We start from the raw sequence: 141,744 nt of genomic DNA on the forward strand, positions 1-141,744 counted from the left end.
GATTTTTCCTATGAGAAGCTTGTATATTTGCAAGACAAACAAGCAAACAAACATAAGGAAGAAACTAGAGAAATAAACTTCCAAAACCCCAAGAAAGTTCCAAAATAAAAGCCCAAGTGCCAGAGATACAGATCTTAATGTCTTCCCAGAGCTACTGATGAGGCATTTCAATCTTGTCTCAGATATCATGTTTATTGAACGTCTGTCTCAGCGTCCCAGGTTTCTAAACATATTTCAGGACAGTAACATGACAGAAGGATGAGGTGGAAATTCTGGTTTAAGCTGGACATGCCCAGGGCTTCCCGTTCCCAAACTGCAAAATATTTGTTTGCCTTCCCCTATCAGCACCTCAGGCTAAATGTGTCCTAAACTGAACTCTCTCTCCTCCTCCTTCTGCTTTATCTCCTCACTGCCTTTCAGGCCTCACTGGGCTTTCAGCCTGGCTGGTAACCTCAGATTCCTGTGGATTCCACCTCCAAATCTCCCCGGCCCCCCATCACCACTCCCAGTCCATCAGTCTCAGCTCTCACCTGGCCTGTGACAGCCCCTCCTGCAGGCCTCCCCGACTCCCCTCTAGATCCTCCTACATATCCCACCTACTGTTGCCCTTTGGTTGCAGCCTTAACATTGTCCTTGACCTAAACGACTGTATACAAAATAGATAAGCAACAAGGACCTACTAAATAGCACAGGGAACTAAACGTTGTAATCACCTATTATGGAAAAGAATCTGAAAAAGTATATACATATAAAACTGAAGCACTTTGTTGTCCACCAGAAACTAATACAACATTATAAACCAACTCTTGTTAAAAACTTGGCCCCCAGTGGAATGGTTTCTATACACTAGCCTGGCATCTAATTAGGAACTTCCCTTTTCTATAAAAATGCAGTTATATGAAGTAGACTAGTTCAAACTGCTGGCAGCTGCCTGCTCTGTTGTCATGATAAAGAAAAATAGAAGTCTATACTGAGACATTACACACCATAATATGTTGCCCACACATGCAATTTTGTGAGAAATCTGGGCAGGAATATTTTTTACATCCCTCCCTTGCTTAAACTATCATCAAACCCAGAGTTTCCCCCACTGCCAGCCTACGTCTTCTATCACCATAGTACCAGCTTGTCCCAAACTCTTCCAGGGTCCAGCTCAGACCTACATCCAGTCTTGGGTCCTTCTTTCAATTCTCAAAGGACCATCATCAGGTATTGCCTTTTAAGAATCACTTGGTTCATGTCTTGACATCCCAGGAAGTTTGAAGGCATCCAGGTGGGGCTCAGGCCAGACACTTTTCTGCTCCCACTCACCATGAAAGTAAATTTTTTTCCGCATGGAGAAAAATCTGTTTAACACTGATTCAAATTTTCACTGTATTTTCCCCAGCTTCATCAAGATATAATTGACAAAACTGTAAGATAAAGTGTGCACAGTGAAGACCTGATATAAGTATACACTGTAAAAAGATTTCTCCCATCCTTTTAATTCATACATTTATCACCAATACTGATTTTTAAAAATAAATTTATTTTGTATTGGGGCATAGTCAATGAACAATGTGATAGTTTCCAGTGAACAGCGAAGGGACTCAGCCACACATATACATATATCCATTCTCCCCCTAGCACCCCCTCCCATCCAGGCTGCCACATGACATTGAGCAGAGTTCCATGTGCTGTTATACAGTTGGTTCTTGGTGACCAGCATTGATTCTTAAAGACTGTGTAAATTCATATTTTCTGGTGTGATGAAGAAGAGTTACAAGTTTGACCAGAGTGACCAGAATTAGACTTTATGAAACTGAACTCTGCAACAATTAGATGTAAATAGAGAAGGGACTTTCTCAGCTCCTCTTCCAGTTGCCTTGAGGTTGTGTCAGCTTTTGTGTTTCCTGGGGCAGTTTCATTTCACTGAAAATTTGACACGTGTGTAGTAATTGTACTGCAAGGAAAAACTGCAATTGAAAAGAATGTTTACTACAAACTATAGTATTAGGAGATTTCTGACAGCTTTAGTTTCCATTAAAGGATTTTTTTTTTTTAAGCCAATGAAAGTGCTTTCCAATGAAAGCACTGTGGTCATTCTGGATTGCACAGGTGACAATTATTACTATAAAATCAAAAGACATCATCTGAGGCCAAGAAGTCCTCAGAGATAATAATGAATGCATGTAGGATGGCTGGATGGAATCCAAGAAGAGTTGCTGTATCTTCGATTTCATTTAATTTTAGAAGAGCACAGAGGGAGTTCTACCAAGGGCCTTCAAGTGGGGTGAATGTGGGTTTCAGTTTGAGGTTCTGCTACAAACAGTGGGACCTAAGGTAGGTGACTCCCCTTCTCTGTGCTTTAAAGTCTAGGGTCTGATCTTCATTCCGCCACTGACCAGCTGTATATACTCTTGGACAATTTATTTCATTTCCCTGTGATTGTTTCCTCAGCTTAAAAATGGATTATTCTAATATCCACTTCATAATCTTGTTTTTACTAATGAGATCATAGTTGGAAAGCACTTAGAACAGCTCTTGAGAGAACAAATGTAAATGTTTTATAACTAGAAGCTGCGGCTGTTACCAACACTAGTCTTACTATTATATATATTTCCCTGCAGGGTTGTTGAGAAGGTTAAACGAAAGAACTGCTCACCAGGACAGACTACATGATTTGCAGGTCCCAGTACAAAACGCAAATGTAGGGCCCTCTGTTCAAAAATCACTAAGAATTTCAAGAGTGGAGTTAAAACAAGCGTCGGGCCCTTCTGAGCGCAGGGCCTGTGCAACTGCACGGGTTGCACACCCAGCCGGCGGCGGCCGGGGCGCTGGAAGAAGCAGAAGCGGGGGCACACAGTGGCGCTAAATAAATGCTCATGCACCTTCATGACATTGCACGCCGTCAGCACGGTTACCACTGACCCCCCTCGCTGTCACTTGTCCCCGACCCGAGGACAAGACCCGGAACTGCGCCAGCGGTGGAGCCGGGCAGTGAGGACCGACCTCCGGACCCGCCGTCCCCAGTCGCTCTGGCCGGGCCAAGCCTCCGCCTGGACGGATGGGGCCGCTCGGCCGCCTCGCCGCACCGCCCCCCCGGGACAGCTTCAGGAGGATCAGGGTCTGTCCGGCGCCCCCCGGACGCGTCTCGGGGGCCCGGACGCCTCGCAGCCCGGCCCAGGTCTCCGGGTCCCGCGGGCGCCGCCAGCGTCCGGGGCCCCGCCGGCCCGCCGCAGTGTTTACCGGTTGCCCGAGGAGACGAGCCCGCGCGCACCGCCGGCTCCCGCGCCCGCCGGTCCGAGCGCGCCGCGGGACCCCGGCCGCCATGAGCTCCTCCGGCCCGCGGCGCCCGCCGCCCACTGGCCCCGCCGCCTTCGGCGCCTCGTCGCCCGCGCCCGAGGTACCATCGCAGCCCGCGGGCGCGCGCCGGGGCGGCGCCGGCGATCGGTCTCCTCCCGGGAGAGCGCGGGGGAGGCTCGGCCCGGGCTGCGCGCGGCGCTCCTCGCCGGCGAACTCTCCTTTCGGTAGCCCGGGTGGATCGTGGTGGGAACGTCCCCGCGTCGGAGAGGGGCTTGGTATTGCCAGCGGCCGGCGAATTTGAGGAAGTGAGGGGGCAGGTCGTGAGTGTGTGAAATGCGGCTGAACTTGGGGTTGTACCAGTTCGCGTCTCTTGGTCATCGACACGGGTGACATTCTCAAAACGGTGTGTCTAGCTCCTGTAGACCCTTCCCGAACCCCCGCCCCTGGCGCCAAGAATTCTTGCTTTTATCTTAAACTTCTTAGCTACAGAGAGACGTGTTTCAGAGCAGTTTCTTCAAAAACCTGAGGTGGTAAGGTTAATAATAATACATACAGTCTGAGGGAAGTCGCTGCTCTTTTCGTTGCTAATCATTTCAGAAACGGTCATTCCGTTGTCGGATCCATTTATTCGTCTACTCCCAGGTGGTACTTGGGCATCGCGGACTTGCAGGCTCAGCCTGGGTTAAGTGTCCCCTTCTAGACCCCGCACAGGGGCCCACCAGGCAGAGCGTTTGTCAGAGGTTCCCCACGAGGGGGGAACTCTGTTCAGTCGAACTGCTTGCTGACCCCAGAGGTGTACTCAGCTTAGCTGACCACAGAAATCCCTGGGGCACGCTCTTAATTCAAAACTTGGGTTGGATTCTCCAACAAGCAGTAGGGAATTCTAACATTCAGCAGCTTTGATGGCTGCCTTTACATCTCACCGGATAGTGCCTTCCTTCTATTTAGATTTTTTGATTCTTGACGTATTTGTGGAAAACTAGTGCCATCTTGTACGAATAAAATTAGTTTTTCTTCCTCTAGAAAATTTGCATATTTTGTCCCTATCTTGTATCCTTTGTGCATTAAGAATATTAGCCCATGCATAAGTATGTAGAGTTTTTGTACTGCTTATATTTGTTTGAGGGAACAAATTGAAAGTAAATTACCGACCTCATGGCCCTTCATCCCTAAAAAAATACTCTGGTGTGTGTCTCCTAAGAACAAGGGAATTTTCTAACCAAAACACAATGATCAAATTCAGTGTGTTTAACATCCTTATAATAATATTATCTAATGTCCACTATCTGCTATTTTGCCAGTTGTCCCAATAATGCCATTTACTGCAATTTTTTTTTTTTTTCATTTCAGGATCACACATTGAATTTAGCTGTGTGTCTTTAGTCTCTGTAAACCTGGAACAGTTCCTCCGTCTTTGTCTTCGGTGATATTTTTGCAGAATCTAGGTCACTTGTTCTGTAAAACAGGTTTATCAGATTGTTCTTCATGATGAGATTTTTGGTAGGAATACTATCTAAGTGATGTGACTCAGTTCATCAGAGTAGGAGGTACACGATGTCAGTTTGTCCCACTATTGGTGATGTTCCTAATTGGTCATATCTGCCCATTTTCTACTGTAAAGGTGGAAAAATAGTTACTTTCTAGTAATAAATGATCATATTGAATAATCCTACTGATTAAGACTGAGATTTTTAGGGTAACTTTTACCACCTACATAAAGGAAAATATCCACCAAGACCAAGACTTTTTAAAAAATTGTTTTTGGCTTCTCTGGGGCTTCAGTGTTGCTCTCAGGCTTTCTGTAGTTTGGGGAGCCAGACTACTTTCAAGTCTTGGTGCATGGGCTTCTCATCGCAGTGACTTCTCTTGTTGTGGTTCCTGGGCTCCAGGAGAGCAAGCTCAGCGGTTGTGACTCGCAGGTTACCTGTGGCATGTGGAATCTTCCGGAACTAGGGATCGAACTAGTGTCCCCTGAATTGCAAGGCAGATTCTTAACCACAGGACCACTGGGGAAGCCCCCAAGCCCAAGACTTTAATTGACCTGGAAGACCTAGATTTTATTGAGAAGCAAAATGCCAGCATTTTCTGTAATTACTTTTTCAGTTTCCAAAATACTTATCTGAGACAATCTTATAACTCAGATAGGCAGGGCAGGAATTTCCCATTATACACAAGATATAGCTTGTTCAGTTAGCTAATAATGGAACAGGAATTTAAATATCTTTCTTTTGAAAGTTTAGTGCTTTCCCTGCCATACCATTATGCACTGAAAAATAGATTAAAATACTAAGCAGGGATACTAACCAAGTGTATGAGGAAGTAGAATACTGCAGGGACTGGAAGTATTAGCTATGAGTTCAGGCAGTCTTGATTATACCACTTAACTGTGACGCTTTGAGCAAAAATATGACAGTGTCTCAGAACTTAGTTTCTTCATCTGTAACATGGGATCATAAAGCTTATGACATAGCATGGTTTGGAGATTCACTGTCAATATATGGAATGCTGCCAACGGAGTGACTGAATACATCACGGTTGGGAATTTGAGCAAGTTTCTTTCCTCTTGGTGAAACAAGAGTTAGTTAGAGTAGCTGCCCGATGGAGTTGTTATGAGAAGCAAAGGTAAATAGCAACACGGCCTATCAGCAGCTATAGTTCTTCAAAGGAAAGAGGACTTAAACTGGTCATGTATAATTATGAAAGAAGTAAAGTCAGTTTTTCTTGATTTCCCCACCATTTCAAACATTTAAAAAATTATGGTAAAATACACATAACATAAAATTTACTGTCTTAGCAAAATTTAAGTGTACAGTTCAGTGGCCCTAAGTTGCTTTATTGTACAACTATCATCACCGTCTATCTCTGAAACTTTTCATCTTTCGAACTGAAATTCTGTGCACACTCAGCAGTAACTCCCCATGCCCTCCTTTCCCCAGCTCCTGGTAACCACCATTCTTTTTCTGTTTCTGAGTTTGACTGCTCTGGGCACCTTGTGTAAATGGAATCATACTGTTTTCATCCTTTTGTGACTGATATGTTTTACTTAGTATAATACCCTTGACATTATCTAATGTCCTCTCCCCAGCTCCTGGTAACCACCATTCTTTTACTGTTTCTGAGTCTGACTGCTCTGGGCACCTTGTGTAAGTGGAATCATACCGTTTTCATCTTTTTGTGACTGGTATGTTTCACTTAGCATAATACCCTTGACGTTCATCCATTCATCCGTGTTGTATTAATTATAATACGTGCATTAGAACTGCTTCCCTTTTGAAGGCAGAATGATATTCCATTGCATGTATATGTCATGTTCTGCTTATCCATTCATCTGTACAAGAGACACTTGGACTATTTTATTGTGAATAATGCTACTATTTTATTGTGAATAATGCTCTGGGTATACAACAGATCTTCAAGATCTTGCTTTCAGTTATTTTGGGTATAAGAATTGTAATTGCTGGATTATGTAGCATTTCAATTTTCAATTTTTTATAACTTTTTTCTTTTTAATATTTATTTATTTGGCTGCACTGGGTCTCAGTTGTAGGTTTCAGGATCTTTAGTTGTGGTATGCAAACTCTTAGTTGTGGTCTGTGAATCTAGCTCCCTGACCAGGGATCAAACCTGGGCCCTCTGCATTGGGCGTGTGAGTCTTAGCCACTAGACCACCAGCAAAGTCCCCAATTTTCAGTTTTTTTGAGGAACTGCCTTACTGTTTTCCATAGTAACTGCACCATTTTACATTCTTATCAGCAATGCACAGATGTTCCATCTCTCCACATCTTTGTCCATACTTGTATTTTCCCTTCCTTCCTCTTTCACTTTCTCACTCTCTCCTTCCTTCTCTCCCATCCTCCTTCCTTCCTTCCTTTCTTTCTCCCACTCTTTTTCTTTTTTTTTTCATATAGTCAGCCTGATGGGTGTGAAGTAGTAACCATTTCCACTTGATTCCATTTCCTTTCTCTTTGATTTGTTCTGTTCTTTTTTATTTTCTCTTCCTTTTAATCAAACTCAAGTTAAGAAAAGATCTGACTTTAATCATATGTCTTCATGTGAATTTAAGTCAGAAACCTTGGTATTCTAGGTATAAAGGAAAATAACCTGAAGCCTCCCACAAAGGTAAGAAGTGAGAGAGAAAGAAACAGAAAAAGCAAAGTAAAAGAAAAAAGGATGATGAAAAGCAATATGAATATATCAGTAATTACAATAACTATAAATGGATTAAATGCTCAGTTAACCAATAAAATTGTCAGATTGAATTTAAAAAAAAATTCAGGTATATGCTATTTATGAAAGACATATTCAAACAAAAGTATATGGAAAGATTGAAAGCAGCATGTTTGAAAAGATTTATCAGACACATAATAAGCACAGGAAACCTTATTGGATATGATAATATTATACAATATTTTTAAAGCAAAAAAGCATTACTAGAGGTAAAGAAAGTCACAATGATGATACAAATTATATCACTGCCACATAATAATAAAAATTCTTACTTATCAGAAAAAGCTGCAACAATTCTAAATGTATATGCGTCTAATAAAATGGCCTCAAAATATATAAATCCAAAATAGACAGAAGCAAAAACCTCTGAGGAGTTATAGGCAAATCTTCACCTACAGTAAAACAGTTTTAATATACCTCTGTGTGTGTCTGAGAGACCCACCAGACAAAAATTTGGTAAGGGAACTATTAAAAAGCTAAAAATACAAAAGTGGTTAAGTCATTATGAAGAAGAATAAAAGGATATTAAATATTTGGGTTACATATGGCTGTAGAAGTTAACTGGATGACTTTTTTTCTTTGCCCAAGGGAATAAATACCTTTGGACTATGAAACAATTGGACAAAAAGTCCTAGAAACTGTATTGGTAGAGATTAAACTAGATAAGTAATTAAATATTTTTCCTTGTTTTAAATAAAAAAGGCTTTATACAATTAAAAATTATTGATGACAATCTGATCATGAGTTCAGTTCAGTTCAGTTGCTCAGTTGTGTCTGACTCTTTTCAGCCCCATGGACTTGTAGCACACCAGGCTTCCCTGTCCATCACCAACTTCCGGAGCTTGCTCAAACTCATGTCCATCAAGTCAGTGATGCCATCCAGCCATCTCATCCTCTGTCATCCCCTTCTTCTCATGTCTTCAATCTTTCCCAGTATCAGGGTCTTTTCCACTGAGTCAGCTCTTCACATCAGGTGGCCAAAGTCTTGGAGTTTCAGCTTCAGCATTAGTTCTTCCAATGAATATTCAGGACTGATTTCCTTTGGGATTGACTGGTTGGATCTCCTTGGAGTCCAAGGGACTCTCAAGAGTCTTCTCCAACACCACAGTTCAAAAGCATCAATTCTTTGGTGCTCGGCTTTCTTTATAGTCCAACTCTCACATCCATACATGACTACTGGAAAAACCATAGCTTTGACTAGCCTGATCTTTGTCAGCAAAGAAATGTCTCTGCTTTTTAATATGCTGTGTAGGTTGGTCATAACTTTTCTTCCAAGGAGGAAGTGTCTTTTAATTTCATGGCTGCAGTCAACATCTGCAGTGATTCTGAAGCCCCCCCAAAATAAAGTCTGTCACTGTTTCCACTGTTTCCCCATCTATTTGCCATGAAGTAATGGGACCAGATGCCATGATCTTCGTTTTTTGAATGTTGAGTTTTAAGCCAGCTTTTTCACGTTAGACAAACCCACCTTGAAGGATTTTCTGTTAAATGGCCAGTACTCTTCAAAAGTGTCAAGGTCATGATTGGCAGAAAATAAGGAGACAAGACAACTAGAAGCAATGTGAGAACCTGGATTGATCCCTGGACCAGAAAAAGGACATTATTAGAAAACTCGTGAAATTTGAATAAGATCTGATGTTTAGTTAAGAGTATTATAGCAATGTTAATTTCCTGGTTTTAACATGCCTTGGATATGTAAGTAGTTAACATTAGGGGAAGCTGGGTAAAGCTACACAGAATCTTTCTGTTCTAATCTTGCAACCTTTTTCTGGGTCTAAAATAAGTTCAGAATAAAAAGTTTAAAAAATGAATGACAAGCAGTTAATTCTTCGTATATCCAACTTTAAACTGCAAGACTTATTTTCTCTTGGTATCTAATTATTCTTGGACCACCTGGCCGAGGGGAAATGTTCAAATAACAGGTGGATAAAAGAACTTTTTGAACACCAAGCAGAGAGCACGATTGATTTTCCCTTCGTATTTCAAAAAGGTGGTGTGAATCTTTACTTAAAATTGCCAAATGTAGTGTACAGGATATTGGAAACAATAGTGAGTGCTTCTTGGTTTGTACTTGAATTAAGTTGACTAATTATAAAGACTTACTTTTTCTGTGTTCAAGGACAATTTAAAAATTTAATTGAGAAAGGGAGTAACATTTGCTCTACTTAGAATTATTTATGCTAGGTTCTTTTCCCAAGATTTCTTTTTTCTTTGTTTCGCTTCCAATTTTTTCCTTTGAAATTGGTGCTTTGGTGGCTTTGATCTAAGGCAGAGAAGTTCAAAGGCTTTGTCGAGGTGGACCAGCAGCCCTATACTCTTTCTCTTATTGATACCAGCACTGCTATTGATTGTGGCTTCTATTTCTACATGTTAGATAGTGCATGAATAAAATATTTTAAATATTGCTAGTAAAAGGAAATATATGAATTCTATTTCTGAGTAACTGAAATAACTTCCTTTTTGTTGACTAAATTTACTCTTATGCTGTCCCTCCTGACTCTTCTGCATTAGCTTTGTACACAAATGTATTTTTCAGCATTTCTAGGTCATCATCATCTAATCTCACTGTCAGTGCAAAGGGGAACAATGTCAACACCTGACTATAGTTGTCACATTTCCTATAAGTCTTTTATACTTCAGGGTAAATGAAATGGGTAGAGTGGAGAAGCAAAAAGGAAGTCTTACTGTTGAAAATTTGTAATTATTTGGAGTAAGCAAAAATGAAAATGTGGGAGGAAGCCTGAACCAGAAAAACTCTGCTTGGTGAATCGTACATTGATTGAGTCACCCGTGTGGTGAACGGTTTTTTGAGTTTCAGGGCACCAAAGTTAGGGAAATTCTTCGCTTCAGCAGTTAAAAAGTGAGGGTCAGTTCTAAAACAGATGATGTTTTAGATAAGGTTCCACTCTCATAAAAGTTACATTTTAGTGGGGGAGATAGATAACAAAAGTAAACAAATGGATAAACAAGGTAATTTCAAAGTGCGGTTAACACTCAAGTGGGATAAGTGGGATAACAGGATCAAGACTGACTGGTGTAGAGGGTTTGCTTTGGATAGGGTGGGCCCAGATGACTCCCCAAGGAGATGACATGTATGCTGAGTTGTCGGTGATGCTGGGAGGGAGTATTTTTAGAAATAGCTTCCCTAGGGGAAGTGTGTTTAGAAAGAGTATACTACCATGTATAAAATAGATAGCTAGTGGGAACCTGCTGTATGCACAGGAAGCTCAGCTCAGTTCTCTGTGTGAACTGAAAGGGAGGGAGGTCCAAGGTTTGGGGGGATATGTGTACACGTATGGCTGATTCACTTTGTCGTACATGGAAACTAACACAATATTGTAAAGCAATTATACCCCAATTAAAAAAAGAATACAGTTGGTAGCGCATCCCTCAGTTTGGGTATGTCTCATGATTCCTTAGCCTTAGATTCAAGTTAATCACTTTTGGCATTTATCGGTGATCCTATATGAGAGATGGTGTGTTCTCAGTGCATCATGTCAGGAGCCATATGTCAGTTTATCTCATTGTTGATGTTAGAAAAGAAAAAGAAAGGCTGAGAACTAGATTCAACAGACTAATGATACCTGATAATACATGTGATGTATTTTTAATTGCTCTAAGGAATGTTATTGAGATAATTGGTGAATACTATGGTGTCATTATTAAATTTCTTGAATTTCACAGCTGTATGCAAAGGAATGTCCTTGTCCTTAGAAATAAACGCTGAAGTGTTTAGGGGTTGAAAGCTGTGATGTCCGCAAATTACTCACAAATGACTCAGCTGTCATGATTGTAATGGATAGAGAGAAAAGGCTAGATCAAATGTGATGAAATGTTCTCACAGTTGGTGAATCTAAGTGTGGCATATACTTGATTATTCTTGCAACTTTTCTGTAAGATTGAAATAAAGCTTTAAAGAAATTATGTACCTGTAACAAATCGGGATATTGAGTAGAAGATGCTCTTTCTAACTATCAAGCTCACAGTATAGTTAAGTGAATAATAAATGGGGTAATAAATAAAGGTTTGGAAAAGGGAGAAGGCAGGCATGGCTGGAGTAAAGATACGGTGTCAGGTGAGGGTCTAGAAGGAAAGGCAAACAAGCAGTTATGGGAGGTGCTCTACTAGATGGGGGAGGGGAAGAGCTGGGGAGGGGACGCTTTGCTGAAGTTACTGGGGCCAATGATGGTGGCAGGGAGATGACGTTGTCTTTGGAGTACCAACAGGACCTGTAGGTGATGTTCAGTAGCAGTTGGAAGCATGAATCTCTAGCTAGAGATGCAGATTGGGGAGCCATCAATTATTGCAGATGGTTGAAATCTCACGAGAGCATGAAGTAGACCAGTAAAGGTGTCTTATGTGGTGAAGAAGGATTGACGATGAAGTCCAGAGAGTCGCAGGTTAACGAGTGGGTCAAGGAGGATGAGCTGCAGGAGGGACTGAGAGAGGAGGGCCAGATGAGCAGAGAAAGGAAAGCTGCTTAGCAGAGTGGTGGTCATGGCTCCCTCCAGTTCTTTTTCCATATATTGAAGCACCCTTCCCCTGGGTTTATTTAGAATTGACAGAATTTGGGGAATAGCTGCCCAAAACAATGATTATGGTTTTGTCCATATTGATTATTAAATGTTTCTTTCTGATAGTAATTAGCTAAGTATTTTAAGGCCGTTTCTGGTCCATGGCTTAAAAACCATGCCATTTGGGCCGAGTATGTGTATATATATTTATATATGGCTTCCCTGCTAACTCAGTGGTAAAGAGTCCACCTGTCCATGCAGGAGGTTCAATCCTTGGGTCAGGAAGATCCCCTGGAGAAGGAAATGGCAACCCACGCCAGTATCCTTGCCTGGGAAATGCCACGGACAGAGGAACCTGGTGGGCTACAGTCCATGGGGTCCCAAAGAGTCAGACACAACTTAGGGACTTAACAACAACTGTATATATATATATATACTTTACTAGTGCTGTTTCTCTGGAGGACCCTAATACACAGGATAACTTCACTGAGTCCTTCCATGCTTGAGGAGGTTGTTGGAACCAGTGGGTTTGTAGTCCATCAGAAAGGACAGTGCAGCAGGGCCACAGGTGCTCAACACAGACACAGAGGCTGGTGACCAACAGCAGGAAAGTGGGGAGAGTTTGTCATACCTCCTGCCTGATTTTCCTAGAAGGACAGGACCAATCTATCCATCAGTGCCCCTAGGACCACCATACTTTACGGGACCCATGAGAATGTTTTAAATTCTTTTAAAATCAGGAGAGGGAGAAAAAAATAACTTTGAAGTTGAGAAAATATTTTAATGTGTAATATTTTGTTATGTTCCTCTTCATGCCAATAGGGTGTAGAATACAGTTTTAATATCTGTATGGAGGAAAGAGGCTGTGAAGGTATTAATAAAAGTACACTGATGGGGTTTAGTCGCTAAGTTGTGTCCTACTCTGCGACCCCATGGGCTGTAGTCCTCCAGGCTCCTCTGTCTGTGGGCTTTCCCAGGCAAGAATACTAGAATGAGTTGTTATTTCTTCCTCCAGGGATCTTCTCGACCCAAGTATCAAACCCATGTTTCCTGCATGTCCTGCTTTGGCAGGCAGTTTCTTTACCATTGGGCCACCTGGGAAACCCGTAGGACCCACAAAAGCTAATGGGGTCCTGTGGGGAGATGAAACTGTGCAGAAGCATTGTATAGAGAGCATTGTTAAGCAACAGAAAAGGTGATGGTAAGACAGATAATAGAACACATTTTTCCCAATTTTACTGATACGATAGACATACAGCACAGTGTAAGTTTAAGGCATACAGCATAATGCCTTAAATATATTGTGAAGTAATTACCACAATAAATTTAGTTAAATTAACATCCATCATCTTATATAGATACAAAAGGAAAAAAAAGAGAATGTTTCTTTCCTTGTGATGAGAACTTTTAGCACTTTTCAATGTAGCACATGATAGTGTTAACTATAGTCACTATGTTGTATATTATAGCCCCAGTATTTATTTATCTTATAACTGGAAGTTTGTACTTTTTGACTGTCTTCATCCAGTTCCTGCACCCCACACAACCCCCACCCCCTGCCTCTGGTAACTGTAAATCTGATCTCTCTCTTTTTAATGAGATTTTTGCTTATTTTAGATTCCACATATGAGGTCATACAATGCTTGTCTTTCTCTGACTTATTTCACTTAGCATAATGCCCTCAAGGTCCATTTATGTTGTTGCAAATTTTCTTCTTTTCTGTGGTTGGGTAGTGTTCCATTTTAAGATATAGATATATTTAGATATAAAAAGTTTGTTTGGTTTTCTGTACTAGCTAAGGAAAAGCCTGAATGAACTTTTTGGCCAACCCAGTGTAGTGAAAGTTGCTCAGTCGAGTCGACTCTTTGTGACCGCATGGATTGTAGCCTGCCAGGTTCCTTTGTTAATGGAATTCTCCAAGCGAGAGTATTGGAGTGAGTAGCTGTTCCCTTCTCCAAGGGATCTTCCCAACCCAGGGATCAAACTCAGGTGTCCCACATTGCAAGAGGATTCTTTACCATCTGAGCCACCAGGGAAGCCCCAAAATATTGGAGTAGGTAACCTACCCCTTCTCCAGAGGACCTTCCTGACCCAGGAGTCAAACTGGGGTCTCCTGCATTGCAGGCGGATTCTTTACCAGCTGAGCTTCCAGGGAAGCCCCCTAGTTATAACTATATCTAGATATAGAGATGGGTACAAATATGTCACATTTTCTTCCTTATCCATTCATCCATTGATGGATACTTAGGTATTTCCATGACTTGGGAATTGTAAATCATGCTTAGAAAATTTTATCTTAAAATTACTTGCTCCTTCTCTTAAAGGTTGACGTAAAATGATGAATATTGAACTGAAGTCCAGCAAAGTTTAAATCTCCCTATGACAGTTTTATTGCACTAGAGAATTGCTCTTTTGAAAAATAGGTTTAACTGTATTTCACATTCCTTCTAAGGGAAATATTCCTGAGGAGCCAATTTGAATAGACAACTTGTTAAGAGTTTTAAGCATACCACTCAGCATAGGAACTGAAATATTACATCTTGGAAAAATTTTCACTTTAAGATAATTTATCAACTGCTTGATAATAGATGGAGTGAAAAAAAAAACCCCACTTGAAAAGAAGTCTAGAATCATTAATATGTGAAAAGACATATAGGATTCTGATGAATAAAATGTCTGATCTCTTTGTCAACAGAGGTTTTCATTTCCCCCGTTCCACTCAAAGAAGCTATTTGTGACATGTGACAATGTGACATGTGACAGTGTTCCCAAATCTGCATTCATTATGGGCCTTGAAAGCTACACCCAATACCTCCCATGGAGCTCTATCCAATACAAATGCTGAGAAATTGTTGTCACTTAAAATAGGACCTGAAATTAATTAATTTGCCTGTGGCTTACTTACCTAAGACGTTATCTTGGTAGAGTGAACAGATTAAAAAAAAATTCAAAGGACTTTCAGTTCAGTTCAGTCGCTCAGTCGTGTCCAACTCTTTGTGACCCCATGGGCTGCAGCACACCAGGCTTCCCTGTCCATCACCGACTCCCGGAGTTTACTCAAACTCATGTCCATCAAGTCAGTGATGCCATCCAGCCATCTCATCCTCTGTCGTGCCCTTCTCCTCCTGTCTTCAGTCTTTCCTAGCATCAGGGTCCTTTCCAATGAGTCAGTTCTTCGAATCAGGTGGTCAACGTATTGGAGTTTCAGCTTCAGCATCAGTCCTTCCAATGAACACCCAGGACTGATCTCCTTTAGGATGGACTGGTTGAATCTCCTTGCAGTCCAAGGGACTCTCAAGAGTCTTCTCTAGCACCACAGTTCAAAAGCATCACTTCTTTGGTGCTCAGCTTTCTTTATAGTCCAGCTCTCCCATCTATACATGACTACTGGAAAAACCATAGCTTTGACTATGTGGACCTTTGTTGGCAAAGTAATGTCTTTGCTTTTAACATGCTGTCTAGGTTGGTCATAGCTTTTCTCCCAAGAAGCAAGTGTCTTTTAATTTCATGGCTGCAGTCACCATGTGCAGTGATTTTGGAGCCCAGAAAAGTAAAGTCTGTCATGGTTTCCACTGTGTCCCCATCTATTTGCCGTGAAGTGATGGGACTGGATGCCATGATCTTCTTTTTCTGAATGTTGAGCTTTAAGCCAACTTTTTCACTCTCCTCTTTCACTTTCATCAAGAGGCTCTTTAGTTCTTCACTTTTTGCCGTAAGAAGTGGTGTCATCTGCATATCTGAGGTTATTGATATTTCTCCTGGCAATCTTGATTCCAGCTTGTGCTTCATCCAGCCCAGCATTTCGCATGGTGTGCTCTGCATAGAAGTTAATAAGCAGGGTGACAATATACAGCCTTGACATACTCCTTTCTCGATTTGGAACCAGTCTGTTGTTCCATGTCCAGTTCTAACTGTTGCCTCTTGACAGGCATACAGATTTCTCAAGAGGCAAGTCACGTGGTCTGGTATTCCCATCTCTGTAAGAATTTTCCACAGAGGACTTCATATTAAATGAAAATATAAGCTTCTAAATTGACTAGACCCAACCTGTAACAGCATATATAAACTTGTAGAAAGTAGAAGGAATCTTTTTTAAATTTATTCTTTATTGAAATATAGTTGATTGACCAGGTGTTAGTTTCAACTGTTCAGCAAAGTGAATTAATTATATACACTCTTTTTTAATACTTTTCCCATATAGATCATTACAGAGCATTGAGTAGAGTTCCCTCTCCTATACAGTAGGTCCTTATTAGTTATCTATTTTATATATCATAGTGTGTATATGTCAATCCCAATCTCCCAATTTATCCCTCCCTCCTAGGAATCTTCCAAAAAGTGGTTGGAAGGAGATTTATGAATTTATCAAAGTTAAATCTTGTGAACTTGTGATTAATTTTGGAAATGCAGCTCTTTACTACAACAACCTGACTTGCCTTGCAGAACAGCGATATTGAATGACGTTCAGAAGAGAATTCAATTCAGGGAGAAATGATTGCATATCTGTATATGACGATAACATAGTGATGAGCAGTGTGGGCTTTGGCATCAAATAGGCTTTGGTTTGAATTCTGGCTGTGCCATTTCATTCCTTCCTTCATCCATTCTGTGATGTTACTGACACCCGGTCACTGGGGACACAGTGGTGAACAAAACAGGCATTTTCCTGCCTCTGTGGACCTCATAATCCAGTGGGTTTATAGATATTAAATAAATAACCATAAAGTAAATAAATAAAATGCTAAACAAGGAAAAATCATAAAAGTAAATAAGTAAATTTGGTGATAACATGAAGGATAAGTATTGGGTAACATGAGAGTGAATAACACAGAAAACTAATTTAGATGGAGGCTCAGGGGACATTGACTTAAAGACTGAAAACAGGCTGGGTAGAGTGAGCCAGAGTAAGAGGCCAGAACCAAGGTGGGAAAGGAGTGGGGAGGAGAGGGCAGGGGAGAGAAAGGGAGGGAGAGGAGGAGAAGGAAGGGGACGGGAGGGAGGGGAAGAGGAGAGCCAGAAAACACAGCTGTGAGATTCAGATCAAATGCCTTATCTTTGAACCTAAATTCTTTTTTAGGCAATGTGGATAGTTGTAATAGCTTCACATGGTTGCACTTGGGGTTAAATGACATTGTATTTGAATCATACTTAATACAGACCTAGCGTGATTAGTGTTTTCTACGTGGTGGCTATAGATACTAATGCCCTCACGGAGTTTACATTCTGGTGAGGTGGTCATAGCCAATTCAAGAGTGGAAATAAGCAGAGAGAGGCTAATAGCTGTTTGAAGAGTTTCAGAGAAAAATTCCACATTTATGCTAATTTTGGAAATGATGTTTTAAGTTACAGTCACACCTGAAGGAAAAGGCAAGACAGAACATCTCAGTGTTTGCTGATTAACAAGCGAATGTAAGTTACATATATCAACGAGGTTACAGCCTAAAGATACTGCAGCGTGATATTATACAGTGTGAATTAATATAATTTCCCATAGTGTCCATCTAGCATGTAAATATAGCTGTTACACAGGGGGTGGCTACAAGCTTCTAAAGGCAGGATGAGTTAAATAGCAAATTTATTCACCAAGATATTTTCCTAACAAGATAGAGAAAAATTACAAATTAGATAGGAGGGGACCTTCACCCTAACAACGACTGAGAGTTATAATTTTGGTTCCTTCAAGATAAACATTTTTTTTTCAGATGTTTTAAACATTTATTCTCATCTGACAAAATGTGGATGAATAAATAATTCCTGGCTTTTCTTCCCCAGTAATATCTTGGTCAACTCTCTCCTCTCCCTCCTAGTTTTTCTGAAACTCTTATCTCTATTCTAGGTTGATCTCTTGGCACAACTAATTTTAAAAATATGAGACTTGCTGTTTTCCATTTTTACAAGAGATGAGTGAAATTCCACCTATGTTTGTTCCAACAGGACCATTGTTTAGCAATAATGAAAGTCTCTCAGTCATCTCTGACTCTGAGACCTCATGGACTATATAGTCCATGGAATTCTCCAGGCCAGAGTACTGGAGTGGGTAGCTGTTCTCTTCTCCAGGGGATCTTCCCAACCTTGGGATCAAACCCAGGTCTCCTGCATTGCAGGCTGATTCTTTACCAGCTGAGCCATCAGGGAAGCCCCTATACTCACCTAAGAGGACATACTTCCACTGGTCTCAGCTGGAGGTGGGGTCCAGATGATAAGCCTTAATACAAGAGGTCTCAGGAATGTGTTTCTGATATTAACTAAGTTGATGTTGTCAAATGGCATTCAGAGGGTTGACTGAAGAAGCAGCATTCATTCATGCTCCGCTCTACTTCACAATTATCCCTGAAAAATAAAAAATCAAGCGAGATGGCTAATTGGACTCCATTGTCTTGACCCTGCTACTGAAGTGCTTTTACTGGACAAAGGCTTGACATGATGCCGCTCAGTTGTTCCACAGGTTTGGAAATTTGTGATTTCCTGTAGTGAGCAACTTGTTTGCTTTGCCTCGTGGTCCTGGTGGATCGTGTGACTCAGGTTGATCTACTTGGAAGAGCCCAGGTAAACTGGTCCATTCCTCACGAGTGCTCGGTACCAACAGTACAGTAAGTCCCCTACCACGAACCTTTTACATTGCGAACTTTCGAAGATGTGAACACGCATTTGCGTGTCCAGTCATGTAAGTTAGTTCACTTACATACATTGTCACGTGTGTGCATCCTCTACAAGTGGTTGTGCTTTTACTGTACAGTACTGTAAAGAGCACAGTACTACAGTATCTTTGTTGCAAGCCCAGGATGTCTGAAAGCAAGCGCAAAAGCAGAAGCGATGTAATTGGTACTACTGTACTTTTCAAGGTACTGTACTATAAGATTAAAGGTGTTTTATTTTCTGTTTGTTTTTTTAATGTATTATTTGTGTGAAAATTATTGTAAACCTATTCATAGTACTATATGGCCAATTGTGTTAGGTACCTAGGCTAATTTTGTTGGATTTTTGAATAAATTGGACTCAACAAATGTGATTTCGAAATGAAACTCATTCATATGTAAAGGGTTTATTGTACGTCCAGGGTACTTGCTTCCTCTTATTTGTTCTCTCTTTTAACCTTTCTTTCCTGCCATTTTCTTTTTTTTATCTTTTTTGTTTTGTTTTGTTTTACTTTATTTTACTTTACAATACTGTATTGGTTTTGTCATACATTGACATGAATCCACCACGAATGTACATGCATTCCCAAACATGCACCCCCCTCCCACCTCCCTCCCCATAACAATTTCCTGCCATTTTCTTAATTCCTTATTTTTGTTTTTCTTGTTTTGGCACTGGTAAAAAATAAACTTGAGACGCTGGATGGAAGTTAAAGTCTTTCTCTAAGGTCTAGACGTCTGGTGAACTGTAAAGATTACAGGAAACACTAGTGGCATTGGGACTAGCCTTTAGTTTATGGTCCTGCCGTGGCTTAGGAGAAGCTCTTCAGTGATTAGCTCCCTGATTCTGGGAAAGATTGAAGGTGGGAGGAGAAAGGGACAACAGAGGACAAGATGGTTGGATGGCATCTCTGACTCAGTGGACGTGAGTTTGAGCAAACTCTGGGAGACAGTGAAGGACAGGGAAGCCTGATGTGCTGCAGTCCATGGGGTTGCAAAGAGTCGGACACGACTTAGTGACTGAACAACAGCAACAAAATTCAGTGATTGGGAAATACATTCCAGAACACCCACAGAATCAAAGGCAAGACCTTTGTCCTGTCAGGGCTCATGGTTATGTGATACATCCATGGTTTTATGGATGTCAATGCTACTATTGAGCTTCCCTGGTGGCTCAGAGGTAAAAGAATCCTCCTGCAAAGCAGGAGACGTGGGTTCAATCCTTGGGTTGGGAAGATCCCCTGAAGAAGCAAATTGCAACCCACTCCAGTATTTTTGCCTGGGAAATCCCACGGACAGAGGAGCCTGGCAGGCTATAGTCCATGGGGTCACAAAGAATCAGACACGACTTAGGGACTAAACAAAAACAACAATGCTACTATAGATGGACAGGCTCTGATATGTCATAGTGGGAGAATCTGTGTGCTTCCTAGACCAGCCCATCATCCCTGGGGCTTGGGGTGCAGTAGAAGTCAGCCAGCTCCAGAGGCTGGTGGAACTTGGCATAGCAGATGAGATTGGGGATTGAATCACATGGGAGGATGGGATATTAATAGAAAGAGCCATATACCCATCCATTCCTTTATTCTGCAAATAATTACTGAGCATTTACATTGTGAGGTTCTGGTTAGGTACTAGGTATGTCTTAGTGGATGTCAAAGACCTTAAAAATAATTTTTAAGTTTATTTTTGTTTTTGGCTGTGTTGGGTCTTTGTTGCTGCTTGAGCTTTTCTCCAGTTACTGTGAGAGGGCTTTACTCTTCTTTGCGGTATGTGGGGTTCTCACTTCGGTGACTTCTCTTGTTGTGGACATGGGCTCTAGGGAGCGTAGGCTCAGTTGCTGTGGCTCCTGGGCTCCAGAGCACAGGCTCAGTAGTTATGGGCAATGGGCTTAGTTGCTCCTTGGCATGTGGAATCTTCCTGGATCAGGAATCAAACCTGTGTTTCCTGTATCGGTAGGCAGATTCTTTACCACTGAGCCATCAGGGAAGCCCTATCACAGAGTTTTAAGGGAGAGAGACTTTACATACTTAAATTACACATATCATGTATTCCTTACCACTCTGTAAGTGATCTGAAGGAGAAGCGAAGGCTGCTATGAGAGAATCAGTTCAGTTTCAGTTCAGTTGCTCAGTCGTGTCTGACTCTTTGCGACCCCGTGCACTGCAGCACTCCAGGTTTCCCTGTTCATCACCAACTCCTGGAGTTTACTCAAACTCATGTCCATTGAGTCAGTGATGCCATCCAACCATCTCATCCTCTGTCATCCCCTTCTCCTGCCTTCAATCTTTCCCAGCATCAGGGTCTTTCTTTATATAGCTGGAAGATAGTGGTGTGGTCAGGTGGGAATTTTGACTGGTCAGGTCCTTCTGAATACTTGCTGAGGCAATTCGGACTTTGAAACAGCACCTATGAGAAGAGTGAGAAGATTGCTATGAAGGGGAATACACTGTCCATTAGTTGATTTTCTTGGTGGTCTCCACCCCTCCTTTGATCTCCCCCAACCTGCCTCCTGCAGAGCTCTTTATGGTGTGATGCAGGTCTTAGAGAGGGGAGAGGGTGAGATTAGGGGGTTCTAGCTTTAGAAAGGAAGGGCTTCCTAAACAGGGGTCTGTCCACTCTAGTAGACTGTCCTCTAGAGCGGGCTGAGGACATCCATGTCGTCTTCATGATAACTAGTGAGAGTTGCTAAGCACTACAATTTCGGATTTGGAATCTGCCTATAACCCAATTTATTCTGAACACAAAAGAGAGAAAAATTCCTTCTAAAAACTTACTGTGGATCTTGCTTTGTTCCTTTGTGAGAATTCTTTTAGGGAGGTTAAAAATTATTTGGTTTCTTTCTAACCTGAAACCTGGAGAGATTACTTGTTGCCAGCATGTCCTACTCTCTTCTCATTTTTTACAAAATTTGTCTCTTGGGAGACTTGGTCTCTTTCAGGAGTGTGTATGCTGGAAGTTGTGGCTTCCTTTTAACAGAAGAAATGCTGCTAGGGATGATGAAGTAACATCATTTTGCTAAATTTTCTCTGGGCAGAGTTAAGGGTCACCCCAGAAGAGAGAGCAGGGATGTAGTTGCAACGCACATGTTATTTAGGTTGTTTTCTCTTTCTAACTTGTCCTTTGTTAGTTGTGATCTTTTTACAGTTAATAAAAACATTAAGAATCATTGAATTCTTGTTTTAATCCTTGAAGATACTATTTTGGCTATAACATTGTATTATTCCATTCATTTTTGTGGTGAACTTCCTATCCAAGAAGTTGTCAAAACTTTCTTGTTGAATAAAAAATGCATTCCAAGCATTGCTGGAAATTCAGTAATTCTTTCTACCTCTGCTGTCTTGTGCAAGCTGAGGTTCAAGTTCAGGGTTTCCCACTGCCTCTGCAGCCGGTAAAGAATTTACATGGTATTCAGCTTCTTAAATCTAAAGATTAGGATGTTAAAATTGAGAACATACTGAATTGGACTCTTTAAACGTGCTTCCAGCTGTCTCTTAATTAAGAAATTAATTTTAATATTACAATTGCAGCCACTTTTCCTTTAAAAATGAGAACATTACTCGTGAAGCTGTAGTTTCTTTTGTCAACTACCACTAATCTTAATCCCCTTCCCCCATTCTCCAGAGGTAATTATTAAATACATTTGGTGAGTATCCACCAGATCATTTAAAAATACTTTTTGTGTTCATACTTATACCTATAGAAAACATTTTATTTTGTTTAACACTTTAAAAATTTTCCTTTTTTTGCTTTTTATTGATTTTTATTCTTTAAGCTAATTTAAAATAACATGTATTTTTGAAACATAAATGGTATCATACTATTAGTTTTGTTCTCTGATTTACTTTATTTGAAAAACAGTATGTTTTTGAGATCTATCCATGCTGCTTTAAATAGATTTAGTTCAGTTCTATTAACTGTTTTCTAGATTCCCATCTCGTTGATGTACTATTGTTGACCAATTCCTATGTTGATGGACACTGTGAACCATGAACGTTCATGTAGAATTACAAGTAACATTGTTTGTTCTGGGGTATATGCTGAAGTGCCTCCTGCAGTGTCAGAAACATTTCATACGCACATTCATTAAATGTCCTTTAAACCTAACTTTTCAATTAGATAGTACAGAAAAGCAATTACTGCTTTCAGATCTACTACCAGTTGTTTGCTGTTTGAAAAAGGAATTGCCTTTTTAGCCCTGAATTGCCTCGTTTTCAGATGAGGGTATAAGAACAGTCTCTACTCACAGGTCTGTTGTGAAGACTGAGTGCGGATAGTTCCTGGGTCAGTGAATATTAGATATGTATATGATACATATCTAGTATGTATAATTACATATTTAATATTTGTTAGATCAGGATTAGTATTTGAAGCAAGCCCTCAGAAAGTTTGGCATCTAAGTTTTTCTAACTGCAGTCCTTCCCATCCATGAAAAAATAATTCAGTTTCTTTTGGTGGAGCCGTAGTATTAAGAACATTTTGGAAGACTGTATTCTTTTCAATAAAGATGTTGAGATAGAAGGGTTTTTAAATGACACCCAAGAAAATGTGATTAGAGAACAGTGTCAAAATAATAGATCAGCTTTTTCACAAAGCTTGATTTAATGCAGAAATGTCTTCCTCCAAAATTTGCTCCACAACTGCTAAGATGATGACACACCGATTTGTTTCCTGAATTCCATACCCATCACACTGTCCCTGGCAAGCACGTAGGAAAACCCAGAAACCAAATGCAGATGTAAGAAAGAAAAGCAGGAAAGTCCTTCAAAGTCTGGAGAAGAACTGATAAGCAGTCAAAATTGGCATTGGTTGGAGAAATACAGTTTGTTGAAGTTGTATAGTCACTAAGTCGAGTCTGACTCTTGTGACCCCATGGACTGTAGACTGCCAGGCTCCTCTGCCTATGAGATTTTCCAGGCAAGAAGAGTGGGCAGTGGGTTGCCATTTTTTTCTGCAGGGGATCTTCTGGACGCAGAGATCAAACCCATGTCTCTTGCATTGGCAAAAGTATATTCTTTACTACTGAGCCACCAGGGAAGCCCATAAATACAGTTTGCAGTACTTAAGTTATGCACCGTAAATTAGGGGAAAAAACTACGTGAGGGGAAGAAGTTGGAGAGTAGGGGAGAGAGTCTTAGCGAAGATTGCTCACTGGGGCAGCCCTGGAGGCTTGAAGAGGGAAGAGGAGAGAAAGGGAAGGTGATAGGAAGAAAAAGAGAGACCAAAGGAAGCATTCCCCTGTGAAAGTGCCTCAGTGACACAGGTGTGCACTGTGGTATGGAATAATGCTGGAACAAAGAGGAGACTGGTTATGAGATGGAAAGATAGGTACTTTTTGTGTGTCAGAGGTAGGCAGCGATTTTCTTCACTCTCTCTTTTTGTTCCTGTCCATGGGAAAATAAGACAACTAAACACTATAGAAGCAAGACTGGCCCAGGGCATTGTCCTCAGGCTGGATAATTGGACACATTGTGTACCAAGTTATGAATAAGCTGATCTCTTCTTTTTGCCTTTGAGCTTTGAAACCATCCTTTATTCTGAAAAGCCTATAAGCCACCCTGCGAGGCAATTTCAATCATTATCATAATATCAGTAGCCGAATCAAATCATAGGTAGTTGGCTTTCTAAAATTAATGTGAAATTGCTTCATGGATTGGCTGGGAGACCTAATAACTTAGAGTGTCCTCATATGAGGACAAATGGATGAGTTTTAATCTTGCCACTTTGAAATTAGGGTGAAATTAGTTTTAGGGTGAAATTAGTTTTTTGTTAAAGTGAAGATTATTTAATATTTATGGGAAAATTTTCCAAAAATTTTATTAACTCTAGGGAGGCTTAATTAAAAGAGCAAAACCCTGAGACGTACATTTCAATCCCCGTGCTACTGGAGTTGTTTCTTTGCCCCTGTGTTCTCCTTAAAGACACTGCATGGCAGAATTTGTGATTTTTGTGGATTCTTGTCCTTGTTCCTTTTTTTTTTTTGCATTTAAGGGGGAAATATTTACTCTGATTATGAAATTAATGCACAGTCGCTGTAAAAGGTTTAGAAAATATAGAAACGTAATAAAGAAAAAGATAAATGTAGTTCTATAGCTAAAAGATAACCTTAGTAACATTTCTTCCCAGTAATTTTCTTTTCTTTTAATTATGTTTAATTATGTAATTACTGCATAAATATACCTTCTTGAGAAGAAACCAAAGCCATTCCCCTCCCCAGCTCCAATACTACTGTCAGCCTCAGAGATAAGGATTGTTATACAGCTGATGGGTGTTCCTTCAGACCTTTTTTTCTTCTCTAAATATATTTGCAGAAAAGACACAGTACTTTCCCTTCATGTGTGCTTATGGGAAAAAAAAGTATCAAACTATGGGTCTATACTTTCTTACTTGTGTCCAGTGGTATATCTTGGAGATATGCTTATGCCAAACATACAGGGCAGACTCCTACTGCTTATTGCCAGTCTTCATAGTACGGGAGTGCCTTTTTTAGCAATTGCCTTGTTGATGGGAATTTATATTGTTTCACCCCTTCTCTCTTTTCTGTTATTACTGATGATGGTGAAGTAGGTATCCTAAGACCTACTGTTATGCACATATATGACTGTTTTCCAAGGGGAGATAATTGAGAGGTAGAACTGCTGGGTCATAGTACTTACATTTAAATTTTAATAGAGTGTGATTGAGAAGGTATCCAGAGGGCTTAACCAGCTTTATTTACATCTAAGATGAAGTGATACAGAAAGGTTGAAAATTAAAAGCTGGAACAGAGGTATATGTAGTCAGATACAAACAAAAAGAAATTTGGGATCATGATCTCAGTATCAGAAAGGGCTGAATTATGAGCAGAAATGGTTAAGTGAGATAGATAATGGCACATTATGGTGTTATGTGGTATAATTTACAACGGCTATATGCAATTTCTGAATCTTTGCACCAAGTCAAATAGTACTAGTTTCCACTAAGCAAGAATGCAAGTGCTACAAGGTGACAGAGAATTACAGTAGCAATAAGAGGCTCTAACTGATCTTTCTCGAGCCCTGATCAAGTTAAAGGATAGAAATAGATAAGACTAGAAATGCCTAATTAAAATGATGAGCAAAGTAGAATGAATTAATCCATATTGAACTTGAAGCTCCAAAGAGCTTCTTTTCATTTTTTGTAGTACTTGAAAAAATTTTATTAGAGTGTAATTGATTTACAATGTTGTGTTAATTTCTGCTGTACAGCAAAGTGAATCAGTTATACCTATACATGTATCAACTGTTTTCAGAGTCTTTGCTCATATAGATCATTACAGAATATTGAGTAGACCTCCCTGTGTGATACAGTAGGTTGTTGTCTATTTCATATATATAATAGTATGTATATGTCCATTCCAATCTCCCAATTTATCCCCCTACACCTTACCCCCTGGTAACCATGAGTTTGTTTTCTCCATCTGTAACTATGAGAATATACCTTCTTTTTATTTTTATTTATCTATTTATTTTGGCCCTGTCCCACAACATGTGGGATCTTAGTTCCCCAATGAGAGATTGAACTCGTGCATCCTGCATTGGAAACGTGGAGTGTTAACCATTGGACCACCAGGGAAATCCTATATCTTCTTTTTAACTACCCACTGGATGTTCATAAAACTGAACATTCGCAAAAACCTTGATGAATTCCCTGAAGTAGAAATAATAGAGACCAGGAAGATGGTGAAAATGTGTAATGGCTGGTCTAATAAGGACAGCCTTCCAGTTTGAATGGACTCAGTTCTGAATGGAGACTGGTCCACTCCACTGGTTTACACCTGTGAATGTCAGCCCAGAATGAAGATGGATTGTCTGAGCACAGTGCGATAAAACAGGCATCATAACAAATTCTGAGAACAGAAAGCTACAAACACAATGAAGCCCTTAAAACAACTCAGGTCAAAGGAGAAACTCAGTGCACAGCAAAGGAAACTATAAGCAAGGTGAAAAGACAACCCTTGGAATGGGAGAAAATAATAGCAAATTAAACAACTGACAAAGGATTAATTTCCAAAATATACAAGCAGCTCATATAACTCAACACAAGGAAAACAAACAACCCAATCAAAAAATAGGAAAAAGACCTAAACAGACATTTCTCCAAAGAAGACATACAGATGGCTAACAAACACTTGTAAAGATGCCTAACATCACTCATTATTAGAGAAATGCAAATCAAAACCACAATGAAATATCACCTCACACTGGTCAGAATTGCCCTCATCAAAAAGTCTACAAACAATAAATGATGGAGAGGGTGTGGAAAAAAGGTGATCCCCTGCACTGTTGGTGGGAATATAACTTGATACAGCCACTATGGAAGATGGTATGAAAATTCCTTTAAAAACTATGAGTAAAATCACCATATGACCCAGCAATCCCACTCCTAGGCATATACCCTGAGGAAACCAGGTTTGAAAAAGACACATGTATCCCATTGTTCATTGCAGCACTATTTACAATAGCTAGAACATGGAAACAACCTAGATGCCAATCAACAGATGAATGGATAAAGAAGTTGTGGTACATATACACAATGGAATATTACTCAGCCATAAAAAAGAATGCATTTGAATCAGTTCTGATGAGGTGGATAAATCTAGAACCTATTATACAGAGTGAAGTGAGTCAGAAAGAGATAAATATCGTATTCTAATGCACATATATGGAATCTAGAAAAACGGTTCTGAAGAATTTATTTACAGGACAGTAATGAAGAAACAGACATAGAAAACAGACTTATGGTCATAGGGAGAGGGGAGGAGAGGGTGAGATGTATGGAGAGTAACATGTAAACTTACATTCAGTTCAGTTCAGTCATCCATTTGTGTCCGACTCTTCGTGACCCCATGAATTGCAGCATGCCAGGCCTCCCTGTCCATCACCAACTCCCAGAGTTTACCCAGATTCATGTCCATTGAGTCGGTGATGCCATCCAACCATCTCATCCTCTGTCATCCCCTTCTCCTCCTGCTCCCAGTCCCTCCCAGCATCAGGGTCTTTTCCAGTGAGTCAACTCTTCACATGAGGTGGCCAAAGTACTGGAGTTTCAGCTTCAGTATTGGTCCTTCCAATGCACACCCAGGACTGATCCCCTTTAGGATGGACTGGTTGGATCTCCTTGCAGTCCAAGGGACTCTCAAGAGTCTTCTCCAACACCACAGTTCAAAAGCATCAATTCTTCGGTGGTCAGCCTTCTTCACAGTCCAACTCTCACATCCATACATGACCACTGGAAAAACCATAGCCTTGACTAGACAGACCTTTGTTGGCAAAGTAATGTCTCTGCTTCTTAATATGCTGTCTAGGTTGGTCATAACTTTTCTTCCAAGGAGTAAGCGTCTTTTAATTTCATGGCTGCAGTCACCATCTGCAGTGATTTTGAAGCCCCCCAAAATAAAAGTCTGACACTGTTTCCTCATCTATTTCCCATGAAGTGATGGGACCAGATGCCATGATCTTCGTTTTCTGGATGTTGAGCTTTACGCCAACTTTTTCACTTTCCTCTTTCACTTTCATCAAGAGGCTTTTTAGTTCCTCTTCAGTTTCTGCCAGGGCTTCCCTGGTGGCTCAGATGTTAAAGCACCTGCCTGCAATGTGGGAGACCTGGGTTTGATCCTCTGGGTCACCATAAGGGTGGTGTCATTTGCATCTGAGGTTACTGATATTTCCCCTGGCAATCTTGATTCCAGCTTGTGCTTCTTCCAGCCCAGCGTTTCTCATGATGTACTCTGCATATAAGTTAAATAAGCTGGGTGACAATATACAGCCTTGACATACGCCTTTTCCTATTTGGAACCAATCTGTTGTTCCATGTCCAGTTCTAACTGTTGCTTCCTGACCTGCATATAGGTTTCTCAAGAGGCAGGTCAGGTAGTCTGGTATTCCCATCTCTTTCAGAATTTTCCAGTTTATTGTGATCTACACAGTCAAAAGCTTTGGCATAGTCAATAAAGCAGAAATAGATGTTTTTCTGGAACTATCTTGCTTTTTCGATGATCCAGCAGAAGCAGAAGATATTAAGAAGAGGTGGCAAGAATACACAGAAGAACTGTACAAAACAGATCTTCACAACCCAGATAATTACGATGGTGTGATCACTCACCTAGAGCCAGACATCCTGGAATGTGAAGTCAAGTGGGCCATAGAAAGCATCACTATGAACAAAGCTAGTGGAAGTGATGGAATTCCAGTTGAGCTGTTTCAAATCCTGAAAGATGATGCTATGAAAGTGCTGCACTCAATATGCCAGCAAATTTGGAAAACTCAGCAGTGGCCACAGGACTGGAAAAGGTCAGTTTTCATTCCAATTCCAAAGAAAGGCAATGCCAAAGAATGCTCAAACTACTGCACAATTGCACTCATCTCACATGCTAGTAAGGCAATGCTCAAAATTCTCCAAGCCAGACTTCAGCAATACGTGAACCATGATGTTCAAGCTGGTTTTAGAGAAACAGAGGAACCAGAGATCGAATTGCCAACATCCACTGGAAACTTACATTACCATATGTAAAATAGATAGCCAATGGGAATTTGCTATATGACTCAGGAAACTCAAACAGGGACTCTGTATCAGCCTAGAGGGGTGGGATGGGGAGGGAGATGGGAGGGAGGTTCAAAAAGGAGGGGACATATATATATATATATACACCTATGGCTGATTCATGTTGAGGTTTGACAGAAAACAACAAAATTCTGCAAAACAATTATCTTTCAGTAAAAAACTTTAAAAAAAAGAGGAGAAACTCAGGCTAAACACAACACTACGTAAGGGTCTATGGGACAGAGAAGGAAAGGCTAAGAGGAAATGAGTGGGCATAAATAAATTCATGTGTTCTTTCAGTTTTCATATTGTTTTTCCTTATCCTTGTAATCCTCTCATGCTTCTGTGCATTTCTTCTCATTTCAAGCTACCTCAGAGTGTCTTGAGGGAATAATTTCTGTGGTATACTCCATAGGTAAGCTCAGTGTCTGACCCAGAATCGACTTTTCATAAACATTTGCTGATAGATAGTCTCAAGTCTGCTGGACTTTGAAAGGTGATTTAGATCCTAGCAACTGTCTTCTAAGGGCTTCCCAGGTGGCTCAGTGATATAAAACCCGCCTGCCAATATAGGATCTGCAAGTTTGATCTCTGGGTTGTGAAGATCCCCAAGAGGAGGAAATAGCAACCCACTCCAGTATTCTTGTCTGAAAAATCCCATGGACAGAGGAGCTTGGCATGTTACAATCTGTGGGGTCACAAAAGAGTCAGACAACTTAGCAACTAAAGGACAACTGTCTTCTAAACTCAGTAATCAAGAGTCTTCCTCCTGTAGACCCTGTTCCAGTGTTAGAGGCAATAGTATCTTAATGTGTAGTTTCTTTTGCCCATGAGGATGGGAAGATGCTAATGCTTCTGGTGGTACTCTGTGTTTCATTGTTATCTCCTCAGATAAAGGCCCACTTCTGAACTGTCTCAGAGGCTGTTACTATTATGGTCAACGGACGCGATATTTTTCATAAGAAAGAGATATAAAATTGTAGAATGACTATGTCATGTCCTAAAAATATCATGTTAGTCAATGAAAGAAATAATCATAGTCATTGAGAAACTTATTTCCCTAGGGAATTTTAGAAAATGGTGTGCCAGGCATGCTATAGTTCAAACAGCTTGTGAGTGACCTAGGTCCTCACGTGGCCTGTTTTGGAAACATGGCTGGAGTAGTTGCCGTGGAGAAATTCCATCTGAATACTGAGTGAGGTTGACAGGATGTGGTTCTCTTCATAGATGCAGTTAAACACTTTATGCTTTCACCCCAGGAGTACATACCTACCATCTTCTTGGTTGTGTTGTGATTGGCAAACACTGCCTGTTACTAAGTGCACTGAAGGTTTTGTTTGGCATCTTGTGCATTGAAACACACTAGTCATGACAACGCTTGTTATGAAATTCAAGGCTTTAAGATGACTTTTGCGTTCATGAGTATTTCCAAACAGTAGTCTTCAGCAGTTCTGTAGCCAGGCAGAGTCATTAACAGGTTTTACTGATGTGGCCCCTGAGGACACTAGATATTCCAGGGAAACCCTCCTTTATATGACCCATTTCATATTCCTTCAAAAATGAATGGCTTTCCTGTATGTCTTTCACAAAGACCGCAAGCCCTGGAAACTTCACAGAAGTGGGTATCTGTCCAAACTTGGGAATAATTCTTGCAGGAGGCAGATGTTGTGGCACAAGCAGGACAGAAACAGAACCAGAGGTTCCAGATGCAGACCTACAGTCCAAACCCATCAAATCTCTTCTGCAGATGTGTTTATTGGGATCGTATTTTAAAAAAAGAAAAAAACATTTAAATTAGTTACCTAGTTTCAAAATCTGGGACTTTTTTTTTAATTTCAGAAAGTCTGGATAGGACTTCCCCGGTGGCTCAGTGGTAAAGAATCTGCCTGCTGATGCAGAAGACACGGGTTCGATCCCTGGTTCTGGAAGATCCCACGTGCTGCGAAGCAGCTAGGCCTGTGTGCCACCTATTGAGCCTGTGCTCTAGAGCCTGGGAACCGCAACTACGGCAGCCCCTGTGCCCTAGAACCCTTGGTCTGCAACAAGAGAAGCCCCTGCAATACGACGCCTGGGCGCTGCAACCAGAGGGTAGCCCCTGCTCACTGCAACTGGAGAACAGTGTGCAAAACAATGAAGACCCAGCACAGCCAACAATAAATAAAGACAATTTTTAAAAAGTCTGGATGTGGGACTTGTCTTGAAAAATTAGAATAATCCGGCCAGGCTGGGATCCCTATTTTTGCATTGGCAGCCATGAGTGGGGCTGGGAGCTCTTCCCTTCTGGGTGGAGAAGAACTCCAGACACCACCACTGTCTCTGGCCTCAGGCATTCGTCTGAGTCAGCTTCATGACCCCAAGACAGGCCATGAGATTGAGAGTAGATGGCATTGTGGGTGATTATGAAGGAGACAGACTTCTACTCTTCAATCACATGGTCTCTTTGATAAACACTTTATTCAACAGCCCAGAGATGAATTGATAATCTTTGTAGTCTGGAAACAGAAGAACTATGAAAACTGCCTCAGGGTTAACCTCTGGTGGTTCTTCATCAGTTCTGTTTGTTTTGGTCAGAGGTCAAATAGCACTGGAGTAGGGTGGAAGGAAAACTCTGTACAATGGCAAAGGCCAACTCTTCACACAGCTTGTGGGATCTTAGTTCCCCAACTAGGGATCGAACTTGTGTCCCCTGCAGTGAAAGCACAGAGTCTTGACTATTGGATCACCAAGGAAATCCTGGCAAAGGCCAACTCTTAAATGCCAACCCCAGCTACCATCTGGGGAGAGCTATCTTTCATTCCTGGGGGACCCTATCATTGGTTCCTGGGCTGCCTCCTCCCTCACTTAGAATTTTAAGAATGAGAATGAAATAGTCTGAACCAAACCCTTATCTGAGCAGCCTTTCCAACATATTTGGATAACAAAGAATGCTTCGGTACTAATCTTGCGTTGCACAGCTGCACAGAAAAGATTGTTTGACTCTCTTCTGTATATTTTGTCTTTTGGGGAACCCTATCAGGGAGCTTATGATCATCTCGTGGAAGTCCCGGTCACTCGGGAGCAGTTAAACCACTATCGGAATGTGGCCGAGGCTGCCCGGAGTGAACTTGCAGCAACGCTGGTCAAATTTGAATCTGCTCAGTCTGAGGTGAGAGTCTGTGTCTTCGTTACTCACAAACGGGCCTTGTTAGCTTCCCGTGGAGCAAAACAGAGTAGAGAGGTGATTAGAAACAGGACAAAGGGACACAGGTTTAAACTTCTCGGTAAATTTGATTCTCTTTTTCTCTTATTGTGCCTCACACGTCTGGTTGGCTTCCCTGCTGGCTCTGTGGTAAAGAATCCGCCTGCCAGTGCAGGAGATGTAAGAGACTCGGGTTTGATTCCAAAGTCAGGAAGAGTCCCTGGAAAAGGAAACGGCAACCTACTCCAGTATTCTTTCCTGGAGAATCCCATGGACAGAGGAGCCTGGTGGGCTACAGTCCATGGGGTCGCAAAGAGTTGGAAGCGACTGAAGCGACTACTAGTACCCTCTGGTTGGGGGGGGATTCCTGAAAGACTGTTTGCTGGGCTGGGAGGTGAGGTGACCTGGGCTGGATTCTGGCTCTCTCAGGGGAGCTGTCCTTCCTGAGAACACCAGGGGTACCTGGGGACTTGGGGGGCCACATGGGCTTTGGAGGGCTCTTAGCATCCCTGGGAGAAGCTTTCTTTAAGGTGGATTGCTTGCAATCCGCAGTTCTAGGGGTGGGAAATCTGCCTCCCTTTTTTGTGGTGGTTCTGCTTGCCTGGGGAAGATTCTAGGAAGGTGACCAAGATTCATCTACCCCTGGGGCTGGATCCAGTCTATTGTGGAGTTTCTGGGAGATTCTTGCTAGACTCACTGCGCTTATAGACTAGTGGCCCCCAGGAATCCTTGGCTTGCCTGTGAGGTAAATGACAGTCTCACTAGACTGTCAGGCTCCCGTTGAAAGATGAGTTGATAATGTGTGTGTATGTGTACGTGAATAAATGTAGGCATGCATGCTCATAGTTCCAAAAAGTATAGTAGCAGTAGTGTAGTATGGTGAGAGTCGCTCAGTCGTGTCAGACTCTGCAACTCCATGGACTGTAGTCCACCAGGCTTCTCTGTCCACGGGATTCTCCAGGCAAGGATACTGGAGTGAGTAGCTATTCCCTTCTCTGGGAGACCTTCTCAGTCCAGGGATTGAACCCAATATCCTGCATTGAAGGCACATTCTTTACCATCTGAGCCACCAGGAAAGCCCTTCAAAAAGTATATGTATTCATGAAATTTTCTAATGGGGTGGATCTGGTATCTTATAAGGCACATACTGTGTTCAGTATTTTAGTGTGAGAGAAAAGTTAATGTGTTTCCTTTGTATAAATCCTATAATGATTTTCCTTTTCCCCTATATTTTCCCCAGAAATCCAAATATTATTTTTCTTTATCCCCCACAATAAGGGTCCAAGAAGGCTGGGGAAGAAATTCTGTAATATAGTGAATAGTCTGTATTGACTTGCGAAAGGGTCGTGGCCATGAAATTACAAATAGCCTACCTGTAGCTTCCTTGTTTCAGCAGCAGCAGAAATAGCAGTAATACAGATTTAAAAAATGAGTTTCCATTGCAAAATATTTTATTCCTTTTTGCAAAATATACCACACCTGTCTCTTGAGTGAGATTCATTCATCACAGGACATTGTTCAATAGTTTTTTGACTGAAAATGGAACTGCCATAAGACCCAGCAGTCCCACTGCTGAACATACACACTGAGGAAACCAAAATTTAAAGAGACATATGTACCCCAGTGTTCACTGTGGCACTGTTTACAATGGCTAGGACATGGAAGCAACCTAGATGTTCATTGGCAGATGAATGGAAAAGGAAATTGTGGTGCATATATGCAATGGAATATTACTCAACTATAAAAAGAACACATTTGAGTCAGTTCTAATGAGGTGGATGAAACTGGAGTGTATTATACAGAGTGAAGTAAGTCAGAAAGAGAAACACCACTACAGTATATTTACACATATATATGGAGTTTAGAAAGATGGTAATGACAATCCTATGTGCAAGGCAGCATAAGAGACACAGATGTAAAGAACAGACTTTTGGACTCTGTGGGAGGAGGTGAGGGTGGGATGATTTGAGAGAATAGCGTTGAAACATGTATATTACCATATGTAAAATAGATGACCAGCGCAAGTTTGATGCATGAAGCAGGACACTCAAAGCTGGTGCTCTGGGACAACCCAGAGGGATGGTGTGTGGGGGAAGGTGAGAGCGGGGGTTCAGGATGGGGGGACACATGTGCACCGGTGGCTGATTCGTGTTGATGTATGGCAAAAACCATCACGATGCTGTAAAGTAATCATCCTCCAATTAAGAAAGAAAAAACATTGCTCAATAGTTTTTTGAAAAAGAATAAGAGGGCCCAATATTTAGGCATAATTTCCCATCTAGTAATACAGAAACAAATATGAAAAAAGAAAGTAAAGTTGGATTAAGTCACAAATAAAAAATTGAAATTTTAAATTATGGTTTGGGGTTTTTTTTCAAGGTACTTCAAATTTATATCTTTGAAATCTTTTCCCTCTTTTTACTTCTTTTCCATGTCAGCTTCGAGAACTGCGATCCAAGATGCTTTCTAAAGAAGCTTCCTGTCAAGAGTTGAAAGCTGAGATGGAGAGCTACAAAGAAAACAATGCCAGAAAATCGTCTCTCCTCATCTCTCTGAGGGACAGAGTTCAGGAGCTAGAGGAAGAGTCAGCGGCTCTCTCCACTTCTAAAATTAGAACTGAAATCACAGCTCAGTCTGCAATCAAGGAGAAACAAGAGTTAAAGAAGAAAGTGGTAGAACTGGACGAAAAATTACAGTAAGGATGTTTCAATATATTTCTCAATGGAGTTAGTGTCCTGATAGCAGGATGTGCCGGAGAAGGCTATGGCACCCCACTCCAGTACTCTTGCCTGGAAAATCCCATGGACGGAGGAGCCTGGTAGGCTGCAGTCCATGGTTGCTAAGAGTCGGACACGACTGAGCGACTTCACTTTCTCTTTTCACTTTTATGCATTAGAGAAGGAAATGGCAACCCACTCCAGTGTTCTTGCCTGGAGAATCCCAGGGACAGGGGAGCCTGGTGGGCTGCTGTCTCTGGGGTCACACAGAGTCGGACAAGACTGAAGTGACTTAGCAGCAGCAGCAGGATGTGCCTCTGAAGATACTGGCATTTTGCATTATTTGGCCCTGAAACTCAACTTGGGGAAAAAAAAATCATATATATATATATATATATATATATATATATATATATATATATAAAATCTGGAAGATTTCCTCTAAGTAAAGGTATAACTGGAGTTGTAGAATAGTACACAGAGCGAGGGGGTTATTCAGAAGCTAGTTATAAAAATACTTCAGAAGCCCAGAACGCCCCAGACCACCCTTAACACTCCTCATTAAGTTTTATTGCCGGTTTATGCAGAGAACTCAGGAAATCTAGGTTTTCTACATGTAGTTCTGCCAAAAGGTGATTATTGAGATAAAATTGGGAGCTAACTGTTCTTAAAATGTACTTTATAATTCTGTGTATAATAACTTAAATCACTTTACTAATAAAACACTTGATATTTATTTTACTTATTTCATCTTAAAAAGATTTTAAAAACAAAAACCCAGAGCTTCCAGCTCCTGTCCTCTTTCTCTCCTTCCATTTAGAGCAAAATTCCTTAAACATGTTTGTATGTACGCACTGTGCCAGTTTCTCGAAGCCACTCATTAAGGTGACCAGTGATTGCACACTGCAAATTAGATGATCAGTCTCATCTGATCTTCCAGTACGTCAGTCAACAGTTGGCTTTTCCCCCTGAACCACTTTCTTCTTTTAGCTTCCAGGGCACTGCGCACGCCTGCTTTTGATCTTGCCTTTCTGGCCGCCCCGTCCTGATCTCTTGCTTTATCCGCCTCATCTCCTTGACTTCCAAGTATTGGCAGGCCCCAGGGCTCAGTCCTTGACTCCTTGAAAGTGAAACCCGCTCAGTCGTGTCTGACTCTTTGTGACCCCGTGGACTATACAGTCCATGGACTTCTCCAGGCCAGAATACTGGAGTGGGTAGCCTATCCCTTCTCCAGGGGATCTTCCCCACCCAGGAACTGAACCAGGGTCTGCTGCCTTGCAAGGCAGATTCTTTACCAACTGAGCCATCAGGGGACTCTCTTGTTTCTGTCCAAATCCAGTCTCTTAGTGCTCTCATCCAGTCTCATGACTTGAAGTATGACCTAAATGCTCATGACTCCCACATTTCTTCATAAGACCTGCATATCTTATGACTTACTGGGCATCTTCACTTAGATGTCCAACAGGCATCTCAAATTAACATGTGCAAATTAGTATTTCCGCAAATTCATCCTGTGGTTTTCCTAATTTCATTGAATGATAATTCCATTCCTCTAGTTGATCAGGGCAAAAATCTTGGATCATCCTTGCTTTCCTTTCCTAGATGCTTCAGTAAATCTCATCATTTATCTCTACCATCAAAATAAATCTAAATTTTTACTACTGTACATTGCCACTAACCTAGTCTGTATCTCCGATTTACCCCACTCCCCCTAAATGTTTCTTACTCCCTTTTCTGATTAATCTTTTCCTTCATCTCTATAATAGACTATACATTTTTCATACATTTATTTTTTGATTATTGTCCATCTTCCCAATTAGGACATAAGTCCTATGAGGGCAAGAATGTTAATCTGTTTCATTTACTACTGTATATTTAGCACCTTTAACAAAGCCTGATGCATAGTAAGTGCACAATAAATATTTATTAATCAAATGAGTAATAAAATGATATATTCATTGTAGGAAAGTTTTTAAAGATATAGTACAGTGTCAAAAAGAAAGTTACTCAAAACCTTACGATTCCAGAAAAACTATAGTTCACAATTTGTTGAACAGATATTCAGACAGTTGTACCTAAATGGCATCATGTAGTGAAATATTTTTCCTGAATAATATGTTATAGATACTAAAAAATTCTTTCATGATAGCATTTTTTCAGTAATATTCCATTGCATGTTAATATCATAATTTACTTAACCAGTTCTTTTTGTTGTTTCCTTTAGACACTTAGGTTAGTTCCACTCAAAAAATTATTGTAAACCAAGATGCAATGGGGATCCATATGTGCTCATATTTTCACATTTATATGATTATGTCATTATGGTAGATGCCTGGAACTTTGTTAGGTCAAAGTGAAATGCAAATAGAAGTGGTAATAGTTTAGAAGTTCCTGGAATAGAGAAGTAAGACTGAAATCTTGGAGTAAATGTATCGAATCACATACATAAAGTAGTCAGAACCATGGCATTTACCGTGATTCATGAGTTAGAGAGACTGAATACATACTACCTTTCATATGTTGAAAATGAGAACTCAGAATATTGATGTTGGTCTTTTATTGTTATACATTTTTCTAAATAGAAATATGGCATGATTTTGAGTATATGCAATTACATACTTTGTTAATCTTTGAATTGTGTGAAAGAATTTGCAGTAACATTTGAGCGTTGTAAACACTTAAAATGGTAAAAAGGGAAAGCAATAATCATGTTTATTATCTAGGGTACTAAAAATGATGCCAAATTATTGAAATGATTCTAATTTGCCTTTAAAATATGTCTTTTTTTATGTTCTCTTAGTTTTTAACATTTAAAGCATTAGAAATAGACCATGCTATTTCAGCAAACCTATCTGAGATTTGAAATAAAATATTCACAGCAGGGCATAAATTGACTGATTTTCCTTGATTGGCCCATTTTAGTACTCTTTAAAAATTCTAGATGTACAAAAACTAGTTGTGATCTTTGCTGATGACTGAACACCTCTCTTCTCTAGAGGTGGGCACATCCTCTGCTTTTGATGTATTTTTTAATTATATTTAACCGACTTCCCTGGTGGCTCAGATGGTAAAGCATCTGCCTATAATGCAGGAGACCTGGGATAGATCCTTGGGTTGGGAAGATCCTTTGGAGAAGGAAATGGCAACCCACTCCAGTATTCTTGCCTGGAAAATCCCATGGACGGAGGAGTGTGGTAGGCTACAGTCCATGGGGTCAAAAAGAGTCGGACATGACTGAGCGACTTCATTTCACCCTTGGTTATGAATCAAGGAATGCTCTAAGTAACCCTTATGGATCATTGTATAGTGACTGAAGCTTGGTCTCTAAACCCGCTGTAGCATTACTTTCTTCCCCCCCATGAAGCCTCAATAGAGTCATGGATCCGTGTTTGATCTAGAGCAACAGACTCCAACCTTTTTGGCATCAGAGACCTATCTCATGGAAGATAGATTTTCCATGGATCAGGAGTGGTGGAGGTGGTTTCATGATGATTCAAGCACATTGCATTTATTGTGCACTTCATTTCTAATCTAATGCTGCCACTGATCTGACAGAAGGTACTGGTCTATGACCCAGAGGTTGGGGACCCCTGATCTAGAGGACCACCTGCCACTTCTGCTGATCCTAAAAGGTCAAGGACAGGAGGCAGATAACCTGTCTCCCTTGCTAAGATGACATGAAGATCTTCCTACATTTTTGCAAAGTATAGGTGCTCCAGAGTTGCTTCCACTTTTCTCCTTCTTTAACTAGGCTTTTAAGACAATTATGTGCTCTGTGTCTGGGAAACTATGTTGTGTTGAAAATGATGATTGGTTATTTCCCAACAGAGAGCTCAAGTGCTGAACTTTGATGAATGTTATCTTCTTTGGTGTTAAAACTTATTTCTTATTTGACCAATAGAAAATGTTTAAAGGAAAATGAGGAGAATAAGAATCAAGTCTCACAGAATTGCAGAAAACATGAGGAATTTCTGGCTCAACTTCGTGACTGCTTAGATCCAGAGAAGAATGAAGAAGCATCAGATGAAGATTTAATTCTCAAGGTGCTTGTATGAAGACTAAAATGACTATACATTGAATAGTTGTTCTGATGTGTGCCATGGAGAGGAGCTGAGGTTAAGTCTTGGGGTGCAGGAGAGCAGGACAGGAGCCCATATAGCATTAACCAACTGTGTGTTCTGGGAAAAACCATACCACCTCTCTGAGCCTCAATTCCAAGATTCTTTCTAGCATTATTTGGGATTAATTTTTCTCCAGAAGTTCTCTCTGGCTCAGATGGTAAATAATCTGCCTGCAGTGCAGGAGACCCAGGTTCAATCTCTGGTTCAATCTCTGGGTTGGGAAGATCCCCGGGAGGAGAAAATGGCAACCCACTCCAGTAGTCTTGCCTGGAGAATGCCTTGGATAGAAGAGCCTGGTGGGCCACAGTCCATGGGGTCACAAAGAGTTGAAAATGACTGAGTGACCAACACTTACTTAATCTCCAGAAGGGATTGATTTTTTTCCTTAAAATATATTTAGATTGTCAAATAAAATTAATTATTCATTTAAATGATATGTTTTAGGAAGATTTTTATTTGTTTTAGGTACAGTCAGAAATACATGCACACAACTAAAAACCAGAACCAGCTGCATGTCATTTTGGGGATACTTGTCTGTCAGGTTAAGATTAGCTCTATAGTACTTTTAAATTTTACTCTTAAGCCAAAAAATAAAACTCCTGCTGTGATGGTAGGTTGCCATGGAGATGAAAATTAATGATATCAACTGAATAATTTACTTGGCTTGCAGTGATTCATTAGGGAACCTGAAGGTATCTGAATGGACACCATATCTCTGCACCTACCCTTGCTTCTGAATGGCTTTCCATGCAGCCATTCTTTTTTAAAACAATGTTTTATTTATTTATTCTTTAAAATTGAAGTATAGTTGATTTACAATGTTGTATACATTTCAGGTGTACAGCGAAGTGATTCATATACATATAATTCAGTTACCTATACGGGTGTGTGTGTGTGTGTGTGTGTATTCTTTTTCAGATTCTTTTCCCTTATCAGTTCAGTTCAGTTCAGTCGCTCAGTCGTGTCCCACTCTGCGACCTCATGAATCGCAGCATGCCACGCCTCCCTGTCCATCACCATCTCCCGGAGTTCACTCAGACTCACATCCATTGAGTCCGTGATGCCATCCAGCCGTTTCATCCTCTGTCGTCCCCTTCTCCTCCTGCCCTCAATCCCTCCCAGCCTCAGAGTCTTTTCCAATGAGTCAACTCTTCTCATGAGATGGCCAAAGTACTGGAGTTTCAGCTTTAGCATCATTCTTTCCAAAGTAATCCCAGGGTTGATCTCCTTCAGAATGGACTGGTTGGATCTCCTTGCAGTCCAAGGGACTCTCAAGAGTCTTCTCCAACACCACAGTTCAAAAACATAAATTCTTCGGTGGTCAGCCTTCTTCACAGTCCAACTCTCACATCCATACATGACCACAGGAAAAACCATAGCCTTGACTAGATGGACCTTAGTCGGTAAAGTAATGTCTCTGCTTTTGAATATACTATCTAGGTTGATCATAACTTTTCTTCCAAGGAGTAAGCGTCTTTTAATTTCATGGCTGCAGTCACCATCTGCAGTGATTTTGGAGCCCCCCAAAATAAAGTCTGACACTGTTTCTACTGTTTCCCCATCTATTTCCCATGAAGTGATGGGACTGGATGCCATGATCTTCATTTTCTGAATGTTGAGCTTTAAGCCAATTTTTTCACTCTCCTTGTTCACTTTCATCAAGAGGCTTTTTAGCTCCTCTTCACTTTCTGCCATAAGGGTGGTGTCATCTGCATATCTGAGGTTATTGATATTTCTCCCAGCAATCTTGATTCTAGCTTGTGTTTCTTCCAGTCCAGCGTTTCTCATGATGTACTCTGCATATAAGTTAAATAAGCAGGGTGACAATATACAGGCTTGATGTACTCCTTTTCCTATTTGGAACCAGTCTGTTGTCCCATGTCCAGTTCTAACTGTTGGTTCCTGACCTGCATACAGATTTCTCAAGAGGCAGGTCAGGTGGTCTGGTATTCCCATCTCTTTCAGAATTTTCCACAGTTTCTTGTGATCCACATAGTCAAAGGCTTTGGCATAGTCAAGAAAGCAGAAATAGATGTTTTTCTGGAACTCTCTTGCTTTTTCCATAATCCAGCAGATGTTGGCAATTTGATCTCTGGTTCCTCTGCCTTTTCTAAAACCAGCTTGAACATCAGGGAGTTCACAGTTCATGTATTGCTGAAGCCTGGCTCGGAGAATTTTGAGAATTTCCCTTATAAGTTACTATAAAATATTGAGTATAATTTTCTGTGCTATACAGTAGATCCTTATTTTATATACAGTATTGTATTTATGTTAATCCCAGACTCTAGGGGTGAAAATCTCTAGGTCCATCCATGTTGCTGCAAATGGCATTATTTCATTCTTTTTTATGGCTGAATAATATTCCTTATATATAGGTACCACATCTTCTTTATCCATTCCTCTGTTGATGGACATTTAGGTTGCTTCCATGTCTGGGCTGTTGTGAATAGTGCTGCCATGAATACTGGGGATATGGCCATTCTCAAAGGCCTCTCCTCAGTGGTTTATTAGTAAACATCCCATGTGTACCCTCTGAGAACTGTGAAATGATTTCATTTTACTTCAGGAAGTTCCACCTCACTGATGAGTTTCTGTTGCTCAGGCCTAGGTCCATCTACTTCCCTCAAGGTGCTAGATGCAGCTCTTTCTCCTTCTCTCTGTTGCTAACATGTGGCCAGGAAGCCTGGCTGTAAAAGTCTACTTTGCATTGTAGTTTGGAAGCTTATCTTTAAAGCAAGTGGTGGGAAAAAGAGAAGAAAATTAAAATGCTTCTTCCTTAAGACACCCTTTCCCACCTCACAGGCGATCTCCAAGTATTAATCTGTGTTGAAACCATACTTTTCATTTTCTGTTCTTCTAATGCCTTGACATCTGGGGCCTTGCTGACTTTGGGTTCCAGGGTGAGCCAGTTCCTAGTAAATGACTCTCCTGGGTGCCCAGCTTTCCTATGCAAACCACTGAACTCAGAGAAGCCCACACCCCAACCACTTCTACCAGGTTTTTACACTCTGGGCCACTATCCAACCAATCACCCCAGAGCCAGGTGCCGGATGACTAGAGATGGCTCCCACACTCCAGAACCCACTGAAATTCTTCAAACTAGGCAACCCTAAGCCTGCCCACGCTGTCTCACCTCTTTCTTCCTGTGGAAAACATGTTTTCACCCTGGCTCCCTCTGTCTCCTGCCCAGCCCTGGTGCTCCCTGGGTGGCCCTACATGGCATGGTGTGCCCCTTCCACTCAGGAACTGTGAGCAACAAGCTCTCTTTCAGTCTCTCCTGATTTGTTGGCCTCACTGTACCTGCATGATAGTATAACCTATATTTTTAAACAGTTACTAAGACCCTTGAGCTTTAGCATCTCAATCACCTGAGCAAGTCCTCACCTTATTTATTTTGGCTGCACTGGGTCTTTGTTGCAGCACATGGCGGCTTCTCTAGTTGCGGTGTATGAGCTTGGTTGCCCTGAGGCATGGTTCCCGACAAGGGATCTAACCCCTGTCCCCTGCTTTGGAAGGCAGATTCTTAACCCCTGGATCATCAGGGGACCCCCGCTGCCCGTCTTGCATAGAAATCACTGGTCAAGAGTAAAAAGCCTGCTGTCTTCAATACTCGCTAGGTATTCCCTGAGGTTACCAAAACCTCTCCAGTTTCAAAACCATTCCCTTATTCTCTTTACCTCATAAATACACCCTCTAAGGAAACCTGCCTCTTGAGAAATCTGTATGCAGGTCAGGAAGCAACAGTTAGAACTAGACATGGAATAACAGACTGGTTCCAAATAGGAAAAAGAGTACATCAAGGCTGTATATTGTCACCCTGCTTACTTAACTTGTATGCAGAGTACATCATGAGAAATGCTGGGCTGGATGAAGCACAAGCTGGAATCAAGATTGGTGGGAGAAATATTAATAACCTCAGAAATGCAGATGACACCACCCTTATGGCAGAAAGTGAAGAAAAACTAAAGAGCCTCTTGATGAAAGTGAAAGAAGAAAGTGAAAAAGTTGCCTTAACATCAGTTCATGGTAAATAGATAGGGAAACTGTGGGAAACAGTGTCAGACTTTATTTTTTGGGGCTCCAAAATCACTTCAGATGGTGACTGCAGCCATGAAGTTAAAAGACGCTTTTGGAAGAAAAGTTATGACCAACCTAGACAGCATATTCAAAAGCAGAGACATTACTTTGCCAACAACGGTCCATCTAGTCAAGGCTATGGTTTTTCCAGTAGTCATGTATGGATGTGAGTTGGACTATAAAGAAGGCTGAGGGCCGAAGAATTGATGCTTTTGAACTGTGGTGTTGGAGAAGACTCTTGAGAGTCCTTTGGACTGAAAGGAGATCAAACCAGTCCATCCTAAAGGAAATCAGTCCTTAATATTCATTGGAAGGACTGATGTTGAAGCTGAAACTCCAGTACTTTGGCCACCTGATGCGAAGAGCTGACTCATTTGAAAAGACCCTGATGCTGGGAAAGATTGACGGCAGGAGGAGAAGGGGACGACAGAGGATGAGATGGTTGGATGGCATCATCTACTCAATGGACATGATTTGAGTAAATTCCAGGAGTTGGTGATGGACAGGGAGGCCTAGTGTGCTGCAGTCCATGGGGTCACGAAGAGTCAGACACGACTGAGTGACTGAACTGAACTGAAGGAAAGATGGTAGAAAAGAAGGGGTTTCTAAGAACTTATTTGACATCCATCCGTCCACTTCCCAAATATTGAGTGAGTGACTACTATGTGATAGACACTATTTTGGGTGTTGGGATACAGCAGTGAATGAAACAAGATGGAGTCTGTGCCCACCTAAGAGCTTCCACTGTTGTGGGTCAAGATGCAGAGGCAATAAACAAATAAGTATACAATAATACCCCACAGAGTAAAAGGTGCAGTGAAGAAGTACAATTCAGGTTTGGGGGAAAGACCATAAAGCAAGTTAGAGGCATGGAATGCTGGTTTAGGTAAACTGGCTAAGCTGTGCCCTCTGGGATGGGGACTTTTAAGGGATATTGAAACCACTGTATAGCAAAGGGAACTCTGCTCAATGTTATGTGGCAGCCCGGATGGGAGGGGAGTTTAGGGGGAGATTGGATACATGTGTATGTATGGCTGAATCCCTTTACTGTCTGGAAACTATCACAACATTGTTAATCAACTATACTCCAATATAAAATAAAATTTTTTTTTAATAAAAGGATGTTGGAAAGGAAAAGTGTTCAAGAGAGAGGGAACAGCCCTGATTCAGGAGCAAGGCACCATGTTGGCAAGTTGTTGAGGCTAAAGATGCGCCACTTCCCCAGACTGTCCTAACACACATGCTGACTGTGTCTTGTGGAGGTTCAGGTCTTCCTACAGGCATCCTTGGGCTGTCTGCATGACTGTTTCCCTGGGGCCCAGGAGCCTGGTTGGTTTTATTTTCCCTCCTTCTAAATCATACAAATCTTATTAATGTTCCTAGCTAGCTCCTCAAATGCACAACGTGAAGAGTGAAAAACCCAGCTAGTCCCAAAGATAAACATGGTTTGAGCATGTTATTCAGGATTTTTTTTCTGTGCTTACATTAATTAGAAGGACTTTCTTTTGAAATAAAGAGTCCTGCCTTCTTCTCTGTATTTCTCCTCTGTGCCAGGTAACGCCTTATAATCAGTTGGTGCCAGCGGACGTGGGCTGAATTGAACTTCCTTGCTTGCCTGCTGTAACTCTGTAGAAACATCACCATCCCTGGAGTATTTGGCAGCCAGGGGCTCGCTGATGCCTGTTCTGTCTGAAAGCTTTAGGCTGAATGCTCATCATTGTTGCCTTGTAGCTACCTTTTGATTAATTTCAATTTGCCTACCCTGTCTGCCCATAACAAGAGAGTTTAGAGGCTGCCTTGGAAAATGTTATCTTTTGAGTGGATGGAGAAACAGGGCCTTTACTGTTTTCATGTGATAATGTGATCACGGGGGTACACAGATCAGAATTGCTTAGAGAGTAGTATGAAAATTATTAATTTTTACAGGACAGCTGTAATTGCTTTCTCTTCAGCTTGGAGAGCTGTGCAAGGAAAATGCATTTGTGAAAGGACAAATTGTTGCTCTTGAAGAGACTATAAATGTCCATGAGATGGAAGCAAAAGCTAGCAGAGAAACAATCATGAGGCTGGCTTCAGAAGTAAACAGAGAGCAGAAAAAAGCTGCCTCCTACATTGAAGAGAAAGGCCAGCTGAGCCAGGTACAGTATGTGGAGCATGTGTGTCCATCTGTGATCAAGTTTATGAAGCAGAAACTGAAAATCAGGTGTGGATAAGCACACTAGTGTCACCGACCACAATTCCCAAAGGCTCCTCTCAGCAGGAGGGCTGGGGGGCACATGGGACTCTGTGACCTGATCAGGCCTCTGGATACAGTTTTTTTCTAATTAGCAAAAAAGAAATGCAAAACACTTAATAAGTAAAACATGTGTACTAATGTGTCTTATTTGGTTGAATTATAAGGAGTAAAAAATTTTTTTAAACAAAGAGGTAATGCATTCACAAGATACAAAATTCTAAGTGGACACAGGAGAATGTGGTGAGAAGTGTTCCCCAATCCCTTCCCCCCAACCACCCAGTTGCTCTCTCTAGAGGCAACCTCTGTTAATAATTTCTTGTATACCTTTCTACAAATATTCTATATATTCATATATTTATTCATAAATATATTCATACATTTATTCTTTTTATTTATTGTTTAACACAAATGGCAACAATTTTGCACACTCAATGTATCTCTGTTTATTTACTTTAAACAATTGGTAAGGTGAAGTGAAGTCACTCAGTCGTGTCCAACTCTTTGCGACCCCATAGACTGTAGTGTACCAGGCTCCTCTGTCCATGGGATTTTCCAGGCAACAGTACTGGAGTGGATTGCCATTTCCTTCTCCAGGGGATCTTCCCAACCCAGGGCTCGAACCCAGGTCTCCTGTATTGTAGATAGACGCTTTACCGCCTGAGCCACGAGGAAAAGTAAGTTACTACACAGTATTATATACAAGGCTGCTAGCAATAATCTATCATTTCTCATATGTGAGACTCTGTGAGCAAGACAAAAATCCTAAAGGCAGACTTGCTGGCTGAAAGGATATAGGGGTTTTAATTCTGAGAGATGTTGCCCAGGGGAAGTGACTCTTACCTCTAAATTTTTATTTATATAATTAGTTGCTTGATCTTTCCAAATGAGCGAGAACCTGTTTGAGCATGGGAATTAATACTGTATATTATTTTAAACACTATATAATTCTTTTTAAAATTTTCTGTCAAAGAAACTAATTATGGGATTAATGATAGGGGTTAATTTCCAAAACCAAAAGTAAGCTAGTGCCATCAGTTAGTAAAATACGTAGGAGAAAATTGAAGAGTAAAGGAGATGGAGTTTAAAATGAAAGAATGACTAATGCTGAGAAAAAGAGGCTTCCTGAGGGGTGAAGTTTCAGTGGTGTCCCACAGGCTATGAAGGGGGTTCTGGAATTGGCAGGACGCAGTGAAGGAGCTATCTTTGTGGGAAATCCTGAGGTCTTCCATGTCTATGGTGACATCACTGCCAAGGTGAGGTGAGATGGGAAGTTGGAATGTGAAAGTGATCCGGTAATGATGATAATTTCTACTTCTCTCCAATTCTGTGTATCAAAGAGCCCTTCTGACCACTAGATTCCTTCTTCTGTCTCATTAACCTTGTGAAAGGAGCAAAGGTTTTACCACCATTACCAGGTCACTCCAGTCATTTCAACACCTTGTCAGTCTGCTTCAGCTCTCATAAGAAAATGCCATACACTGGGTGGCTTAAAAAACAGACATTTATTTCTCGTATTTCCCGAGGTGGGGAAGTCCAAGATCAAGGGGGTAAGGGTTCTCTTCTTGGCTTGCAGACAGCCACTCTCTTGCCATATCTTCACATGGCAGGCTGAATTAGTGAGATCCCTGGTGTCTTTTATAAGGGCACCAATCCCAACACAAGGGCCCCACCCCCATGGCTTCATCTGAAGATAATTATCCCTCAATGGTCCCATCTCCAAGCACCATCATACTAGATGTTAGGGCTTCAACATTTGAATTTTGAGGGGATACCATTCAAATAATTATTTTTCTCCAGCTTTTTCTTAGGAAAAATTTCAAACACATATAGAAAGGGTGAAGGAATACAATGAACATCCATTTATTACACATCCAAATGTAACATTTGTTACCATTTGTCTGTATTTGCTTTATTAGCTTGTACACATGCACACACACATGCACACGTATTTGCAGAATCACTTGAAAATAGGTTTAGATGTTATATGTATTGTTTCTGATCACTGAAGCTTAAGAATAAGGACATTATCCTACATAATCATAATATCATTATCACATCTAAAAGTCAACAGTGATGCCACACTATCGATTGCTCACGGAGGTTTCCAAGCCCACAAGCTTTTTGTACTGCTTGAAAGGTGAAGTTTAATCTCCCTCCCCTTGTGGGCTGGATGAAGTGGCTCACTTCCAGTGACTGGAATATGTCAGAAGTGGTAGAATCTCACTTTGGAGATTGGGTTATGAAAACACTGTGGCTTTGGTCTTAGATACACTCTTTTGAATTCTCTTGAGTCACTGCTTTTGAGGGAAGCCAGGTGTTACATGATGGGGCACTCAGGTAGGCAGTTGCATGGCCCAGGAGCCCAGGAACTGAGGCCTATCACCTACCATATGAGTGAGACTGGAAGTGAATCCTCATTCAGCTGAGTCTTGAGATGATAGTAGCCCTGGTCAACAGTTTGATTATAGCCTTATGAGAGACCTTGAATCAGAAACATCCAACTAAGTCAGTCCCAGATTTCTGGCCCATAGAGCTATGAGATAATAGATGTTTGTTGTGTTAAGCCATTAAGTTTGGGCTAATTTTTTTACACAGCAATAGATAATAAACATCTACTATTGACTTTCAAATTTAATCATTTTCTACAAGAATGTCTTTAGCTGTTTTCTTCCCCAAATTGTAGTCCATTCTAGATTCATCCATTGCATTTTTTGGTTATTTTTAGCCTTTTATAGTTGTTTTTTTTAATAGCATTAAAAAAATGTTATTGACTTCTCATACAGAGTACAAAGCAATGGCCTGATTGTTTCTTCAAGATGTGATTTAACTTGCTTAACTATACTCTATACAGGTAAAGTTGGATTTAGAGGCAGTATTGGATTCAGGTTAAACCTTTTTGGCAGGAATATTTCAAAGATAAAGTTGTAAACTTCATATTGAATTGCATTAGAAGCAAATAGTGTTAGATTGTTCCATTGTTGCTGAAACTGTTTGATTGCCCATATCCTCAGGGAAAAGGTACATTTTATTTTCTGCAGCCAAGTAAGGTATCTGTGGGGGTGAGAATTGGCAGGTTATTTCTGTTCCCCCTTCAGTTACCTAGTGATGTTTTCATCTATTGATTCTTGCCTGGATTAATTTATATCAGGGGTGGCAAAGTGGTAATATTCAAATTTCATCATTCCTTCTACTTATTAGTCAGCATTCTTCCTAAAGAAAAGCTTTTTATTTTCTTTCTTTTTATTTTCAATTCTATGGACACATGGATTTTTATTTACTTACTATTAATAACCAATTATTCTCCTTTTGGCTTTCCAAATCCTCCATGTTTGGCCAGAAGGAGTCTCTGCAGGATTGTCTCTGTGACCTTATAACTTGACTCCTTTAGTCTTTCAATGCTTCTCTGCTTTTCAACAGAAGATGATATCTTAGGCTCACTTACAATTTTCAGACCACAGAACTAAAATCAGCCTGTTCTCTATGGAATTTTGGCTCCTTTTACTGGGGAAGAGTGCTTAGCAACCAAGATTCGGGCTCTAGGTGTGCTCATTGCTATTGGGATGTCATTGCTTTTAGTGGATAGAGCTAGAAATGCTTTTTTTAGAAATTAATTGAATGCTGGTACTTTGGGGAACTTTTTATTTGGTATTGGAGTATAGCTGATTAACAATGCTGTGACAGTTTCAGATGAACAGTGAAGGGATTCAGCCATACATATACATATATCTGTTCTCCTTCAAAGCCCCTCCCATCCAGGCTGCCACGTCACATTGAGGAAAGTGCTGTGTAATTCTGGTATTTTTAATGAAAAGTAATATTTTAGAGTTTTCTTAATATCCTTTTACTTTATATTAGTAATCTTTTGGATCCTAATAATAATATTTACTCATCTGCTTTGTCTTATAAATATATATATGTCTTATAAATAAATATAAATAAAATGATTTAAAAATTACAGTCTAAGTATTTTACCTATAAGTAAACTTTCTTAGTGAAATTTATGACTCTCAGAGTTTTTACTTTAGTACTGTCAGCAATCATGAGTATAATATTTACAATTTACCAATCACTTAGAAATTTGGCAAACTCAGCAGGGGCCATAGGACTGGAAAAGGTCAGTTTTCATTCCAATCCCAAAGAAGGGAAATGCCAAAGAATGTTCAAACTACTGCACAATTGTACTCATTTCACATGCTAGCAAAGTAATGCTCAAAATTCTCCAAGCTAGGCTTCAACAGTACATGAACTGAGAACTTCCAGATGTTCAAGCTGGATTTAGAAAAGGCAGAGGAACCAGAGATCAAATTGCCAACATCCGTTGGATCATAGAAAAAGCAAAATAATTCCAGAAAAACATCTACTTCTGCCTCATTGACTACAGTAAAACCTTTGACTGGGTAGATCACAACAAACTGTGGAAAATTCTGCAAGAGATGGGAATGCCAGACCACCTTACCTGCCTCCTGAGAAATCTGTATTCAGGTCAAGAAGCAACAGTTAGAACTGGACATGGAACAACGGGCTGGTTCTAAATCAGAAAAGGAGTCCGTCAAGGCTATATATTGTCACCCTGCTTATTTGACTTCTATGCAGAGTACATCATGAGAAACACTTGGCTGGATGAAGCACAAGCTGGAATCAAGGTTGCTGGGAGAAATATCAGTCACCTCAGATATGCAGATGATGCCACCCTTATGGCAGAAAGTGAAGAGGAACTGAAGAGCCTGTTGATGAAGGTGAAAGGAGAGTGAAAAAGCTGGCTTAAAACTCAATATTAAAAAAACTAAGATCATGGCATCCAGTCCCATCACTTCATGGCAAGTAAATGGGGAAACCATGGAAACACTGAGAGACTTTACTTTTCTGGGCTCCAAAATCACTGCAGATGGTGAAATTAAAAGACTTTTACTCCTTGGAAGAAAAACCATGGCAAATATAGACAGCATATTAAAAAGCAGAGACATTACTTTGCCGACGAATGTTCATCTAATCAGAGCTATGGTTTTTCCAGTAGTTCATGTATCGATGTGAGAGTTGAACCATAAAGAAGGCTGAGCACTGAAGAACTGATGCTCTTGAACTGTGGTGTTGGAGAAGACTCTTGAGAGTCCCTTGGACTGCAAGGAGATCCAACTAGTCTATCCTAAAGGAAATCAACCCTGAATATTCATTGGAAGGACTGATGCTGAAGTTGAAGCTCCAGTACTTTGACCACCTGATGTGAAGAGCTGACTCATTAGAAAAGACCCAGATACTGGGAACAATTGAAGACAGAAGAAGGAGATGACAGAGGACAGGATGGTTGGATGGCCTCACCAACTCAGTGAACATGATGAGTTTGAGCAAACTCTGGGAAGATGGTGTTGGACAGGGAAGCCTGGCGTGGTGCAGTCCATGGGGTCGCATAGAGTTGGACATGACTGAGTGACTGAACAACAACGCCAATCACTTGCCATTAGCATAGTCATTTTGCTAGGTGCTCAGAGAGGTTATGTACTGTGCTCAGTATGCACAGCTATTAAGTGGCAAATGATCTGAACCCTGGTCATGATGTTGTCTTGCTTTTAACAGTAATCCCCTTTATATATAGATTCACAGCTACTTTCTACATACAAGTCTGGTGCCAAAAATTATTTGTCAGGAGAATGGTAAAGAGAAGTAGCTGTGCAAATTTCCTCAGTGAATGAATGATGTTAATTTGATTATAGATAGTAGTTACTAACTTTTCAAGCCTAGAAAATTATGAAGAATTGGGTTTGTCTATAAAATGCATTTTTGGAGATGAGCAATAGGAAATGACAATATGTTGTAAGAACACATTAAGTATATAATTTATTCCTCTTCTTATGTAAGCATCTTTACCCTTGTAAATGACCGATGATGCAATGTTGTTCAGACTTGTGAAACACATTCACTTTGGGATCAAGTTCCTGCCAAGATAATAAAAGTTATAAAAAATATGGGCAATAAAAAGCTTGAGGTCTTTAATAAAGTGCTCATTCATAGGATTATGACTCCAGAGATTTACTACTGAAAAACACTGTCAAGTGGTTTTACTGACACATTAACGGTCTCAGAGAGAACCTTCATAATGCTTTCTAAAGCTCTGTTTTTGGGGTAGGAAACTTACTTTACTAGTAAAGTCCTGAATGACTGCAGAGAAAGAAGTTTCTGAAGGGCTGGGATGCTGTTTCTACTAAACTCAGCTTTTCTTATTTCCTTAATGATTTTTTGTTACTTCATGAAAATTTCCCAAGTAAAAATCCAGGTAATTTATTATACATATGGAAGATATATTATTTGAAAATCTTTAACAGTTAAAAATTGCAGTACATTTAAAAAGTATTGAAGCTTGGCACCTTTTCTTTTTGTTGTCTTGAAGTAATCTAAAACTGAGAAAAGGAGTCATTTTATCTATATTAGCCATGTACATTTGCTATAGACCAGAATTTTCGATCAATGAATCAGGAATTCAACTTACATAATGGATTCTGCTTATTTTCCTTCACACTGTTCACATTTTCTTTAACTCTAGTGGCCAGAATTGAAGCTAGGAAAGCATATTGGTTTTGGAGTCAGCAAGCTTGGTTTGGAAGGATGTTCCTTCTGCTCTCTGGGTTTGTTGTCCCGCAGCAGAGTGTTTGTAAGAAGGAAGAGGAGAAGACAGACGCACCGAGCCGAGTGGCTAAGAGGCCAGGCTCTTGGGTTTTTTTCTAGGCTCCAGAATTATTTGATTGTGTGATCTAAGACATATGACTTTACCTCTTTGAATTTCAATTTCTTTGTATGTGAAACTGGAAAATAATTTAAAGGTCTATCTCTTACAATTATTGTTAGGATTGAATGATGTAATATACATAAGGTATTCAAGACAAGCCCAGCATATAATTGATTCTCAGTGTTTTAATTTCCTTTTCCTCATTATTTACTTTTATCTAGGGACTAAAATAAACATATGGTTATTTTAAGAGTACAGACATATGGAATGGCTTCCTGGAAGTAAGAAATTATTAGACAGGTAAATTAGTAAAGAAATTACAGATCTCTTTACAGTCCTAGAATCACAGTGTTGGAAGTGACCTTAAGAGCTTTTAGAATCTAGCTCATCTAACTCTCTATGTGAAATAAGAATCATCTTTAAAGTGTCCCTCTATAGTTAGCATCCAGCCTTCTCTTGAACTCCTTAAGAGTCAGGGAACTCATTTCTATACAAGGGGGTCCACCTTCTCTGTGAAGTTCTAATTGTTTGACACTTCTTCATTGTAGCAAGTCAGGATCAGAATCCCTACAATTCATGTTGTCATCCTGGCTCTATCTTTTTTCTCTCAGTTTTATTGAGATATAATTGATATATGGCCCTGTATAAGTTTAAGATGTATAGCGTAATGGTTTGACTTGTATCATGAAACAATTATACAGTAATTTTAGTGAACATTTATCATCTTATTAAAGAAATAGAAGAATTCTATTTCTTTAATAAACTAAATAGAAAAAGGCTTTTTCCTTGTGATGAGAACTCTCAGGATTTTCTCTTCAGTTCAGTTCAGTTCAGTTCAGTCACTCAGTCGTGTCCGACTCTGCGACCCCATGAATCGCAGCACACCAGGCCTCCCTGTCCATCACCATCTCCCGGAGTTCACTCAGACTCATGTCCATCAAGTCTGTGATGCCATCCAGCCATCTCATCCTGGGTCGTCCCCTTCTCCTCCTGCCCCCAATCCCTCCCAGCATCAGAGTCTTTTCCAATGAGTCAACTCTTCACATGAGGTGGCCAAAGTACTGGAGCTTCAGCTTTAGCATCATTCCTTCCAAAGAAATCCCAGGGTTGATTTCCTTCAAAATGGACTGGTTGGATCTTAGCAACTGTTATATGTTATATACAGCAGTGTTAATTATGCTTATCATGTTGTCCATTGCATTCCTAATACTTGTTTATCTTTTAAGTGGAAGTTTGTACTTTTGACTGCCTTCCACCAATTTTCCCTTCCCCTGTGTCCCACCCCTGGTAACCACAAATCTGACCTCCTTTTCTATGACGTCGTTTGTTTGTTTTTGAGATATATTTGTCCTACAACACTATGTTAGTTCCCGTTATGCAACCTAGTGATTTGATATTTCTATACATTTCAAAATGGTCATCACGATAAGTCTAGTTACTATCACAATGGAAAGATATATTAGTTGTGTCTAGTTGCTCAGTCATGCCTGCCTCTTGCAGCCCCATAGACTGTAGCCCGCTAGGCTTCTCTGTCCATGGGACTCCCCAGGCAAGAATACTGGAGTGGGTTTCCATTTCCTTCTCTAATACATCACTTAATTATTGACCATATCCCCCACACTGTTTCGTACCTATGATTCTTTTATTTTGCAGCTGGAAGTTTCTACCTCTTAATCTCCCTTACCTACTTCTTTCCTTCCCTCACCTGCTTACCCTTGGCAACCACCTGCTTGTTCTTTGTCTCTCTGACTCTGTTTCATTGTGGTTGTCCATTTGTTCTGTTTTTCAGACTGCACATAGACGTGAAATCATAAACTATCTGTCTTTTTCTGTCTGACTTATTTTACTTAGAATAATATCCCATAGGTATTATTCTAGGTCCAACCATGTTGTTACAAATGGCAAAATTTCATTTTTTTATAGCTGAGTTGTATGTATATGCATGTATATATGTATATCTCTCTCTATATATATATCTTTTTCTTTTATCTATTTATATAGGCTCTTAGGTTGCTCCCGTATCTTGGCTATTATAAAGAATGCTGCAGTGAATATAGGGGTGCACATATCTTTTCTAATTAGTATTTTAATTTTCTTTGGATAAATATCCAGGAGTAGGATTGCTAGACCATATGGTTGTTCAATTTAAAAATTTTAAGGAATCTCTATACTGCTTTCCACAGCAGCTGCACCAGTTTACGTTCCACCAACCATGACCAAGAGTTTCCTTTTCTTCATATCCTCACCAACATTTGCTGTTTGTTGTTCATTGATAACAACTGTGCTGACAGGTGTGAGATAATATCTCTTTGTGATTTTGATTTTCATTTTTCTGATGATTAATGATGTTGAGCATATTTTCGTGTGTCTGTTGGTCATCTGTCTGTCCTCTTTGGAAAAATGTCTATTCAAGTTCTCTGCCCATTTTTCAATCTGAGTTTTCTTCCTTTTTTTTTTTCCTTGATGTTGAGTCATATCAGTTCTTTGTATATTTTGGATATTAACCTGCCATAACACTTATTGTTTGCAAATATCTTCTGTTCAGTAGGCTGCATTTTCATTTTGTTGATAGTTTGGTGTGCAACAGCTTTTTAGTTTCATGTAGTCCCATTTATTTATTTATATTAAAATTTTTTTTGCAATGTTGGTTTCTGCCAAACAACAACACAAAGCAGCCGTAGTTATATATATATATATATATATATATATATATATATATATATATATATATATATATCTCCTTTCCCTCCCTAGCCTCCCTTTCCTCCCCCAATCCCATCCCTCTAGGTCATACAGAGCGTCAGACTGGGCTCCCTGCTCTACACAGCGACTTCTCACCAGCTATCCATCTTACACTTGATAGTGTATATGTGTCCATGCTACTCTCTCCGTTCGTCCCACTCTCGCCCTCTCCCACCGTGTCCACAGGTGGATTCTCTACATCCTTGGAGCTCTGTTCCTTCCCTGTAAATGGGTTCATCAATATCATTTTTCTTAGAAGGCCTGAACAGATATTTCTCCAAAGAAGACATACAGATGGCCAACAATCGCACAAAAAGATGCTCAGCATCACTAATTATTAGAGAAATGCAAATCAAAACTACAATGAGGTATCACCTCACACCAGTTAGAATGGCTATCATAAAATTAAAAAAAAATTCTACAAATGGTAAATACTAAAGGGGATGTGGAGAAAAGGGAACCCTCCTACACTGTTGGTGGGAATGTAAACTGATACAGTCATTATGGAGAACAGTATGGCGGTTCCATTTATTTATTTTTGAGTTTGTTTCCTTTTTCTGAGGAGACAGGTTCAAAAACTATTAGTAAGACTGGTGTCAAAGAGCATACCGCCTATATTTTTTTTCTAGAAGTTTTATGGTTTCAGATCTTAACATTGAAGTCTAATCCATTTTGAATTTATTGTTGTTCAAGGTTTGAGGAAGTACTCCAGTTTGATTCTTTTGCATGTAGATGTGCAGTTTACCCAGCAACATTTATTACAAGAGGCTGTGTTTTCCCCACATTATATTCTTTCCTCCTTTGTTGTAGATTAATTGCCCATATAAATGTGAGTTTATTTCTGGGGTCTCTATTTTATTCTGTTGATCTATGTATCTGTTTTTGTGCCAGTACCATACTATTTTGATTACTGTCACTTTGCAGTAATACTTTGAAATCAGGGAGCATGATACCTCCAGCTTTGTTCTTTTTTCTCAAGATTGTTGTGACTGTCTGAGGTCTTCTGTACTCCCATATAAATTTGAGAATCATTTGTTCTAATTCTGCGAAAAATACCTTTGGTACTCTGATAGAGATTGCATTGAATTTGCAGATTGCCTTGGGTGGCATGGTTATTTTAACTATTAATTATTTCAATCCGTGAACATGGTATATTTTTCTATCTATTTCTATTATCTTTGGTTTCTTCATCAGTGTCTTATAGTCTTCTGAATACAGGTGTTTTACCTCTTTAGATTTATGTCTAGGTATTTATTCTTTCTGAGCCAATTATAAATGAGATAGTTTTCTTGATTTCTCTTCCTGATAGTTTGGTGTTAGTGTGTAGAAATGTAACAGATTTTTCATATTAATTTTATATCCTGCAACTTCCCTGAACTCATTAATGAGTCCCAGTAGTTTTTTGGTGACATCTTTAGAATTTTCTATGTATTATGTCATCTGCAAACATGATAGTTTTACCTGTTTCTTTCCAGTTTAGGTTTTTTTATATATCTTTTTCTTGTCTGACAAGATCTCCAATACTACATTGAGTAAAAGTAACTAGAGTGAGCACCTTTATCTGTTCCTAATCTTAGAAGAAATGCTTTCAGATTTTCACCATTGAGTAGGATGTTAGCTGACATATATGGCCTTCTTTACGTTGAGGTATGTTTCATCTACACCTGCTTTCTGGAGAGTTTTTATGTTAAGTGGATATTGAATTCTGTCAAAATCCTTTTTGCATCTATTGAGATAATTATATGATATTTATTTTTCAATTTATTAATGTACTGTATCACACTGAATCATTCTTACATCCATGGGATAAATCCCACCTGAACATAGTGTATGATCTTCTTAATTTATTGTTAAAATTGATTTGCTAGTATTTTGTTGAGGTTTTTTCATGTATATTTATCAGTAATATTGGCTTGTGATTTTCTTTTTAGTGATGTTTTTGTCTGGTTTTGGTATCAGGATAATGCTGGCCTTGAAAACAAGTTTGGAAGTGTTCCTTCCTTTGCAATATTTTTTTTTTTTGAAAGAATTTGAGAAGGATAGGTGTTAACTCTTCTCTAAATGTTTGGTAGAATTCATCTATGAAGCCATCTGATCCTGAATTTTTGTTTATGAGAAGTTTTAAAATTACTGATTCAATTTTATTACTGGTGTTTAGTCTGTTCATATTTTCTATTTCTTCCTTAGCCAGTCTGGGAAGATTGTGTGTTTCTAGGAATTTGAGCTGGCCAAGTGGTGCAAGGTGTCCCAGAGCTGGTGTTGGCTCTTTCATGGTGGGGGGCCAGGTCCTGATATGGCAGACTCCTGGATTGCGGTGGTCCTGGGTCTGGTGTCTGTCTGCTGGTGAGTGGGGCTGGTTCCTGCAGCAAAGTAAGGTCCCAGGGGTCCCAGGGCTAGTGAGGTGCACTGGTGGGTGGGGTGTGGTCCTGGGCACTCTGATGGGTGGGTTAGGGAATCATGGGGTCCTAAGGCAGCCAGCCTACTGGTGGTGCTGTATCCTTCCCCAGCTAGCTACTTGGCCTGAGACATCCCAGACCTGATGCCAACAGGATGGTGGATGGATCTGCAACCTGGTGCTAGTAAGCTAGAGGGAGGATTCTAAAATGGTAAGGCATTAAAATGTAAATGAACACTAAAATCATATCTGCTCATATTATAAAAAGTTTAAAATGTTCATAAGACTCCGAAGTAAAATTAAGAATCATCTCTCCTTCCACTTCTAGCCACAGTTGACACTCTCATTTTAACTTCTAATATTACCATTAAGACTTTAAAGCAATACTATACCTGACAACCTGAAATAGTACTTTTTTGGATATTCTGCTATGAAATAAAATGAATTTAATGCCTCCTACTTTTTTCTCCCCTCATTCATTTTACAGTTTTTATTATATCATTATATTTACCTTGTCAAGTTATGTAATATTTACATTCTGTTCTGTAAGTCTTCAGTGCTTTGTCTTTAGGTTCATTCAACACGTTTACAATAAATTGAAACAGAGTTAAAAATAACATGGTTATGTAAATATTTTTATTATGGATCTAATCCTAGCATGTGATGTGGAACCCAATCCATTTTGACTATGTCCCCCTTTAAATTTCAGCTGGGAACTGTCCATGGTCCTCCAGGCACAGTCTGACCAGTTCAGGGCAGAATGTTTCACAGTACCAAAGTGAAGCCTAGGAACACGCTGGCCTCGTGGACAGTTTAATTCATTGTTAACTTGAACTGAGTTTGTCAATAATGCTAATTCCAAATTTAAACTGAATTCTTGTTATTTTCCAAAGTTGATGATGCCACTGGGACAGCTAAGATTTAGGAAAGGCCTTCCTCATTTTGAAGTAAAATGTTACTCTACAGCTTCTTCTCTAATAGATCATGGAATTACAGGGCCAAAGGATATTGTGCATATTACATTTTTTAGGTATTTATGCCAAAATCATACCTGTTCACACTATCACCAGCAATGCATGAGAGGGCATGTTTGGGGGAATTTCTGAGTTTATTTGTTAGTATTAACTGCAGTAGGTAGAAATAACCAACTAATTTTTAGTTTTATGAAAATTGTCTAGGGTTGGATGAATTAAGCTCAAGCCAGAGGTTCTCTACCCTGATGATAATCAGTCATTTTAGTTCTGAGAGGCAGTTTGATCTCAACTCATAATAGGAATTAATATGTTTAATATGTTTTAAAAACACAAACCTTTGAATCATTTCATTATTTCATGCATTTAATTGGGAAGTTAAAATGAATGCCTTGATCATATGATTTACAAATGTTTTTGCTACAGGTAGTCATGAAAGGATCATTAAATATTGGTTGCATTACTAGATCTGAAGCTAAAGATTTGTTACGTATAACTAACATACGTAAAATAGATAGCCAGTGGGAATGTGCTGTATGGCTCAGGGGACTCAAACTGGGGCTCTGTGACAACCTAGAGGGCTAGGTTGGGGTAGGAGATGGGTGGGAGACTCTGAAAGGAGGGGACATATGTACACCTATGGCTGATTCATGTTGATGTATGGCAGAAACCAACACAATATTGTAAAGCAGTTATCCTTCAACCAAAAGTAAATAAATTAAGAAAAAAATTTCGTTTAAGTGATTCCCATCACTATTTCCATAGCGTCTGTCCTCATTTGCCCATGCAGTTCCCTCTTGGAAGTCTGTCCTGATTTTGCTCTGAGGGAGCTAGTTGTTTCTTGTTCTGTGTGTCAGTGTGGTCTGACAGCATTCCCGGATCCTGGCTGGTGACACCGATGTCACATTACTTCAGTGTATCCTTGAGGTAACCATGCAACCAGACTCCACTCCAGCCGCTGTCTCCTGCTCAAAGCTCCATCAGTAACTGCATTTAAGAGGACATCTGTTTCCAGCCATTCAGCCCTGTGCCCCCTGAATTCTGAAGCACTTAATCAGAGCGCTGGAGGAGGAGGTCCCTGAGGCCTGGTCGCTGGCTCCCAAGTTCCTCCCTTTCATATGAGAAACAGTATATAGTTAACTGGGCTGAAATGTGTCCAGAAAAAAAAAAAATCTGAGCCGCTGTCACGTGCCACTATATTCTATGACCATGAAGGAATTTTCTGATTTTTATTAGACATAAGCATTAGTGCTCTGGATTTGTTAAAGAGGATTGTTTTGGCCATGGTCTCTAAGGCAGTGAGACAACAGTCTCATATCAGAGTGGAAAAAATTTCTCATAGTTGAAATATTTTAATTATGTTTATTGGTCTCTCGGTGTAAGCTGCCAATTGATTAGTTTATTCCAAACTGACAGTAAGTCTATAGTACTCAATTGTCTGATATGTTTTCTGTGAATTTGTAGGAACTTTTGTAAATTCTTGGTTAAAAATATCTCGCCATTGGTCATGGAAAGGCTCATCTTTTGCGTTAGGGACTTTCTTTCAATGTAAAAGTTGATATATAATTTCCTACTGGGTTTTAGGACTCTGAGGGGATTAGGATTAACTTTCATCACTGTGTCATCAAATTTAGGACCTCAGTTTTCTTTCTTTTTTTTAAAAAAATATTTATTTGGCTGCACCAAGGCTTAGTTGCAGCATGTGGGATCTTTAGTTGTGATGTGCAGAATCTGGTTCACTGACCAGGGATTGCACCCTGGCCCCCTGCATTGGGAGTTCGGAGTCTTAGCCACTGGACCACTGAGCAAGTCCCCTGGACTCAGTTTTCTAACCACACATTAGATTGCAATTTCTAAGTTAATACATGATAACAAATTCCAATTTATTGTCACCAATGCTAATGCTAGATTAGAATGTTATTCTAGTTGAACAGATATTGTATTACTATCTGAAAATAAATCTGTAAAGTATTAAAGTATTATAAATTGTTAAAGTATTAAAGTATTGTATTTATTATGAAGTGTCCTTGACTCATCATACTATTTAATTCGCAGTAGTAATGGGGCTTCGCTGCAAAAAGAACTGGTTTGGAAAGGGAGTGGAGAAATGGAACAGTCACCAGGAGCCAGAAAAGCAAAGCATTTCATGAGCTAATTTCCATAATCTTTTTTGATGTGAATTAATTTAATTTGGAACTTGATGTCAACAAACTTTTTTTTAAATGAATTTTAAAGATATCCTTTTGATGCCTCTTTGGACCATTTTATATATAGTAAATAGAAGTAGATACACTGGTAACTTTCTTGGTGCCCTTTATTTTTACAAACCTAAGCATACGTATTCTTTAAAGTTATTCTTCTCATCATGGTTCTCTCTCTCCATTTTTAGTCCTCCCACCCCAAAATTGACTACTCCTTCCTATTTCCTTTCTTCAGGGCCTACCAATTTTAGTATTGTCTTTATCAGACAGGGAGATACACGGTCAATGAATACTGGAAGAGAGATCTTACTCTCTTTTATACAATGATGTTTTATGATAATTCTACTCTGTTATTTAGCTTCATTCAAATAATTTTTAGTGGCTAATTAGGACTCTGAGAGTTGACTGTTTCCTCAACATCAATTTTCATCTATACCAAGCTTGAAAACACATAGCCCTGTAAACCTATTCTACCTATGGATCGAATCTACTAGTATGTTAGCCAGTGATTTATTTTCATTAAATCTCTCCAGAGGTCCCTATAGAAAAGTCTTATATGTCAGTTTCCTTTTTTTTCACCCCTAGGCCTGATTTTTTTTTTCCACTTACTTTTAAAAAAATGTATTTATTGTTAATTGAAGGATAATTGCTTTACAATCTTGTGTTGGTTTCTGCCATACATCAGCATGAATCAGCCATAGGTATACATATGCCCCTTCCCTCTTGAGCCTTCCTCCCACCTTCTACCCCATCTCAGCTTCCTAGGTTGTCACAGGGCCCCGATTTGAGCTCCCTGAGTCATACAGCACATTCCCACTGGCTCTCTATTTTACAATAGTGTGTATGTTTCCATGCTACTCAATTTGTCCCACCTTTTCCTTCCTCAAACTGTCCATGGTCTGGTTCTCTAGCCCTGGTTTTATATCCCTTCTCTTTTTCAGACACTTAAATTCACCTAACATAGCTTTATAATTTAATGTCTTTATGAAGAGAGGATAGGGCACTAGAATGAAGAATGGAATGAGCGTTTAACCCTAACTCCTGGAAGTCATCAGTAAGCAAGATAAAGGAGAAGCAAACGCAGCCTCCCCTCATTGGCTACTAATGCTATGGTCTTCACTTTCCGTAATTATTTTAGGACTTGCTTGCTGCCGTGGAGGCCAAAGAAGCTCTTGAAAGGGAAGTTAAGGTCTTCCAAGAAAGGCTGCTTGCTGGTCAGCGGGTCTGGGATGCCTCAAAGCAGGAGCTGAGCGTCTTGAAGAGGAGCTCTTCAGAGCTGGAGAAGAGTTTGAAGGCCAGCCTGGAGGCAACTGCGGCCTCCCAGACCGAGCTCTCCTCATTTAGGGAGAAGATAGCAGCCCTCCTGAGGGGCAGCTGGGGCACACTGAGGCCCTCAGAGGATGCCATTCTGGAGAGGATTCAAGAAATGGGCAGCCAGGAAGAGAGCAGGAAACAGGTGAGTGGGGGTTGGGGGCTTACAAGCTTCTTAAGGACGGTCAGCTCCTTCATTTAGCATATTCGGCGCGTGAGTTGTCTGAGTTAGTCAAAGTGCTTCTTCCCCAAGCATTAGTCGCTCAGTCATGTCCGACTCTTTACAACACTGTGGACCCTACCCGCCAGGCTTCTCGGTCCGTGGAATTCTCCAGGCAAGAACACTGGAGTGGATTGCCATTCCCTTCTCCGGTGGACCTTCCTAGCCCAGGGATCAAAGCTGGGTCTCCTGCATTGCAGGCAGATTCTTTATCATCTGAGCCACCAGGGAAGCCCAAGTTAGTTAAAAGCAACATTTAAATGTGGTTGTACTACTTTCAGGGATTCCCAGGTGGCTCAGTGGTAAAGAATCCTACTTTCAATTATATATTATATTTTTGAAGTCACATCTCACTGTGAATGATGTGGGTTCTGGACGCAGAGCTACCCATGCTGAATCTTGTCTCTACTGCACGCTCACTTGCTCCACATGTGAGGTTCCTGAGAGGACAGCCTCTGAGATTCTTTTTTTCCCCTGGCCTACTGTAGAGGGACAGTCCAGGGTCCACACCCCTATCCGAAACCCCTGAGGCCTGCTGTGGGGTGTTTTCTTTTCTTCTCTTTTTTAAATTGGAGTGTAATTGCTTTACAGTGTTTTGTTCGTTTCTGCTATATAACTACGTGCATCAGCCATATGTATAGATACATCCCCTCCCTCTTGGACCTCCTTCCCACCTCGCCCCCATCCCACCCCTCTATGTCATCAGAAAATCCTGAGCTGGGCTCCCTGTACTATGCAGCAGCTTTCCGCTAGCTATCTATTTTACACATGATAGTGTGTATACTGGGAAAGATTGAGGGTAGGAGGAGAAGGGGACATCAGAGGATGAGATGGCTGGATGGCATTACCGACTCAGTGGGTATGAGTTTGAGCAAACTCCGGGAGATAGTGAAGGACAGGCGTGCTGCAGTCCATGGAGTCACAGAGTCAGACACGACTTAGCGACTGAACAACAACAAAGCGTATACATGTCAATGTACTCTCTTGGTTCATCCCCGCCTCCTCTTCTCACCCTGTGCCCATCTGTCCATTTTCTACACTTGTGTCACTATTCCTGTGCTGCAGACAGGTTCATCTGTACCATTTTCCTGCTGCGGTTTTCGAATTCAGAATTTTTCAGCATTTAGAAAGGTCATATAGTCCCCAGGAAGGTAGTGGAGAAAGGACCTTGACACGCTGCTCCTCAGTGGGTTCCGGTTAGCATTCCATAATCAACCACGTTCATCTTCTGCAGCGAAAGCTACGAACAGCTCAGCTTCATGGGATCCACCAGGACTGTGAAGAGCCGCGGTCACTTCAGATCAGGGTTTGTTGCCAGATCCTATCAGGTCAAGCTTTGCCAGCCAGTGAGTTTTGGGAAAAAAACCCGTCAGCTTTCAGATCTTTTGGGATTTTGGAATTGCAGATAAGAGTTGCTAGGCCTGCAACCAGATCTGGCTCTTAAGGTTATTGTTTGTTGTAAACCTTAAATTAAAAAAAAAAATTATTATGAAGTCTTTAACACACTGTCTGGACAATAGCAATGATAAATATTAAGTATTGCTGCCCTGGTCCCGCCTCCTCTCTCACCTCCTCTCTCCTTCTCTTCTTTTCCTAATGTACCTGAAACAGTCTTTTAGAGGACCTGTTTAACAAGTGGATTTAAAAATGGTTTACATCACACATATGACTGAAGCTTGCTTAATTTTGTTATCTTATTTCTATTATTAACAGTTCTTCTTTCCCATAAAGCTTTGCTTAGCCATGTCAAGTTCAGCCCACTCTATTTAAGTCATCACTAAATCCAGATTTTAAAGTCCTAATTAATGAGGTTTTTAACTAAATAACATCCAAATTCTATGATATTCATGAATATAATTCTTTAATTCCATTAGGAACTATTTCTTCTCTTCAGTTCATTCTTTGATCAAAAGGTGAAAATGAACTTTTTCATCTTTTAACATTCCTCAAAAACTCAGACTTTTCACATTCCTCAAAAACTCATACTGAACACTAACACACAGCTCAGGGTTACCTTTGTAAATTTCCTTTAACGCTAAGACATTTTAAATTCCCTCTGAAAACTCTGCAAAATTCACTCGTGCCCCGGCAGCAGCCCCAGTGACTCCTTCGTCCAAGTGTAGGATTCTCTTTGTGGATAGAAAATGTTCATCCCATAACATGTGTGGGGCTTCCCTGGTAACTCAGACAGTAAAGAATCCTCCTGCAATGCAGGAGACCCGGGTGCAGTCCCTGGGTCGGGAAGATCCCCTTGAGAAGAAAGTGGCAACCCACTCCCCTTGAGAAGAAAGTATTCTTGCCTGGAGAATCCCATGGACAGAGGAGCCTGGGGGGCTAGAGCCCATGGGGTCACAAAGAATCGGTCACGACTGAGCAGCTAATTCGCAGGTAACATGTGCGGGTCTCTAAGGGTCACTCAGTCTATCTTAGGGTTCAGTACACATACAGGTCCTGGGTTGGAGGAGAAAATTATTTACAGGACTGAGAAAAGCTTCATTAAGTGAGTTACCTTGAATAGTAATAGACGTACTTCAATAGCCAATGGATCTTTGCCATTACATTTTATTGCTTCCCTCTTGTATTTTTCCAAATGTTTTCCTAAAACTATTTTAATTCCAGCATGTGAAACATGGCATAAAGTTGTCAGCATGATGTATATGTTTATTTTCTAAAACAAAATGATGTAAATTGGTTAAGCTGGCTATGCCCTCCCCCTCTCCTCGTAAAAATGAGAATGAGTCAGAGCCTTTTTAGTGCCTTTGTCTGCCATTCCTAGCCTGTAATTTTTTTTTCAATAGCTGCCCTCACTCTTTAAAAGCCTGAAATCAAGCCTGTAGCTGGCATCTTGTGTGACTCATCTTCAAGTAAAATCAGGGGAAAACGGATTTCATATATTGTCTTAGAACTGTTTCTGAAGAATGGGAGCTTTACAGATTGATGAATCTGCTGCGGAGGGTGCATCCCCTGCCAGCTGTCGGGGATAAACACACAGTCCCCAGCTAAGTAACACCCATGTGCCCTGGGCCTGGCAAATCCTCCCCTTCACCGTGACTCCGACTCACTGAACATTGCTTTTCTTGTTTACCTCTTTGCTATTCATTTTCACTCTCCTGGATTTGCAATTCTGGGTAGAACTCAGGATACCACCCAAATGTTTTTCAGTAAGTGGTTTCTACTTGTTTCATGCTCTTCTGATTATAGCAAAACCTACTTTTCTTTTTAAGTACTTTACTATACTCTAGAGCAGGATTTCTCAGCTGTTGACATTTGGGGCTGGAATATCCTTTGTTGTAAAAGTGGTTCTGTGCATTGTAGGATGTTTAGCAACATCTCCAGCTTCTACTCACTAGACACACCCCAATTGGTGACAACCAGTGGTGTCTCTGTGCGTGTGTGCTGTCACTTCAGTTGTATCCAACTCTGCAATCCTATGCACTGTAGCTCACCAGGTTCCTCTGTCCATGGGATTCTCCTGATGAGAATATTGGAGTGGGTTGCCATGCCCTCCTCCAGGAGATCTTCCCAGCTCAGGGGTCAAACCCGAGTCTCTTATTATCAGGTGGCTTCCCTGGTGGCTCAGACAGTAAAGCGTCTGTCTACAATGTGGGAGACCTGGGTTCGATCCCTGGATCAGGAAGATCCGCTGGAGAAGGAAATGGCAATCCACTCCAGTACTCTTGCCTGGAAAATCCCATGGTCAGAGGAGCCTGATAGATTACAGTCCGTGGGGTTGCAAAGAGTCGGACACGACTGAACGACTTCGCTTTCACTTTCTTTACCACTGGCGCCATCTGGGAAGACCTAGTGATTTCTCTAGTGTTAGTGTCTGAATTGTGTCAGACTCTTTCCGAGCCCGTGGACTGTAGCCCACTAGGCTCCTCTGTCCCTGGGATTCTCCAGGCAAGAACACTGGAGTGGGTTGCCATTCCCTTCTCCAGGGGGTCTTCCCGACCCAGGGATCAAACCTAGATCGCCTGCTTTGTAGGCAAATTCTTTATCGTCTGAGCCACCAGGGAAGACCCATGGCGTCTCTGGATATTGCCAAATGACACTGGGAAATGAAACTGCCCCTAGTTGAAAACCTCTCTCTTAGAGGAATGTTCTAATGTGGAGTTCCCAGGAATTCTAAATGAGCGTTTCAGTTTATGTAGCCTTGAAATTTCAGCACACTTGTAACAAGTGTTTTTGAAATAATCATTTCTTGCACAATGACAGGAAACTATGATATTTTCAGATTTCAAAGTATTGAGGTGAGCATTTGTTTGTTTGTTTTGAACTTTTAGATATTTCCTAGCTGGCTAATTATCTGGCTGAGAATTGACCATGAGTGATTCCCATGTTGCCTCCTTAATTGCAAACAAATTAGTACAGACTCACAGACATTTTTCTAGTCAGCTCTTCTGTTCCACTTTAGAGCACATACAAGGCTATATCTCCTCCAGTGGAGTTTTTTCAGTCCAGCGTGAGAGCCCTGGGGACTCAGTGTGATACCATAAACAACCTGAGATATTTTTACAACTCCCCTACTCCCCCTTTCTGATCTCTTAACTCTGCTCTGTTCTTAATGCTCCAATATTCTAAACCAAACATTTACCCAGAAGCTTCAGGTACGCTTGCACTGACATTTCATCATCCAGTATTATGTTACATAGTCACTCCTGGCTCCAGGGGCATCTGGGCAAGTCCAAGGACAGAGGTCTCAGCTGTCCCAGGCTCCGAAGTGTATTAATTTCCTAGAGTGACCATGACAAAGTACCACTACCTAAGTGGCTTAGACAACAGAAATTTGTTGTCTCGCAACTCTGGAGGCTTGAAGTCCAAAGTCAAAGTGTTGGTAGGATCGGTGTCTTCTGAGTGCCTAGAGGGAAAATCTGTTTCAAACCTATCACCTAGCTTCTGATAGCCTCAGACACTCTTTGGTTTATGGATCACATTCTGTGTCTTCATATAATTTTCCCTCCACTTGTGTGTGTCTCTTTGTCCAAAATTCCCCTTTTAATAAGGATACAGGTCATATTGGATTAGGACCCACCCTCATGACCTCATTTTAACTTATCTCTGTAAAGATTCTAATAAGGTCACATTCTGAAGCACCAGGGGACTTCAACACAACTCTTTTGGGGGGACCCAATTCAAACCATTAAAGAATTTGACATACACATTGTGGTGTAGGGTCAGCCCAGTCAATAGTGTTGGCCATACTTATGACAAGAAGGAAGGATAATTTGATTGGTTCCTGGTAGCTTATTTTATATATTTCTTAAGTGAAAATCTAGCTTGAATAATCAAAGAAGAGTTGTTTCTGTCCAGAAGGCACTGGCCCTTACGTGACCCAAGTGGCTTTTTCTTCAGCTTAGAGCTCTTGTGCTTCCATTGGATTTAATCTTAGGGCAGAAGTGCCTCTCAGGTGAAATCAACAACTCCTTGTCCTTGGAAAGTAAATTAGTTCTCTTAGGGCATTATGACTTCACTTCCAAAATCCAGGCTGCTTGGTTTTGGAGTATTATAGTTTATTTCAGTGCCTTTTTTTGTTTTTAAAAATTGCGATGTTGTTGCTCAGTCGCTCAGTCGCATCCGACTCTTTGCAACCCCATGGACTGCAGCACACCAGGCTTCCTTGTCCTTCATCATCTCCCAAAGCTTGCTCAAACTCATGTCCACTGATATGTATTCTTTAGTACAAGCCACCCTCCTTCCCTACCCATTCCAGGCATCTCTAGTGGTTTGATTTTTACAGAAATAGAAATTAAGAGTTTAATCAGAACAACATCAGTAGGCAACACTTTTTAAAACATTTATATGCTGTGCTGGGTCTTAGTTGCTGCACGAGGCATCTTTAGTTGCAGCATGTGGGATCTAGTTCCCTGACCAGGGATGGAACCTGGGTCCCCTGCATTGGGAGCTCAGAGTCTTAGCTTCTGGACCACCAGGGAAGTCCCACATCTCTAGTGTTGAAATTCCTAGCACGTTTTGTGCCACAGAGTATCAGGGATATGTTAACAGATTATGCTAAGAAAAAGGAAAGGGAAAAAAAAAAGGAAAAAAGTCTTACTGATTCTTTAGATTTGTCGGTGTGAAAAGCACAACACAATTTTGCAGTTTTGATGGGAAACATTCACCTGGTCACTGGCATTTGATGTTTCCAAGAACTGAGTTATATTGGAATATTAATTTATTTGAATTAAAATATGTAAATTTAACTTTAAAAAGACCTGGTGGTGTCATATGCATGGAGATCTAGGTAAGCATACGAAGCTAAGTTCTATGGTGCGTAGAATATTGGGAAGTTCACAGCTGTTTGCTCCTCTCTGGACACCAGAATCTTGGCAGGACAGCTGGGGAGATTCTGCCCAGGTCAGCCACACTGGTGTTTGTAAAAGTCATACTCTGCTGAATCTATAATTTCCATGGATCACTGTCAGGTCCACACGGGATAAAGATGTAAGAGGGACCCTCTCACCTCTGATTCAACACATTTGTTCCTTATTTGTCTTTCCCAGAAAGATTTCTAGTTGAAAAACAGCTTCTGTGATCTGAAAACAGTTTGGGAAATATGTGTATGCGTGCTCGGTCGCTTCAGTCGTGTCTGACACTTTGCGACCCTATGGACTGTAGCCCACCAGGCTCCTCTGTGGGATTTTCCAGGCAAGAATACTGGAGTGGGTTGCCATGCTCTCCTTCAGGGAATCTTCCCAACTCAGGGATCGAACCTGCGTCTCCCGTACTGCAGGTGGATTCTTTATCCACTGAACCACCTGGGAAGCCCTGGAGAAACGTGATAGAGGACAATCCCTGAAAAACTTCTCAAACTCCGTATGACATAAGAACAGTATTGGATGAGCCCACATCCTGGAGGAGTAATGCTGATGATACAAGTGGTGCAGTGTGCTGAACTTCAACTGGGAATGAGATACTGTGCTAATCAAATGGTCATTAATTTAGCTCATTTTCTCATAAGAACAAAGTCTGAGTTTCAGTGAGGTTCATTTCTTGCTTCAGTTAACACACTGGTCGGGGGAAGGGTGAGGACTTGAAATCAGGACTGTCTGACTCCCAAGTTCCTGTCCCACAGTGTGGTCTACATCAGGTGTCTGCCTCTTCCTTCCGGGTCATTATCGCTCCCTGAGCCAGTTATTGCACTCCCTCGTTGTCTTGACTGATGTCTATGGAAGACTTGGCTCTCCTCTGGTAAGGTGTGCAGCGTGCTGAATGTGGCTAAGCGATCACACAGTTTCCCATCTTTCCAACTGAGATTTTCTGCATTTGTTTGCCCTTTGGCTTCCTTCTCTTTGCCAGGTCAACTATGGGATGGAAGTGTCAAAGAATCTTCGGGTAGAAAGACTTAACTTTCGACTTAGAGTCCAATATGAAACCACATTTTCAGTTGTACAGAAACGTGTCATCTCTTGTTCAATGTACTATCATTAGAGTTTTGGAGGTTACTTTGTATATTGTACTTGATGCATTTTTTCTGTTAAGATCAGATCTGCTATTAGTAAGTACTAAGGGCATATTCATTGGAAGGACTGATGCTGAAGTGCCAATATTTTGGCCACCTGATATGAAGAGCCAACTCATTGGAAAAGATCCTGATGCTGGGAAAGATTGAAGGCAAAAGGTGAAGTGGGCAGCAGAGAATGAGATGGTTATATGGCATCACCAACTCAATGGACATGAGTTTGCGCAAACTCTGGGAGATAGCAGAGGACAGAGGAGCCTGGTGTACTGTAGCCCATGGTGTCGCAAAGAGTCGGACATGACTTAGTGCCTGAACAACAACAACAAAGTGTAGAAAATATGAAAGGGGGGTTCTGAGAGCCTCATAGTGTATAATGAAAGTAGGAATTTCCTTCAGAAATGTAATTCTTTGGATATGGTACTAAGCAGCTTGTCGTCAAATATCTGATTTCAAGCACCTTCAGGAGTATAGCATTAATTGAATTATAGACATGGGAACTTGAAAGTCTTAGAAGCACAAAATTAGAGCTCAAGTAATTTAACCTTCCTGACTGTAGCACTTCAGTCCACCCCATAATATTCTTAACAAAGGGTTGGCCAAATCCTAGCCATCTCCAGGGACTGGTACTTCACTACCTGACATGAGAAGATGCTTAAAGTATGAGGTAAACACAAAACCTCCAAACTGCTATATGATGTCTCAACTATATTTTAGCAATACATACAAATACATTATTTTAAAAGAGTAATAGTTATTTCCTCTGGGTGGTGAGATCATAGGAATTAGGTTTTTGCTTATTTACATATTTGTTTTTGTCTGTAATGCATCTTTTACAACGAGTATGTATTACTTTGAAATTATGGTGACAGGAAAATTCTTTACATAGAAATAGAAGTCTTTGATATATACCTATTTGTCCTCAACTTGAACTCTGAAAGCAACTCAGAACAAATCCCATTGTTCTTCTGTATAATAGCCTTTTAAACTATTGAACACAATATTGTAAAGTAATTAGCCTCCAATTAAAATAAATAATTAAAAATATTTGAACACAGCGTGAATATCTTCTTATCTTTAGGTTTGATTGTTTGCAGATGGGTGGATGGGAATTTAAAAAAAAAGAAACCATCAAAACCAAATAAACTTATGATCTTAAACTAATTTTTTTAAATTGAATTCAACATTTTCTGAAAATGGGGTTTTGGTGGAATCAGTTTGAGTATTCTCTAAGTGTACCTGAGGTGTTTGGTAAATTTAAATTCTTGGTTTAAGGGAAGGTCAGGAAAAGAAGAGAAACTCCTGTTTGGAAGGAAGGAAGGAAGCATTAGGTAAGGTAGGGGTTGGGGGGAGTTTGGGGTCCTTTAATGGAGAAACAGTGACTTTATGCTCTGAAAGAGGAGGTGGTAGTTAAATCCCCCTGCTGCCTTCTGCTCTGCTGTTGACCCTATTCTGACTCGCTGTATTAAAGGAATTTTGGTCTTTTGAATGCTAACACAATGACATTGCTCCTTAACTGTGCATCACAGATGCTGTACCACTGCAGTTTAGTGCATGAATAACCAATACTCAATACAAAGTTCTAAATAAAGCTTGGAAAAATATGTTTCTGCACTTAAATTTCCAATTACAGCCCAAGGTTATCTATCAAAGTTAACTTCCTGTGTAATCTGAATGTGCTATATGTGGCAGAAGAGTTTCTCTAGAAAATGGTTATAGTTTTTCAAAGTACTTTATGTCTGAATTCTTTTTTCGGTTAAGCTTTTTTCTTTTTTCTTGGGGTATAATTGCATTGCATTGTTGTGTTAGTTTTGCTGTGCAGTAAAGTGAAGCAGCTATATGTGTACATATATCCCCTTTCTCTTGAACCACTCTCATCCCACCCATTTGTTAATAGGTCATCAAAAAGCACAGAGTTGAGCTCCCTGTGCTGGACAGCAGCTTCCCACTAGCTGCTGTCTATTTTAGACGTGGTAATGTATGTCATTCCTAATCTCCCAACTTGGCCCACCCTCTCCTTCCCCTGATGTGACCACAAGTCCATTCTATACGTTTCCGGCTCTATTCCTGCCCTGCAGATTGGTTCACCTGTACCATTTTTCTAGATTCCACATATATGTGTTAATATACGATATTTGCTTTTCTCTCTTTTCCACTGAACTTTGAAACTCCTAAATTAATAATGGGACTTGCATGGCAGTCCAGTGGTTAAGATTTCAAGCTTCCAATGCAAAGGGTGTGGATTTGTTCCCTGGTCAGGGAACTAAGATCCTATATGGCATGTGGCCAAGGTAGCTTTAGGGGTAAGTAAAGGTTTTCCCTCAATACTTCCCAAAGAACTTGCTTAAGGAATGATGTAAAAATTAAAAATACCAATCAAAAATGTTTTGCTACCTAATGAATGTAGATTTATTTCAAGCAGAGGCAAATACAGCTATCAGTTACCTATTTTTTAAATTTAATTGTTACAAAGAATCTGAACATTGGAGTTATAAATAGTTGTATCTTTGGGGTTGAGCGCTTGATTTTAACACTTTGTTGCATCTGAAACAAGGCTTATCCTTGTTCTGTGTCTTTGTTTCCAGATGGTCTCCCAGCTTGAAGCCCAAATATCTAAGCTTGTTGAACAGTTGGGAAATGAGTCCCAGTTTCACCAGAAAGCCCTGCAGAGAGCCCAGAAAGCAGAAAACAAGTTGGAGACTCTTCAGGGCCAGCTGACACACCTGGAGGAAGAGCTGGTCTCTGGAGGTGTTCTGCGAGATGATTTGAATTTCGAGAAGCAAAAAGTAATAACATGAGGGCCGGCTCATGGGTGGAAACATCTGTTGCAATATAAGATTTTATGTAAATATTTTGAATTTTACAGTACTTTGGTATCTTGGTGAACTTCTGAGTCATGAGTAAATTTCAGGGAACAATGGATATTGTTTTGGGGTTTCTTCCTATTTTTGGAGCTTCCTTGATCCAAATTAATTCACTTAAATTCAACAGGTATTTATTGAATATCTATTATATATGAAACTCTGATGGTTTGGGGGTAAGGTATGAATAACACACAGTTCTTTTTTTCTTAACTTTTCCGTGGGGCATGTGAGATCTTCCCCAACCAGGGATCGAACCTGTGCCTCTTGCATTGGGAGCACAGTCTTAACCACTGGATTGCCAGAAAAGTCCTAACACACAGTTCTTGATCATAGAAGCTCATAATTCAATAGAGGAGACAGATGTTCAAATGTGCTGTACTGTACTATAAGGCTGTAAGTATTATTATAATAGATATGTTGACCAATAGAGTGCTTTAGGAGCCCAGTGAAGCGAATGATAAATTCTGGATAAAGTGGGGATTTTACAGGGAAGGAGACAATTAATTTCATCTTTGAAGGATAAATTGGATGTTAGTACAAAGAAAGAAGAGAAAGAGGGGAAATAGTGAACAAAAGTCTGGAAGGTTTCAAGTATCTTCACAGGGCACAGAGTGGCTATTCCCATATGGCTGGAACCTGACTTTTCTTGGTGGGGCTGTGGTGGGAGAGCAGATTGGAATGGCTTGGGTTGTGAAGACTGAGCTCTCTTTTTTCTGCAGACTCTGAAGTGCAATAAGCAATTTTTGAACATCACAGTGTTTTAGAAAGATCATGTTACAGGGCAGCTGAGATTGCAGACTCAGGAGAGACTCAGAAATGATAGGGGTGATAACCCAGAGGGATATAAGGAAAGTAGAGTGAGAAGAGAAGGCATCTATGCTTAGGATTTAACCCTAAGAAGACCATCAGTGATGTCTGAGCAAAAATTTCAGCAGAGTGGTGGAGAACAGAAGTCAGTTTGCATTAGGACGAGGGGAGACTACTATGGGAGAAGCTAGAGACTTAGATGACAATGAAGTCTGGTGACCAAAGAGAAAACAGGCATGAAGCTATGAAAAGCAGGATCAAAGAAAGGTTTTGTTGAACAGAATGGCAAGATACATGTTTGTACCTTATCACGGGCATCTATAGGGATAAACGGGTTCATGCATAGGTGCAGGGGGCTTCACCAGTGGCTCAGTGGTAAAGAATCTGCCTGCAATGCAGGAGTTGAAAGAGATGCATGTTCAGTCCCTGCATCAGGAAGATCCCCTGGAGGAGGGCATGGCAACCCACTCCAGTATTCTTACCTGGAGCATCACATGGACAGAGGAGCCTGGTGGGGTATAGTCCATAGGGTCACAAAGAGTCGGACACGACTGAAACAACTTAGCATGCACTCATAGGCGTAGAATTTGGCACGAAAAATACTCTTCAGTTGAAAAATCTGTACTCTGGACACTCATGCATTCATTCTCTGCACTTAAAAAAAAAAAACAAAAAAAAAAAACAAAAAAAAACAAAAAACGGAGGAAGCTTCCTGCCTGTGCTTAGGGTTGGATATGTAAAGATGCTTAAGAGATGCTGGGGGGATCCCAGTGTCATAGATGAGATGGGCAAATCAGGACACAGTGCAGTTAGTGCTATGAGAAAAGTACACAGTTCAACAGGAATTCAGATAAAAGGAGTAATTGCTTCTTTCCTATCTCATTGTGTGAGGAAATGAGCCACATTCACCTGGGAGATAACACTGGAGAGCGGCCAGAAAAAATGAGTAGGAGCTTGTTAGGTAGAAGAGGTGGGGAAGGAATTTGGGGTTGGGGGATGGCAGGAATGATGAAGGACTGGAGGGTGGCAGGGAGACTGGACCGTGGTGCTCAGTGTGCCAGGGCAGGCTGATCTTGCGAGGCGTTATCCCGTGGGTGATGGAAAGCCATAGATGGGTCTTGACTAAAAGAAAGTTTTCTCCAAAGGCAGGGTGGCTCTGAGAGTCTAGAGGCTAAAAGGAGGAGCCCTTTGGGTTCTGGAATAAAACTATTCTTAGAATAGTTTTGATGAGAAGATAATAAGGATTGGGATCAAGCAGTGAAAGGAATTTCTCAAACAGATGTCTCAAAAAGGTGTGTTGGTTGACATTTTGAGCTTGATAGGAAATCCTGCACCTGAGCCCAATGTGTTAAATTGGAAGGAATCTGATTGCCAGACATCTACACCATGGGTTCCACCAATACCTTGCACTAAATATTCAAAAGAAAAATGATTCTCCCTTCTCAAATTTGTCCCTCTCCTTCTCAGTGATGATGTAATCTGCCTCCAGTTGCTCAAGCCAGAATCCTGAGGGTCATCCTGAAGGCCTCTCTCTTTTCAGTCGATTCCTAAGCACTGTAAATCCTAAAACATTATATCCACAATAGATCTCAAATATCCCCTCCTCATCTCTAATTTAGAAGCAGTGCTTTACTTTGGAGCATTGCGATCATCTGCATGGACTGTGGAAACAACCTTCTCACTGATCGCCCCACCACTCCCAGCATGGTCTTAATAAAATGCATGTCTAATCTTATCTTCCTCCATCCGGTCAAGGGCTCTGTATGGGCCTCCCTCAGGATTAGGTCTTGATTCCTTGACCTGGCTAGTTCATCAGTCCAGGCTCTTCTCTCACCTGCAATCTCTCAGGCCAGTGGTTGCAAAGTCAGAAGCCTCGAGGGACCATCGGGGTACTGGTAGGGTGCCATGAGTGGTCAGAGTCCAAACACGTCCACATTCAAATTTGTCCTGTGGTCTAAAATAAGAAGGCCCCCTTGGCAACCCAGATTGCACATTGCTGGTCTCTCTGAGAAGTGTTCTCATCTTCTTCTCCTGGAAATAACTGCCCCACTGTCCCATTAGCTGTCCCTTCAGATCCAGTTCCAGAAACCTTTCCTTAGAGGCCTAGTTCTTCATGCAACATGTACCTGGTTCTGTCATGCACTCACCACCCTTTCTGTATCCATGTTTTAACTCGACTTTTCCAATCCACTCTGAATTTCTTGAGGCCCGGGAAAATCTTTTTTCTGGACTTTTTCCAGGACTTAGAGCAAGAATCAATAAATATTATTTAAGTAATAGAAGACGCACATCAAAGGCAAGACTTTTAGGTAGATCAATATGTCTTCCATCCTTCATTATGAGGACACTAATTTGAATAGAGGTTATATCAAAATGTAGGCTTTCCTGGTGGCTCATAGGTAAAGAATCTGCCTGCAATACAGGAGGCCTAGGGCTAGGAAGATCCCCTAAAGAAGGGAAAAGCTACTCACTCCAGCATTCTTGCCTGGGAAATCCCATGGACAGAGGAGCCTGGCGGGCTCCATGGGATCGCAAAGAGTTGAACACGACTGAGCAACTAACACTTTCACACTTTCATATCAAAATAGCTCTCAGTTATGAAAGTAAGTTGTGTAAACTGATTCTGCCCATGGTGAATCTTCCATAGGTAACTGCCTATAAACTAGTAGTAGTATCCTTACTGCCCAATAAGAATAGTAGGCATGTTGTTGTTCAGTTCCTAAGTCGTGTCCTACTCTTTGTGACCCCATGGACTGCAGCATGCCAGGCTTCCCTGTCCTTCACAATGTCCCAAAGTTTGCTCAAGCTCTTGTTGTTTGAGCTGGTGATGCCATCCAACCTTCTTATCCTCTGTCACTCCCTTCTCCTCCTGCCCTCAGTCTTTCCCAGCATCAGAGTCTTTTCCAGTGAGTTGGCTCTTCACATCAGGTGACCAAAGTATTGGAAGTTCAGCTTCAGCATCAGTCCTTGCAGTGAATATTCAGGGTTGATTTCCTTTAGGATTGACTGGTTTGATCTCCTTGCTGTTGAAGGAACTCTCAAGAGTCTTCTCCAGAACAATTCAAAAGCATCAATTTTTTGACACTTAGCCTTCTTTATGGACCAACTCTCACATCCATACATGACCACTGGAAAAACCATAGCTTTGAGTTTATGGACTTTTGTCAGCAAAGTGATATCTCTGCTTTTTAATACACTGTCTAAGTTTGCCATAGCTTTACTTCCAAGGAGCAAATGTCTTCTAATTTCATGGCTGCGGTCACCATCTGCAGTGATTTTGGAGCCCAAGAAAATAAAATCTGTCCCTTATCTCCACTTTTCCCCATCTATTTGCCATTAAGTGATGGGATTGGATGCCATAATCTTAGTTTTTTGAATGTTGAGTTTTAAGTCAGCTTTATTTCTCTCTTCTTTCGCCCTCATCAAGAGGCTCTTTAGTTCCTCTGTGCTTTCTTCCATTTGGGTGGTATGACCTGCATATATGAGGTTGTTATTTCTCCCAGAAATCTTGATTCCAGCTTGTGCTTCATCCAGCCCAGTATTTTGAATGATGTACTCTGCATAGAAGTTCACTAAACTAGGTGACAATATGCAGCCTTGACATACTCCTTTCCCAGTTTGGAACCAGTCCATTGTTCCATGTCCTGTTCTAACTATTGCTTCTTGTCCTGAATGCAGGTTTCTCAGGAGACAGGTAAAGTGATCTGGTTTCCCATCTACTTAAGAATTTTCCACAGTTTGTTGTGATGCACACAGCCAAAGCTGTGTAGCATAGTAAATGAAGCAGAAGTAGATTTTTTGGTTTTGGAATTCTCTTGCTTTTTCTAGGCATGTAAGATTGAAAAGCAAAGGTATACAGAGATTAAATTTAAATACAGGTGATTGAAATTCACACAGGATAGAATATATTCATGCTAAGTTGTGATTCATTGTGATTCAAATGAACAAAATGTACAGGAATCCTTTCAGCCACTTTAACTTTCTGAGGTTTGGCCAAGATTCTTGAAAAGGCTCTTCCTCTTTGGGGTCTTGGCTCCCTGTTTTCTAAATCCCCTTTGGCCTGATGTAGATCTTTGCATGCTGGGTGGATGGGGCAATAGAAATAGAAAATGAAGCTTTTATACCTTCCCAGAAAAGTTACCAACTCTATTTTATTTAAAATACAAACAATAGCAGTTATTTCACTTTGATTTGCATAGATTAGAAATGAAGTAGTCCATTCTGGCAGTGGGGTGGGGGGCTGACAGAGCATTAAGAAGGGACAAACTGATGATGCAGAGACAGAAACAGCCTGTGGTTTTGCCACACAATACGACTGTGATGACTGTGACTTACATAGGAAAGATGAAGTTTTATGTATGCTTTTCAACAACATTGGAGAATATACACTTACAAATACTTTCATCCTGATGACTGAAATATAGGTAGTTTGGGGCTTTAAGCTGGCATACTTCAGTCATCAGAAAAGGATACTTGTTTCAACATATAATTGCCTAAAAATGCCTGTTGGATGAAGAACTATTGCGATGAGAAGAAATTTCAAAGATAGAACCCAAATCATGAAATTATGTTACAGAAAGCCCATTGGTTGATTTAGTCATCTGTCAAGAACTCCGTAAGCATTTCATGTCTGATGTGACCAGATGAGCCCCAGAGATCAAGTGGAGGAGGATCCTACGCTAGTTTTGTGACTTTTACCTCCTAAACTATGAACTTTGACTTTTCTGATACAGCTTAATTTTAGAATGTTGGGACTTCCCTGGTGGTCCAGTAGTTAAGAGTTTGCCTTCAATGCAGGGGGTATGAGTTCGATTCCTGGGCGATAACATTCCACATGCCTCCCAGCCAAAAAACCAAAACACAAAGCAGAAGCAATACTGTAACAAATTCAATAAAGACTTTAAAAAAAAGTTGTTCCTTTATCCTTGATACTTAAAAACTTTAAAAGACATTTTCTAAAGAATTTTAACTTAAACAAAACCATTGTCCAAGTTTGTTTGTGTAGAGAGCTCTGGTTTTAGTGTGGTTTGTAGAACTAGAACCCAGGAAGAGTACAGTGGTTGGCTAAGTGGTCAGTTTCCACCGTGGAGGCCAGGGCTCACTTAGGTGGACAAAATTGCCATGGAAGGTATGTAGGTGACTGGTCTGCAGGGGCTGGATTAGCCAGTAGATTCCAGGGGCTGGGAGGGTCATGGTAGCAGCAGCATGTAGCCAAAGCAGAGAGATGTGGATGCAGTCAGGGACATGCCTCATTTGTCGGATGGCAGAGCTTCCCAGGTGGCTCAGTGCAAATTCTCTGTCTGCCACTGCAAGAGACCTGGTTCGATCCCTGAGTTGGGAAGATCCCCTGAGTTGGGGGAGGAAATGGCAACCCACTCCAGTGTTACTGCCTAGGAAATCCCATCGACAGAGGAGTCTGGGGGGCTATAGTCCATGGGGTCACGAAAGAGTCGGACATGACTTAGCAACTAAACAACAACACAGGGTTAAGAAGAATGTGTAATGTTAGACTAAACATCAAGGCCACTGACCAGAAGAGTCTGGAAAATCTGGACAAGAAACAGAGCATGGAGCTTGCAGGGTGGTTCAAGAATTCATCACCAAGCACTGGAGTCAGCGGCTGGGCTCTGTACTGGGTTTAATAAGAACTACCTGTAAGCTTGGGAGAAAGAGAAAGATTCTGTGAGATGGCTTATTAACTCTACTTTTGTGTCCCATTTTTATTTTTGTTCTCGAGTTTAGTATCTTAAATTTCTGGATCAGCTTTCAGAGAAAATGAAGTTGGACCAGATGGCTGCTGAACTTGGCTTTGACATGCGTCTGGATGTAGTTTTAGCTCGCACAGAGCAGCTGGTCCGCCTCGAGAGCAATGCAATCATTGAAAACAAGACGATCGCCCACAATTTACAGAGAAAGGTAGGGAATATTGTGGGTGTTGTGAGAAGGAAATTCTGAGAAACTTAAATCTTGAAAAATAATGTACTTCTACTATATTTGCCAATGTGGATAGGAAACATACAAATATGTGTTCAGAAGCTGAGTCTTGATTTCAAGCCTGAAGGGAAAGTAAATGTATCATCCAGGGTTATGTTTAACTATGAGTAATAGAGGCCCAAAGTTGCAGACTCAAGCAATTAGAAGTAGTTTTGTTGTCGTTTTGCTTTTTGCTTTTGGTATTTTTTTTTCTAACATACATTTCTGGAGGTAGCAGCTTAGGGTGAATGTGACATCTCTGCTCTGTAAAGTTTCCCAGGACCTAGGCTCTTTTCAGTTAGCAATTTCCCATCCCTAGGGTGGTCCTCATGACCATGGTTCACAGAAGTACCTAGGACCAGGCAGAAGTTTAAAAAAAGAAAGGAATGAAGAAGAGAAATGCAAAAGAGCATGCAGGAGCTATCTTTTAAAGGAGGCTCCCAGAGTTTTCTACATGAACTTGTGTTTATCTCCCAGAAGTAGAATGTGTTCTGATGGCTAAACCTAGCTGCAAGGGAGGCTGGAAACTAGTCTTTACTCTGTAGCCATTTGCCTAGCTGAAAAAAATCACTATTTCTATGACTGTGGGAGAAGAGGAGAGTAAAATCTTTTGCTTTTACATAAGCTCTCTTGCACTAGAGAGTAGAGGGGAGAAGTGCTTACTTTCCATTAACTCAAAGGAAGACTTAGAAACAGTTTAGACTACATAAATGAATGAATGGATGAAATGGATAAAAACATAATTATTAGTTATATAATTATTGGCATTGGGGAAAGAAAGAGGAAAACACAGATGTATCCTTAGAATAGTTCTTAGGAGAAAATTCTGTGGTAGAATTATCATGTATAGGCTGCTTAATGACTCACATCTGGGTTCTCAATTTGGCTCCACCACACTGTATGACATTAGGCAAATTATATACCTTTCTGTCTTCATTTCCTCGTATTTAAGATGGGAATGATACCTATCTTATGATGTTAATTTTTTAAAAACAGCATTTTTGCTCTTGGTTCACAGAAGATGCTCTATTCATGTATGACCTCCATTTATGGTGTCTTAAGGAATATTTTCTAAAAGGAAGCAGACACCCCCTATTACCATCAGAGACATGAAACTGAGCTGCGGTTCTTTCTGAAGTTCTCAGATAATTGATTTTCCCTCCATATCCAATACTATTCTTTCTTAAGTGTTGTATAATTATTAAAATGACCAGTGTACAGAGTTTACCAGGGTAAATTTGCAATAGAGTGGAACTTGACATGAAGAAGGTCAGGGAAGGGAGGCTAGTTACAGAAATACTAAAAGAGCCTTGTTAAAAAAGGATGTGGGCACGGACATTGCTTGTCCCTGATTGGTAAGATAGTTAAGCCTGTATTTCACAAAGTTCTTCACACTTTCAAACACTTTACTAATGCAGATTATATAACTGGAGAAAATGGGATGTTTTTTAGCTCTAAGATTCTTTATTTCTACATGATTCCAATTTTCAGTGTCTGTAATAGATGAATGAGGTTCCTATACTTAATATTCCAATCACTAATTGTGACACGTGAAGGCCAAGAGGATTTTTTTCTCCTTTTAGAGTCCATAATCTTTTTCTAAAAAACATTTCAATTCTTTCATTAAGTTTGACTGTCAATGCTAAGTGCCAAGTGCAGACCTTATTCAGCTTGGTTTGAGGATGGTATAGGTCTGGTGTGTTATAAAGACACAATGAAATAACACCTTCTTGAAGGTGAATTAACACCTATTTCTAAAATCTTCAATATATAAATAAAGCTTTCCTCAAGATCTCCTTCATGTAGCTTATGTTAAAAACATATCAAATCCCATGTCTGGTGCCACTGAACCTGTTTCTAAATGGTTGAAATTAGTCGGTCTGGGTATTTGGTGCTAATTTGCACTGTATCTTCTTTCAGAAAAGACCAGTGTGAGCATAGTTGCCATGGGATGTTGGAGAGGATTTTGTCTGTCTTATTATGTTCTGCTCTTGATAAGCTCATTTTAGTAGTTTTAAAAGTAATTTTACATTTTTATTATGATGTACATCATGTTGGAGGGAATGGGACATTGAAAGCATACTCCTTGGTGCATTTTCTGTGGCTCTTTTGTCTCATACTTTGCAGCTACCAAATTAATTCTTGGAAAAATAGGGATTAAAAAAATGCAATCAGGAAAAGGAATCCAACAACCTTTTTCTGATGGTTTACAAATTAGTCTTATTGAAGTATAGATAAAGATCAATATTATCTAAGGAATTCATTTATATTTACTGACTCTTCAATGATTATTTTAAAAAATCCCTTGGGGAGGGAGGTAGGAGGGAGGCTCAAGAGGGAGGGGACATATGTATACCTGTGACTGATTCATGTTGATGTTTGGCAGAAACCAACACAATACTGTAAAGCAATTATCCCACAATTAAAATTAAATAAATTTTAAAAAACCTAAAAAATAAATGAATGGAATTTCACAGCTAAAAAAAAAAAATCCTTTTTTTGTATCAAACCAGCTAAAGACTCAGAAGGAAAGACTGGAGAGCAAAGAGCTGCACATGAACCTCCTCCGGCAGAAAATAGCCCACCTGGAGCAGGAGAAACAGGTGCGCTCAGCTGTGATGCTGGAGCGGGATGAGGCCAATGCCACCATCAGGAAGCTGCAGAAGAAGGTGGAGAGGCTGCAGAAAGAGCTGAGTGTGTGTCGAGAGCTGAACACCGAGCTCAAAGCCAAACTGGCTGACACCAACGAACTTAAGGCAAGTGCTCAGAATGTGTTTCCTTGTCACTGTTTGTGTTTCCATCAAAATTTATGCAAAAGAGTGACAGCCTTATAAGGGGCACACTAGGAAAAAAAAAAAGCTGAAAACTTTCTCTGATTTTCTAGAGCTGTGAGAAAATGCAACAAATTTCACAAATCAGCAGGGTAGATCACCTTCGCGTCCCTTCAATATCTGAAATGAAGCCATCCATAGTTGCTGAATGAAAAATCAAGTAAAAAAGGGGTGATGTGATGTACAGAAAATAAAAACATTTCTTCAAAGTGTGGGTGACTATGATATTAAGAATCATATAGACTTTTTTTTTTTTGCATTGGCATTTGCTTAGAGAAGATGAGAAAATGAATACACACAAGTATTCGCTGAAAATGATCAGACAGCAGTAGGGTGTGTGTTATGCTTTGGGATATTGTCACACCAAGCAGGGAAGAGGGCAGACAGGCTGGGACCATGTGCTTCCTGGATTCGAGGTCTTTGACTTCTAATGAGTATAGAGAAGAATGAAATGAAAACTTCGGATTTAATAAAAATATTCAAATGTCACGTGTGTATACCCCTGGCAATAATATGTTAATTTCATATACACTGGCATCCCTGGCGGGTACACCCATCGTGCATACTGGCAACAGTGATGTCCTTCCTCTCTGCAGATGAGGGCTCTGAAATGGAATGTTTCTGAGTCTGGAGACAGATCAGTTGGGAAAAGGAATCTGGAATAAAGCCAACAGTTGAATCTGTGTAGCAGAACCATATCTTAGGGCATAGTTCCCACTCGATTTTCCCTTCTGAGTCATTAGCTCTTCCCCCCTCCCTCCTCCAAGCCCTTCTGGCATCAGAACGAGGTAGCTAAACAGAGGCTTGCTTCCCTAGAGAAGGGAAGGGCAGACATAGCCCAGGGGAAGGGACACATTTGCATGTAAAGGAAGGAGAAGCTAGGGAAAGCATCTGATGGGGTCCCTGGGTGAGGAGAAAGTGTCAGAGGTAAGTATCCTGGACACCCTGCTCACACCTTGAAATTGACCTTTAGGGTGTGCGTCTGGTGGGTATGGGGAGAATCCCTGACGTCAGCATGCAGTTGGTTCCACCCTGGCTGGCGGAGGCTACAGGAGTGCTGGGGCAGCGGGCCTAGACTGCACCCATTCCAGAGCCTGAAGCTCCATTTGCGCCCATGGGGACTGTGGAAGGTGGCTAAAGATGTGAGAAGGATGGTGTGCTGTGGGAGCAGGCGGGGGTGACCCTCTGAAGTGACGGACACAGTGACCCGCCATCAGAGACTCTGGGGCAGATGTCCTAAGTCGTGATCCTGGCTAAGTGTAGTGAGAGTGGCCATAGGACGCCTGGCCCAAGACAACCCTGTGAACCAGAGCGTTGAGGAGTCACCCTAGCGATAGCAGAGAGCAGAAGCAGGAAGCAGCAAGTGGAAACTGAGGGCTGTGTCTATAGTTTGTTCCCTTTTGGTCTCAGTGACTTAGACCTTAGGTCTTCATCATTTTTTCAGTGCGTTATTTTTAATTATTTACAAGCGTCTTTCCACTTAACCTTTTCACAAGAAAGCCTGATTCTCATAATGAAGTTTTGCTCTTTGGATGATGTGATTATTCAAGTTGTGTTTCTGGTCACCGTGGCTGGCTTGAGAATTTCCAATTCCAGTATCAACATTGCAAGCAACGTTTTCAAATGTGGAGCACACACCACTGGTGTGTGCACAGTGCTTCTAGGTGGTACAGGATGGGGTATTCTATAATGTTCAATCCTTAAGTGAAAAATGAGTTCCTTTTAACTTTTCTTTCAATTCTTTCACCATCAAGGAGAAAATCGTAGAGGTAATTATGTCCTATAACCTGTTCTGGTCTACGTTTTAAACAATAAGCTTTATACTCAGTGCTGAGTACCAGCTCCAGTGGATCTGCTGTGCTGTGCTGTGCTTAGTCGTCCAGTTGTGTCTAACTGTTTGTGACCCCATGGACTGTAGCCACCAGCCTCCTCTGTGCATGGGGATTCTCCAGGCAAGAATACTGGAGTGGGTTGCCATGCCCTCCTCCAGGAGATCTTCCCACCCCAGGGATCAGACCCAGGTCTCTGCATTGCAGGAGGGTTCTTTACAATCTGAGCCACTGGCGAAGCCCCCCAGTGGATCTGGGACCCACCCAAATCCAAGATGATTTCACCTTGAGCTTCTTAATTACACTTGCAAAGGCCCTTATTACAAATAAGATGAAAATCTGAGGTTCTGGTAGACATATTTTTTGCATGGGTAGGGGGAGACACTCTTATTCAATTAAGAATTAATTTCACCATTTATAGATGGTAAATCCAAAATAGTCATTTGGACTACATTTCTATGTATTTTATTTTAAAAATTGAGATTGAAATTATATGCTATAATATTCACTCTTTGAAAGTACAGAGTTCAGTAGTTTTTGGTGTAATATATTGACAAGGTTGTACAACTATCCCCATTCCCTAATTCTAGAATTTTTCCATTATCCACCCCCTAAAAAAACCCCCCAAAACCCAAGAGACAAAACTCCATATTCATCCTTTCCTCAAACTCTGTAAATCAATAATCTACTTTCTGTCTCTATGATGATTTAGTTGCTAAGTCGTGTCTGACTCTTGAGACTGCGCATACTGTAGCCTGCCAGGCTCCTCTGTCCATGGGGTTTTCCAGGCAAGAGTACTAAAGTGTGTTGCCATTTCCTTCTTCAGGGCATCTTCTTGACCCAGAGATTGAACCCAGGTCTCCTGCACTGAAGCAGATTCTTTATTGATTGAGCTACTATCTCTGTGGATTTGCCCATTCTGGACATTTCACATAAATAGAGTAATGGAGCCGGAGCCTTTTGCCTCTGGCTTCTTTCTGTGTTTTCGAGGTTCACCCATATTGTGATCAGTACTTCATTCCTGTATTAATCAGAGGTATCCAAAGAAACAGAACTAATTGGATGTGTACACACACACACACACACAGATTTATTTTAAGGAAGTGACCCACATAATTACAGAAGCTGGCAAGTTCAGAATCTGCAGGATGAGCCAGCAGGCTGGAAACCCGGGAAGAGCCAGTCCAAAGGCTATCTGCTGGAACAGTTGTCTTGCTTCAGGGGAAGTCTGTCTTTTTTCTATTCAGGCCTTCAACTGATTGGTTGAAGTGCACCCACATTACAGAAGGGAAATATTAATCTTATGCTGAAACACCCTCACAGAAAATTCATGATAATGCTCGACCAAATATCTGGACCTTGTGGCCCAGTCAAATTGACACATAAACAACCATCACATTTCTTTTTAATGGCTGAATAATATTCCATTGTATGGACATACTATGTTTTGTTTATTTAGTATCTGATGGGCGTTTGGATTATTTCCATTTTTTTTTTGTTTATGATGAATAAGTCTGTTTTGAAAATTTGCATGCCAGTTTTTTTTAATGTGTTTCTATGTCTATTGCAAAACATTGTCAAAGACTTTGACTCCTAGCTTACTCAAACCTTTCTTTTAAAAGACCCATGTATTAAATTTCCTCCTGAATTCTAGACCAGGGAAAAGCAGACCTTTCCTGATAAATTACTAAATTTTAGTTTAGCAGGTAAACATAAGCATTGTAGAAATCTGTTTTTGAAAGAAAAAATATTGTCTATATTTCCCCTTCCTGTGCTGAGCCAGAGTAATTTTATTTTAATATTGCTTACATACATACAAACTTAATACTATATAGAAATTTCTTAATCTCATTACATGTTTACCACTATAAAATCCAAATCAACTTAGAAATCAAAACAAAGTGTAAAACTAGAATTTAAAAATTGGCAATATTGGGGACTTCCCTTGTGGTCCAGTGGCTAAGACTCTGCTCTCCCCATGTAGGGGCCTGTCAGATCGTGGTTGACCCTGGTCAGATAACTAGAGCCCACATGGCACAGCTAAAGATCCCGAGTACTACAGCTAAGACCTGGTGCAGCCAAAGAAATAAATATCTGTTTAAAGATGGGCAATATTAATTCACTATGCTAGATTTTATTTCACTGAAATCACCATTACTAAGAATGCATAGTACCAATTGCTTGTGTGTGGTATGGGCTCTTTTGGTTCTGACATGTGGACAGTTTGTGTTGTCTAAGAGTGAATTATCAATTCACAGAGTGAATTATTCTACTATGTGCCTTTATGTTGCTGCTGCAGATGCTTTGCACATATATCATGATGCAGCGTGGCCTCCACTTGGCGTGAACACATTATTTATGTATTAACTGTACCTTTGCTCTTTCTTCATTGACCTAGGATAATTAAAGTTGTGTTACTAATTGGCAGAAGCATAGCCTTATGCACGAATGCAAATGCAGGGACTGAAACAGGTGGCAGGACTCCAGTTCTTTGCATAACTCATGAAATGCCAGTTGCTTCATAGCTGGTGTGAGTTTTGATTAGTTTCAGCTGAAAAGGCTGAAATGCACAACAGTGGCTTGGTCAGGAGAGATGTTTGCTGCTTTCTCACTGAAAGAAAGCATGGACGTAGTCATTCCATGTTTAGGAGGATAGCTTCACGGTCATCACTAATCCTGGCTTGTTCTCTCTGCTTTACTTTCCTGGAAATAACTTTCCTCCTCAAGACTACCTCTTAGGGCAAGCCAGCTACCTGGGCTCTGCCTCATTCCAGGCACGAGGCAGGAAGCAAGGTGGAAGGACAGCCAGTAGCCGTTTTCCAGAAAGAGTACAACACTTCTTAGTCTTCATTGGCTGGAACTTAGTCCCGGGAGCTCACTTAGATGGGTCTTTATTCTGGGAAGTAATAAAAAAAGGAAGACCAGATATTCAATGGAGAGGTTTCAGACTGTACCACAGGACACAATCTTAGTAGGGAGCTGTGGCCAAAAATCGGTAGTCAGATAACCAGAAACTAGTGGAAAACAACCATTATCTTTCTGGTAGTCTCTCAAGGACACACTCAAAGGGAATAAGAATCTTCAGCCACCAGCAAAGCTCTCATCTGCTTACTGACTCTGCTTCCCATGCTCCTCCCACACTTCAGAATGCTCTCCAATCCAGCCCATGTGACCTTAGTTTATATTTTTTCCCCAAACCTACCAATCATGAACTGAGCTCTGATTATGTTGACTCACTGACCTTGAATTGCCCTGGACTTACCCAGCTTTGAATGTGTGCATCAAGCAGAACCTGTGAAAAAACACCTCCTGGGTGAGGTGGGGGAGTGGCCGTGAGCTCGGCCTGCAAAGTAGAACAGCTTCCTTTGATTTCTGCTACTGTTCCCGCCTAGCAAAATCTCTGGGGTTCTCTGCGGAGGGATACAGCTTCCCTGGACAACCCTTCTCCTCTGCTGTCCCACCCCCTTTAAAGAGTGCCAGTACAGTGCAGGGCTTCTGCAGGGTCCTGTTTTTTTGTTTAAACTTTTTATTTTGTGTTGGAGTATAGCCGATTAACAATGTTGTGATAGTTTCAGGTGAACAGCAAAGGGACTCAGTCATACATATACATATATCCACTCTCTTGCAAACTTCCCTTCCATCCAGGCTAACACATAACATTGAGCAGAGTTCCATGTGCTATACAGTAGGTTCCTGTTGATTATCCATTTTATATATAACAATATGTACATGACCTTCCCAAAGTCCCTAATTATCCCTTCCCTGCTGGAAATCCTAAGTTTGTTCTCTGTCTGTGAGTCTCTTTCTGTTTTGTAAGTTCATTTGTATCGTTTCTTTTTTGATTCCACATGTAAGGGATGCCATACAATATTTCTTCTCTGTTTGATTTACTTCACTCAGTATGATAATCTCCAGGTCTATCTGTGTTGTGGCAAATAGCGTTCCTTCTTTCTTTTTTATAACTGAGTAATATTCCATTGTATACCTGTACCACATCTTTATCCATTCTTCTGCTGATGGACATTTCTTGGCTGTTGTAAACTGTGGTGCAATGAACACTGGGGTGCATGTATCCTTTTGGATCATGTGTTTCTCCAGATATATGCCCAGGAGTGGGATTGCAGGGTCATATGGTAGATCTCAAGGAACTTTTATACTGTTCTCCATAGTGGCTGTAACCTTAGGGTCCTATTTTCTGTACAATCTCCAGAAAACCCTCCAGGTGAAGCTTGTAGATCCTCTTGCAGATTCAACAGATCAGATTTTAAATTTAATCACCTTTTCTTTCAGGGCCTTTGGCCCTTGTAACACAAGAGAGGATCATTCGCCAGATTTGAAATGCTTTTCCTCCAGGAGGCAGATGCCAGATACATTATTCACCAGAAGAGAAACTCTCAGAATGTGATCCATCCTGGCTGGGGTCTGCATGGTGCATCAGTCCTGTTTATGACCATCTCAGACCCACTGGGAAAAACTTAGGGACGCAGACTCTCACTGAACTCTGGGCTGACTCTGAGAAGCTCCCTTAGTTGGATTAAGAAACCCATTTGCCCTGCTCCCCTCCCAGCAATCTTGTTTGCCTTAGGAGACTGAGAACGCCTTCCCAAAGTTGGCTCCCAGTTCTGTCCTGGTGGTTTGGCTTGGACTCTGTAACTCGCTCCCTGACAACAGGAATTCAGGCAGCCCTCAGGACTGTGATAAAGTCTCATATTTTTGAGAAATTCTTGGCTATAAATTCTTCTCATTAGGACTTGATTTACGTGCTTCTAACTCTCCAAGCTGTGTTCCATCTCTTTTGGTAGATGGCCCACTGTAAATGTTTTTTCCAAGCTGAGCAGAAAGGCTGAATATATCTCCTCTTCTGTTAATACAACATTTTTAATTCCATGTAGCAATCCCAGAAACTTCTCTCTTTACCCCGTATTTTCTCTGCAGCCCTGAGATTGTTGGCATGTGAAGGGTATCTCTGTGAAAGGGAGATCACTTTGTTTTAAGGTTGATACTGATTTTGCCCATCTAACGTCCCCTATTTGTAAAATATTTGAAAAATTACAGAATGTATTTTTAGAGCTCTTGTTCATATAATAAATTAATAAATAAATGTACATATATATTCACAATTTTTTTACTGATAGGATACTTTACACACGCCTCAATCATGCCTGGGAAAGCTCCCTTCTCAAGTTTTTATTCTGAGAAATTTCAAACATATAGAACAGTTGCAAGAATAGCATAACAGACATTCTTCTACTGTTCATGTAGATTGTTAACATTTTACTGATGGTTATAATTTGCATAATGAGAAAGAGACAAAGACAGAGAGAGGAATCATTTGAGAGTACCTCATGACACTTCATGCCTAAATACTTCCCAGATATCTCTTAAGAACAAGAGAATTCTTCTGTGTGACCATAGTAAAATAGCTGCACCCAGGAATCAACACTGAGATATTATTGTAATATACTCATACTGATTTACCATCTATATTCAAATATGGATTTTGATAACTTGGAATTGATGAATGACCTCCAGGGTCAGCCCCCATTTCCTTGTCGTGAGTGCTTGCTCTACTGCTGCTATTTCATTGACTAGAAAACTGACTCAGAGCCCCTTCCCTTCGATGTTGCTTTTATTTCCTCCGTGTTTCCCAAGCTGTAGCAGTTGTTCTCATACCTTCTCAATTGCAAGTCCCGCAGCAGCTGTCAGTTTCCCAAGGGATTTCCTCTCTCCTTCATGAAACCAGTAAAAAAATGTTGAACTTGTGCAAGCATGTCTGCCATCAACTTCCTCTTTGCCTGGAAAGGAATTTAGTTTCTTAAGTTGTGTGTGTGTGTGTGTGTGTGTGTGTGTGTGTGTGTGTGATGGTAGGTAAAAACAAGTTTTAAGTTTAGGCATTTGACTCAAGCTTTCTCAGTTTAATGATGTCACCCAGACAATATAAACCTGATGATTTTCCATCTGGACAGCAGTATCCCAAGCAGGCACTTTTCTTCCATAGCGTGTCATAATCCAATCTGAGAATAGCTTCTACCATTCCTCTGACTTTCCAGAAGTGCTGGAGGACTCTTCAGAGTTTAGGTCAGGTCAGCTTGTGCTCCTTACACCATAATTCTGGAACTCAGTCTCTGTGAAGATGCACTCTAACCCCAAGACTCGGTCAAGATTTTCATCTCTAACGGTAGCGTCCAAATGCAGTCTAGGGAAATCACAACAGTCTCAAAACCCCTCAGCAATAAACAATCAGCTGTCTGACAAACTAAATGATAGTGGTTGCTTTATTATTGTTACTCAAAAAAAAAAAAAAAAAAGAAGGAGAAGAAAAAAAGAAAACCAAAGGAGGATTTCATTCAAGAGTGGCAATGTTTTAAAACGTCTTTTTTCCATTTCTCTCTCTTTGGTTTCCTCCCTACATGGCATCCTACATCTCCTCACAAGTCCCTCTTCCATCCTCCCAAGTTTCTTCCAAGAGTAGTTTTTGCAGCCTACTTAACAGAGACTCTTTCCATTCCTCTCTCAGTAGGTCAGTTTAGTCTCTCAGGCTTTCTTCTTCCCTGACACTCTCCCCATTATTCAGCTTCACCCTGGGAACCACAGGATGGGAGTAGATGCAGCAAGAAATTATCCTTCCTTCTTAGGAAAGCAGGGATGTAATGAAAGGGGGAGGGAGGAGACAGCACACACTCATTATTTGGTATCTTTTATTTTTATTACTTTCAGATGTTACCTTTAAATGATTTTCAATAAAATTGAAACACAAATTCTTGCTTTTTCTTGGAGACTATGACCGTAGGCCTTGTCTGAACTATTAGGAGGCTCAGAACTAAATTCAGAGCTCTGCTAGCTAGTCTTTCTGCTTTTCTATCCCATATGCATTGCTTAACTTATTTCAAAGGAATTCCTTTTGATCCTTTTTAGAGGCTTCATGGGAAATAGATGGGGAAACAGTGGAAACAGTGTCAGACTTTATTTTTGGGGGCTCCAAAATCACTGCAGATGGTGACTGCAGCCATGAAATTAAAAGACGCTTACTCATTGGAAGAAAAGTTATGACCAACCTAGATAGCATATTGAAAAGCAGAGACATTACTTTGCCAACAAAGGTCCATCTAGTCAAGGCTATGGTTTTTCCAGTGGTCATATATGGATGTGAGAGTTGGACTGTGAAGAAAGCTGAGCACCGAAGAATTGATGCTTTTGAACTGTGGTGTTGGAGAAGACTCCTGAGAGTCCGTTGGACTGCAAGGAGATCCAACCAGTCCATTCTGAAGGAGACCAGCCCTGGGATTTGGAGGGAATGATGCTGAAGCTGAAACTCCAGTACTTTGTCCATCTCATGAGAAGAGTTGACTCATTGGGAAAGACTCTGATGCTGGGAGGGATTGGGGGCAGGAGGAGAAGGGGATGACAGAGGATGAGATGGCTGGATGACATCACTGACTTGATGGACGCGAGTCTGAATGAATTCTGGGAGTTGGTGATGGAAAGGGAGGCCTGGCGTGCTGCGACTCACGGAGTCGCAAAGAGTCGGACACGACTGAGCGACTGAACTAAACTGAACTGAACTGAGAGGCTTCTTTGTAAATATGCTTTCTGATCTCAGTTTCATCAAGATATAGTTTACATTCCATAAATCTCACTCTTTTAAAAGTATACAATTCAGTGGTCTTTAGTATATTCACAGAACTGTGTAAACATCACTGCTATCTAATTTCAGAATATTTTCATCACCCCAAAAAAGAAACCCTGTATCTGTCAGCAGTTACTCTTCATTCTCTACTCCCACCAGCCCCTGGACTTTTCTGGATGTTTCCTATAAATGGAATCATACAATAAGTGGTCTTTTGTGACTGACTTTTTTGTCTTAGCATAATGTTTTCAAGGCTTATCTGTATTGTCATATGTATCCGTACATTGTTCCTTTTTATTGCTGTATAATGCTCTATTGTATGGATATACCACATCTTCTCAATCTACTCATCCAGTAATGGATATTCAGGCTTTTGATGATTATGAATAGTGCTACTAGATACATTTATGCACAGGTTTTGTGTGGACATAAGTTTTTAGTTCTCTTGGATTTATGCACCTTGGAGTGAAATCGCTGGGTCATGGGTCAACTCTGTGTTTACAGTTTGAAAACAGGCCAACTGTTACTCACAGCAGTTACATCATTTTGCATTCCACTATTTGTTTATTAAAAAAAGTTGTTAAGTGAATTTCATTGACTTCTGGTTTGTCTTGTTTATACAGTTTTCCTAAATAAATGCAGACAAAATTATTAGCATTCTCTTTGACTTCTTAGATTAAAACTTTGGAACAGACCAAAGCCATTGAAGACCTAAATAAATCCAGAGACAAACTGGAAAAAATGAAGGAGAAAGCTGAGAAAAAGCTGCTGTCTGTCAAATCAGAACTGGAGACTACAGAGCACGAGGCTAAGGAGAATAAAGAGAGGGCCAGGAACATGCTAGAAGTTGTAACCAGTGAAATGAAGACACTAAAAAAATCTCTGGAAGAAGCAGAAAAGAGAGAAAGGCAGGTGGGTAGAAATCTGGGGGTGAAACCTTATTTTGGAAAGATAAAACAATTCAAAAGTGTGATAATTATTCATGTATCTCTTTATAACCGTTTAATTAGGCTTTCTACATAATTCCAACATATCTATATCTGCTCCCTCCCATCTTTTTGGCATCAAAACAACCATTATGATTTACTCCACTAAGAAAAGCAATTCACCTTTTAATGGCACGAATTGTAGCAAAGAAAAAGACATTCTTATCAAAGCCATGGAAAGCCTGTGAAAAGCCAGGTTCTGGCTATGGAGAGGTTTTTTTTTTATTATTATGTTTGCTGATTGCCTCTGAAGTTCGAGTTATCCCAGATCTTCTAACGTTATCCAGGGCTTCAGCCTCAGGAGGGAAATTTTATCTCCAGCAGAGATCAGTTGCAGGAAATGGTCCCAAATCACAAACAGTGGCACCCAGACCCAATGGCTGGCCGAGCCCAGATGGAAACCATAAAACAGAACTTGTGCGCCCGCTGGGTGCAAGGCGGGGTGTTATCTGGTGAGCCCATCAGGAGGTCAGGCAGAAAGAAACATGTCCTGGGCAGCCTGACCCCTGCTTTTGGCTTTCATCTCGCTCGCTCTCTGCAGCCCAGAAGGGCACAGTGAGGACTCTGATCCCAGGATATTTTTTCTCTTTAGCAGCCTCTGCTTTGGCTCATGTGTCAGGCAGAGCTGAGGAAGGCCAAACTCCAAGAGTGAGTGGTCTCAGTGGGAACTTCTCAGCATTTAATGGCTTTGGCCATATTCAGAAGGGTGGAAAAGTTTGAGGAAAGCTTTTCACTGGGGAGATTAGGCTGGAGAGAGTGTTTGGTTTCCCATGTTGGACTCAGCATAGGAAGGGGCTTGGGAAGTTAATGAGCACACGGAGATGATGTTTGGACAGCACTTCTCCTGGAGGAACATCTGTCTCTGGATTGGTTCACACCTTTTCTGAAATGGAAGGGGTCGTCTGGCCATCTCTAGTTGATCTACTACTGCTTTTGGCTAGAATCACAGCAACCAGTCTGTGAGAATTGAGGGGGTATAAGTCACATGTTGTCCATCTTCTCTGGCCCCAAACTCCCATTTCTCCTTTTGTGATGGACAAATAATTGTCCCAGAGAGTCCAGTGTGCTGTGAAATGGCAATCCATGTGATGTGATTTTATCAACACTTAGAAGTCCTCCATATTCATCAGCTCATACTTCTTCTGCCATTGGCTCTTCCTTTAGTTGAAGAGGTCCATTGCCCAGTTAACGCTGCAGGGCATAAGCATTTATCATGTGACACACTCAACCACACCAACAATTGTAAAGCATTTCTTAGTGTGCAGAACACATACACAGTCGACTATCGTTTCATTTGATCTGAACTTCAGAACAGGCATGGGAGGTAGGTAGGTAGGTTGCTCATTCACCCTGGAAGTGAGAAAATGAAATATTATCAAGGCCAGAGTCTCCTTTATAGTTGCTGAACTGGGTTTCTTGATTTGGTAGCTGATACCACATTAATTGGTAGTTCAGACGGTAAAGAATCTGTCTGCAATGCCGGTAACCCAGGTTTGATCTCTGGGTCGGGGAGATCCCTGGAGAAGGAAATGGCTATCCACTCTGGCATTCTTGCCTGGAGAATCCCATGGATAGAAGAGCCTGATGGGCTACAGTCCATGGGGTCCCAAAGAGTCAGACAGAAATGAGTGACTTTACTACTACTACCGCATTAATTGTCTCATCATAAAAGTGGTTGTCTAGAGGGTAGGATGGAGTGAGAGGTGGGTGGAAGGCTCAGGAGGGAGGGGACATACTTATATCTATTTCTGATTCATGTTGATGTATGGCGGAGGCCAACACAATATTGTAAAGCAATCATCCCCCAATTAAAAGTAAATAAAAAGAAAAGCAGTTATGAAATTGCTGAAAGTTGGTGTCTGAAAGGACTTTAGAGGTAATTTTGTAGGCTAGCCTCCTCCATACCCTCTTCTTTCTTCTTCATCTTTTTTATAAATGAGAGAATTAACTGGAGAGTAATGAGAGTAAGTAATTAGGCTAGCTCATGCAGACCTCGGTTTTCCACGGGTGTTTGGATTGCCTTTGATCTGGCAGTGTTGCTGCAATCTGCTCTCTCGATTCATGTGGTTTTGTTTGCTATTGCAGCTGGTGGACTTCAGGGAGGTGGTTTCTCAGATGCTAGGCTTGAACATGATGAGTCTTGCTCTTCCTGACTATGAAATCATCAAATGTCTGGAAAGACTGATCCATGCACACCAGCATCACTTTGTCACCTGTGCCTGCCTCAAAGATGTGACTGCAAAGCAAGATAGGCCCTCACAGGGCCACTTACAACTTCCTCACTGAACACTGTATCTCTTGAGGGAGGTGGAGATGGTGAGAGAGAGATAGGACGCAATTCTCAATTTCATAAACTCCCCAATCCTTTGAAGTTTGATCAGGGTGTGACTGTTGCACTCTCTGATGATACTGTAAGAATCCATCATGGACAAAAAAGGATCTTAAGAGTGCCATCCTCAACTAAGTGTTTGGCACTATAAATAACTATTACTTTATTTGCTAGCACTTTGGGACTCAAGACAAATTTTACTAGATTGAGTATCTAGATCTGGAAATGATGGTAGGGAATGAACATTTATGTGGTATCTATTATGAGTCAGGGATTCTACTACCCATTTTAATTCTTGTAATAATAATGTGGAGAAACTGTAATGTTTTTATTTTATAACCTCTCTGAGGCTCAGAGAGGTGATCTTGGTTACCTGCCTATGATTGCAGTTAATTACTGACAGAACCAGAATAAATGCTGCACTGGCTCTGTATCCAAGGCCGCACCTTCTCTGTTATTTCAGTCTTTCTGTTTCTCTTGAACTCCTGTGATTCTGGTGAAAATTACCTGTACCACAAAGGAAGGAAAATATCCTTACAATCAAGGATTGAAGCCCAAAAGTGACTGAGATTTATAAGTGTAACCCATATGATTTCTTTAAAAAGCCATATGCCTAATTATTTGAGTGAAACACACTTAAGTCTGAGGTCCTGTAAAAAAAAAAAAGTACCTCTTTTAAATGTTGCAACCATTGTGGTAATCTTTAATGTTTGAACAGAGCTGAGCTCTGTACTTGAAAAATAAAAACTTTAACATAAAATACCTATAAGATAAAGAAAATCTATACAGTTTATTCACCAATATATCAAATGTAAGGGGCTTTGCTGGTGGTTCAGATGGTAAAGAATCTGCCTACTATGCAGGAGACCCAGTTTTGATCCTTGGGTGGGGAAGATCCCCTGGAGAAGGAAATGGCAACCCACTCCAGTAATTCTTGCCTGGAGAATTCCATGGACAGAAGAGCCTAGTGGGCTGCAGTCCATGGGGTCGCAAAGAGTCGGACACAACTGAGTGACTTTCACTTTACTTTTACTTTATATCAAATGTACTGACAACAGGGATAACGTTTTCAAGATGGAGATTATATAGTGCATTTCTATTATTTTATGTCTTCCTTTTAAATTTCTGTTTCACAAATATTTTCCAGGAAACCATATTCTTATCTTCCCAAGAAAAACATGTTTCTCTTTGGGCGATATTCTTATTTCTTTCCTCCAAAAAAAATTTTTTTTTTACAATCCCTCAACAAAGCATGAGTGTCTAATTAAAGGAGAAGGAAGAAAATAGACTCTACCCAAACATTAAGAGAAAATGAAGACTCTAGAAGAAAGGAAATGAGTTTCACACAGTTTGGATGACAGCTGACGTAGAGGGATCATGACCAAGGGACTCTGCTGGGAGATGGGTCATCTCTGCCTGGCTTTTCCCATCACATGCATTTGCTATTGCACAGCCCTGACTGAGGACATGGACCAGCTCTGCACACTGGGGGAGGTAGCTGTGTATTCTCCCAGGGGAAAGTCTGAGGTCTCTGGAGATCCTTCACGTCTCCAGAGGTGCAGTAGCTGCTGCTCTGGACCACGTTCACCTCAGTGGAGAGGGCGACTTCACTCTTTGGGTCCCTGGGGGATGGAAGTGCTGAGTGGTTCTGCTCCAGCCAGCCCACAGAACACGGTCTACTGGGGGGTATGAGGGGCAGGTCCAGGGCAGGGGGAGATCAGTTTTTGTACATTCACTCCGTTATCATTTTCCAAATACACGCTTTGATGAACTTCATTTATTTTCTCTGTACGTTTCCTTTCTGCACTCTTCAAAGGTTACTTTTAACAACATCACTTAACTGTGTCATAATATTATTTTTCTATTTTGATTTATTAATTTTATTCATTAATTCTATTTCTATGCTCATATAAGGGATTAAAAAGGGTCTGGAGTGGTTAGTACTGTACTTTCTCTTTATCATACAGAATTATATTCCATTTATCCAAAGAGACATTTATATAATATTTCCAATATATAACTCAAGCACAGATGCAATCATCTTTAATACACATAGAGAGATTTAAAACCTTGAATATAATCTTTAGGAATTTCTAGTGGAAAGACTACGTCTACATGGGATAAGGAAAATAAATTCTGCCTGTGTACATATGTCCACATGCACAGTAAGTGTGTGTCATTTGGACACATTGACAACCCTTTAGTAAAGCTATCGCCCTCCTCGTTGAAGCGCTAGCTTGTTGTCCTCTTTCCCTCTGTGGCTTCATTCCAGAGCTGGCAGGCCAGCTTCATAAAATTTGTGTTAGATTTTGTTCTTTGGTAATATCCATGTATATTTTATGTTGTCCAATAAAATGCATTAGTGTGATGTGATTTTCTAAACAGAGTGTTAAAATATTTAACATGAACTATTCTACTGAATCACTTGAGTGATCATTGCTACTGAGGTTGTTATTCTGATCATTGTCTGAGGCATTTGAATATATGCATGGAATATCTCAATTAAGAAAAATAAATTTAAACCTGATCCATCTAAATTTCCAGTTTTACTTTGTCTTTCAGATGAATTGTGAGTGATTCAAGGACAAAGAGTGGTAGGTGGAAAAGCTGGTAAAGAATGTCTATGTTATTCAATAGTACTGGAGTGGATTGCCTTCTCCAGGGGATCTTCCTGACCCAGGGGTCGAACCTGGGTCTCCCGCATTGTAGACAGATGCTTTACCGTCTGAGCCACTGGGGAAGTCCCGTAGTCATATTTAGGACTTAGAAATGGAGCCGAATTTTCACTGGGGAAGCATCTCATGGTTACATAACCTTTGACTGAGAAGGCTCCACCCGCTTTACCCAGCAGCGATCTTATCTCCATTATCACAAACCCCATTAACTTCTCTTCAGCAAGTGGGGTCTGGATGTTTCCCTTTCCCCTCTGCAAGCTCCACCCTATTCTTCTTTTGCCTTTGTATAAAAAGCATCATTCTTTGGAGGCTCCTGCTAACATATAACTTTCTATCCTTATAGCAGCTACCTACTAACATCTTTTCTATTCTTCCTACCTACGACCGTCAAAATGGTTCAGAGGTGTCTTTTCCAGTCCCATCAAGTACTGTCTTTGTCTTAGATGACTTTCAAGTCTGTAAAGCAAACCGGTGCAATATTCTATCTTTAGTTTCTCGGCCATCTCAGCTCTCATATCTTTACCTTCTTCGTTTCATCTACTCACTTCCTAGACTGAAGATTAAAGCAGTGACAAAGATTCCTCCTGTGATGCAGGAACTGCAGGAGACCCTGGTTTGATCCCTGGGTTGGGAAGACCTTCCCTGGAGAAAGAAATGGCAACCAACTGCAGTATTCTTGCCTGGGAAATCCCATGGACAGAGGAGCCTGGTGGGGCTACAGTCCATAGGGTCACAAGGAGTTGGATACGACTGAGGCAACTGAGCACAGTGTTATTTTTAATGTAGACTACCTTAAACAGGGGCTTCCCCAGCAGCTCAGTGGTAAAGAATATACAATGCAGGAGCCACAGGACATGTGGATTCTATCCCTGGGTTGGGAAGATTCCCTGGAGGAGGGCACGGCAACCCACTTCAGTATTCTTGCCTGGAGAATCCCACGCACAGAGGAGCCTGGAGGGCTATAGTCCATGGGGTTACAAAGAGTTGGACTCTACTTAAGTGACTTAGCATGGCATGGCACCTTAAGCAGAAAGATTTGGGGGAGCCCCGTGGAAAGATCCAGGGTTAGACTAGCTTCAGCATGGCTAGATCCAGGGATTGAACATTGTTTTCTGATTCTTTTTGCTTTTATCCATCTTTTGTCTATGCTTGATTTGTTTGTCTTTGTACGTTGGACTTACTTGCTCCTTCTGGAGATGGTTTCTCTAGGCTGCCAAGAAAGATGCTCATAAGCAGTTACAAGATCTTCATAAGTTAGAAACGGAGCTGAGAAAGAGAGATTTGCCTCTAACATTCATGGAAGAAATCTCAGGAAATGGTCTGATCATCTCTTCTTAGTCATATACCCACCCCTGAGTCAATCACTGTAGCTAGAAGGATGAGCTCACTGACTTTCACCCATGCCAACCCCTGCAGTGAGGGTGGGGTGAAGCTCCAGGGTAATCTGTTCAATAAGAACCACATGTAAAAATAGAAAGCTCCCCCGAGAAAGAGAACCTGGAAGGACAGACAGCACAATCTATTGCACATGGCCAAATTGAGGACCTTCTAATCACCTAGAACTTCTCCACCTCTGAAATCTTAAATTCTCCAGAGCCTCTTATATCCCAGAACTCCATCTTTTACTCCCAAATAGCTGTTCTTTGCGATCCCTTGGTCCTCATATTTTTCTCCCTACTAGTCTTGCTAGTCTTCACTCCATCTGGAGCCAGCCAAGATATTTCCTCAATCATTCTCTTCCTAAACTTCTTGTTCCCTTGCCCTTCTTCCCTTAACTTGGAATTAATCCCAACTAGCAATGTTTTTGCTGCTTTCTCTGCTCCCTGAATGAGACTGGAAATCACATGAAAGCACGGCTGTTATGCCGGACCCATGGCCTTTGATCTCACTTGAGCCCTTCGAACCAACTGGTAATCCTTCACCATATTCCTGGTTAGATCTCACTGCCATTTTCCAAAATGACTGTTGCAAATGTTCCCCATTCCCTCAAGGCTCTTACCTTGTGTCCTCCTTCTTCACTGTCAGCCAATAATCTTTTTTCCTACTTCACCCAGAAAATAGAAGTCATTACAGGAAATACCTTTAATATCTGATCCTAACATAGCCCAGTACATGTGCCCACCCATCGTTGCCTCCTTCTCTCCTCCCGCCTTGGGTTATTCCCTCTACCTGGCCTCTTATATCTTCAGCAACTTAGCCCTATTAGTTGTTTTCCTCTCTCAACTGTTTTCAACCTCCCCATTAGTAGCTTCTTTCCATCAGCATTGGACTTCCCTGGTGGCTCAGACGGTAAAGTGTCTGTCTACAATGTGGGCAACCCGGGTTTGATCCCTGGGTTGGGAAGATCCCCTGGAGAAGGAAATGGCAATCCACTTCAATACTATTGTACTATTGCCTGGAAAATCCCATGAACAGAGGAGCCTGGTAGGCTACAGTCCATGGGGTTGCAAAGAGTCGGACACGACTGAGCGACTTCACTTTCACTTTCCATCAGCATTTGAACATATTCAAATCTCTTTTGTCTTAAAAATGTCACTCCTTCTACTCCACAACTTAGAACCAAGGTTTTCTCTCTCTTCACAGTTGAACCAGTTGAAAGTGTGGTTTGTACTGCCATCTTTTTCTGGTCCTATGTCCCATTCGTGCCATCATCCATGGCAACCTGGCCTCTGTCTCCCCTCACCCAGCTCTTACATTTTTTTTTGTTAACAAATCTGTTTCTTTTAAAGTGTCTTACTTGATCTTTCTGAAACATTTGATGTAATTGACCATTTCCTTCTTGAAACATTCTCTTCCATTAACTCCCATACCGTGACATTCAACTCCCTTTCTTTCTGCCTCTCTGGGCACTTGAGTTAGATTATTTTAAGGTTATCAGACAAGAAATGAGAGATTCGTGTAAGGATAAGTATGGGTATAACTGTGAATGGGAATCTTGACCTCACAGTCAGAACTCAGTGGAGTAGCCATGCATCCCATCAGCTGGAACGAGACGCTAATCCAGGCACCGGCGTGCCAGTGTCGGGGTGCCGTGCGGCTGCCGTGGCTGGATTCTTGTCACGTGAATGCTGGTGTCTTTTGATGCCACAGTGATGCAACCTCTCCTTCCACTGCTTCCGCTCGTACCGCCATCCTCTCCTTGTTCTCCTCTCAGCCTTTAGCATCTACTTCTGCTTCTTCCGGGCTTGCCCTCGTCTCTGTTTTCCAGTACTGCCTGGCTTTTCTGCGTATCTTCCCACCTCGGCTCCCGCCATCAACCCCTCTGGTCCTCTCTCTCTGATTCGCTTCCTAGGGAGAGCTTGGTTGGTGTAGTCAGTCACTCTTCAGCACACGCAGCACGTTTACACGGGGACAAGTTTGTAGGTCGGTTCCCCCTCAGATCAGGCCCCCATTTCGGCTCTGTGTACTGCAGTCACGAAAGTGGGGTCTCCTTGTCTGTCTCTTGGATGTAAATGTTCCATCAGGCCCTAGTCTCCTTTCCCCATCCCTTATACACCCTCTGGTGCATTAGCCTCAGGCAAGTTACTTTTCTCCCTGTGCCTCAACTTCCTCATCTGTAAAATGGATGTAAAATACCTGTCTGTTATGGTTCGACTTGTGTTCCCCCCCACCAAAGATGTTAAAGTCGTAACTCTCAGGACCTATGAATGACATCTCATTTGGAAATGGAGTCTTTGCAGATGAACAAGTTAAGATGAGGTGATCAGGGTGGACCTTAATCCAATATGGCTTGTGTCTATAAAATGGGGGAAATTTGGACACAGAAAGACAGGCACACAGGGAGAACACCTGGTGAGGATGAAGGCAGAGACTGGGGTGATGTAGCCACAGACTGAAGAATGCCAGACGTGGCCAGCACACCACCAGAAGCTGGGAGAGGAACGTGCCACAGGTGGTTTCTCACAACCCTCAGAAGGAACCACCCTGCCAACACCTTGGTTTCACACTTCTGGCCTCCAGAACTGTGAGTCAGTGAATCCTGTTGGTTTAAGCCACCCAGTTTGCGGAATTTTGTTAATGAAGCCCTAGGAAACTAATACACTCTAAGATTGCTATAAGGAATAAATAATGGAAAGTCTGTATGAAATATTCTGGCACATGGGGAATACTCAATGCATGTGAATATCACTAAGCAGTTCCTCCAGTTCTCACGGCTTTAATGATCATTTACGTGATGATGATGCCAGCTTTTGTCTCTCTAGATAAGAACTTTGTCCTGATTTTCACACTGATCTAGGCAGCTGAGTGGTGTGAAGGGGATACATACAGGATTTGAGCAAAATAGACTTGGATTCAAATACAGGCTCTCCTGAGTGACTTGAGCTACTTGATTAAACTCAGCACTATGGTGCTTCAGGACTATAATAGGAGTAGCAAGAGTAGTTTCCTCATAGAGTCCTTGTAACAGTACAATGAGTTGACATATGTAAGGTGCATAGCTTGGAACACGGAGCTCAGTGAATATGATTAAATCCTGTCTGTTCCACCACTTACCTTCTCCCTCATCTACCCGTTATACACCATTAACTCCATTAACGGTTGTTTACACATCACTATCTCTTGCTTAGTCTCTGCTTTAATGTTCCTGGCATGAGGCATTGTCCCCGCCCTTCTCTATTGTAGTCTGAGAGATCTCGTAAAAAGTACAAAAAAGGATCCTATGACTTCTTGCTTTATGCCCATCAATTGTTCTCACTGCGCTTTGGGTGGAGGCCAGCCTTGCTGACTCAGCACGCAGGGCTCTATTCTTCCCCTTCTTCTCTATGAAAGTCATACTTTCTATAAAACCATGTTAGCAGTCCCCACAGTGCTCTTTTCCCTCTAGGGCTTTGCAACTGCTGACCTTTGGGACTGTCTTTTCTTCCTTCACTTGACAGATTCCTGCTTATTCTTAGGGTCTCTGTTACCCCCACCAGAGAATTAACTCATCTGCTTATGGGTTTCCATGTTATCTTGTGGATAACTCTACCGGCTCTTAATTACAATAATCCTTATGGTTACATCTCCTTTCATGGATGAAAGAACACAAAGACTCAGAGAAGTGAAGGTTGTAGCCACCTCAGCTGGAATTGAAAGCTACACTAATCTTATTTCTAAATCCACAGTGTTCACTTTCAGCCATGCTGCCTCCTGAAGGCTTGTTCATTGTATATCTAGCCTTTGGCCCATAGCTGACAATCAATGAGCATTTGTTGGATGTCTGAATGAACCAGCCAATGGAATGGAGTTTGACTGTTAAAGCTGGCTGGCTCTTCTCTTTACATTCCGAAACATGAACTGTATGCTGATGGGATCAATGCACGCTGATTTGTATGAGAAATTTTAAAGTGGGCAGATGACTATTACTGATAAGAGTTTATAGACTCATGGACACAGAAAATAAACTCATAGTTACCAAAGGAGAAAGGCAGGGGGAGGTACAAACTGGGAATTCTGGATTAACAAATACACACCACTGTATGTAAAACAGATAAGTGATAAGAACCTATTATATAGCACAGAGAATTATTTTCAAAAGCTTGTAATAACCCATAATGGAAAAGAATCTGAAAAAGAATATATATATATATATGAATCACTTTGCTGTATACTTGAAACATTGTACATCAACTGCAATTTTAAAAAGAGCTTTCAAAAGTATTACAATTCTTACCACACTATTTTTATGTGCAGTCTGTTGTTTTGATGTATACAGTGTGGCAGGTATGATTATTTTTAGGAAATGAGAGAGAGAAACCGAGACTAGGCCTTCAGGTTTCCTGAGTCCTAGTCCCATGAGTTTTCCCTGTCTCGTGGTTAATTCTTAGCAGAAAGTAGAGTAGAAGATAGCATAGAAAGATGCTGGGACCCAAAATTGAAATGGGCCATAAATAAAAGTAGAGTGATCATATCCACAGTTGATCTGGAAACAGAAGATATGACATAGAGCTTACACTCATGCTTTCTGGCTCCAGACACAAGTTCTATTTGAAAAATATGCTTAGTTGGATAATAATAGATTTTATTGTTAGTCATGCATGCTAAAAGTCATTTATATACTGAAAACACACTTTTCGTGTTTTCTTACATGGACTGGGCTGAATGTCTTGACAAGACATTTAGGAAGCTGCAGGACATGATAAAACTCCCCTGGGTTCTGAGCAAATGCTCACCACCCAGGTCCCCGCTTCAGAACTGATGCACTCATTCTCCAGCTGCCCAGAGTTATTGGATCCTGACAACCAAGGCTGGGTCCCTTTGTGAGGACCTGACCTTGGCTGAAAGGATTCTGAATCCCGGGTCAGAGACCCTTTCCAAGGGCAGCTTGAATCCTGTGACTGGTCAGTGTGGGGCTGCAAAGACCTGGTCTCCTGCCCTCAATACACGGCCATTCCGAAGGGTCATCTCAGAGTCAGAACTCCCCCAGTAGTCTCAGCGAAGGTCTTTGTTGTAACTGCATCCCAGTACAGCTACTTCCTCTGCCCATTTCTGCTTTCTTACTTTCTTACAGGCTTTGTTCTAAATGGGCAGTTCGACAAACTCCCTGCATTCCCATTCCCATCTCAGAGTCTCTTCAGGAAACCTGACCTAAGACAGACTCGTTCATTCTCTTTGCAACTAGTTATAAAGATACTAAGCCGTTTTGGTATTTTCCATCATGTAATTTTTACCAGTCAATCAGTCAGTCAATAAGTATTGATTACTTGGTGATACAGAATCTGCAAAACATAAAAACAACAAAACAAAATGGAAAATATCTATGACTTTCAAATTACTTGTTCTTCTGCTTCTTTCCAGAATTCCCTATAGAGACTTGTAACTGGATCCCAGTATCAGTTCAGTTCAGTTCAGCTCAGTTGCTCAGTCGTGTCCGACTCTTTGCGACCCCATGAATCACAGCACACCAGGCCCCCCTGTCCATCACCAACTCCCGGAGTTCACTCAGACTCCCGTCCATCGAGTCAGTGATGCCATCCAGCCATCTCATCCTCTGTCGTCCTCTTCTCCTCCTGCCCCAATCCCTCCCAGCATCAAAGTCTTTTCCAATGAGTCAACTCTTCACATGAGGTGACCAAAGTACTGGAATTTCAGCTTTAGTATCATTCTTTCCAAAGAAATCCCAGGGTTGATTTCCTTCAGATTCCAGTATAATGTTGAATATAAAAATATTTTATTTTATTCCATTTCCTATTGGTCTCAAATTGATGCAATTGATGCTTTTGAATTGTGGTGCTGGAGAAGACTTTTGAGAGTTCCTTGGAGTGCAAGGAGATAAAACCTGTCAATCCTAAAGGAAGTCAAACCTGAATATTCATTGGAAGGACTGATGCAGAAGCTGAAGCTCTAATACTTTGTCCACCTGATGCAAAGAACTGACTCATTGGAAAAGACCCTGATGCTGGGAAAGACTGAAGGCAGGAGGAGAAGGGGATGACAGAGGATGAGATAGATAGATAGCATCACTGACTCAATGGACCTGAATTTGAGCAAACTCTGGAAGACAGTGGCAGGCAAAGAAGGCTGGCATGTTGCAGTCCACGGGGTCGCAAAGAATCGGACACGACTTGATGACTGAACAACAACAATCAGTCTCAATAGGGTAGGGAACAGACGTTTTTCCAAGTAGCTTAAGCAAGAAGGGATTTATTACAAGGTATTAAGTCGCTTGTAGAATCATGTGGAGGCTGAAGGAATAGACTTGATGTTGAATTTCCATAGCAATTCCCAAAGGCCCATCACAGAACTAAACTGCCAAGAGAGCTGCCGCTACTGCTACAACCAGAAAGTCAGCGGAGGCAGAATCCCGTTGCTGTCTCCAAACTCTGGAAGCCGCCATTTTCAGGTGTGCAGAGTGCCTCCCCCACTGCTGTTAACTCCAGAACCTCATTCCCCTGCAGCCATCTGGGCCAGAAACTAGGTGCCTTGTGTCCTTCCTCTTGCTACCCATGGATCTTGTGACTGTGTGCTGAGACCTCTGCTAATGATGCCCCAGAAGATGCAACGTGTCAGTGACATGCTTGCTAAGAGAGATAGTTGTGGCAGTAGAGCTCTGACCCCTGCCATCTTCCGCATCTCACCCTTGGGCATCTGATCAACCAAACCCAAATTATACCCGAAATCTTTTATCTCAGGACACAGAATACTTAGCTTCCCAATGTTGGAGGTATAGAAAGACATGTCAGGACAACGTTTTTCACATTTTGGACATACTCTGCTGTAAAATTTATTTGGTCCACACATATACAAAATCACATTCACGTCTAACTGAAATAAAAGATTCGCAAGACAATGTGATGCCCCCAATGGCTTCTATTCTAATCTCTGCTGTGCAATTCTGTGCTAATCTAGGCTACTCCACTCCATTAAGAAATGCTGGTCTTGACCCACCAATTTGATTTCGTGACTGACTAATGGATGGCAACTGGTAGCTTGAAAAATACTACGCCTTAAGAAGGGACAAATGGATGTTGAGTGTCAATCCACAGTATCTACTCTACTCTACTGTTCCCTCCCTTGCCTCTGAATTAACAGAAAGGATTTAAGGCTGCTCACAGAAGGGATTTAGTAATCTAATACAGACTACAGTGGGTTGAGAATCAGGAGAGCAGGTTCTAGTCTTTGGGGCAGCAATTTCTCCTTTTGTAAATTTGTACTTTGCAATAGCTCTGTGTGCTTAATAACCTGATTGACACTTGTCTGGGGAAATAGAGAAAGAGTGATTGGTACCTTGTAATTTTTCAGTAGAAGTTGGATTAAGCTCACAAGGCAATCTTGATGGCAAACACTTGTGAATCAGCTGTTGTACTCCTAAAAAATGTTGTTTGGCTTTAATTAAGTTCCTGGTAATACACGTAGGTGTAAAATCTAATGATTTATTCTAAGAGTATGATGGTGTGTATTGAATGTGAAGTTCAAGATTAGTTCACCTGTCGCATGTTTGAAGGTGATTTTTAATTTCATTGTTAAGGTGTGTAAAGAATTTAATCCCTTAATGTAGAGCTTTTAAGTAAAAGCTCCTATTTGCCAGTGACTGAGGCTTCCAAGAAGGACTTTTTTTCTAATTCAGTGTAGGTTGGAAGGTAATTGATTTTAAGAAAGAAAAGCTTATTGAGAAGACAGAATAAATAAACATTTTAACAAATGCCTATTCTGTGCCAAATAGTGTGCCAAACATTTCATTTGCAATATCTCTTATAATCCTTGCAATAATCTTTAAAGGAGGAATTATGATTCTCATTTTTGCATATGAAGAGAAAAAAGGTTAAAGTGATTAAAAGGGGTTCATTCAATGTCCTTAAGCCGGCAAGGGAAAGAATGTGGAATTTGCACTCAGTTCTGGCTGAGGTATAGCTCTTGCTTTTCTTACTGTACCAGAATGTCTCCATTGCTTTCATTGTTTGTTCAAGGTGAGTATAAGTGAAAAATACTCAAAACAGATTTTATCAGGCAGACTGAGCATTCATGTTTTAGAAAAAGACACATTCTAATGGGTACTTAAACTGCCCATTTTATCCAAAGCTTTCTAAGACATACTTTGCTCTTTCCAAGGCATTGATGTCCAAAAGTAACTGGGAATTGTGAAGATTATTTGCAGGCATTATTTTGGCATCCTATGGTTTCCTTGTGTTTGTGATAGTGTTTAGAGAAACTAACTGGGAGAGTTTATCATGTGTGCTTAGCCACTCTTTGCTACTCTATGGACTGTAGTCCGCCAGCCTATTCTATGCATGGGATTTTCCAGGCAAGAATACTGGCGTGGGTTGCCATGCCCTCCTCCAGTGGATTTTCCCAACCCAGGGATTGATCCCACGTCTCCCACAATGCAGGTGGATTCTTTCCTGTCTGAGCCACCAGGGAAGAATTTGTAAGTAACCTAAAAGATTTCCCTAGACATCTCCATTTTGTAAACAACACGATGGCGTATCATGTATATGGGACTTTAGCTGTGTCTGGTTGTAGCAGAGTGAGGAATGCCAAGCTTGTAAAACACGGGAAAAACATCCACAAAGTCTTTAGGCCTCTTTAAACATCTTAACTCAGTATTTGTTTTTGAATTTTTCCTGTTTTAGCTAAAACACATAAAATTAAGTAAAATATTTGGTAAAAAAGAACACATTTCAATGTGATTCTTCATCAATGCAATTTAATTTTTATTACCATCAGTACAGAGGTTAAGCTGACATATAAACCAACAGGATGTGTAGTACATGGCTTTGGGACATGTGATTCACATGCTTTCAAGAATCACATTGCTATTCCCCCCACCCCAGCTAAGTGTCTTATTTAAAAGTTTTCTTTGATTATTTCTAATAAGTAAGCTAATGCTGTTAGTCCTGAGGAGGCCCTCCACAGAGGTGATAAAGCCTCTTGGATGCTCTCATCAGAATATGTGATAAGTTGTAAAGAAGTTCTGAAGAACAGTTAATCTTTTAAAAAATCTTTTTTTATTAAAAATTATTTTTGTTATTAAATTTTTAATTTTATATTGGAGTATAGCCAATTAATATAAGGATTAGATCTGATAGATAGAGTGCCTGAAAAGCTATGTACAGAGGTTTGTAACATAGTATAGGAAATAAGGATCAAGACCATCCCCAAGAAAAAGAAATGCAAAAGAAGCAAAATGGCTGTCTGAGGAGTCCTTACAAATAGCTGTGACAAGAAGAGAAGTAAAAAGCAAGGGAGAAAAGGAAAGATATACTCATTTGAATCCAGAGTTCCAAAAAATAACAAGGAGAGATAAGAAAGCCTTCTTCAGTAATCAGTGCAAAGAAATAGAGGAAAACAATAGAATGGGAAAGACTGGAGATCTCTTCAAGAAAATTAGAGATACCAAGGGAACACTTCATGCAAAGATGGGCTCAATAAAGGATAGAAATGGTATGGACTCAACAGAAGCAGAAGATATTAAGAAGAGATGGCAAGAATACACAGAACTGTACAAAAAAGATCTTCATGAACCAGATAAACATGATGGTATGATCACTCACCTAGAGCCAGACATCCTGGAATGTGAAGTCAAGTGGGCCTTAGGAAGCATCACTTCGAACAAAGCTAGCGGAGGTGATGGAATTCCAGTTGAACTATTTCAAATCCTAAAAGATGATGTTGTGAAAATACTGGACTCAATATGCCAACAAATTGGAAGACTCAACAGTGGCCACAGGACTGGAAAAGGTCAGTTTTCATTCCAATCCCAAAGAAAGGCAATGCCAAAGAATGCTCAAACTATTGCATAATTGCACTCATCTCACATGCTAGCAGAGTAATGCTCAAAATTCTCCAAGTGAGGCTTCAACAGTACATGAACCAAGAACTTCCAGATGTTTAAGCTTGATTTAGAAAAGGCAGAGGAACCAGAAATCAAACTGCCAACATCCACTGGATCATAGAAAAGACAAGAAAGTTCCAGAAAAATATCTACTTCTACTGCACTGACTACATTACAGCCTTTGACTATGTGGATTGCAACAAACTGTGGAAATTCTTCAAGAGATGGGAATGCCAGACCATCTGACCTGCCTCCTTGAGAAATCTGTATGCAGGTCAAAAAGCAGCAGTTAGAACTGGACATGGAACAACAGACTGATTCCAAATTGGTAAAGGATTACGTCAAGGCTGTTTATTGTCACCCTGCTTATTTAACTTATATGCAAAGTACATCAGCGCTGAAGAATTGACGCTTTTGAACTGTGATGTTGGAGAAGACTCTTGAGAGTCCCTTGGACTGCAAGGAGATCCAACCAGTCCATTCTGAAGGAGATCAGCCCTGGGATTTCTTTGGAAGGAATGATGCTAAAGCTGAAACTCCAGTACTTCGGCCACCTCATGCGAAGAGTTGACTCATTGGAAAAGACTTTGATGCTGGGAGGGATTGGGGGCAGGAGGAGAAGGGGACGACAGAGGATGAGATGGCTAGATGGCATCACTGACTCGATGAACGTGAATCTGAGTGAACTCCGGGAGTTGGTGATGGACAGGGAGGCCTGGTGTGCTGCGATTCATGGGGTCACAAAGAGTTGGACACAACTGAGTGACTGAACTGAACTGAACTGAACTGAACTGAAAGTACATCATGTGAAATGCTGGGCTGGATGAAGCACAAGCTGGAATCAAGATTGCCGGGAGAAATATTAATAACCTCAGATATGCAAATGACACACTCCTTATGGCAGAAAGTGAAGAACTAAAGAGCCTTTTGATGAAAGTGAAAGAGAAGAGTGAAAAAGCTGGCTTAAAACTCAACATTCAAAAAATAAGATCATGGTATCCGGTCCCCTCACTTCATGGCAAATAAGTTGGGAAACAGTGACAGATTTTATTTTATTTTTTTGGCTTCCAAAATCACTGCAGATGGTGACTGTAGCCACGAAATTAAAAGGTGCTTTTTCCTTGGAAGAAAAACTATGGCAAACCTAGACAGCATATTAAAATCTAGAGACATTACTTTGCTGACAAAGGTCTGTCTAGTCAAAACTGGTTATTCCAGTAGTCATGTATGGATGTGAGCATTGGACCATAAAGAAAGTTGAGCACTGAAGAACTGATGCTTTTGAACTGTGGTGTTGGAGAAGACTCTTTTTTTTTTCTTTTTTAAATTTTTTAAATTTTAAAATCTTTAATTCTTACATGCAGGATCCTCTATGATCCACCTCCCAGAATTCTGGAAATAAAAGCAAAAATAAACAAATGGGATCTAATTAAAATTAAAAGCTTCTGCACAACAAAGGAAAATATAAGCAAGGTGAAAAGACAGCCTTCTGAATGGGAGAAAATAATAGCAAATGAAGCAACTGACAAACAACTAATCTCAAAAATATACAAGCAACTTATGCAGCTCAATTCCAGAAAAATAAACGACCCAATCAAAAAATGGGCCAAAGAACTAAATAGACATTTCTCCAAAGAAGACATACGGATGGCTAACAAACACATGAAAAGATGCTCAACATCACTCATTATTAGAGAAATGCAAATCAAAACCACAATGAGGTACCACTTCACACCAGTCAGAATGGCTGCGATCCAAAAATCTGCAAGCAATAAATGCTGGAGGGGGTGTGGAGAAAAGGGAACCCTCCTACACTGTTGGTGGGAATGCAAACTAGTACAGCCACTATGGAGAACAGTGTGGAGATTCCTTAAAAAATTGCAAATAGAACTACCTTATGACCCAGCAATCCCACCGCTGGGCATACACACCGAGGAAACCAGAATTGAAAGAGACACATGTACCCCAATGTTCATCGCAGCACTGTTTATAATAGCCAGGACATGGAAACAACCTAGATGTCCATCAGCAGATGAATGGATAAGAAAGCTGTGGTACATATACACAATGGAGTATTACTCAGCCGTAAAAAAGAATTCATTTGAATCAGTTCTGATGAGATGAATGAAACTGGAGCCGATTATACAGAGTGAAGTAAGCCAGAAAGAAAAACACCAATACAGTATACTAACACATATATATGGAATTTAGGAAGATGGCAATGACGACCCTGTATGCAAGACAGGAAAAAAGACACAGATGTGTATAATGGACTTTTGGACTCAGAGGGAGAGGGAGAGGGTGGGATGATTTGGGAGAATGGGAACTCTAACATGTATACTATCATGTAAGAATTGAATCACCAGTCCATGTCTGACGTAGGGTGCAGCATGCTTGGGGCTGGTGCATGGGGATGACCCAGAGAAATGTTGTGGGGAGGGAGGTGGGAGGGGGGGTCATGTTTGGGAACGCATGTGAGAAGACTCTTGAGAGTCCCTTGGACTGCAAGCATCCAACCAGTCCATCCTAAATGAAATCAGTCCTGAATATTCACTGGAAGGACTGATGCTGAAGCTGAAACTACAATACTTTGGCCACCTGATGTAAAGAATGGACTCACTGGAAAAAACCCTGATGCTATGAGTGATTGAAGGCAGGAAGAAAAGGGGATGACAGAGGATGAGATGATTGGACGGCATCACTGGCTCAATGGTCATGAGTTTGAGCAAGCTCCGTGAATTGGTGATGGACAGGGAAGCCTGGCATGCTGTAGTCCATGGGGTCGCAAAAAGTAGGACATGACTGAATAACTGAACTGATAGCTGACTAACAATGAATGCTGTGATAGTTTCAGGTGGACAGCAAAGGGACTCAGCCATACACATACATGTATCCATTCTCCCCCAGACGCCCCTCCCATCCAGGCTACCACATTAGATTGGGCAGAGTTCCCTGTGAAAAGCGCTTAATCTCAACACCAGTGGTATCCATTTATTTATGTATCAGAGACTGCTGTGTAAGCTTTATCTAATTTAATCTTCCCCTAAACTCTCCGAGGCAGACACTGTTATTAGCCTTGCGTTAAAGCTGAAGAAACGGTCTAAAGCCCCTTAAGGGACTAGGGTCATGTGACCCTGCTGGGCACTGGGTGTTCTAAGCAGAGCCACCCCTCTTGTACTTTCTTGTCTTCTCCATGGAGGAACCCCTTGCCAGTCCTGAAGGTGGGGACCTGGGCAGTTGTGCCCTGACCCAAAGGAGAGTGAGAGTGGGAGCGTCTTGAAGGTGGATTAGCCAGAGAATCCTCTAGGTGGATTAGCCTGGAGGAGTGGACAAGGAAGAAGGGATACGCTCAGCAGCGATCTTTGTGTGAACAGGAGCTGATACGGACTCACTGGTTAGGGAGTTGGGACCATTGACTTCAACTGAATGTTAAATGTTAGTTTTAAAAGACATGCTACTCTGACAGTTATGTGCTATTGTTGTTGTTCAGTTGTTAAGCTGTGTCCAGCTCTTTGCAGCCCCATGGACTACAGCACTCCAGGCTTCCCTGTCCATCACCAACTCAGGGAGTTTGCTCAAATTCATGTCCATCAAGTTGGTGATTCCATCTACCCATCTCATCCTCTGTCATCTCTTTCTCCTTTTTCCCTTTCACTGTTTTTGAATTGTAAGAGCTAAGGGCTACTCAGTACATTTTGGGAGAATAATGAAATAAATCCCCAAAGACTCCTTTCTCATACATTAAGATAGAAAATCCTATGGAATTAGATCCATGTTTACTTCCTGAACTATAACAAAATCTCAATTTTATTAAGTATAATCTGCCTAGCCTTGCATAAAATTAAACACTTGGACATTAAAAAAAAAGACACGCTACTGCCACTACCATGGGGAACTCTGGACCTCTGGCTTCAGAAGTCTGATAACTTGGGGAGTAATAGCATGGACTTTGGAGTTGTACTCACTGGACTCTCAACTGAACCCTACCTTTGACTGTTTGCTTCCATACTCAGGCATTGGTTCTCTCCTCTGTAAAATGAGGAATCACAATGGCACCAAATGTTCTACAGTTGCTATGAAAATCTAGTTAAATAATAATGCAAACTGTATAGTGCAATGCCTGGTATAGCATAATTGTCTGTATATTTATTAGTTATATTAATTAAATTATTGTTAATATTAAACCCTTACTATGCCCAGTTATCATGTTTTCATATTTAATACTTTTGTTCCTAGATTAAATCACTATCATCAAAGACTGTTTTTTTCCCTCTGAGCGCTGAAGAATTGATGCTTTTGAAATGTGGTATTGGAGAAGACTCTTGAGAGTCCTTTGGACTGCAAGGAGATCCAGTCAGTCCATTCTGAAGGAGATCAACTGTGGGATTTCCTTGGAAGGAATGATGCTAAAGCTGAAACTCCAGTACTTTGGCCACCTCATGCAAAGAGTTGACTCATTGGAAAAGACTTTGATGCTGGGAGGGATTGGGGGCAGGAGGAGAAGGGGACGACAGAGGATGAGATGGCTGGATGGCATCACTGACTCGATGGACGTGAGTCTGAGTGAACTCCGGGAGCTGGTGACGGACAGGGAGGCCTGGTGTGCTGTGATTCATGGGGTTGCAAAGAGTCGGACATGACTAAGTGACTGAACTGAACTGAACTGAACTGAACTGAATGATGTTACATGGATGGCCACCCATGAATCAGGCCTCTTGATACTGATGCCCTTGTACAATATTCCCCTTCCATGATGACTGTGGTCTTGGTTATGTGACTTGCTTTGGACAGCTGGGACGTCAGCAGGCATAATATAACCAGAGGTTTGATACACACTCGCATATTGGGACCCACCATCTTGAAACCTAGTTTCCATGCCAGAAAGACCAGACACTCCTAGTCTTCTTGGAGAGATTATCCTCAGAACCTGTGAGGAGAGAGGCCCAGCCATCCAGTGTTCTGTAAAACTCAGCCCAACCCCGAATCCATTTTCCAGCTGAGTGCAACTACCTGGGGGACCCCAGTGGTGAACAGAACCCACCTAATCAGGAGATTAATAAATTAGTAATGTTTTAGGTTACTGAATGTTTTAGAAATAGCTTAATCAGTTAATTTGATTTTTGGCTGTGCCAGGTCTCCGTTGCTGCGTGGGCCTTTGTCTAGTTGAGGGAAGCGGGGGCTACTCTCTAGCTGCTATGCCTGGGCTTCTCATGATGGTGGCTTCTCTTGTGGCAGAGCCTGGGTTGTTAAGCACGTGGGTTCAGTAGTTGCAGCTCCTGGGCTCTAGAGCACAGCCCCATTAGTTGTGGCACACGGGCTCGGTTGTGCCGAGGCACGTGGGATCTTCCTGGATCAGGGATTGAACCCGTGTCTCCTGCATTGGCAGGCAGATTCTTTACCGCTGAGCCACCAGGGAAGCCTGGCCACTGATCTTTTGGGGGTTGATTTGTGATGGAGAAATAGATGGTTGGCTTATCCTCTGTCACGACTGCACAAAACTGTGAGACCTTACCTTTCATGCAATCTATGGTGATGAGAATGCAGCATGAATACTATAATCCCAGTGACAAGTGAACAGCTGTGGGGAGAGAGCTCAGAGCAGCACCTCCTATGTCCTGTTGCCAAGAAGTCCATCAGGAGTTGCCCAGGGAGTTGCCAGGACACGGGCCTGATGGGAAAGCCATCACTGTGGCCTTGGGCCTGTGGAAATATGAAAAAACTCCACAGGCATTCCAACTGCTTCACCACAATAACTGCTACTCACATTTCCATTTGCCAACAAAACCAGTGTTTACAACAGAAAAATAAGAGAATTTATATTTTCAGAAATGCATGTTTTATTTGGAAAATGTCAGTGCCAGTTGCACCCTAATGGTGTTTTTCCAAAACATGTGGTTAGTAAGGAGAGTGGAGTAAGGACTTGGGTTATTTTAGAGAGCTCTAAGAAGTTGACTAAATAATATTGAATGTTACTGTACTTGAAGGGATGGGAGCCTGTTTGTACCATGACTGCCGAATAGATGTGACACGCAACCTCCCCTTTCTACGGGGGCCAACTGAAATATACACACAGACGCTGCTGTGTTTCAGTGACTCAGCTTCCCTTCCTGGGCCTCTTTTTATTCTTTTCATTTATATGAAATGAATTGAATGGTTTGGACATTGAAGAGGATGATACATCTTCAGGGGAAAATACATTTAATCCACGACTAGGATGGAATAGATAAAACAGAATTAATTTTGAATGGACATTAAAAGAAAATTGTTTTTAAGAGCTGCTTTAGGTTCATAGCAAAACTAAGGGAAAGGTACAGAGATTTCCCACATGACCTCTCCTTTCTACATGCATCGCTTCACCACTGTCAACCTCTTCTACCAGAGAGGTCCATTTGTTATAACGGAGGAGCCTACATCACGCAAAGCCCCGTGAGCTTTACAACTCTTGGTGTTGTACATTCTAAGGGTTTTGACAAATACATAATGACACGTATCCATCAGTATAGTATCATACACAGTCGTTTCACTGACCTAAAAATCCCCTGTGCTCTGCCTATGCAAACCTCCTACCTCTGAAAATCACTGATCTTGTTACTGTCTCCATAGTTTTGCTCTTTCCAGAATGTCATATAGTTGGAGTCACACAGTATATAGTCTTTTCAGATTGGATTCTTTCTCTTAGTTATCTGCATTTAAGTTTCCTACATGTCTTTTGGTGGCTTGACAACTCATTTCTTTTTTAGTTCTGAATAATATCCTATTATCTGGATGCACCAAAATTTATTTATTGATTCACCTACTTGTAGGACATTTTGGTTGCTTCCAAGTTTTGGCAGTTAGGCTACAAACATCTGTGTATAGGTTTTTGTGTGGACATACATACCATACCAAGGAGCATGATTGTTAGACCATATGGTAAGAGAATGTTGCTTAATTTTGATAAGAAACTGCTTGTCTTCCAAACAAGTTGTATTGTTTTGCATTCCCACCAGCAATAAATGAGATTTCCTGTTGCTACAAACCCTTGTCAGCATTTGTTGTTGTCGGTGTTCCAGATTTCGGCCATTCTATTGGGGTATAGTGATATCTCACTGTGGTTTTAAATACAGTCTCTTAATGACAGATAATGTGGAGCATCTTTTCACATGTTTATTGGCCATCTGTATATCTTCTTTGGTGAAGTGTCTCTTCAGATCTTTTGCTCTTTTTTAAATTGGGCTGTTTGTTTTCTTACTCTTGATTTTTAAGAGTTCTTTGTATATTTTGGGTAATAGTATTTAATCAGGTATGTTTTTTACAAATTTTTTTCATAACAATTTTTAAGGTGAATAATCTTTGGGAGATTTAAGTTAATCTTAGCATTGTATTATCAAATTACAAAATTTAAGAACAAATAAAAATACATGAGCTATCACGATCAAATTTTGGGCAAAAGATTAGTAGATTGTTAGTTCTTTAATGAGTCTGATAATTTTATGTGCAGGAGGTATTATAAAATTATTTGTGCAAAAATGTAGTTATGAAAATTGTAAAGAATAGGAGATCTAATTAAGGCTGAGAAATAGGAAATGTTTGTAGAGAAGAGGGGAACTGCCAGTGTCTTTCCATTGTGTCACTTCTGTCTACTGTATTGTGGATATTTATGTGTCTGTCTCTTCTGCTTGACTATGAGCTGCTGAGATAGTATCTTCCTGATATGTGAATCTTTGTTGCAGCTGAAATGAGACATAGCAGAACTTAAGTAAATGTTTCTTTGATGAATGAACATTTGAATGAATGTAAACAGACTTAAGGAGAAGGCAATGGCACCCCACTCCAGTACTCTTGCCTGGAAAATCTTATGGATGGAGGAGCCTGGTGGGCTGCAATCCATGGAGTCGCTAAGAGTCAGACACGACTGAGCGACTTCACTTTCACCTTTCACTTTCATGCATTCGAGAAGGAAATGGCAACACACTCCAGTGTTCTTGCCTGGAGAATCCCAGGGATGGGGGAGCCTGGTGGGCTGCTGTCTATGGGGTCGCACAGAGTCAGACATGACTGAAGTGACTTAGCAGCAGCAGCAAACAGACTTAATATTCTAAGGTTTTTATGTAATTGGACTTGTCAGAAACAATCTTAAATGTCATTTGATGACCATCTTGTGGCACTAAGACATTGGAAATCTTATTACACAGTGGTTGAGAGCTTGGGATTTGAAATCAGAAAGATTGGAGCTGAGTGCTGATTCACCACTTTAAAGCTGTGTGATCTTGGACAATGTATTGCTATTATCCTTAGTAAAATGGGACAAAATGTAATGTCTCATGGGGTGGTTGTGAGGATTAAATAAGAATATGGCTGGAAAGTGCCTGGCATAGGAATGGGACTCAGGAGATGTTAGTCATGCTTATGTTAAATAAACTAAGTGATGCGCAAACAAGATTATGTTTGAACAGCAAAGGGAGGAAAGCCAAGTCCTGCTGGTAGAGACAGGAAACCCTTGGAATCCAGAAGCACAGCTAGATTAAGGTGGTGGTGCTAGGAGGCAAGAGTGAGCCTTGCTTTAGCACAGGCTTCCCTGGGCCACAGTGTCTCTCTGTTGATATCCTTTCTCTATATCGTGGTTGGTCTAGGCCAAGGAAACTTACATTTAAGGAACCCTACAGTCACATTCAGACTGTAGACAGGTCACGAGTGGGTAAAGAGAGAAGATTCAGGACTGGCTTCACATCTAGATGGCCAGCCTGTAGCACTCTGCTAGTCCTTATAGGCTCTCCACAAGGCTCCTACAGGACCCCAAGTCCCTAGTCCTAGGATTCAGATTGATTAGTAACAACCGGTGGTCTTTTGTTTTGCTATCAACAACCATGAAACCCCAAGCACTAAGAAAACATTGTTGCTTACATGATTACTAAATCCTGCTCCATGGTTTACTCCAAGGGCTAACATGGAAGAGGGTGCTGAGGGTGACAAGAACTTAATGAGGAGAGTTACTGTTGTTCTTGAAGGGAAAGCGAAACCATGAGCTCTGGCTGCTCTTGGGAATTGATGTCCAGCTCATGTAGTATTAAAAGGTTTTACTGGAGAGATATTAGGAGCAGATGGATAACTGTGGGTGAGTGGATAAATAAACTATCCCATCTTTGGTAAACAGTTCCTACAAAAGTGAGGCTAAATGGAAAAAGAACAGGCTCTTGGCCTGGGTGAGGTTCTTCGGTTCCAGGCTTGGTCTTCACAAAATGTTTTATCTAGTTCTGAGTCTTGAGGACAGAAGTAGTCACCAGGTTCAAAGGAAGATGGTTCTTAGAGGTCTTTGGAATCTGTCAGTTCCCTTTGTAAAACCTTTTCGGAAAACATAGCAGATTTTTCTCCTTGATGCTTAGTCATGTTCACTGCTAACAGCAAACAGTAGTGTGATGTATATTTAGATACATCTAGAAAATAATTGAACATATGTATGTTTATTTCTCTTGTCTATCTATCAGTCATCGATCAAGCTATCCACTTATCATGAATGAATTCTGTCTTGTCTGTTGGAAAGTTTACTGGAAGCAATGTTTCATGGACTCTTCTCTGATAATCATGCAATGCTTTCCTGTGGAATTAGTAGAAACAAAACCCACAGATAATGTGATTTCTTTGTAATTTTAATCTTTGGAGGAGTTTCTATATCCTACCTATGTAACACATGCCAGCATATGCAATGTGTAGGGGGCCTCAGATATTGCCCTGTGGGCCATAAGGAGAAAAAAAAAAAGAACTGTTGCTATGATTTGAATTTTTTAAAACATACATTTTCCATGAAAAAGCATATGAATAGACTATTTCCATGGATATTAACAAAAAACCAGGTGAAGCTAAAATTTCTTTCACCACTCCTAATTGCATTCTTTCACCCAAATAAGAAGAAGGCAGAGGAACCAGAGATCAAATTGCCAACATCTTCTGGATCATTGAAAAAGCAAGAGAGTTCCAGAAAAACATCTATTTCTGCTTTCTTGACTATGCCAAAGCCTTTGACTGTGTGGATCACCACAAACTGTGGGAAATTCTGAAAGAGATGGGAATACCAGACCACCTGACCTGCCTCTTGAGAAACCTATATGCAGGTCAGGAAGCAACAGTTAGAACTGGACATGGAACAACAGACTGGTTCCAAATAGGGAAAGGAGTATGTCAAAGTATATTGTCACCCTGTTTATTTATTTAACTTCTATGCAGAGTACATCATGAGAAACGCTGGCTGGGCTGGATGAAGCACACGCTGGAATCAAGATTACTGGGAGAAATATCAATAACCTCAGATGACACCACCGTTATGGAAGAAAGTGAAGAAGAACTAAAGAGCCTCTTGATGAAAGTGAAAGAGGAGAGGGAAAAAGTTGGCTTACAGCTCAACATTCAGAAAACTAAGATCATGGCATCTGGTCCCATCACTTCATGGCAAATAGTTGGGGAAACAATGAAAATAGTGGCTGACTTTATATTTTTGGGCTCCAAAATCAGTGCAGATGTTGATTGCAGCTATAAAATTAAAAGATGCTTACTCCTTGGAAGGAAAGTTATGACCAACCTAGATAGCATATTAAAAAGCAGAGACATGACTTTGTCAACAAAGGTCCATCTAGTCAAGGCTATGGCTTTTCCAGTGGTCATGTATGGATGTGAGAGTTGGACTATAAAGAAAGATGAGTGCTGAAGGATTGATGCTTTTGAACTGTGGTGTTGGAGAAGACTCCTGAGTCCCTTGGACTGCAAGGAGATCCAACCAGTCCATCCTAAATGAGATCAGTCCTGTTTGTTCATTGGAAGGACTGATGTTGAAGCTGAAACTCCGATACTTTGGCCACCTGATGCAAAGAGCTGACTCATTTGAAAAGACCCTGATGCTGGGAAAGATTGAGGGCAGGAGAAGGGGATGATAGGGGATGATAGAGGATGTGGTGGATGGATGGCATCACTGACTCAATGGACATGGGTTTGGGTAAACTCTGGGAGTTGGTGATGGACAGGGAGGCCTGGGTTCTGCGGTTCATGGGGTTGCAAAGAGTCGGACATGACTGAGCAACTGAACTGAACTGAACCCAAATGCAATCAGTTGATAATCAGTTTATAAATATATGTATGTGTGCGTGTGTCTGTGTGTGTTTATATGCAGATATAATGGGAGAGAGAAAAGCTTTTGGGAGTTTTAAACATAAATGGTATTACATGGTATGCAGCATTCTAGATATTGTTTTTATCACTTACTAGGATGTCTAAAGATCTTTCAATACATATAGATTTATCTCGCCTCCTATGATATCTTGTGTGGTATTTCATAACATGGATATTTCATAATGTATTCAATCGTGCTGTTGGATATTCTCAATTGTTCACAATTATAAACAGCATTGCAATGAAACATATTATGTATGTATTACTGCATATATTTCAAGTATTTCTTCAGAATGATTATATGAGCATATAGCCTATATGCAAATGACAGAGCATGTGTTTCAGTATAACTTTATTTGCAAAAGCAGGTGACAGGACAACCTATGTTGTAGTTTCCTGACTCCTGGTCTGTGAGATGACTGTTTATATAGATCTGTTTCTAGAGAGGATTCTAAAATTTTTCTGTAAAGATATTCAGACCCAGTGCTTTTCTTAGGAGAAAGACTTTGACTAACTTTCTAATTTATTCTATGGTTACTGGTATAGTTAAGTTCATTTACTCTTATACCAATATTGATAATTCATATTGTTTTTAGAAGATCAGACATATTAGGTAGATTTCATTTTTCTTACTACCCATTTTTACCTAGTTTGCCCTTTTCAAAATTTATATATCAAATTTTTTATTCCATATTTTAAAAATTGATGTTTTATTTTGGATAAACTACATGAAATTTTTAAAAAGCCTCTCGGTTCAGTTCAGTTCAGTCACTCAGTCGTGTCTGACTCTTTGCGACCCCATGAATCGCAGCACGCCAGGCCTCCCTGTCCATCATCAACTCCCAGAGTCCACTCAAACTCACGTCCATCAAGTCGGTGATGCCATCCAGCCATCTCATCCTCTGTCATCCCCTTTTCCTCCTGCCCTCAATCCCTCCCAGCATCAGAGTCTTTTCCAATGAGTCAACTCTTCACATGAGGTGGCCAAAGTACTGGAGTTTCAGCTTTAGCATTATTCCTTCCAAAGAAATCCCAGGGTTGATCTCCTTCAGAATGGATTGGTTGGATCTCCTTGCAGTCCAAGGGACTCTCAAGAGTCTTCGCCAACACTACAGTTCAAACGCATCAATTCTTTGGCGCTCAGCTTTCTTCACAGTCCAACTCTCACATCCATACATGACCACTGGAAACACCATAGCCTTGACTAGACAAGGCAAAGTACTTTGTTGGCAAAGTAATATCTCTGCTTTTGAATATGCTATCTAGGTTGGTCACAACTTTTCTTCCAAGGAGTAAGCGTCTTTTAATTTCATGTCTGTAGTCACCATCTGCAGTGATTTTGGAGCCCAAAAAGATAAAGTCTGACACTGTTTCCACTGTTTCCCCATCTATTTCCTATGAAGTGATGGGACCAGATGTCATGATCTTTGTTTTCTGAATGTTGAGCTTTAAGCCAAATTTTTCCCTCTCCTCTTTCACTTTCATCAAGAGGCTTTTTAGTTCCTCTTCACTTTCTGCCATAAGGGTGGTGTAATCTGCATATCTGAGGTGATTGATATTTCTCCCAGCAATCTTGATTCCAGCTTGTGCTTCATCTAGCTCAGCGTTTCTCATGATGTACTCTGCATAGAAGTTAAATAAGCAGGGTCACAGTATACAGCCTTGATGTACGTCTTTTCCTATTTGGAACCAGTCTGTTGTTCCATGTCCAGTTCCAACTGTTGCTTCCTGACCTGCATATAGGTTTCTCAAGAGGCAGGTCATGTGGTCTAATAGTCCCATCTCTTTCAGAATTTTCCACAGTTTATTGTGATCCACACAGTCAAAGGCTTTGGCATAGTCAATAAAGCAGAAATAGATGTTTTTCTGGAACTCTCTTGATTTTTCAATGATCCAGTGGATGTTGGCAATTTGATCTCTGGTTCCTCTGCCTTTTCTGAAACCAGCTTGAACATCTGGAAGTGCACCGTTCACGTATTGCTGAAGGCTGGCTTGGAGAATTTTGAGCATTACTTTACTAGCATGTGAGATGAGTGCAATTGTGCAGTAGTCTGAGCATTCTTTGGCATTGCTTTTCTTTGGGATTGGAATGAAGGAAAGCCTTTAGTACAAATAAATATAAATCAAATAACTGTATAGAACTCAAGGTGATATCAATTATATGTCTAAATCATGATTGTTCTGTAGATAAGGAAGAGCAATAGCTATGATGACATCTTATCAATCTAGCCAGATTCGTTAATTTTTTTCTTTTTGAGAGCCATCCATAAATAAAATCATTTACTGAGTCAAGGTATCCTGTTGCCACCCAGATTCGTGTATTAAAGAAAAATTATAGTGGCTAAGAGCATAAATTCTGGAATTAGAATGTATGTGTCCAAATCCTCCACCATTGATGAGAATTGTGAACAAGAGAAAAGAATCTTCTGCCCCAGCTCCTTATTTGTATAGTGTTAGTCGCTCAGTTGTGTCTGACTCTGTGTGACCTAATGGACTGTAGCCTGCCAGGCTCCTCTGTCCATAGGATTCTTCAGGCAAAAATATTGGAGTGAGTTGCCTTTCCTTTCTCAGGGAACCTTCCCAACCCAGGGATTGAACCCTGGTCTCCTGCATTGCAGGCAGATTCTTTACCATCTGAGCCACCAGGGAAGCCCAATTTTTTTATAGTGGAGTTCATAATATTTGTACAATGGAGCTAAAAGTGCCTATTTGTATAATGGAGTTCCTAATTGTACCTGCTCTGCAATACTGTGACAAGTAAAAGAGTTAATGCATGCAGAGAACTTAGAAGCGTGTCTGGTACCGGTAAGTGCTACTTAGGTGTATTATTAATCCAAGGTGATTATGTGCTCACTTTGTTCCACAGCTGTGCTTGTAAAAGTTTTACTCTGAATGGCTTCACTCCCTGGAGTCTGTTTTTGGTAATTTTTTTAAGAATTGGAATATAGTTGCTTTACAATATTGTGTTGGTTTCTGCTGTACAGCAAAGTGAATCAGCTATGCATTTATTTTTTTTAATAATTACACCATTTTACTATGAGGAAGTAGTTGGACTATTTTCCCCCTGAATACCAAAATATGAATTATTATAGCTTATATAGAGACAATTTTTACATTTGTATTTTCATTTATTTTTAAAATCACTTTTATTGGCATATAGTTGCTTTGCAATGTTGTGTTGGTGTCCACTGTATAGCGAAGTGAATCAGTTATACGCATACATATATTCCCTCTTTCTTGGATTTTCTCCCCATTTATGTCTCCACAGAGCATAGAGTAGAGCTCCCTGCACTATACAGTAGGTTCCCATTAATTGTATATATTATTAAATGACACAAGAAAGGTGATAGAGATGGCATGATGTAGAGACAAAATTCATACTCCAGATTCCAAATCTTGAAAGCTTTCTACCATCTTATTTGCTGTGTCTTCATTGGCTTGGAAAACCTGTTCATCTCTCTGACCTTTATTCATGACCTAAAAATGGATAAAGGGGATAGTGGTTAAGGTAATCATTTCTAAAGTTTCCTCACCAAACATTTTAGGAGTCTACCTTGATTTGTATTAATACCTTCACTTACAGATTAAACATTTTGATAAGTTCACTATGGGCTCTTAATTCTATTATTGTAATTGTGATGAGAGCCAGCTGTTATTCTATGGTAGAAGGTGTTTCCATTCATTGTTATAGCTTATTGCAGTGATACATTTGATAGAATTATTTGCTTTCTCTACCATATATAGGATATTGTCAAAATCATAAAATACAAAATATGGTGAGAGGTTTTTTCTTTTTTTTAACAAGATCATGTTTTCTCTAACAGAGAGAAAGAATAAGTCAGATTTTGTCCTGTCATGATACTGTCTGATAGTCAAATGTCTGTGGATTTGAAAGCTGTTGCAGCTCATAATGAGACATCATAAAACACATGTATTATTTTGTCCTGGCCTGACACTGTCCCGTGGTCAAGTGCCAGCTGAGTACCACTGCAGTCCATTGGGTGACATAGTCTGAATTATTTTGCAGATAGCTGTCCTGATTTTAAGACTTGATTTAGGGGACAATTCTCATATCTGTTACTTTCCTGCACATATAGTACTTTTTCTTTTGCACACCTAGCCTAAATGATTGTTCAGGATATAACACCAGTGACAGTCTTGATTTTTGGCATGGGAGGGAGACAATTCTGAACCAGGCAGTTGTTGGTGGCATCTGTAAATGTTATTAAAAAAAAAAAAAGTGGATCAGGAAGAGGAAATCACAGGGCCTGGGTCAGAATTTTAGCTATTGGGCCTGGCACCTTCCCCTACCTCAGCACAGTGCCTCAGTCTCCACTCATTACAGCAGGGAAAAGAATACGTGCATTGTCGATTTCGTCGATCTGCTGCAAGGATACAAGGAGATAATGTATATAACGTTATACAAAAACATAAAGCCGTCTCCATTCCGTTGTCTTTACGGTAGAGGAAGGAGCACAATGTTCCCCTCTTCATTCTTCCTTTTCTCTCTTCTTCGTCCTCTTTTTCTTTTTCTTCTCCCTTGTGTTGTTTGATGCACAGCCGAAGGTTAATGACTCTCTCACTTTGTGCCTGACACAATTTCAGGTGCAGTACAGAAACTGTTACTTAATTCTCCAAATGATCCACAAGGCAGTGATATTATCTTTCATTTTTGAAGGAGAAAACAGAAGTTCAAAGAGGTCAGCTAAGTCGCACAAGCTCTGAACCACCGGCACACAATGGAGACAAGCTTCCAGTCAGCTCAGCTTGATTCCAAAGTCTATAGTCTTATGTACAATCAATTTCTTGATGTCCTTTGTCTAAATAATGTTCCAAAGAATTGCGAGCACAAGTCTTTTAGTTTTGACAGAGAATTTCCCTGACGTGAAACCAACTATCTTAAGACTGTCTGGCCGGAAAATTGATCTGGTAGACAAAACGCTCTGTGAAAGTATCAGTCTGGAGGCCAGAGGCAGAGATGGGAAGAATCTATTAAATTTTGGCAGAGTTGGGAAAGATTTTAATTAGAGCCATTATTCAAAGAAATGAGAATCTGTGAACGTTCGTCCCTAATTTGAAGTGAATTCACAGAAGGACACATTAACTTGAGTTTATTTAAAATGGACATGGATGAGACAGTATTTACTGAGTTATAGTTCTTTGTTTACTGGCTTCACTGAACTCAAACACAAAAGGATTGTATTGGTTCGGTGCCATGTAGATCACAGAGTAAAAAGCATTGGACCAGGACAACAAGAGTTATTTGGGCGCTTGGGATTAAGAGTCTCCAACCGTCTTCCCTTTTTGCACCACTCTGGTCAGAAGAAAAGTCCCTCAAGAGAGGGTCTGATGAGACCAGCTTGGGTTGTGTCCCTAGGCGTTGGCTATGAGAGGAGTTTTCTTGCTGACGTCATCTGTGATGGATCTTGTGGATGAATTTGGCTTGCAAATTCGAGTCTCCTGGATTAGAACTCCATCAAGACTGCCTGTGCACGGTGGGGAAATATTTACACTTTTATTCTCCAAAGGGGAAATGAAGTGATCTCAGAAAGGAGGAATGGCTGCTAAGCAGGATTACCATCCCTCCCACCCTCCAAATTCTGTCACAATGTGTACTTTAAAATAAGTTTAGACTTATAAGAAGTTACAAACACAATGCAGAGTCCCCATGTAAACTTCACCTAGCTTCCCCCAATGATAACATCTCATATAACCATTATTAAAATAAGGAAATTGACATTGGTAAAATACAATAAAATGAGCTGCAGACTTATTCTGGTTTTGCCAATATTTACATGCATTCTGCTGTTCCTATTTGTATATGTGTTTGTGTACATATGCATGTATATATTTTATGTATATATATACATATATGTAAATATATATATACACAAGGAGAGAGACGACAGACAGAGAGAATTCAAATCATATTGCAGGCTAGTTTTGTAAACAGGTTTTAAAATTTTTATCCACTATTAAGGCTGCTTTCCCACACCATTTGATGTTTTTTCTACAATACAATTAAATGGCTACCTTGTGTTCTATGTTATAGATACACTGAATCTATTTATTTAAAATTTTACTATGGGTTGAAAAAACTGTTTTCCTGTTATAAAGATCCTGTGATGGATGATTCTTTCTTTTTTTCAAATATTTATTCAGTTGTACTGGGTCTTAGTTGTGGCACTCGCAATGGTCAGTCTTGGTTGTATTATGCAGGATTTTTAACTGCGTCATGTAACCCTTACTTGTGGTATGTGGAATCTAGTTCCCTGACCAAGGGTTGAGCCCGGACCCTGTGCATTGGGAGTGCAGAGTCTTAGCCATTGGACCACCAGGGAAGTCTCTGTAATGGACATTTCTTACATAAAATTTTCTGAGATTTGAGTTCTTATACAATGCTGAACTAGCAGAGATTACTGGTTCTCGTCTGCCACATCTGGACAAATTATAGAAAGAAAATATTAAGATTTAGAAAAAGAACCGAGAAGATTGCTTTGAACTGGTGTGTGTGTGTGTGTGTGTGTGTGTGTGTGTGTGTGTGTGTGTTAGGGGTGGTGACTGCAGCCAGGTGTGTCTGTGGGATGATTAAATAGGAGATGAGATTTCAGAGTTCTGCTTTAGCCTGGAGCATTTAGTGTCTGCCCCCAAGGCTGTGGTTCAGACTGCTGCAGTGTGTATCCTCAGAAACAAAGTCCGGGCAGTGAGGAAGCTTCCTGGGAGAGCAGGAGGTTGAGAGAAAGAGGAGGTGGTGGGCTGTAATTTAAGGACTGCCTCGTCTTAGTGCTGCCTGCCCACAGGTAGCTGAGGATGAAACACTGACGCGAGGAGCTGTTCGGTGGGGCAGGAAATGATTGTAATTTCTGGTACCCAGAATTTTCACTGTCACATGCACACAAGAGATGTGTGAAATAAAGATGATCAAGCGTCTCAGTAAAGTTTGTTAACTTAAAGATATAATCAATAGCAAAGAACACAAAATGGGAAACTTTACTCATGATTTCCCAGGCTTAAAATGCTAGATCAACATAAAGGAAACTGATGAAGATGTAGGGAAAGATAAGGGATATCAGATTATGCTCAATTCTTAACTTGTTGAGAGAAGGAAAAAAATAAGAAAGGGTTAAAAAAAGAACCAGAAAGCAGAATCAAATTGAAAGAGTAAAATAAGATGATAGAAAGGTATACAAATATATCACTAATTATAATAACTACAAATGGATTGAATTTACCAGTTCAAAGGAACTTTCAGATTATAAATATGCCAGACTTATGTTTTTCATATGGCTATAGCTGGAGCACAAATACACCCCAAACCAGAAAATAAGAGGATGGAGGAAATGAACAAATATTAACCAAAGGAAAGCTGGTAGAGCTACATTAACATCAGACAAAACTCACTTTTTGACAAAAACCTTATTAGTAATAGAGAAAAGAAATAAATTTCAACTCACCAGGAAGATGTAGTAAATTCTAAACACATATACGGGGAGGGGGGTTCATGTTTGGGAACGCATGTAAGAATTAAAGATTTTAAAATTTAAAAAATAAAAAACTAAAAAAAAAAACCAAACAAAACACATATACGCCCAATTAACCACCTCAAAATATATGAAGCAAAAAATGTGAGAACTATAGATTTAAGCATAAGGTTTGCAGAGAAAGAAAGAAATCTATCATTTTCAAACTATATTTTATTTACATAGCAAAAAAGAACCTTCAGAAAATTACTAAAACAACAGGAGAGACCATAATATGGCTGAATATACAAAAGTTACTATCATTTCAATGTTCTAGCAAAAGTGACAGGAAAAAAAAGACTCCGACTTTAGAGAATATCAGGAATCTGAGAACAGTATAAAATGTTAAAAGTTCTTTGAGAAAGAAAAAATCATAAAACTTCACTGAGATATTAAAAAGATTAATAAAAGTTCATATCATATTCATTCATGAGAAGATAATATTTTGAGAATGTCAATTTTCAAATTGATCTATAATTTCAATGAAAGTCCAATAAAAGTCCCAACAAGGTTTTTCATGATATGTGATAAATTAATGAATAAATTTTTGTGAAAAAGTGAAGAGCTAAGAGTAACTAGAACATTTTAAAGAAGAAAAATAAAAAGAGACTCTTGCCCTATTAGATACTAGGGTTTATTCTGAACCTATCATTAAAAAGGCATAGAAATAAGAAAGTTGACAAACAAAATATTAATACGCTTGACAGCCCATGAACTGCAGTTTGCCATATAACAGAGGTGGTATGCTAGATTACTGGGGCAAGGATGGATTATTCTACTGGGTAAAAATGGTTAATAATAATTATTAATGGTTAATAATAGGAAAATATAAACCTGAAAATTGAATTCCAGTGTCACGAAAGTGAAAGTGGCTCAGTCTATGTCTGACTCTGCAACTCCAGGCTCCTCTGTCCATGGACTTCTCCAGGCAAGAATACCGGACTGGGTAGCCATTCCCTTCTTCAGGGGATCGTCCCAACCTAGGGATTGAACTTGGCTCTCTTGCGTTGCAGGCGGATTCTTTACTGTCTGAGCCACTAGGGAAGCCCCGTGTGTCGTACCACATACAAAATCCAACTCCAGATGTCTCAAGAGCTTAAATGTCAAAAAACAAAGTTTAATTTTTTTGCAGAAAATTTCTTGACTGTATATTGAACTTTGGGTAGGGAACAATATCTTTTATTTTTAAGTGCTAAATATGAAAGAAAAGATTCTCATTGTTATTATTTTTAGAAACTCTTTGCTAGTTTGATGAGTACAAACTGTATCTCATTCATTAATTTGCATTTTCATTACTGCTGTGAAGTTGAATCTTTTTCGTGTCCTGTGGCCATTTTTATTTCTTCTTTTGTCAATTCATGGCTATTTTTTGACCGTGATATTTGTTTCTCATTGATTAATAAGAACTCTTTACATTAAAAAAAATTATTTGTCTACTGTATATGTAGTAAATATTTTCCTTCACTTGTGGTTTTACATTTAGTTTTGCTTTTTGTATTTTTTGTTATATAGAATATAATAAACAGAACTACACATGAACTGAAGTTTGGTAAATGAGACAGATAAGATGATACATTAAGTGATATTTTAGTGCTTAGAAAACTCTCCCTTCCCTCAAGGTTATATTTATTTTTCTTCTATTACTATACAAATGCTTTTCATTGAAAATGAAGACCAACCAAGGTGTTTTAGTTTATGCTTTATAATAGAGCTACAAATTATGAACTCAAAATAGTTAATTTTTTCCCAATATGTGAAAAGTGAAAGTAGCTCAGTTGTGTCCGACTCTTTGCGACCAGATGGACTATACAGTTCATGGAATTCTCCAGGCCACAATACTGGAGAGGGTAGGCTTTCCCTTCTTCAGGGGCTCTTCCCAACCCAGGATTGAACCCAGGTCTGCCGCCTTGCAGGCATATTCTTTACGAACTGAGTCAAAGGGAAGCCAACATTATTCCAAAATAATTTGTTGAACTGATCCTTTCCTCACTGAGTTGATTAGGTCCCATTTGATTTTATTTATATTGCCTTGGAAGGCTGGCCTAAGAAAACACTGCTACAATTTATATCAGAAAATGTTTTGCCTATATTTTCTTCTTTCCTCACTGAGTTGAAAGGCCATTTTCATCATGTACTAAATTATTAAATATCCTTCATCTTTGTATTTCAGTTTGCTGGGGCTGCTATAACAGATGCCACAGACCAGCCACAGAAATTTATTTTCTCACAATTCTGGAGGCTCGTTGACCAAGAACAAGTTGTCAGCACGGTTTATTTCTGCTTGAGGTCTTCCTCCTTGGCCTCCCTGTGTCTTGGCATTGTTGTGTGTGTGTGTGTGTGTGTGTGTGTGTCTAAATTTCCTTTTCTTGTAAGGGTACAAGTCATCTTGGATTAGGGCCCACCCTAATGATGTCATTTTAATTTAATTGCTTATTTAAAGACTTGATCTCCAAATACAATCACATTCTGAAGTACTGGGTAGATAGGGATTTTGTGGGGGCGGGGAGCACAGTTCATGTCATAACAGTGCTGTTTTAAAAGTCCAGTGGGTCCAAAAGACTCTTCTACACATTTGTGTCTCTTTTGCTGTCAATGTATGGCAAAACCACTACAATATTATAAAGTAATTAGCCTCCAATTAAATAAATTAAAAAAAATAAAAGTGACTAAAAAAAAAGAGAAGTCCAATGGGTTACCCGTTGCATGACAGAGCCTGACACAGCAGTACTGTTTGAGACTTGTAATTTGGTGTATTAATGAACTGCTTCATACTAAGTCAATATTAGTTCTAAAATAATACTTAGTAAAATGTGCAGGTTAACTTTTCTCCTTTCTTCTTTGAGATATATCTAGGCTACTCTTCTGTGTTTATTCTTCCAGAAGACCTCAATGCAGAAACTGATTTTAGAAATAAGATTACATTTGCAGTATTAAGTTTCTGAGTCTATAACATAATGGATATTTTAAGATCTTTTATTCTCCAGGGAAGAATCCTGGAGTGAGTAGCCATTCCTTTCTCAAAAGGATCTTCTCCACCCAGGGATTGAATCCCAGTCTCCTGCATTGAAGGCAGATTCTTTATTGTCTGAGCCACCAGGGAAACCCGTATGTATATATGTGTGTAAAGTATTACAAAAATCTTTATATATATACATGAGTGTTTTCATGAGTGGGATATTTTTTCAATAATTTTTCCTGAATTGTAGCTGAGACAATCAGAAAGGTTTTCTCTTTCTTGATTGCTTTGAGATTTTGAGCTTTAATTGTTGTTGAGGAAGATTGTAACAATTTATTCGGACCCCAGCTCTATCCCATAGGGCCTATTTCCTGCATCATCAACACTGTAAATATTATTTCATACAGTTTTAAAAATTTGTAAGTCTTTGATTACTAATGAGGTAGAGCTTAAAAAATTATATTTATTGGCCTTTAGTATTTTGTCTTTTGTAAATCTTTAGTTTTCCTGTTCACATATTTCATTTAAAAAATAGATTTAAAAAAATTAATTTTTATTGGAGTATAGTTGATTTCAATGTGTTAGTTTCAGGTGTAGAGCAAAGTGAATCTGTTATACATATACACATATCCTCTCTTTTTTAGATTCTTTTCCCATATAGGCCATTATGGAGATTTGAGTAGAGTTTTAAAGAGCTCTTTATATGTTATGCATATTAACCCAATGTTTATTATAATTAGTATTGGGTTGGCCAAAAAGTTCATTTGTATTTTCCTTTCACATTATGGAAAAACTTGAACAAACATTTTGGCCAACCCAGTCCTTCACAGGATCTCTTTTCTAAATGCATTTGTTTTTGCTTTTAGTTTTTAGCTAAGGCTTGGAATGCAAGCTGGTTATTTGCTATACCACTTTTTCAGTAACTAGTGATGTATTGACCACTAACACCAGTGACAATCAGTATTCTCTTTACTGTGAATATTTGCCAGATTTTGGAAAAATTACTGATGGCTTTTGAGACAGTTGTTTTGTGTTTTCTTTCAGTAAACAAATTTATCTGAAAGCAGAAGTGACTCTGCCAGACATACATCAATGACTAAACAAACTGTTCATGAGCTTTGTCCAAAAAAATTTTGGTTAATAGCTTTTATTTTGGTATATCTAAATTTCTGATCATTAAGATAAATGAATGTCTAGCTTCAAATGTCTTCAGAATCTGATACCAATTCATTTGATTGGGAATTATATTCTCTAGCTCTCAAAAATGGTTAAGTTTAATTTTTCTACTTGATGAAATAATAATCTCCAATAATCTAACATACTAGGAAAAGATATAATCAGATCAAGACCTCACATTATGGGTTACAATCATACAAGGCCGAAAGACTTTGGTTCTTATAAAGTGATGCCAAGACATGGATGTGGGCTGTGCGTTTGGTGTCTTCAAGTGCTTGAAAATGAAAGGTTATTAGATTTTCAGAGCTCCTAAATTATGATGACAACCTTTCACATTAGGAGAGTTTTTAGTTTATCAGCAAATGATAGAGAAGTACTCTTCAATTACATTATCTATCTCTTATTTTCAGGGAGCACATTTTGATTGTTTTTTTAAATCTTTCTTTGTCTATTCGGATCAGGTTATCACATCTTCTTAAAAACTTGGATTTTAGATGTATGGTTGTAAGTAATTTTAATGTTGAATAGGAATTAAAACTTACTTTAAAAATACATGGCAAAATATAGATGCATTTAAAATTTTGAGATCCACTGTATCTCAAAAATGACAAAAGGGACTTTAGTTAAACTGGACAACCTCTGAAGACATAAAACTTTAAAAATAAAAATTTCTCCATTATATTACATTGAAATTATTTACAATCTGTTGTGAAGTTAAATATTTTGGGTAGAAACTGTAGCCCACAAGTGTTTGTAATCCGCACAATCTTCTAAGCAAAACAAGTCCTTTATTGGGGAAAATTATTCTTAAATCTGATTGTTAATTTCACTGCATTGTACTGTCAATAATTGGAGTTACTGGAGTGACTCTACCAAGCACATTAGCACTTTTCCCTTTATAAAATGTATTGAGTGAAACTTCATGCATCACTAATCAACTTTTTATGCTGGTTCTTCAATCCCCTGAGTTTAAATATCATGTAATTTTTTTTCTCCTCAAATTTACTTTGAATCTGAAAAAGCCCCAGAAGAAATAATCAGGAGTTTAGAGTGGGTAAAATTTATGGGTTACACACAGGCCAATATATATCTGAGTTTAAAGAATGGCTCACTGAAATTAAACCATAAAAAAGTTCTGGTTATGCATGTTAAAAAATGGTTGAATATTGACATTTTCATATCATTTGATCTAAATCTTTCTTTGTAAGGTTATTGACCAACATTTTGTGATAATTACAGAATCCTTTACTGTCTTCCCTCATCATAAGCTTTGTGTTTTAAAATATCTTTCAATATTAGAGTAATCTGGCCACATTTCCAAAAAAATGGAAAATTTTGTAGGCTAGTTTTTGTCACTTTTTAAAAAAAAATAAATTTATGTTTATGCTACCTTCTGTCTGCTCAATTAGATTTTAATCATCCAAGACAGGTACCTTATTGTACACTTCTTAGTAATTTTTCATATTAGTTAGCCATGAATGCAACCAACACTGGTAGGCACTTTGGTAAATATTTGTTGATGGTTCTGATTACAGTGTAATGAAATATGCTAAAGGTAACTTAAACTCTTGTCAACAAAATTGTACTTCAGGTTAGTTTGACCTTTTTGGTTTCTCTAAATATTTCCTTCCATGGAGATGAAATGATCCACAAAAAGCACTTATTGACTATGAAATCCTTTTTCCCTTCTACATCTTTTTTTAGGAATTAATTAATTTTAAATTGAAGTTTAATTGATTTACAATGCCTTGTTAGTTTCTGGTGTATAGCAAAGTGATTCAGTTATATATATCTACTCAGATTCTTTTCCCATACAGGTTATTACGAAGTGTTGAGTATATCCCTGTGCTATACTGCAGGTCCTTGATGGTTATCTATTCTATATATAATATATATAAAGTACAGTATACATAAAATAATAGTGGATACTATTTTATAGTTGTAAGTGTATGTTATTCCCAAATTCTTAATTTATCCCTACCCCCACATATCCCTTTTGGTAACAATAAGCCACTAAATTTTTGAACTCTGCATTTAACAAAAATTTCATAATCTTTACTTACAAACACAGTTAGTGCTGCTACTTGCTAATTTTATTAAAATTGTGCTTATTGACACCACTTATCTAATAAAAATAGTTGATTCCCAGCATGCACAATGGAGAAGGAAATGGCAACCCACTCCAGTATTCTTGCCTGGAGAATCCCAGTGACGGGGAGCCTGGCGGGCTGCCGTCTATGGGGTCGCACAGAGTCGGACACGACTGAAGTGACTTAGCAGCAGCAGCAGCAGCATGCACAAAGAACTAGTCTGAAGACCATTAATTTCAATGAGTCAGCAACCTCGCACTATTTTTCCTTCCATGCAAAATTCAGATGTCAGTATTAAATATTTATTTATAAATAATATGTGCTTATAACATTTTTATTTAAAATGGTGATAGATGTCATATAATAAGCACCTCCTATGTAGTAGATACCACATAGTGCATTAAAGTTATTATCTCATTTAATCCCTACAGAATACTGAAAGAAAGGAATATCATTCTCACTTTACAGATAAGGAAATTCAGGCTTAGAGAATTTATATCTAACTAAGACCGCAGAGCTAGGACAGCAGCCCAGCCTGGGTCTAAATCCAGGTTTTAAATGCCATAGTGCATATGTGCATAAGTCTGTTAGAAAAGGTTTCCTGGAAACAGCCCACTTAGGCTCCCAAAGGAAAGCCCCAGGAGTCTGTTCCAAGACATGAAGGCAATGGCAAAGCACTGACTGGCAGAGGGGGGTGACTGGAACCCCAGACTCATTCAGCCCCAGGGGGAAGTCTTTCCTGTATAGAATCAGCCAGCAACTCTCTCCTTTTCTGGTTCCTTTGTTTATCCTGCAAACTTCCATTCATAAAATGGTTTGGCCAGTGATGCGAGTGTCCCAGCCCTTTTTACCATCGAGATCTTATGACTAAGGAATAAACTGGTGGTATCTAGGCTGAGCTATAGGACTCTGTGAACCAGCCTTTGAAAAAAAGCTCCACGCCCTCGTTGTTGGCAAAGTCTAGGAACTGGACCCTTGATAGGGGAAAGTCATCAAGGCCAGCGTCTTCCTTGCCAACACTCCAACCTCACCAAGAGCTTTCTCTTCAAAGTAACAGTTAATGGTATGAATTTCAACTAAGCTAAAAGACAAAGAACAGAAAAAGAACATGTGTGATATACATGTCAATTCATAGTGTTTACCCCTAAAATTTATAGCAGATTTTGGCTGATCATTAAAGCCAAATTAAGGTGGCAACAGGTATGGAAACATAAGAAATTATTAGGCATAATTTGTCTTGAAAAATAACACATTTCTACTGACAGTTGTTTGTGGGAAAGACATCTTTATTTATGATGATGAAAAGAATAAGAGAATTACTAGCATGTATCTATGTGCAATATGTCCATTTTATAATAGATGTGTCTGCATACTCCTAAGTTCAGCACTTTGGAATTCAATACTTTCAAAGAAATCAGAATGGAACATCAGTTCTGTATACTTACCTAGTAGAGTTCAGTTCAGTTGCTCAGTCGTGTTGGACTCTTTGTGACCCCATGAACCACAGCATGCCAGGCCTCCCTGTCCATCACCAACTCCTGGAGTTCACCCAAACCCATGTCCATTGTGTCGATGATGCCATCCAGCCATCTCATCCTATGTCCTCCCCTTCTCCTCCTGCCGTCAATCTTTCTCAGCATCAGGGTCTTTTCAAATGAGTCAGTTCTCTGCATCAGGTGGCCAAAGTATTGGAGTTTCAGCTTCACATCAGTCCCTCCAATGAACACCCAGGACTGATCTCCTTTAGGATGGACTGGTTGGATCTTGCAGTCCAAGGGGCTCTCAAGAGTCTTCTCCAACACCACAGTTCAAAAGCATCAAGTCTAGGTGCAATGAATGTATATAATGTGAAAAACATATATAAAATGTATATAATTCCCTATAATTTGTGCAAAGGACTTTATGACTTGCTCTGGCAACTTCAGTGATCACTGCATAGCTAAGGATGATAGAATAGTATAAATCTGTGTCATTCTTAAACTCTCAACCTGATTATCCCATGACTTCATTTCTCACATTTTTTTATGATTCCGTGGCAAGTTCAGTATAATGGCTGGTCAGTACAGATCAGTAGCTAAATTTTGAGATGAACAGACCTATGTTCTGAAGACATTGCTGTCACTGTTAGAACATGACTGTGGTCAAACTCTTTGCTCTTTTAAGTGTGTATTTCCTCATCTTCCAAACCTCATTTATGGGGTTATTGTGAGGATTAAATGAAAAACACATGTAAAATTCTTCAAAATATAAATTTGAGCTAAAAGTAGGAAGTCTCGTTAGAATGTATCCAGTAGGAATTCAGTCATAGCAAAAAAACTCCATTTCTTTAGCTGCCAGCATACAGTTTATGGGCAACAACATAGTTTTACTTCCAGCTCTAGGAAATAATAATGGCTAATACGTTTTGAGAACTGATTTTCATCTCCTTTTCATATCGACCTTGGGGATAAGCACCATGGTGAAAGACAAGGAAACAGAGGTTAATAAATTGTCCTCCATCAATGGATGAGAAATGAAAGAACCAGGATCCAAACCCGAGTCTGTCTGGGTCTTGGGCTGAGCTTGACATCTGTGCCATATTACGCAGGACTCCTGCTACCAATTCTCTCCATCTCCTCATCCCTGACTTTTGCGTCAGCAAATCTGTGGATCGTGACTTGAAAAGCAGAGAAGACCACAGGTGAGCAAATGGCGCCAAGCAGAGGACGTGGGCTGCGAGGAAGTGTTTGGAGATTCTGCTTCCTCTTCTGTGAGGCAGCTCTCAACCCCAGGGTCCAAAGGAGTCCCAAGTCCGCCACTTCTGTTTCTATTCAACATGAGTTGCAAAGAAGAGTTTTAAAAGTTTTTAGCATGTTATTTGGAAGATGAAGGGGTTTGTTTATAAGAAAAAATATGTGGAGTGTTGTTCCAGGCTTCTCTGGAAAATTCTTGTTAAACTTTTGTGCAGCTAGTAAATTAAGTCATTGTTTATTCTATAAAGGAAAGCAAGCCTCAAGCATGACTCAGGAGACCTTGTTCTAGGAATGGTTTGACCCTGACCCCAATGTAATGGTGGGTAAGTCTCTAAAACTACCTGAGGGTCATGACGCTTCCTATTTAACAGATGATTTGGGCTACTCCACTGGCAAGGTGGATTTTGGTTGCATGCTTTTGGAGACATTTTCTCACCTGTTTGAGCCTCAGTTTCTTTTTGGTGATTATTCAATTACATGCGGCATGTTTTGTATAGCACCTGGGACACATGGTGTCTGAGATTGTGTCTCTGTTTCAGGAAGGAGTTGGTTTAGAAATTAACTTGGGCCTGTAGATCTCCCAGTGGGTTGGGTACTTCAAAATCTCATTTATAATATTCTACTCAACACTTTTATTTTGAGACCTATTCTTCCACTGTGACTAAGTGAGATTTCTGGATTACAGTCTAAATGTCAGCACTCTTTTCAATACATTTAGTAAGAACTGAGGAATATAGACTCAGAGTTAGTTCTCGCCAATGGATTGGTGCCTTTGGTTTCAATTGTTTTTTTTTTTTTTTCCCAGATTGAATGCCCATAGTAATCGAAGGATTAGTGCCTTTAACTGGTGCCTAACTACCTCAAATTGTGGTTACTGTAATTATGGAAACGCATTAGTTTCTGTGGGTTATGAATCACTGACTTGAGAATTAGGTTCGTGTCCCTTCTTTTTCAATCCCATTCATTTCCTAGGAGAGATTTCACCATGTCCCCAGGACTGAGAGAGGTGCTACAGTGGCTCAGAAAAGTACAGCCTGATATTTGGGGACAGTCTTTTTGGAGAAAAAGTCTTACACAGGTGACGATTAGAGACCAGAGGAGAACAATACACAAGGGAAGCTCTGACTGTGTGTTGCATGGCTGTGGTCTAAAACAAACCACCCATTCTTCCAGACAGTGAAAAAAACAAGACTGTGAAAGAATCAGCAATGTAAAAGTGAAGGACGTGAACTCCAAAGGGAACTCAGAGCGTGTAGGTTTTCACCGAAACCCTATTGCTTGGCGGGGTTCTCTTTGTGGTGGTGGTTTTGGCTCACAGCCAAAGACCCTGTTCATCAAAGACGTCTCCTCCAGGAAGGATCCTGGGTGTGTTTTAGCAGCTTCTAGGGCTTCCCTAATAGCTTAGTCGGTATACAATCTGCCTGCAATGCAGGAGACCTGGGTTCGAGTCCTGGGCTGGGAAGATCTCCTGGAGAAGGAAACGGCAACCCTCTCCAGTACTCTTGCCTGGAGAATTCCATGGGCAGAGGAGCCTGGCAGGCTACTGTCCATGGGGTCACAAGAGTTGAACAGGACTGAATGGCTAAACCACCTCCACTTCCCTCTGGTTGTCTCTGATGTCATGCCAGTTGCTTCACACTCTTGGTCTGTGGATAAAGGTTGCCATGATTTGAAGTTAAAAGAAAAAAGATTGAACTGATGGTTTAGCAGTGAGGTAATATATCCTGTAATAAACCATAATGGAAAAGAATATGAAAAAGAACCTGAGTATATGTGTAACTGAATCACTATGCTGTACGCCAGAAACTAATACGACATTGTAAACCAATCATGCTTCAGAAGAAAAAGAAGTGTTGAGATATAGATCCCACAGAGAAAACCATCCTTAGATTGGAGAACATGCTGAAAACGCCTGTTACCACCAGATGGACGTGAACACTGCTTTTATGGATTACTGGGAGAAGGTCAGACTTCTGTAAGAGCACATTAAACTAGGACGCCATTACCGTATTTTCAAGTAAATTAATTTAGAGAACTTAATACTAATCTTGACTTAGTTTCTAAATGATCTACTATTAAACCCATTAAACTAGGACGCCATTACCATATTTTCAAGTAAATTAACTTAGAGAACTTAATACTGATCTTGACTTAGTTTCTAAATGATCTACTATTAAACCCAATAACATATTTAAAAAAAGATTAGCAAAGAAATAAGTATTAAAAATGTATCAGGTATGATAAGGATAATGTTTCAGATAACACGAGAAGGTAGTTTTTCTTTAGGCAGAAAAATACCAGGCACAGATTTATCTTTGCCGGCGTGACCTGCCAAACACCCAGCTCTTCAGCCCATCTGATAAAGGTCGGTGATGGAGCACCCAAACAAGTCCACACACATAGCACCTGCCTGGCAAAAACAGTAAAATTATTTTTTTCAACCGGGACTGCACTATTTTCTTAAAGTTTGAAAAACAGTCTAAATCTCCCTATCCTGTGTGTAAAGTTTTATTTTCTGTTTTTTCCACGTGTGAGACTGATCAGTGTGGTTGCTTAAAGTCAGTTAAGAGAAAGCTGATGTCTTTTTTTTCTGCCTTTGAACCCTTTCTTTCCCTCAACAAAACTCTCTCACTGTTAAACTTAGAAGGAACTAGGAAAGGAAGACAGAGTTGCCTTGAAGACGGTCTTAGGAGACACAATGATAACACTCATAACTTTTATCATAACGATGAGTTTGGGTTTACAAAACAATAGAGGAGCTTGATGAGCTACAGTCCATGGGGTCGCAAAGAGTTGGACATAACTGAGCAACTAAACACAAGTATTTTCCAAGTTATTGCTTTCAATTATAGATTAGGTAAAAGACATGCCAAATCTAACTGCCAAAAACTTGTAGTCCTCAAAATATGTTTTTCTTGTATTGCTATTATTATTATGAACAGAAATAGCAATGATAAAAATCAGAGCGAGCTTCGTGAACACCCGAAATTCTCTTTGTGGGAGGGGGTGTAGTTCAGAATGAGCAGAATTAATATTCTTCCTTGCTCGCAGCTGTGTCCTGCGCGGTCGCTTTCATGCTCTTATTTTCCTGGCTGGGAGCCTCCTCCATTAAACAAGAAAATGAGGTGGGTTGGGTCAGAGAAATAGCAGGGTAACAGGGAATTGGACTTGAACCTAAGCTTCATCCAGTCCACTGATTTTTTTTTTAAGTGGTTTGTTTTTTAGAAGCGTCTGTCATGACACATAAATCATTGTTAATTTCATCATTAAATCCAGCCTCGGAGAGATTTTTGTTTTAACGAGACAATGCGGGGAGAGGATTGTGAACTCGGAACTTGGATGCCACTGGACCAGTGAAAGCCCCCCTCCGTGGTCCGGGAGGTAGGGGGGAGGGGAAGCTTTTGACTGCTGTCTGCGTGGCCTCCTCTGCCTTCTGCACACAAGCCTGCTCATTGCTGCCCTTTCTTCTCCCCTCTCCTTTCTTGGGCCACTCAGAGCTTACTGAGAGTAAACGTTGATATTTCACTTTCAGGCTGAACTCTGATTTTGGCAGTTACGGGACAAGTCCCTTGATGCCCTAGCTGAAGGTGAAGGGGCTGGGAAGGCGGTGACAGCTGGCTGGCCCCAGAGAGAGGGATGAGCATCCTTGTGGTAACCATCCTAGGCCAGCACTATTCTTTCCATCCTTTCCTGCAGCCTTCTCTTTCTTCTCCTTTTTAAAAACAGATTTACCCTCCCTTTTCCCATGCCAAGACTTAAAAGGTTTCAAATACTTCAAGAATAAATGATTTCTAAATCATCTCACACAGCTAACATAAAATGTTTTATCACATTTTCTAAAACAGAATGGCATATTAAGAAATGATTTCATTCTTACCCGTATCTTCTTTTAAGGATGTAGAGATATTATCTCAAATGATTACTCCAAAGAGACAGACAGAGACAAGAATTTTGCCCCATTTTAGTTCTCAAATCATTTAGGTTATTTTATTTCAATTCCCCTAAATCTCTTGGACTGTTATTTCCTGCTGTATTTCCTTGTATCACTTAAAAATTACATTTTACTTTGTCAGGGTCTAAAGAATTGCATTGAAAAACTAAGAAATTATTGAAAAAATTCCATTAGTACAACCATAGTCATCAGAAGAAATTGGCTAATTTCAGTGTCTTTCTTTGGGCTCTTCATAGAAAATTGTTGAAAGGGGTCCACCATAAGTAACTGGTATTCTGAAATTGATTTAAAGCTGCAGTGGGGAAGAAAAACTGCACTGAAAAAATATTAAGCCTGAGATTTGGAGATATTACAAAAAATAAAGTCCCTTTCCCAGGGGATCCCAAATACTGGCCCTCTTTTTTTCAGCTTTTCAGTGAAGAAAAGAAGTCGCACAGCTCGCCTGGAGGGAAAGACAGGTGCATCTTCTGGCCGTCCTGATACTTTAAGAGCATCTATTGGTTGATTTTTAAGAGTGTCGACTACCTGTATGGCAAAAACTACGTGTCCCCCTCGTCCTGTGGAAGCAACGATCATGTTCCCAGTAGATGAGTATGACAGGGCCCACTGCTCCTGGACCATTTGTCCCCTCCATCCAGTCTCCACTGAGCTGGCCAGGCCCACTGCAGTTTTCTCCTTGACCTGCCCCAAGAGCTTTCAGGTCTATAGGAGCCAGAGCAGATCTCTGAGCAGGGTGTTGGTGACAGCTGCACTCTAGAGACATTCACAGCAGTGGTAGGGAAGTTGTATGGGAGGTGGGAAGCCTGGAGGGGTTGCATCAGCAGGGAAGCTGCTATCCTGAGATCCGGGTGTGTGCTAATTTCTGGAGATGGGCTAGTGTTCCCAGGAGGGGAGAGGAGGGGAGAGGACACATGGGAGGAGTGAGTCCCACCACAGAGAAGGTTTTCAACACTATGAAGACGGCAGAAATTTAGGAAGGTAGAGGAAGAAGGGACAGTGAGAGCCTTGAAAAAAATTGCTTGAGGGACCCAAGGAGACAAAAATTTGCTTCATGGAGCAAGCCCCAGGAGCACCGAGTTCAGAATAAGAGGGAAGACTCTGGCACCAAATGTTTGAGTGGGAACCTTGGGATTGCCACTTGTTAGTGGGCTGACCTTGGGCAAGTTATTAACTACCCCTGCCTCAGTTTCTTCACGTATAAAATGGGCATCACCATATAACCACTGATAGGGTTGTTGTGAGAGTTAATAAAGATAAGACTCTGAGAACAGAGCATCATAAGTATTACGTGTGTTTGACATCTTTAGGAGGTTTTACAGTGGTGTGGTGAAAATGGATATAAATGAGACTGGTTGGAGTGAGGAGCAGAATCCAGGGAAGTTTATTTCTTTTAGTTAATGGGAGATTTTAAAGCATGTGTCAAGTTGAGGGAAAGGGCCTATGGGA

At 40.4% G+C, this 141,744-nt stretch overlaps 1 protein-coding gene across 1 annotated transcript; it reads left to right on the forward strand.

Moving 5' to 3' along the window:
- The first annotated feature begins 1,514 nt into the window (after positions 1–1,514).
- CCDC170 (coiled-coil domain containing 170) lies at positions 1,515–95,243 on the forward strand. Its single transcript, XM_069599312.1, has 11 exons — positions 1,515–3,385; positions 32,238–32,366; positions 34,838–35,094; positions 39,018–39,159; positions 45,267–45,452; positions 61,716–62,033; positions 72,150–72,350; positions 78,978–79,151; positions 81,722–81,964; positions 92,171–92,407; positions 94,567–95,243. The coding sequence occupies exons 1-11, from the start codon at positions 3,047–3,049 to the stop codon at positions 94,765–94,767; spliced, it is 2,427 nt and encodes an 808-aa protein (XP_069455413.1). The 5' UTR covers positions 1,515–3,046; the 3' UTR covers positions 94,768–95,243.
- The last annotated feature ends 46,501 nt before the right edge of the window (positions 95,244–141,744 follow it).

Source organism: Ovis canadensis, chromosome 8, assembly GCF_042477335.2.
Source record: "Ovis canadensis isolate MfBH-ARS-UI-01 breed Bighorn chromosome 8, ARS-UI_OviCan_v2, whole genome shotgun sequence".
Classification (NCBI taxonomy): Eukaryota; Metazoa; Chordata; class Mammalia; order Artiodactyla; family Bovidae; genus Ovis; species Ovis canadensis.

Bases quoted from the DNA above. Each gene is read 5' to 3' on its own strand.
- CCDC170 (XM_069599312.1), top strand. From the start codon at position 3,047: ATGGGGCCGCTCGGCCGCCTCGCCGCACCGCCCCCCCGGGACAGCTTC. The intron at 45,453-61,715 runs GTACAGTATGTG...TAATTATTTTAG, and splicing joins AGAAAGGCCAGCTGAGCCAG to GACTTGCTTGCTGCCGTGGA. The intron at 72,351-78,977 runs GTAATAACATGA...TCTCGAGTTTAG, and splicing joins TGAATTTCGAGAAGCAAAAA to TATCTTAAATTTCTGGATCA.